Genomic DNA, 144,179 nt, shown 5'->3' with positions numbered 1-144,179 from the left:
GACCAGTCCTTTTATGCTGTGTGTGTCAGTAATCATCAGAGCTCTTGTGCAGCGCATTGAGCTGTCATGCAGAAGGTTGTCTTGGGTCACCGCTGCTGTTGGAACAAAGGCGCATCACAGGGGGTTATTACAGATCATTTGTCTCTGTTTGTTGTCATGCTAAAACAACACAGTTGGAGACATTAACATCGTTTTTCACTTTTTAACCCACACATTGTTCCTTTTTCTCTCTCCAACGGTGTCGAGTCTCAATAGATTTACCATAATTATTCTCCTCTGTGCGAGAACAGCAGAGTGAATCAGGCATGAAGAATGAGTTCTCCGACAAGGACGTTAACAGCCGTGATATTTCTTTTGTCACTCGTTCTTTTTGTCTCGTTGCAAAAAGTGCCGGGCTTCACGGTGACACCCTGATTGTCGCCTGCATTAAACACAGCATGTGTTCAGCCAGGTACTTTCTGTGGGAGCTCTTATATGGGCTTATACGGTTTGACAGGAATTCTGTCAGGATTTAAATGGTATTTTACAGTTAATATGGAAGCTGAGAGTGGTTCATGATGGTGTTATAGGGGTTTATGGACCCAGTGAGGAATAGTCTGTTCGTAGTTTACACTCTCATGTTACAGTTTTGTCACCCCATGGGTGGAAAGGAAATTTAAAGTACTTGAACTTGAGTACTTCCATTTTATAAACTTACTTCACTACAGTTCAGAGCAAACTGTTTTCCACATTTTGTCCAAAGCTATAATTACAAGCTACCCTGTGGATAAAAATTTCAAAATGGCAAATTTGATCAAATATGATGCATTTTAGCCATGGTACAGGTATTAGGGACAGCAATGTTGTCAGTCTTCCACCACTTTTGTCCAGACTGAAATGTCTCAGCAACTACTGGACAGATAGAAATTGAATTTTGTACAAATATCCATGGCCCCAAGAGGAGCGAAAAGGTTCAAATCGGCATTCATTCCCATGTTCAAATGCAGTAGTCCCAGGTATTTATCTGCTCCAGCTCTGATCGGCAGTGATGGAAACATGACACCCGGGTGGACGCGCTCATTTTCGCCGCCTTTTCCGTCTCTGGCCAAGCAGCGCTCAAACATCGTTTCAAATTAGTCGCCACCGAGTTTGAAAGAGAGACTGAATAAGGACTCCTGCACACTGCCTGCGTGGCGTGAGCGTGGCGTTTCTGTTGCGTGTCAGTTGCGTGGCGGCTGTGTGGCGTTTTGTATGTCTCTGCACACCAGAAACGTGTCTGACGCAGCGCTGCTGCTGCTAGCCTTGTCTGTACACATTTATGTTTCCCATTGATAAACTGCAATCAAGCAGTAGTATACTTCATGTTAAACATCAATATATATACTGATTTGATTACAGCAAAGACAACGTCAGCAGTTTTGACGGAAAAATAGGCTCCAGAATATTTCGTTCTGTATTGACAGGTGCAATATTTGAAAATCGATAATTTTTTTTATTTTTTGTTTATTACATTTATATCTGCATTTATGTCAAAACCTAGAGACTTTCAAACATCAAAATGTCATTTATTAATATGTATTCGTGTCAAAATGTATATAAACATCTTTTCGTATTCTATTTGGAATGGAAATGCTTCCAACACGCTTGCGTGTCGCTTGAAAAATAGGCGTTGGTATTTCTAGCATGCACGCGTTTTCTTAGACGTGCCATTCACGCAGGCAGTGTGCAACCTCTGACCTGTTAACATGGGAGCCGAAATAAAAACGGACACGCCACGCAGCTGACACGCTCACGCCACGAAGGCCAGTGTGCAGGAGGCCTAGGGAACAGATATAAAAAAAAAAAGAAGTGACCACCGTAACATTTTTGCTGCTTTCTGGTGTTTACTGCTTACGAACCATGTTTTCTCGTGACGTCAAATGTGACACCAGCAAAACCAGGAAAAGGAAGGCGGGTTCTCTCGTGTTTAAAAGACCCTGCATATATGCGCTACTTTGGTGAGAAAGGTAAAGGATGAATTAGAGCAGGCGCATTAGAGTGATAGAGCGAGGGAGAAGTGAGAGAGTGACAGCGATTATCTTCGGAGCGAGTACCAACTCTAGAGTCATAGTGAGAGAAACAAAGTGTCTCCCCTGTTCTTTCTGACCACGGTGGGAAATCTGGAGCAGGTAAAGTTAACCTTCTCCTTGATTTCATGTTGTTTACGGAGAAGGAGAACCAGGATATGAGCCGGGGGTAATGCAACGCTACCAAGCCACGGCCGAGCGACGTGCGTCACTGCTACGTGCGTCGCTGCTACGTGTAGTTACATTTTTCGAGAGGTGCACGTCAGGCTACGCCGTAGGGTCCGGCGTAGACGCAGAGGGGTCTGCATCATGGATGTATTAAGAGAACTGGATACAGTGTTCGGCGGAAAGCACCGTACATTCCAATGAGAGTGCTCAAAAGCGCAAAAAAGCAAACATGGAGCTTGGATCTTCCGCCCATGACGTCACGATGGACACGCGCACTAGCAACAATTTGTTCATGTTGTCTTAGCAACCGGTAGAAATATGCTCGTTCATGAGCTTATCTCTCGTGTCTCGTACAAGTGGCGAACTCATGAACTCGCCGTTAAAATATTCACTAACGTTAAACATTGTTTTCGTTGTTCCCAATCGTTTACATGCTTAGCTAAATAAACGATAGATGTATTTAGATAGAGACAACCAAGGAGATTTAATAATTATGTCGTGCTACTAGCTAGCTAGTTAGCCTGCAGTTTCGTGAACAAAGCTCATCCATGGCTTCAGCTCTAATCCACATTACAAGCTTTACAGCATACGGCCCTCGGATGTATCATAAGAGAGAACCAAGGCGATGTATCACTATGTCTGTAGTAACGTTTTGTAGGCATTTTGCTAGCTATGTAGCTATATATCTTAATACAGCCATGCTAGCTACCCCTGATGTTAGCGACTAGCTAGCTAGCCGATAGCCCCCCAGTTTGGGAAATGCTAATGACGTTATCTAACAGGCTTTACAGCATACATACATCCCTCGGATGTATCATAACTTCATAAGATAATACCATGGACGTATTAATAATACTAATAATAATAATAATAGAAATATAAACGTTTCTTTCGCCATGCAGAGTCTATGTGAAAAGTCTTTCTGGGCCATGGGGTGCAGTACCACCCCTATCCACTAAGCCCATGGTGGCTTTTAGACATGGCGCTCTTCCTGGGGGCTTGGTCTGCGGGGGTCTGCGGGGCTACGCCGTCGATTTTACGCACAACTATAAAATGGCCTTAATCCTAGTGCCTTTCAGGCAACCATGAGTCCTGCTATACAAAGTATGGAACTGTGGTCCTGTGACGACAGCTAAGCAATCTCCATGACAACTGAGTAAACTACTAAATAAATTTGTTAAATGCAATCGAAAGGCCCCCGAAAAAGTGAGTCAACTTTGTTCCTTTTCAAGCAGCTGCTATTCAGCATGTTGTATAGTCCAACAAATCAGTACTGATTCAACAGCTTGAGTTTTTCCATATGGGTTACTGGAAGCAACCCATATCCAGTGAGGGTATGTGACCCAGAATCCGTAGTCAATTACTCATAGAAAGTTTGTAAGTGATGCAACCAAATAGTACTGATTACAGTTTAGCGAGGTGAGACTTTTCTTGCTGCAGTTCGCAAAAGTGGGTGAAAAAAAAAAAAAGAAAGACATGGATTTAATCCAAGATTTTAAAGATAGTCCTAATTTGAATTGATATGATGGATACTTGAAGAGAGGCAGAGAGAGAGAGGAAGTAAAGAACAACATTGCCCTCTACTGGTTAAAATGATAACTAAAAAGAACCCATTTCCTACAATAGGACAGAAGAGCAGAACTTTGAGGTGTGGCATGATGAGAATAAAAAGCAATCTCTCTAGATCTCACCTCACACACTATGAATAAAACGCAAGTACTTAAGTACAGTTTAGAGGTACATATACTTAACTTGACTATTTCCATTTTTTGCTACTTTATAATTGAATGACATGTTTTACTCCCATTACAGTTATTCAACAACTATAGTTAGTTGGGAGTGTATAATATATTCATGTACTAATTCGATTAGATTAGATTCAACTTTATTGTCATTGCACAAGTAAGGACAACCAGTACAACGAAATGCACTTTAACATCTAACCAGTAGTGCAATCATTAAAAGTGTTTTTTCTTTATAGCAGTGCTTAAAAAAAGACAGAATGCAGTATGATCATGTTAGTCCATTATTAAAGTGCATTAGCAAATAAAGTGAATAGAGTTCTGAGAAATCAGACAGTCCATAGTCCATATAATAGTAGAGACAGAATGCAGTATGATCATGTATAGTGCATCGTTGAGGTGCATTAATAAAGTGCACAGTGATCAGAGGTAGTCATATAGTCCATGTGCAAAAGGAGAGGGGGCGGAGGGTTGAGGCTGTGTACAGACTGTGGCAACAACTTAATCTGTCCGTCCGTCCGTCACTAGATTAAGATTTTACATACGATTAGTTCATCATTTCGCGTTGCTATGATTTAATTACCCAGCAGCAGGGGCGTCGGACTGGGGGGGGAAAGGGGACTGAGTACCCAGGGCCCTCATGTAAAGAGGGCCCAAAAAGATGCTAGAATGAATAGCTGTGCATAGCATGTCAAAAGCAGTATGCCAAAAATACCAGGATGTACTGCTGCATGCGGTCAGATTTTGCAGTATGAAAACCAGCATGGTTTTCTGGCTATTCTGACCCACAATCCCTTGCACAGCATAAATGAGCAAAAGGTTCAAGACGCAATGTTATGAAGGAGTATGTCCCAATTGTATGCATACTGTATGAAACAGTACATACTTTATGAAGGCAGCTGCAATACGTACTTAAAGTAAAAAGTATGTGATTTGGAACTCAGCCTCTCTCCTTCAGTATGGCTGCTAATCACAGGAGCAGCTCTCATTAGTGAAAATCTTTTGAAAAAGTTTAGGAGGTTTTCTTTATCCAAATGAAGGGTTTAAGGAGAGAGGGCACCATATGCTGTACATATTTTATTTTCCCCTGAGACAAATTATTGATAGGGCTATATAATATTGACTCGACTTGACAAAAAACACAGATGGCCTTTATGTAAGTCGTTAAATCTGTACTTTATAGTTATAGTTAAGTTACTTTTTGCAAAGTTTTTACTGAAATGCACCTTACACGTATCTCATAGACACCAATATACTGTATAAAAGAGTAGGATAGCCTTCCCTGTAATTGCCGCTGTGTCCAACTCCATATAAAGATTATGACAAATTTCATAATGCTGTACTCAATACTTTTTCACTTCATTGTAATTGGATTGTTTGAGGTTTGCAATATGCAACTTCTTTGCAGTGTTTAACAAGTTTGAGCTGGAATAAAGTAAATACCATAATAACTAACTGAATGATTCCTAATGGCGTTGTATTCAATTTGATTCAGCTTTTTACAATGCCAGCTTGATACCGAGGACTAATCAAACCACCAGCAGAGGGAGACAGACTGCTGTTTGTATTAAAGTGCTCATATTATGCTTTTTCCCTTTCCTTTATTGTGCTTTATATCTTTTTGTGCATGTTATGTTTTCCAAACAGCTCAATTGTAGTCCAGCCTTTACTTCCGTGACAAACGAGCGTCACTTTGTAACACGTTATAATGCTCGCCTAGCTGCTAGCGTGGCACGCCCTCATACTCTGCTTCTGACTGGGTAGCAGTACTTACTGCGCATGTGCGACTCCCAAAGATGGAACAGAAGTGAGATGCCTCACTCTGTAGCTAAAACAGCTCAACACAGGGTGAAAAGAGGAGCTGCATCAATGTGCAGTACAACAAAAAGATGGTGTTTTCTGAAAATTAAACCATGTAAACCTGTTCTGGTACAACCTCTAAATACAATTATGAACCTGAAAATGAGCACTTTGTGTAGGATGTCACAGCTACAGTATGTCTCCGTCAACTTGAAAAGTTCCTTTTGTTGGATTTCATAGTAAGTAGGGTCATGAGGTATTACTTCACTGCATCTGATGATCCACTGACTAGAATACTGAGGGACAGTCTTTCCTCCAGCAGGGAGCAGTACACCATCATTACAGTCTGTACTGTAGCTATATGGACAGTTATGTTCGATAACTGTCTATAATCTGTTACTTTACTCTAAAGTGATACACCAATTGGCATTTTGGTTGCATCATTAAAAAAGCCAAACCTCACCTCATTTAATGTACCTCCTAAAAACCAGTATTGAAATGAAACCTTAAACTGGATCTGCTCATTAAGTGCATGTGTTGTTGCTCAACCTGCCTAACGTTCTACAGTAGAACTACACTTCACATTAGTACAAGAAAGTCTCAAAAGCAAGAAAAGCAGTGTTTACATTTTATTTGTTTTGGAACAACAGTACATGTCAACTAGTCACCGTATCTATCGAGATGCCAAAGTGTATTGCTCGTTTGCATTCCATGTGACGACCCCTGTTCAGTGATATTCGAGATGACATCCACGTCTGGCATGTTAATTCACAGCTATTCAGCAACAAGTTATGTGCTTTGAAGACAACCCCATATTTCTACAAAAGCGAAGAATCAGCAGTGGCACAACACATGATCTGCAGGAGCAAAAGCCGAGTAGCAAAGCTGCACTAAACACCTGTGTATAACAGCCGACGCCTTGGTCAAACTATGTGCTACTTTTATTTTGATATACAACAAGTGCAAACAGGTGTGGTTCACAGGGACATTTTTTCCAAAACGCACTATGAAATAGGCAGGGATTAAAGACCTATGCATAGAAACATGCTTCCTCAAAAAGGATAAGTACACTGCTAATTTTCAAAAAGGGCAAAAGCTGCACTGACAAAGCTACATATCAAATGGAATAGACCCAACAATTGGAGGAAGTGATACACATGTAAAACCAGCGCATGTACACTTTAAGCAGGAGAATTGAAAAATTCACAAAAAATGGAACTTGGGATTTATTTCAAAAAGGTGGGTAGGGAGCACAACAAAAAATACTGGCCAAACAAAAAATAAATCAATCTTTGGATACGTAAAAAACCTATACAATCCCCCGTTTGCAACTTTCAGTCGTCAGTGCCTTCTTTGGTTTCCTTGTTCTTTCGCACCTCTTCCAACTTCTTGTCCTATTAAGGAACAGGAAAAATGGAGGGTTAAGTTCCAACATCCTAGTGAAAGTTTTTTTTGCAAGTTCATCCATTTTAACACTGACCTTCTCCTTGAATTTCTCATTCATCGCTGCCATAAGTGCTGTGCGGTTCTCTTTGTTGGCCTCCATCTTCTGATTGAGCTTCTCCTCTGCCATCTTACTGAAGTTGTTGTTCTCCTCCATAGCCTTCTGTAGCACAACCTTCTCATGCTCACGTTTCTCAGCTAAGTGCTTCAGAACCTCAGCTTCATGGTTCTGAAAAAGTATGGTTTAAAAAAAAATGTTAACTTCAGCTCATCCCATTTGTTTCCCCACCAAACATCCAAATGCTGAAAAACTCAGTGTTGAGACTAAAAGCCTTTCAGATTTAAGAACAGCTCAGTTTGAAATAATTACAAGTTGCAATACAAACAAAAAACTAGGTTTCTACTACCTAATACTCTGGCCTCCAGGTGCATTATAATGAATACATTTTTACCTTGCGTCTCTCCTCTGCAGCATCCAACTTCCTCTGAATTTCCTCCAGCGAGACATCCTTCTTCTTGGGAGGAGACAGGGGAAAATCGGCCTTGGCGTCTGGGGCAGGAGCGGCCAGGATGACCTCAAAGGCTTGGCCAGAGGCCCGCTTGTCAAGCTCCTTGACCAGGATATCTGAACATTCACACAAAAAGAAAAAAAAAAAAAAAAAAAGTAAATCACTGCATTGAGGCACAACGAACCCATTGAGCAATAATTGACATTCAAATCTTAGGATATAATTCACCTTCAGCTGAGGCTGCCATCTTAAGAGTGCTCTGCAGGTCAATTTACCTGAAGCAGAAATAAGAAAAAAGAAAATTGTGATCAATTGGATGCATTCATATTAGCACATGGTTTAAAATGAGTGCCCTCTAGCGGAAGTTTCCAAACATGTATAATGCAACCACCCCCCCCCCATCTAAAATAAGCCAAGCTAAAAACAAAGACACAAGACGCAGTGGCAACACCCCGTGGCCGTCTCAAGCACTGCAAGCAACCACCGCCCATCTATCCACACAAAACGGCAGTGGCATCCACTGACTGCATGTTACGCCCACAGCATTGTTTATCTTGCAACTTGTGGCAGCAACGACATTCAGATCTGTGAGCAACCGAACTGCTTCCATCAGACAAAAGAGGAGAGGGCTTTCCAAAAGCCTACCTACCGCCGCGTTAATAGTTAATGGACGACGCAAGTCACATTTTGTTGAAACAAAAGGCTGTGATCAGGGCGGGTACGGCTGGCAGTGCCAGGTGCAGACAGGCCTGGAGTCGGCCTACTAAACAGCCAATATGCACAATCTGAAATGAGTTTAGTAGCCTAAGCATTGAGCATATCCGGGGGGGGAAATGATCCACCAGGGTGCACCTGTTCCTTGCACCATGTGTTGGAGTCGCAGGAGGGCCGTACACACAAGTGTACTGCAACAGCGTGATAAACATGCAAGAGTGATCGAATAGCCGGATCATTGGGCTAAAATGTAATGTCAGAATACTATCGTTTGAAAATTCAATATCGACTTGCATCTGAAAAATCGGTTGCGCATTGGCAACAGCTTCCACGCATCTTGGTCAAATGGTTCATGCGAGTCATAAATGACGACCAAAATCAAATGGAGTGAAGAGACCCCTCCCCTTATTGTTCATAAAGGCTACAAACTAGCTAAAATGTAGCAGTTGTATGAGCGTTGCTTTCCATACAATGCCAAAGCTACAGAAATCTCATTTTGACTTGATTAGAATAAGGTTTGTTGAAAGCCCACACCTTGCCAAATTGACACCACGGTTGGGAGAGAAACTGCTGACTGACGTCGCCTTAATGTCCTCGCTGACAAAAAATATTTATCTCCTTCATTTAGACTCAGTTGGCAATGGGCTTTGTGTTGTCATTAGCGCAAACATAACGGGCAGCATCAAACAAAGGCGCTTTTCACAGCAACCTTACACGCAGCTGCAAACAAAGACGAGCTGACGCGAGGTTGATTCCACTGAAAATATCGTTAAAAAAAAACAAACTTGGCACACAAACTGGTGCTGTTCAGGGTAGAACACATATGGTTAATTTGTGGATAACGTTAGCAGTCTCGTTTTAACGGAAATGGAAGACTTAACGTTGCTGGAAGCCCAGTCCAGTCTGTCTTCTCTGTCGGTGCCAACTGTGCCACTGTCTGCCACCATACAATAGGCCAACAACCCGCCAACCAGCCCACATAAAGTGCAATGAACAACCGCCGTTTCTGTCGATTTTTCGTTGAAATGACCCCCAAACGAATAAAAATGCCTCAACAGATCGAAGATATTCACCCACAATCTGTCCAGCTTAATAGATAACTCACGTGCTACGTTAACAAAAGCAATGCACGCCATTCACAACAAAAAAAAACGCTTAAGGAAAATTGAACATGCTGTCCAAAAATATTACGCTTGTCTCGCCTACATTTCTTTACAACGTTACATGAATTCAACAATAGTTGTACTTACAGACGGGAAAAAGAATTCCTGTGTAGGATACTTCTTCGCTTATAACGATGCTGTCTGTCACACCCACTTTCAACAAGCTCTGGATGTTGTGCTCCTCTCTCTGAATCTACCACGAGCCTTCTGCTCGAGCTTACCAAGCCCGCACATAAATGGACCAACGCGAGTGCCGTCACGCCGATTGCTGCCAATCATTGGTTGGCTCCTCACTCCTAGGTGCTTCTGGGAATGGTATTTTTTATTTTAATGACTTCACGTTAGACAATGAACTTTAACCATTCCATGAGTCGACATTGATTAACAGTGTTTACAATAGAGAGCAAACTAAGAAAAAAATAGAAATAAAAAAATAAAAATAGAGAGCAAACTAGGTGAGGCAGCAATACATATTGGAAAGCAGTTTATAGAGAAATAAAATGGATATTATTTGGGTCATTGTTCCCTTTAACAGTGATCTTAGTCAATGCACCAAACATTGCCTAATCTACTGGGTTTTGATTTTTTTTTAGGCATTTAGGTTATAATTGATTTTAACAAACATTTTGAACTAAATTAATGCACTTTTTTTGCTGGAAAAAAAATATTTTTCAAAGCAGAGGATTTCTCTCAAGTCTTAAAACATGTCTAGAGATCAAGTTAAAAGTAACATGGCAGCATGTGAAACATTACATTATTTAAGGGTAACAGGAGAAGACATCACTATAAGTATGAAAAAATGACATGTTTCACAGTGAAACAAAATGAGAAGAAAAACCGTGCCATACACAGGAGCTTTAAAGCCACGAATGAAATATAAACAGGCACGGTGTTGGAGCAGCCACTGAAAAGAAACAGCAAGAGACCAGTGGTGGAATGTAACCAAGTACATTTACTCAAGTACTGCACTTAAGTACACATTTGAGGTACTTGTACTTTACTGGAGTCTTTTCTTTTCATGCCATGTTCTACTTCTACTCCGCTACATTTTACAGAGAAATATTGATCTTTTTACTCCACTACATTCATCTGACAGCTTTAGTTACTAGATACTTTACAAATTAAGATTATTGCACACAAAACACATGTAGTTTATAAAATACAATGTTTTATTATAAATTAAACTACCCAGCAATATAAGGGCCTACATTTACAGCTGACATGATTAGACCATTAAACACTTAGTTGGTTGACAGAACTGTTTGGATCGTTTCCAGTTTCTACAATGTGAGGGTTTTTCTGCATTGATTGATTTTACTTTTAATACTTTAAGTACATTTTCCTGATGATACTTACATACTTTTACTTAAAGTGCTCATATTATGCTTTTTGGCTTTTTCCCTTTCCTTTATTGTGTTATATATCTTTTTGTGCACGTTATAGGTTTACAAAGTGAAAAAGCCCAAAGTCCACCCCAAAGGGACTTACCATCTCCAACAGAAAACACTGTTCACAAACTGCTCCAAACAGCTCTGTTGTAGTCCAGCCTTTACTTCCGTGACGAACGAGCGTCACTTTGTAACACACATTATAATGCTCGCCTAGCTGCTAGCGTGGCACGCCCTCATACTCTGCTTCTGACTGGCTAGTAGTCCTTACCTAGCTACTGAGCATGTGCGACTCACAACAAAGATGGAACAGAAGTGAGATGCCTCACTCTGTAGCTAAAACAGAGAGCTCAACACACAGGGTGAAAAGAGGAGCTGCAGCAATGTGCAGTACGACAAATATATGGTGTTTTCTGAAAATTAAACCATGTACACCTATTCTGGTACAACCTCTAAATACAATTATGAACCTGAAGATGAGCATAATATGAGCACTTTAAGTAAAATTCCAATGCAGGACTTTTACTTATAAGAGAGTATTTTTTTTTTTACAGTGTATTATTAGTGTTTTTAAGTAAAGGATCTGAATACTTCTTCAACCGCTGGAATAGACCACCCTTGAGACAGACCATGCAGATTCAAGCCCCTATAGCGACAAGCATCCACCATGCTAAAGTGTCTGTGATCCCTCCCAGTTCTCACCGTGACCTCTGACCTCCCTGGGCTCTGAGGAGGTGTTATGAGAAGTGCAGACGGCAGAAGGCCTGAAAGCAAACTGTCCTAGGAATCGATTGGGAGCAGTCTGCTGCAGACCACTGTTCCTATTCTGCTGATACATGGCAGTGACATCAGCGCACACAGCCTTTACAGTGTAGGTTAACAAAGCTGAATGAGCGGTAACAACTGGTGCATGATTTAAGGGCTGTACTGCGGCTTTCAGAATAGGACTTATATTTTGGTCAGCTTTTCTTATTCCTGCTATCACCCTCTTTCCTTTATTTGTCTATACTCACAACAATGTGGCCGTAAGCCGGATTCAACTCTGTGTGTTTGCTGTTTTGTTTCCAGAAAACCTGATCTTAGTCTCTCGCAGATAGAAATGTTGTGTCCCTTTTTAACTCGATTATCGAAGCCGTTGTTCATCTGCGTTTCCCAGAAGTTAAATGACCTCATGTGCTTTTGCCGTCTTCTTAATTTATTTATGTTTGGATCCAATCTAGCGTTAAACAGTAAGTTTTATGTGATATCTCAGAATTTTTGTGGCTCCTGCTCCACAATTTCATACAGCTCTCCAATAAAACTGCCAAGCGTTATGTAAATGTAAATGCTTGGACTCAATTCAGCTTCAATCGACCTATTTGATTTCGGACTATTTTTAGCTGAACACTATTCTGACGACCGGAGGAGCAGATCAGTGTTCACTCGCTGTGTTGAAAATATTTGTCACAACAGGGCCTGCAGTTAGATCTATTTTTACTGTTGCCATGTGGATGTCGTTTCATCTTGTGATTGAGGCCACTGATTTATGTTTTTGTTGAAGGCACTTGCAGTGGGATGTTTGAGTGCAGCGAGAGAGACATCAGTCCATGCTGCACACTGGAGGCATGTCTAAGACCCTGTCCTCCGTCAGGTCACTTAGCGGAGCTGTGGCTGGACTGGTCAGATGGTTACCGACGGCCTGATTCAGCCTCACACTTTGCAGCAGCAGAGTCACCAACAGGGCTGCATGGCTTCACAGTCGGAGAGGAAAAATGATTACTCATGTCAGCACTCAGACGCCATTCTTCATTCCCACAAAGGTCACTGATACAAATCCCCAGGGTCTGGGTCTGGGTGGGGAAACTGAAGGAATAACCCACTCTCACAGATAAGGGCCAAGGTGCCTTTGAGAGCAGACGCCGCTGTTAAGGCTGTCGTTACCGCAGAACCTGCGCAGTGGTCAACAATGAGTTATTGTGGTTCTTTAAAGGAACACGCTGACTTATTGGGACTTTAGCTTATTCACCGTATCCCCCAGAGTTAGATAAGTCCATACACACCCTTCTCATCTCCGTGCGTGTTGTAACTCTGTCTGACGCACCCACCGCTAGCCTAGCTTAGCACAGATCCTGGAGGTAACCGGCTCCATCTAGCCTACTGCTCCCAGTAAGTGACAAAATAACACCAACATGTTCCTATTTACATGTTGTGATTTGTATAGTCACAGCGTGTACAAATAACAAGGTCACATGAGACACAGCCATATTCTAACTGTATACATACTGGGAACTATATTCTCAGAAGGTGAAGCACTGCTACTTGGGTGGAGTGATTTGCTCGCAGCACCTGAGCGAACTCCAGGCGAACTCTCTGCTCCTCACCACAGGGCTTCTCAGGTGCTGCGAGCAAATCCCAAGTAAGTACGCCCAAGTAAATGCCTAGCTAAAGAGGCACAATACAGCGCTACGCCATTAATGTCTGATTTACTAAACAATGATATTGTTAGTATAAAACACTTATGTGCTTTCAATTCATTCTTAATATTTAGAATGTATCACTTAATGCATTCATTTGTATAGTATATAATATTTTAGGAATTATGCATCGCCGATATTTTTTAAATAAACATTTTTAAAAGATCCAACGTACCCCCCTGCACTGCTCCAAAGTACCCCTAGGGGTACGCGTACCCCAATTTGAGAAACACTGCTTTAAAGCGTAAAAACTCTTGGTTTGAACTCATACATACATACATACATACATACATACATACATACATACATACATACATACATACATACATACATACATACATGAACTCATTTTCAGATACAACTTTCTTGAACGTATAAAGAAAGAACGTTGATATAAGGATGATTTTAGATCAGAGCGTGCAGGTTGTCGAGAAATCGTTACGACCTGTTGGTGTAATTTTCACAGTTTTCATAAGGAAGTTAAATTTACAACAAACAAAAGTTTCTACACTAAAAGAAAAGAACCAATCCAAATTTGGTAAAAATGTGTCATTTGAACACTAAAACCTTTCAAATGATTAGCGTCAGAGCTCACGTTACTGAAGATTGTTTATGCAATTAAAGGGATAGTTTAATCTTTTGAAGTAGGGTTATATGAAGTACTTATCCATAGTCAGTGTTATTAGCTTAGCACAAAGTCTGGGAGCTGGAAGCAGAGAATCCCTAAACCCCCCACTAGATCTAACCTGTTAAACAGTGAGCTTTGGAGGAGCTGGTAGGTGGCTTTTGTTATCTTTGGCCAGAGCCAGACTAGCTGTTTTTCAAACCGTAATGCTAAGCTAGGCTACCTGTCTCCTGGTTGTAGCTTCATATGTAACTGTACTGTGAAATGAGACTCTTGTCAAGAAAGCAAATAAGCATATTTCCAGGTGTACAAGGATTTGAGGACACTGAGGCACTCAAGAGGATCCAAAATGATTCTCTTTGTGGGAGCTTTTTTAATCCCTCTCCACCATATAGAACTCCCTATATGGTCTATGCCTGATATCTTTAAATAATCACAGCTAATCATTTTGGATTTATACTTTAAAAGATATGCAATATCCTGGTTTAAATAATGAATTTGACTTCTTGCCTTTTCTTTGAGTTTCTTAATTGGCCTCTTCTTGTTAAAGGTCCCATGGCATGAAAAGTTCACTTTATGAGTTTTGTTTAACATAAATATGAGTTCCCCCAGCGTGCCTATGGTCCTCCAGTGGCTAGAAATGGCGATAGGTGTAAACCGAGCCCGGGGTATCCTGCTCTGCCTTTGAGAAAATGAAAGCTCAGATGGGCTGATCTGGAATCTCCTCCTCTTTATGAGGTCATAAGGAGCAAGGTTACCTCCCCTTTCTCTGCTTTGCTCGCCCAGAGAATTTGGCCCTCCCATGAGAAAGAGACATCATGGTTTGAAAACAAGCGAAGCATGGCAGTTGGTCAAGGCCACACCTCCTCCCTCCACCTTGCACCCCCTCTCTCCTCCTCAATAGCATTTAAAGCTACAGACACAGAAATGGCACATCCTAAGTAAAGCTCATTGTAGGACTGGCTCTAGTGGCTGTAATTCTGCAGCAAGGCTGAATTTCGGGAAAGACACTTAAGATACAGTATTAGGGGACCACTAAGGTCTATATAAAAGAGACTTCAGATACAGTATTAGGGGACCACTAAGGCCTATATAAAAGAGACTTCAGATACAGTATTAGGGGACCACTAAGGCCTATATAAAAGAGACTTCAGATACAGTATTAGCGGACCACTAAGGTCTATGTAAAAGAGACTTCAAATACAGTATTAGGGGACCACTGAGGTCTATATAAAAGATACTTCAGATACAGTATTAGGGGACCACTAAGGCCTATATAAAAGATACTTCAGATACAGTATTAGGGGACCACTAAGGCCTATATAAAAGAGACTTCAGATACAGTATTAGGGGACCACTAAGGCCTATATAAAAGAGACTTCAGATACAGTATTAGGGGACCACTAAGGCCTATATAAAAGAGACTTCAGATACAGTATTAGGGGACCACTGAGGCCTATATAAAAGATACTTCAGATACAGTATTAGGGTACCACTAAGGCCTATATATATAGGACCTTTAAGCATCAGCATCCTGTAAATGATATGTGCTGTTTTGGCCGGTGTGTCCCTCATGCCTGAATGCTGAGAGACATAGACAAGTTGTGTATATATATTTTTCTAGTTGTCCTGATAAATGATGGGAAAGGCTGCTCTGCCTAAGAGGTTTAAATGTTTGGTATGTATGTTTTGCTCTTTTTGTCTTTACATTGGGTTTAACTATTGCTGATTGATTTACTGCTGAATGTCGTCTGTCATGTGACTACCTGTCCACAACAATCATGTGACTCTTTACCTACTAACCATGTGACTACTGGCCAATAGGCTATAAGATACAGTTCAAATGCAAACATTTTATACTCGCCTTGATGAAGGCCTCAATGGCCGAAACGTGTTGCCTTGTTTTAATGATTTAGCCAAGAAATATAATAAAAGCTTTTTAAACATTACCCTCCTGAGTGCCTCAGTATCCTTTAACCTTTGTACATGGATCCCCAAGCTGCAGAGCACCAGAGGGACACACTTTCTACACACCCGAGCAGCACTCCATGCAGACTGCATTGTGACTAAGCATATTTCAGAAAAATTGCATTCTTGTTACATTCTTACAGTTTATTAGCTTGCACCACTCAGCCATGTCTGACATTACTGTTATGCAGACGTATTCACAATGGCACGCTGAGTGTCATATAGCCTGGTATTTTTCACCTATCAATAGAAGCCTGCAGTATCCTGTGAGTTTAGTCCCAGTCAGTTCAGTGTGGCTGAGCTGCTCTGTCCGTGTGAAGAGGAGCAGATGGTGTTCACGGCCTGCCAGCATCAGTCTCCCTCACTAACTGGATCTGTGGTGCTCCACAGGACAAAGACGGGCCAATGAGAGCCCGAGACTAAGAGCTGGGGAGAGCAGGGGGAGGCACAGGGAGGCTGGTCCAGTGGCAGCACCAGCCAAACTCTGCAGATGTGTGTGTGTGTGTGTGTGTGTGTGTGTGTGTGTGTGTGTGTGTGTGTGTGTGTGTGTGTGTGTGTGTGTGTGTGAGAGAGAGGATTTGGGTCTTGGTAAAGTATCAGCTGTGACCAGTGTCTGGGGGAGAGATGTTTAGATAGTTTATGTGTGTGTTTGTGTTGCTGATTATCTTTTTATACATTCTGCCTTGTGGCTGAGATTTTGGTATTCAGGTCATTACTTTGAATTAGGGAATTTGCTTACTCATTAGCATTTTTTTAATGAGTTTTCAACAACAAAACCCAAACGTTCTACGCCTCACTTTTCCACAGCTCAGCAGAAATGATTCATGGTCCAATTTGATCATCGGGGAGTGAAATCTGCTTGTTCAAAGTTTTTTTCTTTTTGTTGAATTATAAGGTCTGGTTTATATGTTTAACAAGAAGTTTAGATTGCATTTAGTCATACTGTTTCCTCAAAAATGAGTCTCCTGCATTGTGAAACTATTGGAAAAATAATGTTATGCTTAAGATGGATGCTGCCCGACGAACGCTTGGTGATTTCAAAGCTTTGTGATAAAAGAGAGGACAAGTGGTTGCATGATGGGGAAACATGGGGGGTTAGTATTAATCTATGCATCTCCTACTGGGCAGCCACTGTGTCTCACACACACACACACACACACACACACACACACAACACACACACATCAGCGGCTGATCCGCAGGAAGCATTCCTCCTAAGACAGTGGAGGGGTGGCACCCTCCTTTCAGCCATGCTGGTGTGTGTGTGTGTGTGTGTGTCTGCGCGCGCTGTAGCTGGAACTGGAAGCCTGACCCATTTTCAGTCCACACAAACACGGTGCACCCCTAACACTGATTCACAAGGAACACAAATGCTGATACAGTATGTCCTCCGTTGCCATGGCGCTAAATCTAAAGGGAAGACATGCCTAAGTGCAGTGATAACTTTTATGTAACTGTGGGTTACATAATCAACAACTCAGCTGCTCTCCTCTCTGGGAGACTGCAGGCTGTCTAGAAGTGGTTTCAGCATCCCTGCCCCCACCCCCACTTTGCTCTGCATGTGTGTACTTTGTGTGTGTGCATAAGTGTGTGTGTGTTTATGTCAGTGATGTATCCCAACATGCACAATGTACTGTAGAAATACCCCTCAAAAGCGGAGGGCATATCTCGCTTTGTGTCTCCATCTTTATTAGGGCCGGTGGCGAAGGCCCTATTGAAACTGAAGGAATTATTATTCCTTCTTTCTTCCGGCAAATAAATTGCCTTTTTTGAGGGGCTTAACATACTCAAAAACTCACCAAAATTGGCGGTCGCATCAAGCCTGGTGAACATCTACGTATTTTGAAAATATCACAGATTTGGAAAAAGGAAAAAACGCGCACTCTGCTCTTGTGACGATCCACCATTTATTAAAGAAACTTTTCGGTCCCACTGGACCTTCGTCAAGAGTATTTCCACTAGGGATGAAAAATATCGATATTATATCAATATCGTGATGTGAAACTAGATATCGTCTTAGATTTTGGATATTAGTAATATGACATAAGTGTTGTCTTTTCCTGGTTTTAAAGGCTGCATTACAGTAAAGTGATGTACTTTTCTGAACTTACTCGACTGTTCTGGCTGTTCTATTATTTGCCTTTACTCTTTTTTACCTTTTTTTAATCATTATATCCACATTACTGATGATTATTTATCTAAAATCTGAGTGTGAAGATATTTTGTTATAGCACCAACTGTCAACCCTTGAATATCGCCGCAATATCGATATTGAGGTATTTGGTCAAGAATATGGTGATATTTGATTTTCTCCCTATCGCCCAGCCCTAACTCCCACCCATGAATACAACGATGGTCTTTAATACATTCTGCTCCACCCATTCTGTGTCCCCGGGTATGGGACAATTGACAATTACTTATCCATCTCAGTCAAGCAAAGTGACACTTTGACAATATTTGTTCAAATTTGTAAAATAACTTTAAACTATGGTTTATTTATCAATTTAGCATGTATTAATGGCGGTTATTATAAAGTGTTACTGGTGGACGTTTGCTGTCTTTATAGTAGATGTTTGCCCCAACCTGCTGACCCTTGAGGTCAAAGCGATTGGCCTTTTCATTGTCCACATCCCTAACCTCAGCAACCACCTATCCTTCACTGGCTTGTCCCATTAGATAATCCTTTAGCCTCTGCATTATATTACCCTTCCACCATGGTGTCAACCTCCCACTGCCCTGTCACATCAGTCTGCACACAATAGTCCTGTTTGGGCTTTTCTGCCTAATGAGGCCCAACAGATGGGACTCCCACCCGCTGAAACAGCAGACAGGGACAGTGCTGAGAGTGACCAACATGGCTTTAAATTGACACCTGCCAACACGCCAAATGCGTTTTAAAGTTAGGAGCCAGTTTGGCCGGTATTGAATGAAACTAATAACTCTGCGTCTGTTTGAATCGGCCGGCTGCAGAAACAATGCGACAAGTCAGAAATGTTGGCGGTTTTGTGTGTTTGGCTTGGAAACGTTATCTTTATCTGGCAACACTGCTTGTAGTACTAATCCTACATATCCCATGAGCACTCTGTTGTGACGTGTCGTAGCACAGTCAGCTACATGCCTAGCGTGCCGTAGCGATTACGAGCTATGCTGAAACAGAGAAGACGAACAGAACGGCGCGAAACAAACCAGATTAGCTGAAATGAAAGTCAAGTTTGGTTTGGAAAAAACTAACGTGGCTAGTAGAAAATCTGATTGGCTGGCAACTTTAAAATCGACTAGCCGTGTCGGCTGTTGATCAAACAAATTCATTTAAAGCCCTGGTGACCAACCTTTGTGCCGCACCGGCCCACAGAGAGCAGCTGTGCACGTCACTGTGCAGTAGCTTCTACAGCTATCAGAAAAGGGAACATCGAGCAGGAACAAAGCATCTAGCACCAGTTGATATTAGCTCTAAATGACTGGATTAATAATGCATGCTGGCAGCATGCACGATAACCGCTGTGTCGGCTTTGCTTCATCAGCAATTTTTGATAGTAGACAGTCTAGTCTCTAACAACTAGCTATCAATTGTTATCCCTTATGAGTCATCAGATCTAATCACATTTTTTGGTGAACTCAGTACTTAAACACCATGCTAAAAGTAATGCAGTCTATCCAACAGTCCTACAAAAAGTCCTACCTTCATAAAAATGATCTTCTTCGAGTCCGTTGCAATTTCAGATGTCGTTCTGCCAATATCTAGCGCAGGTCACAGCTGATGGGGCCGGTTCGGCCAGGTCCTGAGGGCTATACTGGGGGGCGTTTTCACACTCCAGTAGGTGGGACATTGTCTGTACTGCTCCACAGCTGCATGTGTCTTCTGTCTGGTGGTTCCATGCTTTCGTAAGTGCTTTGCACCTCCAAAGGTTATAATGTTAATCTTATTTTCTGCTATAATCCAAAAGCCAATGGAAAAATCCCATTGGCTTTTTGTTGAGGGAACCGGGGGGCAATGCTTCTGAGTTGGCTTACAAAAATATGTCATCCCTGCAGCACTCTATTCCGCCAAAAAAGAACAAATTGTCGTTTTTAAAGAGCTAGCTGTTTCCTCCTACTTAAGCTTTATTCATACATCTGCATTATGCCAAACATAGCTCCATGCACAGGCTCCGAGGTTAGGCCGTGGCTTATGCTGTAGCTGACGTGCACCTGCTGTTAACGATATCAACTCATGAAATGAATTAATATGCTTAACTATAAATCAAAACTCATGCCGAAGGTATCGTTAACGAGATTCCTGTTAACCCCTTTGCATCTACTACAAATCCAGCTTTATAGTCTTTATGCTAAGCTAGGCTAATCACCACCAGGCTCAGGCTTCTTACTTAATGCACAGACACGAGAGTAGCAACCCCAATGAAACCAACCTTGTCACAATTAATTATCACATTACTAAATTTTTGTTTTTTACAATTAAAACATTTTTAAATGTCTTAAGAAAACATTATGACGGCAACATGATATGATCATCTTTGAGCTTAAGTGTTGCTCAGACTTTCTCTTAGTCTTCATTTTTGGTTTTTATTGTTTGAATCATGTCACATAAAACGAATCTGTTCATGTTTGCCAGGTTCATGCCGTTGCTGGCCACTGTGCAGAATTCTTTCCCATTTCAATGCCGCTTTTAAGCTGCATCTTAAAAAAATGGAACTCAATCCCTCAAACGGCTTTGAGTTTTTCTTTTGGTTGACATGTCTTTGCTGCAAGTGAGACCCAAATGCTCTGACTTGAAAATGGGAAGCAAGCTAGTCTAAAAAAAAGGTGAAATGTAGAAGGTAATACTTAGATGTCCTCCTCCATATTCATGCTTTGGATAAATATTTCATTTTGGTGTTGCCATGATGTTTTCCAGTAATGTACTGCAGCCATCCCAGCCGTAGTCTATGGTGAAATAAGAGCCCTGCCCACATGGGAGAGCTTGTTTTCAACACAGTAAAAGCAGTCTGAGCCCCGGAGCCTGCTTAAGGATGGAGGGGTGGGATGATGGGAGGGGTGGGCAGGGAGGAGGGTTAGGAGGATAAAAAGAAAGATAAAGCGAGGGATCCAATATAGACAGGGAGCAAAGGCTGCCTGAGAAGTGATGCAGGGCGGGGGCATAGATGGGACTACGTGGTGCTGAATCAGGGCATCACAGGGCTCCTCTGGGACTGTGATGTCAGCCCCGGGACAGAGAGAGGAGGGGAGGCAAACAAAGGGAGGCAGAGGTGTGGAGAGGGGAAACTACACAGGGATTGAGATGCAGAGATGATCCACAGATGGCTGCTGAATGCTGCAGGCAACACTGGCTGTCAGGGGAGATATATTAGAGAGCTGCAAATCAGATTTTTGCCCCCCATGATGAAATTAGTTTTATGGCTAGAATGATACATGTTATTGATTTCTTCTGAATTGCACTGATTGGCTTAATGACATTTATTTATTAGTTGCTGATTGGCTCAAAGCTGGACTACCTCAGCTTTGGAAACTGACATGTTTAGATTAATCCTGAGGTATAGTCTTTGTGTCCTGGTGGGTGATAATCATAATCCCAATCTGGGCGATTGGTGTTATCCTGATATTATCATGCACATGATCCACTCTTAAAAGACAGATGTCTGCATGCCAGGCTCAGTATTATCCCAGACTGTCCGAGTGTTTTAGTCGCCCGTAGCTCTCAGTTCTTATGGTACATGTCCACTGGCAGGCATCATATCTACGCCTCCCAGTCATTGTCTATGTATGCAGCTGGGGCCATGCATTCTGGTAGCGTTGTGGCGACTTTCAAGAAGCAAGGCGTGGAGTTGCCCGCTCCTCATTTGCATAAAGTTGAAGTCTAGGCTACTTTATGCAAATGAGGGGCATCCAGCTCGACTCGCCGCCTCTCCAAAACTCACGGAAATCTGCTAAACTGACCGTTGTTGATCTAAAATAAAGACTGAAGATTCAGCAACTGCATATCTTATTTCTCGCATAAAATGTTTTCAGAAACACATTTTGGTAAGCTATAAAAAAATAAATAAATAAGAGGTCGTTTTCCAAACGAGCTGCCATGCTGGTCTGTTTTAAATATCCGGAAGTGAAGCGTTCCTCCATCAGTTTGTAGGAGGGTGTAGCCTCCTGAAGAGAAATTGATAACTGGTAGTGGCAAGCCAACCAAGCGTCCAATGCTGGAAATGCTGGCCTATCCCTGCCGTCAAAAAACACGTGTGGACACGTACCATTAGTCATGACACTGATCACTTTTGCCATGTTGTGAGATCCCATACAGCTGTCTGTAACTGATGTGAGAAATTAAATAAAGGTGTGGGAGGAGGAACAATTGTGTCCTTATCTCAACAGATAACTGATTTGCTGCTTCGAAGTATGAGCACATGCGATCAGCTTTTGTTCCTACAAGTCTCAAGGTCTGGCAATGCGAGACTTACGTCATGATAACATTGTCGTCGTAAACAATAGGGGGGGTTGTAATTAATCGTTGCATTAATGCATCGCGATGCTGACCTGGCAATTAGCCTTTAGCTCAAAGTACCACTGTGCTTAAGTACAACTAGGGCTGGGTATTGGTACTGGCTACCTTTAGGGTATTGTTATGATAATAGGATAGGTCGTTCAGGAAGTGGGCAGGGTAAGACTGACGTGAACATATGAGGGGTGTGATGTGTGACTCAATCAAGCCCACAAGCGACAGGTGTTTTTGGAATGCAAACCACTGCAAAGCCCAGCAAGCTGCACTGCCATACTGGGAGTTTCAATCAAATGGACTGAGAAGAGAGACAAGGAAGGCTGCTGCAGGCTGGAACATGGTAAACTATTGGAGAAACACCCAGAGAGAAATACTCTCTGCTTCTGATTATAGACAGACACACTATTCTTGTTTACCCAAAACACAAACTTTTGTAAATACACCTTTTTAAAACAACCCGAATGAACGCTGAAGGAAACGCTGGGGCTGGCCATGCCCAGAGAGCGAGACGACGCTGGAGCTGCTCACTCTCGGGGTTATCGAGGCCAGCAGCCGTTTTCCGACCGTGACACCATGCAGCTTTGGGTGAGTCAAGCTTGACACCGCGCAACCCCTTTAGAATTAGGGGAAGAACTACACTCCCTCAGGCAAGTTAGTCCCATCCTCACATGTAGGGACAAGGAGACGGAGATTAGTGTTACCGGCTGAGTAGTCTATATCCACGACGTTTAATTTACTGTATTGTTCAGGTGCCGCAGGAAATTCCGCCACGTCCCTCATTTTCGGCTGGATGTCCGCACTTTCCTCTTTCTTTGTGTTGGCATTCTAAACTCCGGTGGATTTGTGAGGACTATGGTTAACTGCTCCTCAGATCTCTGCAGGGTAAATCCAGACAGCTAGCTAGACTATCTGTCCAATCTGAGTTTTCTGTTGCACGACTAAAACTACTTTTGAACGTACACGTTCCACCAAAAAAAGTTCCTTCCAGAGGCTATTTTGCAGCGGCACCACTGCTCCGTCCGGGGCCTAGCGCATCCCAAGACGATTGCAATTGGTTTAAAGAAATGCCAATAAACCAGAGCACGGTTTTCTCCTGTGTGGACTTGCCAGACCTTCCTTGTTCTTATTCTGGTAGATATCTAGTCAAACTGTAGTCTTGTTCTTATTTTGGTAGATATCTAGTCAAACTGTAGTCTTGTTCTTATTCTGGAAGAGTCATATAAACATATATTCATGACAGAGGTGGTAGCTGGATAGAGCCACGCAGCTTTACATCCAGGCAGTGGTGGAATGTTACTAAGTACATTTACTCAAGTTCTGTACCTAAGTACACATTTGAGGTACTTGTACTTTACTTGAGTCTTTTCTTTTCATGCCACTTTCTACTTCTACTCCGCTACATTTCAGAAAGAAATATTGTTCTTTTTACTCCGCTACATTCATCTGACAGCTTTAGTTACTAGTTACTTTACGAATTAATATGTTTGCACATAAAACACATGTAGTTTATGAAATATAACGGCCTACAAGTCCAGCTGAAACATTAGCTGGACACAAAACTGTTTTGATCGTTTCCAGTTTCTAAAATGTGAGGATTTTTCTGCATTGAGTAGTTTTACTTACTTTTAAGTACATTTTCCTGATGACACGTACATACCTTTTACTTAAGTAACATTTTCAATGAAGGACTTTTACTTGTATCAGTATTTTTACAATGTACTTTTACTTAAGTAAAGGATCTGAATACTTCTTTCACCACTGCATCCAGGAGCTCCTGTCCAACATGCTTAGGCATGTTTAGGAACACATGTCTGGGCATTGGAAACATTATGGGAAATGATGGTGCTTATTAACATAAGTTAGATGTAGGCTAGACAAGTCATCCCAAAATAGCTCCTGGAGTACGTTAGACATCACATATCTGTGTTGTTCCTTTGAGAGGGCGCTGCAGACAGGCTTAGAAGACATACAATACAACAGTAAGTGCTCGTGGTTCAGTGTGCTCTGCCCACTAAACGTCTATAAAAGGCAGTCTGCATAGTATAGCTAACAGTGAATCCACTGACCTATAACTGTGCACAGAATATTGATGAGATGGAACAGGGACAGGGGCAGTCCTCCCCTCAGAGGCTGCTGTTGAAGAGAACCAATTAGGAACAGATTTCATCTGAGAGATAAAGGAGAGGTTAGGATTTGGGTGGGTGGGGAAAGTCTGCCCCTTTCATCGGAGTATAGCTTTTATCAGGAATATGCTGGAGAAGAGGAGGAAGATGACAGGGAGACATCCCAGACTGCAGAGATAGATGGCACCACATAATGTGGCAAAGGGATTTGGTCTCCGTGAGAACGGGGTCAGGCTAATGCTCGTTTCGTCTTATTGGAAGAGAGTGATGCCAAAGTGGTTTGTGTGTGTGTGTGTCTGTCTGTGTCTGTCGGTCTGTCTGTGTGTGTGTGTGTGTGTGTCACTGCTTGGGTGATGTCATATGTCTGAGAGCATGTGTGTGTTTACAGCCTTGTGATCCGTCGCTGGACAAAGAATGAAGCCACTGCCAAGCTTTGATGCGGCGGAAGAAGGAGGGGAGGCAAATTTAGAACCATTCTGATGGGGAAATTAACAATTTGACTTCATTTTTAGCACATTAGGTTTCAACCCCCTAATTTCTTGACTTGTCTTGGTATCTTCTATACGTTGGGCAGAGGATTAGACTGATGTGTTGCTCACACTTACTGAACCCGATTGGTGTTTGGCTTTTGCCCAGCAGCCTGTTCATAGATTACACAGTGAGAAAGGTCAAATCACTCACTGTCAATCTGCTTTAAATGTCAGACACCAAATGCTTTGAGGTGATTGTTTTTCACCTTACAGTCCATGTTCATGAAAGAATAAGTCCGCCATTATTATATATTAATAATAATACATTTTATTTGTAACACACTTTTCACTTATGCTGAACATCTAACCTGCCTGTATTACGTGTCTGTGTTGGTCATATTTCTTTAGGATTAGCGTTTGCTCTTCTTATGTAAAATATCTGGTCTAATATCTCTGGTACACTTGTCCATGTTTGCGATTGGTCACATGGTGTTAGATAGATTAGGAAACCTTGGTTGATTGAACAAGAAGTAATTCAAAAGAGTTCACTGATTCGGTGAGCCTTGTCTCCCCAGGCAGGTCGTTCCAAAGTCGAGAGGCCCAAAACATGGTCACCTTTTAAAGCCTCGACTTTGGAAGTGCTCCACCTGAGGATCTAACCCGCAATTTCCACCAACTGCGTAACGTCTGTTGATCCGCTCCGGAACGGCGGCGGAGTCATTAGGTTTCCATTAAAGTCAATGTGTGTATTTCCACTGTCAGCACAGCACAGGGCAGATTGTGTGGGACAGAAAGTCGAGCAAAGAAACAAAATAAAACATCTGGTTGATTTTCAAAATAAAATACACCGTGCTCACGGCGGATCATATTTCCCTGCACTACACCTTGAAAACATCATAATGGGCGGAGACAGGCCTGAAACAAACTGTTGTTGGTTTTGTGGTTCGGTTTATAGAAACTACATCATGTTATATCGACCAATCATACGTGAATTGGCGAGATCTTGTGGGTCCTCGTGACTTCAGCTGTCAGTCATGGCCGTAGCCGTTCCGCAACAAATCCGGACCTGGTGGGTATTGAAGGACGGCGGAGCACGGAGCCGACACGCAGCGGAGCCGTTCCACAGTTGGTGGAAATTGCGTTGAAGGCTGCGAACTAGCTCATATATGGTCATCATCTCCGCTATGTACTGTAGCTTGGAGCCAGACCCAGACAAGCTTTAAAAGTGGTCAGTAAAATCTAAAAATCAATCCTAAATCGAACAGGGCCAGTGGACAGAAGCCAGGGTTGGGGTTATTTGATGTTGACCAAGAGAAGCAAAGCTGCTGCGTTCTGAACTAGTTGGAGGCGAGTGAGAGAGAGAGAGAGAGACTTTTTGTTGACGCTGGAAAGCAGGGATTTGCGGACAGATGTCAAGTCATGCGAAGATCAATGCATGAATAACTTTTTCCAGGCCAGAGTGTGAAAGCATGGGTTGGATTCTGGAGATGGTTCTTAGTTGAAGAAAACAGGACTGGACAACTTTTTTTGATGTGTGATTGAAAGGTGGTTTGAAGGTGCCACCCAGTGCAACCATTCAACCATTTGGCTCATTGATGTGTGTGTAATAGTTCTTGGCCAACAATGGAGCCCTATGGCACAGAAGACGAAAATATATCAGGCTTTGAATACACAGATAATAGGTGTTGTTGACATAGAATATTAAATATCGCCAGCCATGTGAAGCCCCGTGGCTCTCTAAACTATTCCAGGGGACAGAAACAGACATCCATTCGTAATAATAAATCATGCAATTTACATACACAGGGATCTATATGGTTTGTATCACTTATACTCAACATCTGTCAGAGGGAGAGCAGGAGACTGAATGCTAGAACACTGTGTCAAATTGGTCGTTATCACTGTGACTTATAAAGTGTCAGGTTTAGTTCCATCATAGTGTTAATAGTGTCAAAAAACATTAGCTGACGTTGTTGTTCAGTAGCTACTTGCAAACACACTTTTGCAAGGCACTGTATCCGTGTCATATTATCATTGGGGGCTGAGCCCCCCTAAAGGTTTGATCCTAGAATCGCCCCTGTCCCGCAGGGATCGGCCGACTGTGTTTAGATGAGGCAGGAGGGTTTGAACTTTCTCTCTCTCTCAAGCTCTCTGTTTCATTTGTTATGCATCTATTTCTGGCACTTTTCACGTGAATCATCGACAGCAGTACTATGAATGTCTTCAAGGAGAGACTGTCTGAAAATGTGCATCGTCATCCCAGCATTTAAACGATAACCTTTGTACAACAGCCGGCTTTTCACTCCGCCTTCCAGCGTGGCCGTTCTGAGCAGCGATAAACAGTTTCGATTTCCAATTTGGTCAGAGAATGTGCCGTATCATGAACCAGTTCTTTTGTAGCATAACCCAGCCCTGAGAGTCAATTAGACACAACAGGGAGTAAGATAAGATGGTTGATAAGATAAAAAGAAATTCAGGGGAGAAAAACACAGCAGGAAGCAATGAGACCTTCCTCTGACATTGGGACCTACAGTATGTCTAATAATTATATAAAAAATTGGTAGCTCAAATCAAAGCAATCTGTTGGGTCATAACCGTGGTGTAATCACAACATATAACAAATGAATTTGCACATTTCAGTTTCACTCCGCGTCTGTATCAGTTCATCAGCCATGACTTCTCAAAGTAGCATAGTGACCCACCGTCGGTCCTGGTGTCTCCTCAAAGACACAGAGTTTACAACGTGCAACGGTGTATTCATCGGCGTTGTGAAAACTCGAAAGAAAAGACTTGACACAACAGTTCATCATAATATCAGAAGATGACTTCAAAGCGATAAAGAAGGTGTTGGTTTCTAATGGCTTTGCGCCGGGCCGAACAGCGGGCCCCTTAGCTGTGATATAATGACAACATACCACGGCCTGTTGTGAGCTATTGCTTAAATCAGCTTGACAAAAATGCAAGAGTGCACATCTTTTTTATTTTGTGCCACAGAAATGAAAGCATAAGGCTGGCACTATTCTCTGTTTTTCTTTATTGTCAAGAAATCCCATGAAAAGACCAAAATCAACAAAAGAAATGATCCTACTTCCCAAATCCCAGCCACGCATCTTGCGGGACTGCTAATTGGCTAAACGGCTAATTGAATGAATGAATGAATGAATTTATTGGTCGTAACCAAAGGGTAGGGTCAGAAGCTTCAGCTTATATAAGGCCCCCCCATGTCACATTTACGTACGTATTTACGTGCCTACGTACAGCCCCGGGAACCATAATACAGCCTTAACCAGTATAAGTCTGTGCATTCAGAGATGGAAATATAACTTATTCCTCTGTGCCATAGATTCCATTGTTGTTTAAAACCCATAAAAACACAGAAATAAGCCATGCTTAAAGGTGCTCTAAACGATGTTGGCTGACGGCACTTCTTGTTGACGTTTGAAGTATTGTCAAACAAAACGGAGGCTAGCTCGCCCCTCCCTCCTCCTCATCCCATCCCCTGTTTAAGGAACATTTGTTAAAAACTACAGTGCCCAGCTGTGTTTAAAAAATAAATAAAGTAACCTATATGTTTGTGACCGTTTCAGTAGAAACCGGTGAGCTTGAGGCTGAGTACCACAGACAGGCTTGTGAAATCCAAACCCTGTGCTGTGTGTTATGTGAAGAATAAGAATAAAAGTGAGTTAGATATTAGGACACACTATTGATAAGAGCAGGTGTGGATATCATGGTGGGGAGTGATATTCAATGCAGCGCCATTGCCATGGCTTGGGAGTTTTGCTGAATTGATGTTCCAGCAGCTCTTTTACCTTGTGTTTCTATTCTCTCTTTCTCTTGCTCTCTCTCTCTTATGTCTTACATCTTCTCCTCTTCTCTCCATCTTTCCTCCTGAGGCTGCTGTGTGTCGCGAATGGCACGTTGACTTCCACGTGAACACTTTTCTATTCGCTGGGCTGCCTTGTGTGCCTGCCTGCCTGCCTGCCTGCCTGCCTGCTTGCCTGCCTGACTGTCTGGCATGCTCTCTGTGACCCACGTCTACATGGCCTCAGTGGCAGTCGTATCATCCACTTTCCCTCCCTTCCTCTATCGCTGTCTCTCTCCATCCGCCTCCCTAACATTCGTCTGGATCCCACACTCACTGGCCTGGTCATGAGGGGAGAGGGACAGAGAGAGAGATGGAGACTGAAAGGGAGGGAGTGGTGGACTACCTAAAAGGCTGCTGCTGTTCATTCACTTAGCTTCGATTAATAACCGAGCACTCGGCTATAGAAACCTGTCTGTGACAGGAACCACAGTGCATTTCTGTGAGGCGATTACACAACAATTGCCTTGAGGAATGCCAATAGCTAACCGCTGCTACCATGCTATTCAATTATGTAAGAAGACCGAGAGCTTTCCCTCTGTGCCGTGCTGCTTTGTTCTGTGGAATTAGAAACCCACTGTCTTGTTTTTTTCAGATTTGTAAAAGTGTGTACAGTCACACTATGAGAGATTCCTGTCAGCACTTAGTGCTGGCAATTGGCTCCACCCAAAAGCTATATTTCCACGTTGACTTCTGGTCATTTTTGGTTTGTATATTTTATCATAATAATTTAAAACTGCTAGGTCAAATTGGCGCCTACTTGGGGCTAACAGGGCGTCACACCTTGCCATACCCAGTTGACATCATGCATATGACTCCTGTCCTCATCGCAGCCAAAGCTTTCAAATCAATTCTTCGCCTCCATGCTCTAAAAAAGCATGCCTGCATACAATGCAACAAGGCCCAAGCTTCTCTCAAGGCTAGGTTACCCTAGCAACAAGTTACGTAGCAGCCGTCTGGGCAAAGGAGCTACCTCAGAGGGGAGAGAGACCGCCTGAGAACGGGAGGTGGAGACGAACAGGGACGTGGTCGCAAAAAACAATAAGTCTCAAACGGATTAAACGTTTCTGTTGTGCTTGATAATAACCAGTATTACAACATAAATGTGCCATACTTAGGAGGGCCATTGCTATGTATTTGATAAATAGCCCTAATGTTTCTGTTACATAATCTACGGACCACAGCATCAGCTCACAAACATAGCGCCTCACACACACACAAAGTGCTTTACTGTGGTTGTGTCTGCAGAGAGACAAAGAGCCCTTGGGTGCGTGCATGGCCTCATCTCCTGTCAGCAGGGATGCTGGGATGCAGCCAGACAACCAGTATGCACAATCACAAAGGTTCACTCACAGCTTTCCAAGTACATTCTGTACCCACGCCCGCTTCATTATGAACGTCCACCTCCACGGCCGGTCAGCAGCAGTATTTCAGAGGATTGGACCGAAACCAAATTGACAAAAGTGTCCATTTTTGTTAAATCACTCCCCACTGCTGGATAGGCATCGAGACAACGCCGGGTGTGTCCAAGTCAAACTCCTAACTAGGTTTGAAAGTGAAAGATGTGTGCAGGAGTGTGAAAACTAAAACCTCCAAATCATGATTATAGTCAGTATGTATGTAAGTTATGTATGTATCTGTATAAATATTGTGGTAAAAAATGGTATTTCAGCCATTTTCTTTGTACCAGACATAACAAAGAAATCCCCCATCGGTGTGGAAGCATGGTGTGGGGTGAATGATAATGCAGTGAATGTCTCCATCTGCTGCACACCCCCAGGAACTGCTGCATTATGTAACAGGAGTATGCTAAAATGGCTATTCTGGAAGGAACAGAAAGAGTGCCATGTCTTGCCTTGTGCTCCCTTCAAGTGCTCCTTATACGCTCCTACTTTGCACTTCAGAAGATGTAGAAATAATGATTGGCGCCCACTGGTGCCTTTCATCAGAGATGGTGGCTGAAATGGGATGGAATATGCCTATGTAGTACATAGCTTAAAGGACAAATTCCGCGCAAAATGAACCTAGGGGTTAATAACACATGTGTACCGAGTCGACCGCTCTCTGGGATTTGTTTTCATGCTAATCGAATGTGACCAGTTTTAGCGCAAACCGCTAATTAGCTTATAACGCTAGTAGTCAGGGCACGGGTAAAGTGAAAAGAAATTGCTGTTTCTATACCACCAACAAGGCTCAAAATAGCAATTCAACGGTAGCATAACGAGGGTCCCTACATGTAAACGGAAGCATTGAGAACTTTGTAAGTGTACAGACAGTTTATTAAAAAGATAGTTTAGAAAGACAGTACCGTTCATGTATACAGGCAGGCGCCATCTTCGACTGGTCATGACTGTTATCCCAAGATGGCGCCCGCCTGTATACGTGAACGCTACTGTCTTTATAAACTATCTTTTTTAGCCATTTCTTTTTACTTTACCCGTGCCCCGACGACTAGCGTTATAAGCTAATTAGCAGGTTGCGCTAAAACTGGTCACATTCCATTAGCATGAAAACAAATCCCAGAGAATGGTCGACTCGGTACACATACATGTACAGTGGGGCAAAAAAGTATTTAGTCAGCCACCAATTGTGCAAGTTTCCCACTTAAAAAGATGAGAGAGGCCTGTAATTTTCATCATAGGTACACTTCAACTATGAGAGACAAAATGAGAAAAAAATCCAGAAAATCACATTGTAGGATTTTTAATGAATTTATTTGCAAATTATGGTGGAAAATAAGTATTTGGTCAATAACAAAAGTTCCTCTCAATACTTTGTTATATACTCTTTGTTGGCAATGACAGAGGTCATCACACAAGGTTTTCACACACTGTTGCTGGTATTTTGGCCCATTCCTCCATGCAGATCTCCTCTAGAGCAGTGATGTTTTGGGGCTGTCGCTGGGCAACACGGACTTTCAACTCCCTCCAAAGAGATCTGGAGACTGGCTAGCCCACTCCAGGACCTTGAAATGCTTCTTACGAAGCCACTCCTTCGTTGCCTGGGCGATGTGTTTGGGATCATTGTCATGCTGAAAGACCCAGCCATGTTTCATCTTCAATGCCCTTGCTGATGGAAGGAGGTTTTCACTCAAAATCTCACGATACATGGCCCCATTCATTCTTTCCTTTACACGGATCAGTCGTCCTGGTCCCTTTGCAGAAAAACAGCCCCAAAGCATGATGTTTCTACCCCCATGCTTCACAGTAGGTATGGTGTTCTTTGGATGCAACTCAGCATTCTTTCCCCTCCAAACATGACGAGTTGAGTTTTTACCAAAAAGTTCTATTTTGGTTTCATCTGACCATATAACATTCTCCCAATCCTCTTCTGGATCATCCAAATGCTCTCTAGCGAACTCCAGACGGGCCTGGACATGTACTGGCTTAAGCAGGGGGACACGTCTGGCACTGCAGGATTTGAGTCCCTGGCGGCGTAGTGTGTTAGCCTTTGTTACTTTGGTCCCAGCTCTCTGCAGGTCATTCACTAGGTCCCCCCCGTGTGGTTCTGGGATTTTTACTCACCGTTCTTGTGATCATTTTGACCCCAGGGGGTGAGATCTTGCGTGGAGCCCCGGATCGAGGGAGATTATTAGTGGTCTTGCATGTCTTCCATTTTCTTATAATTTTTCCCACAGTTGATTTCTTCACACCAAGCTGCTTACCTATTGCAGATTCAGTCTTCCCAGCCTGGTGCAGGTCTACAATTTTGTTTCTGGTGTCCTTTGACAGCTCTTTGGTCTTGGCCATAGTGGAGTTTGGCCTATGATGAAAATTACAGGCCTCTCTCATCTTTTTAATTGGGAGAACTTGCACAATTGGTGGCTGTCTAAATACTTTTTTGCCCCACTGTATGTTATTAACCCCTAGGTTCATTTTGTGCCGGATTTGTCCTTCAATGCATCACCTCCAGTCACCGAATAACCACCACCATTAATATAGCTACATATGCTACATCATAAAAGAAAGCTCTCCTCGTATTTACTGATTTAGTTGGGCTTTTCTTGTGTGGTCAACCTGTCATATTTGCAGCAGTAGTACGCAGCATAGTGTTGTTGCTATATGAAGTCTGCATCACCTCTGCATTATTGGCCTACTGCTTCAGATGATATGGTTGATCATTATGATAATTACAAAACATCATCATCAATATGCAGGTACCATTGTCATCTCTATTACTGTACAAATAGCGAATTAATAATTCTTACCCATTGCACTGTACTTTTTGAACATTGTCAGACTCATAATAGACCGTTTTTTTTAAGCATCAAAATCAATGCAGCAGAACCAGAAATATATCTTTTTGTTTTGATTCTACTCGTTCTACTTCCTTTTCAAAAACCTGGCAGTGCACCTACATTACCCACAATGCAACTGGGCCACCGACAGTTTAGGCAGAGAGTGTGATGTAGCCTCCAGCTGAGATACAGAGGTCTGGTAAGCTCACTTGTTTCTTCTTTCTGTCTGAATCGATGACAGTTAATTTACTGGATAGTCTGGATAAAAGTACTTCTAACTGACTTCACTGGTCTCCGTGGATGTCTACGGCGTGGCTTTGTCCATTTCTTTAACTGTCTATGTATGAAACGGAACACACTTCCTGTCTCCTAAATGGGCGTGGTGTCATTTGAAAGTGTAGTGAGCGTTGTGTGGATGGATAAAAAGTTATATTTACATAACTTATTAATATTCTCTTTTGCTAACATTAGACCTATACACAGCTAAACGACATATTTACCATTACGAAAATTAGTTTTGTCATGGCGTTCGCGAACATTAGATGACGTTAGCATATCTGTGTTGCCAGATCTTGCAACAACGTCAATAGGCTTTATCCTCTGGGGAATATTAATGTCTGTACACGTTTCCATTCCAATAGCTGTTGAGCTATTTCAGTCTGGACCAAAGTGGTGTACCGATCCAACTGACCTTGTCCTCCACAGAGAACTGCTGTGGCTAAAAAAAAAAAGCTGACATTATATCACAATCATTTAAATATTTCCTTATTACATTAAACATATCGTATGTATGCCAAAATGTAAAGATCCAACACCAGGAGTGAGGGCCTTGCATAGAAATCAAACGATTCAACACAGTTGTATATGTAAAGCTTGTGGGTTTAATATGGCAGGTTTCACCACCAGATAGAATCAACACATGGGGATTCAATCCAGCCAAGTAAAATGTATGCACCACTTAGAGATCAGGACACTACAAAATACACCTTTTTAAATCATCACTCCAAAAAAAAAAGAAAAAAAAGGGGGTGACCATACAGCTCGTGTAGACCATTAACACTTCTCATCAGTATTAGTCAAAGTACGGCTGAGGCTGGGCAGCTGCACACCAGGCTTTCCTTTGTTACATTTGTGAAACACATCCACATAAAGACACAGCCACCGGCAAAACATCTTCAAATAGAGACGATTACAGAACACCATTTCTTTATGGGTACAGTATGTGATTAAAGTCTGTCATCATACAGGCAGCATGTATGACACACATGGGTTATACTACAACACAGTATATTTACAGTAGCAGTGGAGTAGAGTGGATAGCTGACAACGTGAAGCGTCGCCGTTTCTCGCAGTCCGTCTTGCATCCCATTCACAGCTCTGCGTATGTGTTGATGAGTGTGAACAGACTTTTCTCCGTGCGGAGAGGCAGAAGGCGAGTGCGCTGCCATTTCCGGCACTCGGAACACATTGTGGCGGTAGTGTTGCTCAACGCTCGCTCCCGTGCCCAGTCAGCAGCCATATGCTGCTGTCGCTATATGAAGCATGTGCGAGGAGCCCGAGATGCCCTGCCGAAGTGTTTACGCAAAACTGAACGTTATTTCCTGACAAAGTCTAGGATCCGCAGATGCAGGTCTGCAGAATGTTACAAAAGTTGTTTTCATTTTTCATTTACAGTTCAAGCCGTAAAGATGTGTTATGATACCTCCTATTAAAACCGAGGAAATATCAGTAGCCCAAAAATAGTCGATAACGGTACTTCACAGAGAAAGAACACAACACACGGTTTGGGTTGTGAACTGCCACTAGGCACATTTTCAGAGGTTCTGGAAAGTGAAGAGCCTTTTAAAAGCAGCCTTGAGCAAAAACCAAAAGGGAAACCTCTGACTTTGCTGGCAGTGGGACACTAAAGGAATGTCTCAAGATATGGACGGTTCTTCTACGTTTTCACCTAACGTGTCCAAATGGACACCTAAAAAAAAGGATCGTTTAGGATCAAAACAGTCTGCAACAGGGGATAAAAACTGTACATTTACAATAAAGATATAGAGTACAACAGCCTCAGATTTGAAAACATACAGTAGATTATACACAGTTAGTGTAAAAGCAGAAGACAACACAAAGATTTCCCAGTTTCCTTATGTCACGTGCCACTTTGCGTCCAGCTGGATGTAAAAGCTTCGAGCCACTACAGGCTTTTAGTCCCTTAAAATCCCTCCTACTGTTGTCAATGTAAAGTAACACACATCACTATAAAAGAGAAGCAAATGGTACATATTACAGTTTGACTTATGAGTTCCTGTTTATCTTTAGTTTTAAATAAATCATATAAAAATAGTAGTGTACAGTATACAATCTGTCATGGTCCTTCTGATTCTCAGTGTAGTGTCCGCGGTGAGTGTATAACTCACCTATACACATATACACACACACACACACACTCACTGGTTCATAACTAATAGACGTCTAACTCTTTTCAGATAGTGCTGAGTGCCTGGCTCCAGTCCTTGGGGAGTCGCTCGGTCCCTCTCCCTCCGTGGCTCAGTTGCTTCACAAACAGACTGGCTCTCCACAGATAATCGCTCTTTCTCCCACTGGTCGCGCTCTAACTCGCTCCTCGTCCCGTCTCTCAGGGTATCTTGGCAGGTCTCCGGGGAGGTAAATAAACAAGTCCCTACGATCCCTCTTTCCCCTCGGAGCTCTCCGGCGGCGCTGGAGGCCCCTCTGCCGTGGGTGACTGGGCCCCTCCCGGGCCATCTGCACACAAACCCAAAAAGACACAATAAGAAATATGTTGCAGTCATAAAAAAAGGACTAGAATGTCAAAAAGCCACTGTTGATCAATACCAATGACTTTATGATTAGTAGGTGCTTACATTGTCATTTTATGGCTCCAGTTTCAAAATCACCCGAAGTAGCACCAGTCGCTTCAAAACATGTTTCTCATAAATCTGGGACTAATTTAAGACATGGTGTCCAGAACTCCAGGATCATGGGGAAACGTGCATGCTTACTTTACATAGTAACTAGCTACTTGCATACACACGTACGTTCAAATGTTTGTGAGAGTGCACAGATATAGGCTTGTAAGGGTAGAAAGAGTTTGCAAAGCCATTCATTGTGTCATTATATGTGATTTAGCAATTTCCTTGCTACCCCGTGCAGTCAAAAATACTCAGCCCAAAATTTGGCACGCCTGGTAGCCACACTAATGCCAGAGTCACAATGACTGATTTAGGATGATTGGAAATGGCCAGTCTTGGCCAATTCCCAAGTGGCAATCGTCGCCCAAAGGTGGCCTGAATGCTTTTTACTGGAGCTGATTATCAACGCTAAGTCTTCAGCCACAAATCTCTGCCATATCTAGCAGCCATATATGGACCAGAGCCAGATGCGGGGGACCAAATGTCGCATCAGTGCGATCAACTACATAGGTAGCTAGCAGTGTCATTATGTTCGTTGAATAGAAATATTTTGCCATGGATAGATCATTAGCTACTATGTCCGCGAACTTCACATGTAGGCTATTTTTAACGTAGCGCCATGTGTGCACAGCTGATGTGATCCAAACATCTCTGATAACTCCAGAGCGTTCAATTAGTCCGATGAATCACTTCATATGAATGTGTTGGAGAGCTTCTGTGTGTTACTGTGTTTTGTGATCCATTTCTCTAATTAAAAAAGGTTTTTGATTCATTTCTGGAATGTTGAAATGGTGGAGTGCTATCGCGCGGATTTGAGCATTTTCTAAATGTCTAATTGACCAATCAGATTGCCTGGTCGGATGTACTTGTTTTATAAGTTACCTTTGAGGGACAACTCAGCCAGCTTAAGAGGCAGGTCGCCAGGGTTTACGCCTGCCGGCGAGCCCAGGATGTCAGGCAGGGCATTTCTCCTCCCCGAGCGCCCCGAGGAGGCAAAGTCCAACACTGGCTCCACTTCTGTCATCTCAGGACCCCTCTATGAGAGAAAGAGAGAGTACAATGTTACATTTTTGCCTGGCCTTAAACAGTAATATGCCACAATAAATTCAGTAGGTGCGATGGAAACCTCATTTATTTACTATATTTCAATGGAAATTTATTGAATTATTAGCTGTCCAGCTACAGTACTGCTTTTTTGCTTGGTTTGTTAGTTGGCTAGCCGGACAGCTAGATAGCTTATCAGAAACAATGTAACAGCAACGTTCTTGTTCTTTTGCTCTTTTAGCAAGCATGGGAAAGTAAAGTAACTAACTAAATGTGTAGTAAAGTAACATCAAGTTAATTCAATATACTTTCACTACTTTTTTCACTGTAAATTCTCATAGTTATCCGGGATATTAGCTGTCCAGTTGCAGTATTACTGCTTTGATTGCCTTGTTTATTAGTTAGCTAACTCTTGCTAACTTACGTAGATTGCTGGACATGGTTAATATAGGGTGACCAGACGTCCCCGGTTTTCACTGTGACTGACAGACTCGAAATTGGAATGAAATAGTCGTGCACCCTACACGCACAGGCTCAAGACAGCCAGAACAAGCCTCAGAGCTCAGAGATGTTCTACAATGCCCATATGTTACGATGCTAAAATGACTGTTTATTTACATGGAGTCTGGTGGGTTTAGCGAACGCAATTTCGCAGACTTTTTATTTTCAAAAAAGGATCTTACTCTTTAACAGAAAGGTCGACCTCCTTAGAAATCCTTTCCATAATGTTGTCAGACACTTAGAATGTAAATCTAAAACTGTCAGCGGCAAAACGAGCACTTTTATGAACGTAAATACAAGCTGGACAATTGTAGCTTGTTTCGCCGTTGCCGACTGCAGCGATCTCGTTTAATACTGGACCAATGTCAAAGGAAAATATTTCCTCAATAGTTTTAACTGTATCCGATACTCAATGAGCTGTTGCAGAAACAAGCCCAGCGTGAAGCAATAAAGCAAAAGCTGTCAGATAAATGTAGTGCAGTAAACATTACAACATTTCCCTCTGAGGTGTAGTGGAGTACAAGTATGAAGTAGCAGCAGGGGCGATTCTAGGATCAGACCTTTAGGGGGGCTCAGCCCCTAATGGGAATGTGACACGGATATAGTGGATGCAAAAGTGTTAACCTGCGCCATGAAATTACCAACTTCTTCACAACCGCACACCTACTCTCCCTCTGACTCAGCCAAAGGGTCAAAATTATAATGTATTCTCATGTCAACTATTTATGTCAGCACAGACATTTTTGTTAATTGCTTAGCCAGTGTATCCCACCATAATGGTTATTATATTGCCAGATTCCAGACAATCCCACTTACTTATATATATCCCACTTACAAATATGAATATATATTTCTACTGGTATGCTTCCTAGTGACATTAATGCAAAAATATGAAGAAAAAAACTATTCCACCTGTGTGTGCATGGTTAAAATTCTTAAGTGCAAAATAGTTCAGGCTACAGCACAAATAGTTTCCATCCATAGATGAGAATAATCAAGTCTAACCTCTGAAATTCTTTTCAAAGTGCATCAGATTGATGCATTTAAACATTAAAATAGACACAATTTTCTTACAGGGGAGCATGCCCATGGACACCCCCCCCCCAGGGGGGCTTGTGCCCCAGTGCAGCTCTAGGTCTAGTGACGCCCCTGGGGCAGTGTCCCCGTTTTAAGTTTTACAAAGATAAAAACATTACCTTTTTTGGAGGTATTTACGCTTCTGAGCTGAAAATGTCCCCGGATTTTGTCTCAGAAATCTGGTCACCTTAGATTAATAGCAGAAGAAATTGGAGTAATATTGAATATTAAGGAGGTGCATTTGAAGTATCACACATTGGCACAAATGACATGAGGTTCAGAGTCTTTAGCTCCTGGCCATCTACACAGTTTTAGTGCTTTTGCCCTGTTAGCATGCATGTGAAAACCCCGTGTGTAGTAAAGTAACTAACATGTGATGGTAACATCAAGTTAATTTAATAGTATTCACAGTTTACACTGTGAATACTCATAGTCATCATGATATTAGCTAAATCAACAGTAGCTGACTAATTACAATATTACTGGATTGTTTGCCAAAAAAAAAAAGAGTAATTACTGTAGCTAGAGCTAGCTTACTAGTCTATTGGATAGTTGGATAGCTAATAGCAAATAGAGCAGAATTGTTGCAATGATTCACAATTAAGATGTGCATTTTAGCCTGATTTATAACAGATTGACCTATTACATGAGGTTCAGGGTCTTATTTCTATAACCATCAAGTTAGTCTGTGTGCTTTTGTCTTGTTAGCGTGCATACCACTGTATGCCACTGTAGAGCACAGTAACTATGTCCTAGTGCATTTTAAATGATGCAGTCGGCCTATTACTTTTCCCCAAGCCTGTATTTACCCTGGTCATTTGAATGGCATGTTAATGACGTTACATTTTTAGTAATACAGAGCAAAGCAGTGGCCATGTATTTTGACATATCTCAGAAAAAACAAAATGTAGGGTACCTAATTTGTTCAGTGATTTGAGCGTCAAGAGAAAAGATTTATCATTGAAGCGGAGGATGTGTCTGTCTGGTCTCATGGCAACCAGCAGCTGGGGAGTCAGCTCTAGGCTACACTGGTGACAAGCAGAATTACATCCCTTGTCACACACACACACACACACACACACACACACACACACAAGCACAGCACACACACACACACAAGCACAGCACACACACAAATACAGCGAGCTGCTGTTGCTATGGCAACAATACAGAAAAAGCACCACTGGCAGGTAAACATAAGACTCAAATCCATTCTCTCACTATTTTTGTTGTAGAGCAAAATCCCATTTCCCATCCCTCTCTTCAAACAAAGGAATGACATGTGAATTAATGCATACTTGCAGCTATAAACTCTGTCTCTCACACACGCACGCGCATGCACACACAAATACACACGCAATCTAGATCTCCAGGAAAAAAAGGCTACAGGTTGGCCATCTGTTAGCCTCAAGTGCTATTGTAGCATAGCCATCGAGCTCATATAAGCCACAGCAGTGAATTGTGGCCTATTTTGTCAAATATTTCCACGAGTATAAACAGATTTCCTCCAACACTTACATCACATAATCACATGTTGATAACAAAGCCTGTGACTCTGCACATAGAGGGCGGAATGGGCAAGGCAATGTAAACAAACTGAAATTGTAGCCTTTGGTTGACACATGTAGCATTTTTGAACCTCAACGTATAATCATCAAATTAACTGAGCTACCTATGATTACCACACATGAATGACAGCCTTTATGATTACCGTAAATGAAACGTTGACAGGCTTTATTTAACAGCAGAAATGTTAGTGTTTTAACATCTATAACCACAGCAGAAAGCTTATGTCCACCTTTCCCCCACAGCATCCTTAGCTTTACTGTACAGGGCAAACATACAGTAAGATTCTAATAATAAGTGCAGTAGTGATTTATTGATGTCAGATGCTTTTGCAAATTTAATGCCGTGCTCTGTCGAACAGCCTCACAATAGTCCAATCAGGACCACAGCCAGGATTTAAATACTGAGGTCACGAGTCCTCCCAACGCACCCTGAAAGTCCCATGGCCTCCAATGATTAAAAGCTTATCAAAAGGCTCTTGCACGTGACAAATGTGGCACTTTTTTAGTGAATAACAGGTCTATTTCAATCTATATCTATTGTTTTTCATTTAAATGTCTGGAAGAGCTCAGTAATACAATTGTGAAATCATATTTTTGTTGCTTTTTGTGCATTGATATAAATGATTGTTTAGATGGATAAATGGACATGATATTCTGATCGAACTTCTACCTCCCACCCCCCACAATCTTTTGATCAGAAACCATATATATATATATATATATAAATATTCAGTTACAGGGGAGAACTGCTGAAGCCTTTAATATTATAATAATATATTATTTAGTTGGCATCAAATTTGTTAAATTTCAAATACTGAGTGAAAAAAATACTTGAATCAGCTTATAAAATATGCACCATATGGATGTCACATATTCAAAAAGATCAAGTTTGAACAAATAGGAATTTGCAAGTAATTTGTTCAAATGAATTATAGTAATATAATAATAGTAATCCTAAACGACGTTGTAGAATTTACATTGTTCCGTTCAATAGCAGTACCTCTGCTGCCTCACTTCACTCACAAACTTTATTTCTTCATCATTACCTTAAAGCAACACTAGAGAACTCTTCCTCTTCGGGCCCCCCCCCCCTACAGGTTGAAAGCGGAATTGTCCCATTATGATCCGCTACCTGATCTGGCAAACTTGCGTAGTGCGGTTATAGCTGGTAGAGGGCCGCAAAGCGAATGCAGAAGTGCCGTTCACCCTGTTACGAGTTGATGAGCCACTGAAACGATTTTGGAAACATTATTTTAAGGTACAAAAAGTTCTCCAGTGTTGCTTTAATTTACATTTTTTCCAGCTGGTGTTGAATTCAGAATGCTTCTCAACATTACGTCTCAAGTTTACTCCCTTTTAGTTAGCAGTTAGCAAAGAGAACAACATTAGCCTAGCAATAGTGGGGGTACAAAGCACAGTCTGTATTTTGAATTCAAGCAGGTGATTATTTCATTTTTTTTCCACTTTTGAATGGTGGTTTTGAATTTAGATTTAAAAAAAATGACAGCCCTAATCCCCCATGAGTAAATGTTTTATCACCATGTTACTTAACTCCCCAAATGAACATAGAAATACCAGGAACATGGTACCACTCTTAGGGCTGGGACGGTTACCGCATTACCACATTACCGCAATACCGCGATCACGTGACGCCTAGCGCAGGTCTGAGCTCGACACCGTCATCACCACAAAAAAAAAACATTGGCCTGTGTGTTGTGTGCATGTTGTGTCTAATGACATGGATTCATTGATTAAAATGGCATGGATTGTGTCTGATGACATTGTGTCTTACATGGATTCAAGATTTTTTTTTAAACAAAACTTATCATCAAAAGATGGAGCAAATCCGACCTTTTGCGAGTTGGGGATCGCAATGTTCCATGACACATAATAACATTCCATTCGTGTTGACTATTAGGCCTATATGCGAGAGTAGCCTACCTGTGTAAAGTCTTGTATGGGAGAAATGTCTTTGCCTTTCCTACCGTGTATTATGGTAGGAAAGGCAAAGACATTTCTCCGTTCTCAGCTGAGGTAGACACATTAACGTTACAGCTGCAGTGTTTACCATTGCACATTAGCCTAGCAGCTAGCAGAGTTTCCTTCTGTTTATAGCTTTATCCCGATAAAACGGCACGGTTGAATGTCAGCCTGCATGCACGTTTCGTAGCCTGAAACAGAGCGGCTTATATTGGGAGAGAGAGCATCATAGCAAACTGCCGAGTCGCCCTCTCTGCTCTCTGTCTGCTCAGCTGCTAGACGGGCTGCACTCGGGCACCAACATATGTTGTAAGGTTTAAGCCGATGTTTTTCGGGGGTGACTCCATTCAGTTTACCGGCAGTATTGATAAGAGATAAAGCCACCGTGTCTTGAGAAGTTCTAGCTTGTTGTTTTATTGTTCACTTGTAACTGACTTTACATCATCTTTGCTATCTCTTTTTCCTCTCTCTTTTCCTCACAGCGGCACTCATACGCTACTCTCCGTTACCGCTCGCTGTCCTTGCGCGACCACACGGACACTGACGTCACTCACTTAAGGCACCCTGCCATTCTCGCTCTAACTTACGCTACTCTCGTAAGGGGGTTGCGGTATACGGCTCTACCGCGGGAATTTCTTGCTTTTCAACCGCAGTAAGAAAAAATCCATACCGTCCCAGCCCTAACCACTCTTATTCCAGGTCTCTGTAGCTGCAGTACTAAACTTGGCCTTTCAGTTTGGATCTTACTGTAGGCGTCCCAGGAAGCCAGAACATTGTTCCAGTTTCTCTTCTCTGGGCCCCACGTGTCAAAGCTGCTCTTTGTCCTGGATCAGAGGCCACAGTTAAACTCAAAGTCCGCCAATAGGAGTCTAATCAGGGCCAAGCAGCAGGAAGGGCACCTGGCACAGCTCGTCTCTCCTTCCTGCTTCAGTCTGATCTAAACAACTGATTATCACTGAAATGATAGGATGTATGTGATGATCTGAATAATTAAACCTAGACTTTGGCTGAAATATTGACTTGCTTGTAATGTCATGTCCATGTTGACCTTCTATTTAATACACGATACTGGCCACAATCGCCAACGTCGATGTGGGAGGATTTTCCTCTGCAGCCTCAGGGGGTTTTTAATCTGTGAAACCTGGAGTGGAAGATGCCTCAGTCCACCTTAAGAAGCTGTTTCTCCCATCTAAAAAACAAACAAAACGTTAGCTTTGTTTTTAGCATCCAATGATGATTTAAATGTAGCTTAAATAAGTCATTGCACATTGGCTTTCAGTAGCTTAACTATCAATGTCAATAACAACCTCCACCATTAGTCCAGTCCTAATTAGAACATCTGTTACATTAAACCGTCGGATTACGTGTTGAACGGGCAGTCCCCCATCCTCTGAACAGGTTTATTTATAATCCGACAACTGTTTAGATAGGATTATCTTGTCAAGTAAATTGACCTAGATAATATGATGTCTGCGCGGAGTCAGTCAGACACAGGAACACGCCGCAGGTACGTTAGCAACAAGGTAGAGTTATAAAAGCCCTTTGAGTGAAGAAATGTCAGAGGTCAAGTGTTGTTTACAGAGTGGGTGTAAAGATGTTGAGAGGAAGAAAAAAAAAGAAAAAAGAAAAGGACAAAAGGGCTATCTTTTTTTAAACGGCGAACATGTGACAGCTCTTTCATTAGATAAGAGCTCATTAATGATGCAAATTGCTACCTGGGCTATTTCTAAACACAGTGACATCTATAATTTAGCAACAAATGAAACAGTATGTACTTGCAATTATCTATATTGCAGGGACACTGCGTGCAAATAGTCATGCAGCTTTCATATCTTTTCAGTTGGACGTGCAAATGGGCATCTTCTTCTATGTGTTTGATAGAGCAGGTCTGGTGTATCTCTGAACTTGAAGAGCCCATCACATTTAACGTTGAAGGGTCATTTTGAGCACAGTCTCCGAGTGCTTTCAGTGCCTCTATTCAGAAGAAGCCTTGCTAGCTGTTTTTTTCAGAGAGCGTCTGCTTTTTTAAATGGAAATACAAGTCCAAGGACCATGAGAAAGAAGGCTGGTCTCAGCCGACATTTTCTCAGACAGTGAATGGAGGCTTTCAGCACCACGGACAGAGCAAAAAACAGCAAGAGATGCTGAGGGCTCAATATCTTGGACTTTGTGCATCTGTGCAACCAATGCCCACATATGTCATCGCCTCTTCCGTTGTGTGTAGAAAATGTGAAAAACCAATCTCTATTCAAGTACCTGGCAAGTAAATAATCCCTTGGTATCGACAGAATGGAATGACTGGAGACCTTTCAGGAACAGTCAGGATCCACACTTCAATTCAGTATACAACGCAACGTTTAAATTTTTACTTTTAACGTTTTAACTTTTTCATTACAGCAGAAACAATGCGCTTCAATTCACCAGTAGTTCTCGCTGCTTTCTAAAAGACCAAAGTAAATGCAATTTGTAAAATGTCAAAAGGACATAGAATAACGTGGCCAGGGTATTGTTTGAATTGTTGCAATACTGACGCTAATGCAATCCCTGGGTTTGATTGGGCCGAACCGAAAAAGCTTCATTTGTAACGTTGACATCATTCTAAATCCATCCATCCATCTTCGTCCGCTTATCCGGGGGCGGGTCGCGGGGGCAGCAGCTCCAGCAGGGGGACCCCAAACTTTCCTTTCCCGAGCCGAACGTCTATTCATTCTGTTTAAACCTGGTATTTCTGCACAGTTGCAGATAAAGATTGGGCTATACTAATATTATTAAAATATATATATATATATATATATATATACACTATTTGTAGAATTAGATTCAAGTGGTGTTCTTCATTCATTCATTTGTTCTTGGCTCGTTTGGTCCAAACATTTCAAAATAATTCCAGAGCATTCTTTCTGTCGTAGCATAATGTCGCTACGTACAGTATAAAAAATATGCTATGCCCTCATTGGACCAGCCTGCTGCCTACATGTATTTATGTTACACAGACATTTAAGCTTTATTTGAAAACCTCATTAGAAGCTTTGAATGTAAAGAAATCAGTATATTCAGTAAAACCTTAGGGTTACCTTTTTTGCATAGAATACTAAGCTATTAAAATAGCCTAGTGATTGTTGGTGTGATTTTATAAATCACATTTTAATGTTAAACATACATGTGGCACAGTGAATGTTTAGGATTAATGTATCTGTGGATAGCTATCTCAGTGACTACCTTACCTATAGGCCAGTAAGTAGTGGGGATTTATATTTGCTAATAATATGTTGGATTCATGTTGAGACTTTTTAATTGTTTTTAAAAACTTTCAAAAATTAAAAATAATTTGGAGGCCCCCCTGCATTGTTTTCAGAAATGCGTTTCGGTGAACTATTTTCGTAAACTATGAGATCGGATTTCGAACAATCCGCCATTACTATCGGCTGGAGAAGCCAGACCCACGTGACGCATTGTCATTTCCGGTTTTCATTCTTTCTTTCAAGGAGCCAGTTGAGGTGGTTCAGGCATCTGGTAAGGATGCCCCCTGGGCGCCTCCCTAGGGAGGTGTTCCAGGCACGTCCAGCTGGGAGGAGGCCTCGGGGGAGACCCAGGACTAGGTGGAGGGATTATATCTCCAACCTGGCCTGGGAATGCCTCGGGATCCCCCAGTCGGAGCTGGTTAATGTGGCCCGGGAAAGGGAAGTTTGGGGTCCCCTGCTGGAGCTGCTACCCCCGCGACCCGACCCCAGATAAGCGGATGAAGATGGATGGATGGATGGATTCTTTCTATTACTTCTTGCGCACACGCAGAACGTACGCTCAAGACGGCGTCTCTTCGGTGTGTTCCGAGGCACTTTTTGGACCTCGGGGAGCCGACTGATCAGTCCGATTGCCTTTTCTGCCGACGGTCGGCCGTCGGGTTGGTGTGTCGGGGGCTTAAGGGTGAAGATGTTGAAGATCCCTGTTCTAAAATATAAGAAACAGTAAAGCAAACCAGAAAACCCAAGACGTTATTAATTTAGTTGCTCCGTTATTTCTGAGACCAGAAGTGTCGGCCAGTTTACTCGAATATTCTGTACAATAGATCCCGACTGTTTCAACCGTGTGACATTTGTTTACAATGTTTGGTGCGCTTGACAAAGTGCAGTGTGAACGCACACCGAAACAAATGAAAAATGCAACAATGTTGCAACTTCACCCCAAACTGCACCAAGTTTACCTATTATAAACATAAATAATATTGATTAGAGCAGCTTCAACATTTGGATGTTAGGTGCAGCAGTTGGTTTTGAAAAATTGTAAAGCTGATTTCAACAAAATAGTACATATCAAAAAAAACTAAAGACTTGTTAGCTCACTGGTTTCAGGCTTGAAAATATATAAATCAGCAATCCAGTACAATGTCAAGACTATAATTTACTAAATGGGTCATTTTTAACACGTGCACGTTGCATAAAAGAAGCTTTTAAGGATCCACCTTCTGCGCACAAAAATGCATGAACAAAGGTGTTTGAAAATGTCATGTCCATTACAGTCCGTGGTTCTGTCAGAATAAATGTGTTCTGCAGTCTCATCTCCTCGACTGATTGCAGACACTTGGAAACGGTGTTGTTTAGCAATAAACCAGGACACAGAGCTGAGAACACCACTCTCTAAATGTGTGTAAGGTGTGCATATAGGCCCATAATCATATATCATAATGACGCGAGCTACGGGAAAACGGTTTGTGAAATAGTCTGTGAAAACTACCTTCCCCGCATATTTTAGTATTATTATTGATTACACTTTTAAATTGTGTTTCTTAAGGCCACCGGGGACATTTTCTTCGTGCGATTAATTTGCACGTCAATATATATTTTTTTTAAAATGTTTTTATCACGAGTACTTTCACACAGAACGCGAATATTACGCTGCAATAAAGCGGTGTAATTTTTTTTCCGAAACGACGGCGATTTTTCTGAGCTTTCGCGACACAAATAAACACATCAACCAATCACATTGTAGGGGTGTGCAAAAAAATCGATTCACATTCGTATCGCGATTCAAGCTCTACCGATTCAAAATCGATTCATAGAATTCCAAAAATCGATTCATACATACATACATATAATATATATATATATATATACTTGATAGGAATCATGCTATATGCAGGCTTTGCAAAGCGAAAGTTAAGTATTTTGGAAATACCACAAACTTGAGAACTCCCATGATACGCCATCACCCAGAGATTAACATTAAAGACATGGACCAACAACAACCTAAAGGACCTAACATGCCAGTCAACCAACGCACTCTTTCAATGCTCTAAACTCCCACGAACTCTGAACAACTCTTTTTATTTAACAGTTTTATTTTATACTTGAATGAAATGTATTTGAAAGCTGGCCAAAGCTTGGCACTTTGCAGTTTTTAGTTTTCTAATATTTTACAAGACGTTTCCTAGAATGATATATTATTTTGAGAACCATGTTCATGTTGCACACTTATTTATTATTTATTATTAGGGCTGTCAGCATTAACGCGTTAATCGCGATGCGATTAAGGGTTGAGCATAATGCGTAAATTTTTTTTCGTATTAATCGCATGCCGCCATTTATTAATTTATTTTCACTTCACTCGGCTTTGCGTCGTGCCTAACAGGATACTATTTTGCCGTACTTCCTCGTAACACATCCTGCTGCTGCACGAATAGCAACGCGGATTTCGGTGCCTCATTCTGGCGCCACTGATATGTCTGCACTTCTCTCTGATGCTCTGAAACAGACGATACAGGAAACAGAAACACCGCTGCACGTGACGCTAGTTAACACTATACTCGACAGCAGCTAACGTTAGCCTACCGCTAGCTAGTAGCTGGATTAAACACGGTTAAGATGCTGACAGCTAACACTAAACGGTGTAAAGTTTGACTGTGTTTTACTGTAGAGGATTCCGACACCGGGATGTAACAATCTGCAGCTGCTGTTGTCGGAAAAACACAGACGGTGCGTTCAATGAAACTGGTAATTTACAGCCTTGTGGTGCATTCAAAGTTGTTGTTAAATTCAAATGTGTGACTAGATTAAATATATAATAAACAAATACAAATCTTAAAATCAAGTTCATACAGTCATTTTCTTTGCATTCATTTGATTCCCAATCAAGATCCACTGGTAAGAATGGCTTTCCATTGTTAATATGTACTTAAAAACAATTCTGAAATGCAAAATAATAGAATTTTAATCATGTGATAAAACATGCGGTTAACTATAGAAATTCAACGATTAATCGCGATTAAAAAAATTAATCATTTGACAGCCCTAATATTAGGGCTGTCAAATGATGAAAAAAATTTGTCCACGCTGACAGCCCTAATATATATATATATATATATATATATATATATATATATATATATATATATATATATATATATATATATATATAAAAGAATCGATTTTTGGAATTCGATTTTTTTAGATTTTTTTTGCACACCCCTACAATGTGATTGGTTGATGTGTTTATTTGTGTCGCGAAAGCTAAAAAAAAAAAATGACGCCGCTTTATTGCAGCGTAATATTCGCGTTCTGTGTGAAAGTACTCGTGATAAAAACAGTTTAAAAAAATATATTGATGTCATTATGATATATGATTATGGGCCTATATGCACACCTTACACACAGAGGTGTAAAACCTTCACAGGATTTATGGTTTATGTTTCACTCATGTCACGATCTAATACATTTCCCAGCAGAAATAAGGAGTGCCTGAGATTGTGCACATCACTTCCATTTTCAAGTAATTGCAGTATTCGGCTTTATAAAAATGTAATGTTTGAGACATGAGAATCAGACATAGGAGTTTTCCTGACCCATTTAGAGAGTGGTGTACAGGAAACACTGTAGACAGTATTATTTTCCATAATCGACATGTAAAATACTAGCACAAAATATAAGCTATTGGCAGCTTAAGTACAGAAAGTTAAGCACGGACACTGGCCTTTAAAAAGCCATATCGGTCAAAGTTTTTTCTCTCCAAACAAGAGCCAATGATAGATATCAGCAGCCTGACCATGCCTGCTGCCGGAGGCTGACCTCTATTTTGCTTCTTATCCATCTCAAACTCGCAGTGTGGCAGCCCCAGTCACTGCACACACACTACAGCTTCACTACAGTCTGTACATGACAAAGCAGTGCATATAACCCAGGAGCTGGCAATGATTATATTAAATATGATTGCATTTTCATTGAGAGTTTAATCACAAATTGTCACTGTAGATGTTTTTCAGTGACAAAGCAATAGAGCTCATTTCACTTTCCATTACAGTATGCAGTCTTGTTCTAATGCTCCATCTAATCATAAGGAAGTAGGAATAGTAATAGATTGCTTGCAATAATCCAGATGCAGTCTCCCTCAGCACAGTAAATCCAATCCGTTAGTCTTTGTGTTGTGATTGTGTCCCCCCGCCTCTCCCTATAGTCATGGCATTAGTCAGTTAGTAAGACTGTGGGGTTTAGGTCAGAAAACGGTATGCCTGCTCGACAAGGAAGTGCAGACGAAATTATGTTTACACAGCTGGCGCAGACATGAGACGTTCTAGATGAATAAATAATGCCTGGGATTAGGTCCCTGGCTATTTTTAGTCCCTCATACCCGGTGATTATTCCCCGTCCTTCTCCCCACTTTTTTCACTGTTATCCTACAGCTTAGCATGCTCTAGCTGCCATGGAAACTGCACTATTGCTATACAGTGGAGGAGGGGAGCCAAGGAAGAAGCAGACTGTCTTTATACTGCATTTTTCTTCCCCTCTGCTCATGGAGATGTCTTTTGTTATGATAAGATCAAAGTTCATGTTGACATTAAGTTTGGGGAAACTGTGACTGTTGCTGCCGGTGTATGCAATGAAAATAATAATACAGCAACACAATAACTAAATGTATGAATCACAGAGAGAGAGAGAGAGAGAGAGAGAGAGAGAGAGAGAGAGAGAGAGACTGACTGATCTAATGAGACAGCGTGATCACAGCCTCCCTTCAGAGCTAGGAAACATCCAGGGCAGATCCTCTCGTCTTTTCCGCTGATCCACGCAGCCCTTTTTCTCACTACGGCTGTCTGCTTTCGTGTTTCAGAAGCCAGGGCTCACAGAGAAAAACGCATCAGCGCAGGCTTTTACTTTGTAGATAATTTGCTTTAGTAAGTAAGTACTACAGGTCTGTGCATGTACAGTATAATCCAGATGATTATCTTGGTGGGCGAAATGTCTCGTAATGAAAAATGTTCAATATCACCAATTTCTTCTAAATCTAATGGATGGATGTTTGTTTTTTTTATCAATATTACCAGTGGTATTACTTTTAGTGTCCTGTGGTAGTATAAAGTATATTTCAGAGAACCTTCTGTACAAATATGAATTACATTCTAGGGGAATCATTCAATTGACCATTTGCTAAACACCTTGCACGATCAGCAATAGCCCAAACCTAGCTTATCAACCGTAAAACTCGGCACAACAGCCAACTCTTGGAGTTAGCCTTAAGCTACCTACCTAGCTAGCTAGCTAGCTGCAGCTACTAAACTCTGCTAGCAGCAGTTGTCATTTCAGTCGACAAGATTGCGGGTCAAGAAATGAGGAGATAACTTTTGTTCACTTCTGTGTGCCGTTTAGGAGTTATTGCTTGACAAAATACTATGACTTTCAAGTGGTAAACCTGTGGCTGTTGTCACTGTAAACTGCATACGAGTCGTGCTAGAATGGAAAGTTTAAAAGGCGCAGCAGGCAAAGAGTCAGTTCTTGTCTTTTATTACACAGCTAATCAGGCATCCTGCAGTCTGCTATTTCTGTATAACAGACCATTGCAATGGACGCATTTCTGGTCATAGACTCTCCTGAGCCCATTTATAAATCAGTTAAGGGTTAGGATTAAATAAGTTTATACTTCTTCCTACTCCTCTTCGCGCATGTAAATCGTGGAAACTCACTAATGAAATGAATTGTTATCTCCATTTCTCTTTTCAACCTTTTTGTTGATCTTGTTCAATACGTCTTCAACAACTGCTGTTGTCTTTTTTTATGTTGAATTGTACATGCTCAAAATAAATAAATAAATACAAAGGAAATCATTCTAAAACCATATTTGTGCTCATATAGAGCTCATACCGCTGATCAGCGGATCACAAAGGGAGAGACAGGGTGGAGGAAACGGGACTCGCTAACAGCGCTAATGGCAACAGTGAAAACAGAGCATTAGTTAGCTCCATGGTTAGCTCACTAACCTGGCTTAGACCTGGCTTCCGCCCTAGAGCCGTGCTCATCAGGGGTTAAGTTAACCTTCCCGACCGGGACGCAGGCGTCATCAGTGGGTAACCTCTGTGTGAGTAGCTGCGCTATGAGCCGTGTAATAAGCCGTGTAATAAGCGGGATAATGTCGAGCGAGCTGGTCATTATTGTGAATTGAACACCTTCAGGGTGAGGTTCAGTCAGTGAGTTCAAATTTGCAATAATGACCGGCTCGCTCTACATTATCCCTTGCGTATGTTTTTTTTTACTCTAAACTACAATAAAAACAATGGATATCAATATCATATCTATCAGCTCTCACCTTCAGTCTGGTTTTGAGGTTCAATTACATTTTTTTTGCTGTTTTTGAAACCACCCACAACACTATAGAACCTGTTTACACTTGGTTTTAAAATGCTTCTTGGGCGAGTGTAAACGATCACCAGGGCTCATTGTGATCAGATCACTCAAACCTAGTAACGATCCACCAAACCCACGATTCGGTTCCTATCACGATTTATGGCCCACGATTTGATACAAACCTCGATTCTTTTGGGGGGGTTGGAGGAGAGTTATACTCAGTAAACGTAATACAACTTTTTTTTCTGCCACATGGCATCGTTTTGCCATCGATTACATGCTACTTTGCAACACAGTAATACAACAGAGACCTTATTTATTGATATTGATTGATTTCAATATCGATCGATCCAACACCAAAGATTCTTTTGTACCTTAAAATAATATTTCCAAAATTGTTTCAGTGGTTCATCAACTCGTAACAGGGTGAACGGCACTTCTGCATTCGCTTTGCGGCTCTCTACCGGCTATAACCGCACTATGCAAGTTTGCCAGATCAGGTAGCGGATCTGTAGTTCGAAGAGACATAAGAATGGTAACGGTAATGGACAATTCCACTTCCAACCTGTAGGGGGACCGACGAGGAAAAGTGCTTTGCTGTTGCTTTAAGGTTAGCCTACTATAAAGATGCTGGTTGACAAGTAGCTAATGCTAATGTTTGGTCTATAAAGTTAGCTAATTCTTGGTGGGTAACATAAGATTACGACATCGTTCAACATGCTCAGTTATTTTTAGTATGATTGTTTTGACCATAGTTAACAACTCTGGGCTAACCCACGAATTCATCAGTAACGTTAACTGTATAGATAAGCGACTAATGTAATGCTAATTTAGCCAGCTAGCACACCCCTGTCTGTCTGCCTCACTCTCCCGCCGCTGCAAGGCTTCAGTCGGGATGAGAGCTGACAACAGCCCCGGGCACACATCCACAGTCAGCCGCCAGCCAGCTAGCAGCCAGCCACTATCATTACAGCAATCCAAACCCAGTCAGCACTTAACTCCAGTGCTAAGAACACTAACGGCAGTTTACTGAACCGTCGGGAAACAGACCCAGGCACTGGAGTCAGAACAGCGGCCATTCGTAACGTTACACCTCCGTTAGCGTTACCAGTGTTCATGCCGAAAATCTCCTCCCTGCCGAATATCACACATCGTTACAGCCCTACTCAAACCACTTGCCGAGGTGGTCCGAGATGCATTTGACCACATACCTTTTTTAGTGTAAAGGCTAATGTGTCCTGATGCGTCACCGACAAGGACCTAACCGGTAAATAGGCCCTCAATGCAGGACGGTGACAGCGTGCCAACGCTCTATAACTTGCCCATTTTACGACAAGTTGTACGAAGTGTTGCGTGACCGTCCCACCGTTTTGCCCTGTGGAAGGAGATGTGTTGGAATCTGCTGACAGCGATATCTCCAGCTGTACCGACACAAATGCTACCGTGACTGGCGAAAGTGTGGACGTAATAGTTGTGCGCGGGGCCCCGCAGTAATTAAACCTGAACACAAGTGGTCAGCTGGAGACCCATTATGGACACAGGTGTGAACGGCAGTGCGTCTTTAGCTGTCGGATTTTTGTTCGGATCACTGAAACGCATTTTTAAACCAAGTGTAAACAGGGCCTAAAAGGAAGCTACAAGCACTCACTGATATCACTCAGCTATATTGTTTACTGGTACACAGGTCCAAAGAGGACCTCCCGTCAGTCCTTCAAATAGCACCTAAAAGCAATCCGCCCTCTCTGTAATTAACTGTGTTTAATGTGCAATAACAACAAGCCATTATACGAAATGAGGCTGGCAAATTGCCCTCCACGTTACAAAATATGAGACAGATTGAGCAGGTTTCATAAGGGTCAATCACAACAGCAGAGCACCCAGCTATTTACAGCAATTAGCACACTTGACAGAGAGATATAAAGAATGGCTGGCAGGCAGCGCTGGCAGAGGCCTCAGGGATGATCTGAAAACAGAACATGTCGAGCAAGAACAGACTGTTTTGGGGGATCTACGACTTTTACACTTCATGTTTCGATTCAAGTGATTATCAACTAATCCTGAGCATATGGCCCTCCAATGTGCAAGGTCAAACATGAACAAAATGACATGGTGAATGTCTTATTTTTCGCCTGGTGGTGGCTGCACACGTGACACCAGTGTTGCCATTGTTGTATCTCTAATCAGACTGAGAGAAAATGAGCACAGATTGGTGGCCTCTGACTCCAATCGTTACCTGTTTGGTTAAATATGAACTTTACAGGTTAACCGTTTACAAAGGAACCTCCACAGATTTTACGCATCAGTGCCAGTTTACTTGTCAATAGGAGAACTACTCTGGGCTCTGCAGGAGCTGTAAATCTGAGGAAATAACCCAGATGATGTCAGCATGGCTGCTTACCAAGCAGGCAGGGTCTTACACAATGACACTGTTGAGCTGCATTATGGAAAGAGTAGGATTCTTTCTTCTCAGCATTATTGGAGCTTAACCCATACCAGGAACTAAAAGTCAGGATATCTCTGCCTTTGCTGCATCAAGTTTGACCATTACTTTTTAATCTCTTGCGAGTTCCCCAACTTTGTGGGAGTGCAATACTAAATCACTGGAGCACTCTTTTAATACCAGAGTAATGCCAAAGATCAATCATTTAGACTGCAACTTTAATCTTGCAACCTACATTGATTGCACTTTTTCACCAAAGCTCACACAAGAATGCATGAAGAGCCAGTAATATCCCTATTATCGTTAGGCGAGGTGTCTAAGTACTGGAAGCAGGAGAAATTTGGAATCCTTTGATTTCTGGGGGAAACACACTGGTGCCAATATTATACGTATAAGTTTAGATACTGATACGAAATACCTTTTTAGATTAGACATTACTTAACCTGAGCCAGTGCTTTTTTTTCCCCATTTAAAAAAGCCAAAGTTATCAAAGCACAAGCAGCCGTATGAGAAGTTTGCCGAATAAAATGTGTAAAATTGGAAACATTTTAATGAATTAAGATCATAAAACAGTACAGTCAAATAATTAATTAAAAATCTGATCAGTCGGAGTTCTTGGCAGTTGATGTTCTCTTTAACAATGTGAAACGGTGGCTGGTACGTGACCGTCACTGTTACAACAGTTAAGTTAAAGTCTCAAAACTACCATTGTCACTATGTAACGCTGTTAAACGATGACCAGTATGTGACCGTGACGGTCAAGTTTCGGCACCAAAACTACTCTTACGTAACCGGTACGTGACTGACAGTTAACTTTACAAAAACGACTTGGTTAAGATTAAAAATGTGGTTTGGGTTAAATTAAGTACTTCCAGGACACGAATACCGGTCACCCCCGGTAAAAGTCCTGTGTTTTGGGACCCTTACACCACCCGACCTCCTCCTTACGCAGATTTTGGCGCTCTTTTACTGTCACCTGATATCCTTCTTTGTTCCGGTCATAATTAACTATGTACATTAGAGGTTGCTTCCTTCCAGCAAAAGTCAATGTGGGGCTTATAGTAATAAATATGTCGATTAGATTTGAATTACAGTGCATTACTTTTGGTAGGTATACAGTATATCAAACAGTGAATGAGGACAGCCTGTCCAAAACACAAAGATATTGAATTTACTTTGCAGTAATATTCACAGTCCAGAAGCTGCAAGCAGAGAATGTTTGGGATCAGAAAAATAATTTGCTCTTGATTTGACTACTTGTTTCAGCACGTAATCCATCCTAAACATATAGTCTCAGCTTTCAGGATCCATATATCAGTTGCTCCCGGGTAGCTGCATGAAGGCCAGGACAATAAATCTACACATGTCTGATACGTGTGACACCGGGAGGACAGTGTGTGCTGCTGTAACATCAATATTTTAGCACAAAGCCTGTTGTTTGAAAGAGTGTAACCGAGGCCGTCCTCCACCCCAGGCGCTCCCCGAACTAGACCATCTCTGAACAGCGATGCGGCCTGGGTGGCTGCGGCTGCACGTGCTGCTCCTGCATGCTGGCTACCACCCATGGGCCTCTAGCACCCTCTGACAACAACTCTGGCAAATGAGGCATCGGCTGAGACACACACATACACATACACACACACACACACACACACACACACACACACACACACACACACACTATAAGGCCAACACACATGCTTCCACACTGCATCAGCAGTGTCAAGGTCTTGTGCTGTATTTGTGTCAGAAAAAAAGCTGTATTACAGTTACTGAGTATAATTCTGTGACATTGTATGACTTACAATTACTCTCGAACGTATCTGGGTTCCAGTGTTTTGACGGAAGTTAGAGTAATTCTCTCTGGGTTTGTCATTACGGAGGACACCATTTACATTGTGCATAGTCATTTGATCCATTGTTGATATGGAAAAATTGATTAGTGCAGCTTTAAGTTCTGCCACAGTATATGACCATCAGTAGCTATCAATGACTCTTAAGCCCAGTTCAGACCAGAGATTTGGGACGAGACGAAACCGTTTTAGAACGTTGCAGGGGAAAGTTTCAGCGGTCTGAACCGGCTCGACTCAAACCAGCTGATGGAGCTGCTATCTCTTTCAACAGCCACTAGCCAAGTCAGCTTGTAAAGTCAGTTACAAACTGTAGAAATAAAACGATACATAATCCTTTTTATTTCTATATTACAACTGTCAACTGGTCGAAATGGCCAAGTTTTAGACAGAGGCTCAACAAGCGCGGTATGTGGTCGAGCGAGCTAGAGAGTGACTGAAGAGAGTGAGCGGCGTTAGAACAAAGCATGAATCACATAAATAAAATGTTCATCACTAGAAATGCAACTGTAGCAAGCATCTCACTATCACTAACGTTATCCACATTCATATTTAGACACAACAAATGATATATCCAGCTACAAAAGAAGCCTGAAAAGTCGAAAGTTAGAACAGAAGTGCAGAGAGACATTGCTATGGAGATGATACACCGTCTCATCTCGTCGCATTGATGTAAACTGGCAGGTTTTAGATCGTTGCAGACCGGGGCGTTGCAAGTAGTTGCAAGTTTCAACTCGTCTCGTCGTGAATCTGTGGGCTGAACTGGGCTTTAAACTCTGGACAAATCTACAGTAAATCTGACTTGGATGAAGATTAAAGACAAGATTATTTTGGTTTCCAGCTGAGGATACTCAAAATCTTCAAACATTTCCCTCTAGCTGCCATTTGAAGATGCAAATGTGCAAAGCTTTCAGGTCCAGCTGTAAAGAGGCACCTTCAGTGAAAACCATGTTTGATGGTGCCCATTGAGACGCTATTCAAAACAGCAGTTGCACCTATCACCGTCGTACAGCCTCTCCATTTGCCAATCAACAGAATGAGCTCTTCAAATGGTTGATGTCTGACTAACCGTTTCGAGATGCCGTGCCAGTTTCTAGGGCAGACAGCATTCCATGCGGTAATTATAGGGGAAAACTAAAAACTAAGCAGCTGATTCTATTGTGTGGTCGGATACAGTGAAAAGGTCACTGATCTGTGGATTGAATGGATGCCTTGGGAATTACAATAAACCCTTTGTCTCCACAGAAGAACCATCCCATCTCACCTACTGTTCCCTGCCCATCTAATCAGTATAGAGAGGCTGGCAGCAGGAGAGATGACATTGACAGACCACAGTTCCTTTCCCATAGAGCCGTGCAGAGACATGCAGGGGGAAGTCTATTGAGTTATACCGCCATCCCCTGCCTATCGCCACGCTGGGCTGCTGGGAAAATGGGCACGGAGAGGTCAGAACAGCCTTACACAGCTTCGTGGGAAACAGGTCCCCTCTGTTCCTATTATCATCCTTTGTCCTCTACATCTCTAAAAAACATGTCGGCTGTCTTATATGTCCTCCAGACACAGGTGAGGACAGAATTGACTGACACATTTTAATGGCGGAAAGATAAAAGTAGCAATCGCCAAATGGCAGCCAGCAATAGGTCAGAGTAAAGGGCAATGGGCTTTACAGAAGCAGCGGCTCTGACCAAACTCTTATAGGTCACTGGTCAATACATAGGAATAATGAATGACTGGAATTTAGCCCGGCAAATTACGGTTTCCATTCTCAGAGTTGTGGGGCCCGCAATCAATAGGAATTAAATTAGGCGCTGGGTGGCAAAATTGTAAGTGACGGGTGACACTTGGCTGCCTTTTATCTTGCTGCAAAGAGGCAAGTTTCAAAAGTGAACATTTTTCTTTCCTTTTATGGCAGACAGGAGATGTAAAAAAAAAAAAAACCAGGACGTATTCCTCCACTTTTCATCTCAAACACTCTACAAGTCTGCAGCAGGGATATCAGGTGAAATGTTCTGTTGCTACTGATGCCACAATAACCGAGGTTTGGGGCTGAAACCGAAATGCCACCGTTCTTGATACCTTACTGTGAGGGATATGAACACAGTTTTACACAAACACAGTTTTTTTTACATCAAACAAAAGATGACAAATGTCTAAATATTGTCTGAACACAAGCTGCTGTACAACAACTTCTCTGAAACAAAATACACAAGTTTAATCAGACTAAATTGCCATTTCTGCGACCTTGGTTTTTGTTTTTGTGTGTGTGTGTGTGTGTGTGTGTGTGTGTGTGTGTGTGTCCTAATGTAGCAGAAACAACCCCAACGGTGGCTTTGAGTACTTGCCAGGAGGCGTTGTGTGTACGTGTGTCTGTTTGTTACCGCTATGTCGTCACAAACGTACAAGATGCAGTCACAAAACTTTACAGGTGTGTCATAGAGATCAAAATAAAGGCCGAGTAGGAATTAGGGAAGGGGCCATTGCTAGGGTTGGGTATCGTTTGGGTTTTTTTTCCGATACTGGTGCTAAAGCGATTCTAAACATTGCCTGAACCGATACTTTTGAAAAAAGATTAAAATAAGATAAAAAGAAAAGCACAAACAACAGTCGGCGACATTAAAGAACGGCTTGTTTATTGCTTAGGCCATATGGTCAAAATTAAATGATTTATTAATAATGTAATAATAACAACTTATAACAATAACTAATTTCACCAGTGAATTGCTGTGAAACGACAAAAACAACCACTAGATGGTGAAAGGGTATTTTACAATTACTTTGAATGCACAACGAGGCTTACCAGTTTCAAGTGAACACATCGTCTGTGTTGTTTTTACGACAACGGCAGCTGCAGACTGTTTAACGTCACGGTGTTGGAATCCCCTACTATAAAATATAGTCACACTTTACACTGATTAGCTGTCAGCATTTTAACCGTGTTTAATCCAGCTACAAGCTAAGGGTAGGCTAACGTTACCTGCTGCCAAGTGTAGTGTTAACTAGCGTCACGTGCAGGCGCAGTGATGCTTTGGTTGCCCGTAACATCCATTTCGGAGCATCAGAGAGAAGCGCAGTCATTTCAGTGGCACTGAAATCCGCTTTGTTATTGGGTCCGGTAGATACCGGTCGTTTAGGCACCGGTGCCATATTAGGGGGTCAGCCCTATGTTCCCAGAGTCCAATGGTCCCACAGCCCTATGTTCCCACATTTCTAAGAATGTTCTTTTTTTCACTGAAAATTAGGCCCTATGTTCCCACAGCCCACATTTCTAAGATTTTTCTTAAAATTAGGCCCTATGCCCCCTGCGCTTCATTTGACTGATCTGACCAGAAGCTAGTCAATGCGAGGCCTCTGTGCTACTTATATTAAATGTTTGCAATAAACAAAGAGATGGGCGCACCAGATTTAGCTAAAAGCTACATTCCATCTGTAGTCCATTGTTACTGGATAATAGGTTGGGTGTAACTGGCTACCAAATTGGGAGAAAGGGGACTACAATCTGATACAAATTTATGAAAAAGGAAATGTGGGAACATAGGGCCTAATTTTGAAAAAAGAAATCTTAGAAATGTGGGAACATATGGCCTAATTTTGAAAAAAGAAATCTTAGAAATGTGGGAACATAGGGCCTAATTTTCAGTGAAAATAGGGCTGTGGGAACATAGGCACGCTCCCCCATATTAGTCCCGGGTTTCGGTACCCAAACCTAGCCATTGCTGCTCAGTCGTGCCAAGGCAATTGGAGATTTTATAGGTAAAGCAGCAGGGACCTGTTTACTTATTGCAGTGGCAGCCTTTGTTCCTCGTAAAAAGATAAAGTTAAGGCTGACTGAGGCTGTTCAGGAGATTAGTGATAAAGGCTGGCACCCCTGGGACTCCAGAATCAGAATGGGTGGGTGGAGCGCACCCGGTGCGATGTCATCATCTGTCTGCCATCGTATGTGTTAACACACGGTAACATGAAGCCTGGTTTCCAAGAAAGAGCACGGTGTGGAACAGATGATAGAAAGTCAGATGACTCACCCAGCGGTGACAGAACAAGAGCAGGCTGCCAGCGACGTCGGTGTGAGCAAAGTAACTTCATTTCCCATGATATATATATATATTAACTAAGCAAGTTCAAATATGACTAGGGCTGACTGTATTCCCATGTCTACAATACTGCTGCTGCATCAACACAGTTACACAGCCATATTTTGAAAGATTTCCCATCTTTAGCTTAAGTTTATATTGTAGTTTGCCAATCTCAGAGCTATTTGGTTCACTGTTTATCTAAAATTCTTATATTCATTTATATTGTCGGACAACTTAAAGCTTTTTTTTGTGGTATTGGATCACAGTATTGATTGGTGAAAGGTGACGCATAGAGTGTCAAACCTACAGAAATGTATCACCCAACCCCAAATATCCCTTAGAGTTTTTGAGGCCATTGGCCTCTTTTATCTTGTTTTGGTTTACTCTCACTGCTTTCATTAACCTTGTTTAGCTTATAGTTTTGTTTACCTCTCTCTTTTTATTAACTAATTTCTGTCGGTCATCATGATTAGGTACCAGGAAGTACATCAAATAAGGGCAAAACAACAACAATGAAAAAAAATTAAGAATTTCATCAAAATCAGAGTTTCATCAGGATTTCATCTCTACTTTTACATACTACGCTTCCCTCAATATTTATTATTGATTATACCGACCCACCCCTACCAACCCACCTCCCTTCCCCCAACCCACCCTACCATCTGCCCACCTCTCCTATCCGCGTACCCATTTACCCCCCCTCCCCGCACATTGATGGTCCTCATTCAAAAAAACAGCTCTGATAAACCCAAGTGGGTAAGCTTCTCCTCACAACCCGAACCTCCTATGGCGCCATTTTGATGCTAACAAGCCATCACCCCCCCGTTAGCATTCCTCTGACTGCCGTTCATTTTGACGTCACTTTGACAGCGAATAACTTTACATCTGAAGCGTTTAAAGACTCTATTTTTCCATTTTTTATCTCTAAAGAAAGACGACAATGTATAAAAGGCTCCATTACCTTGTACCTCACGTTATGGCTCCGTAGCAGACATTTTTGTAAAAATAGGCTAACGATTGTGTCATAACCACACGACTTACTGTCGCAGAGCAGGGGAATTACCGTATAGTACAGGAGAAGCTCGCAGGCAGTTTCGACTTACATTAGCTGTTTAAGTTTAATTACTAATGTTAACTAGCATTTTAGTTAGCAATAATTAGCCTGTGCCTATGTTATCTCCTTACATATACCTACGCTCTCCGTCTCTGTAAGATTGGGAATGATTGAGATTTCTCTTGGCTCAGCTACCAGAAGACTTCCAACTTTCAGACAGGTTGCTCACGTCACATCTACGTCGTCTCTCTCAGTTGAGGCTGGGGAGAAACGCTGCGCCACCGTAAAAAGTGCTCGACTCGGCACTTCCACTGGACGAACGCCTACGACTGCTCGCTGGGAACGCTCAGCGCGCCATCCGTGGAAATTGTCGGTAATAGCCTTCACTGGTCTCCGTCCAGAGCAACGGGATCTGTTGGTCCATTCTATATACAATCTATGGATAAACCTACTGTATGCTACGTGTCTCAACACCAAACAGCAGACAGTTAGCATTTAGATGCTAAAGAGCCAGATATTTTTCTTGGTGGAGACCAACACAGGACTAAAAGAAAAGTCAATATTGGACTAGTATTTTTTAGGTGGCCAGAAACACGACCTCAAATGAATGCTAGTGTTGCTCCATGTCTGATGGATGAGGAAATAGACTGTTATAATATCTGTTTGCTAACAACTTTGCCATAAGGTGATACTATGTCACTGTACGCTGCTCCCAATTGACCAAATAAAAACAATTATTTGAAGCAGCTTTCAATACATTATTATTATTATTACAAATAAGTGTTGGTACTGTATATCTTATCTATTTATTTATTTTTACATTAGTAAACAAATCATTTAAAAAAAAAAAATTGATTGAACCTATAGCCAGTTTATAAAAGCTTTAACATTTACTTTTTTATGATCACTGTGTTTTTGTTAAAACAAAAGAAGACCTCTGAGGTTAGCATGAGCAGTGAGAGTCCACCTGGCTGAACAGAAACTCCAGACCAAGACGCACAAATTTCAGCAATCCATAAACATCTAAGGGGAAATGTGAACGTCTGTTTGATGGACAGGTGATCACTGCACCGCAGAGAAAAAGCACTACAGCAGCCAGCCACTTAACAGAGACCATGCAATGAGACTGATTTTCCAAAAATGACCTCATGCATATGTAATTAACACAGGGCAAAAATCATAAAATGAATGGAAATGCCATGGAGCTAAAGTGCGCCAGGAGAGCCAGACTTCATTTCCCCTACATGACATTGTGTATCATATTAATGATTCACTAAAGAGCCCGTTTTAAGAAGACCAGGATTCTAACAGCTGGACAAAGACAGAGGCCCTAACACTGTTTAAAATTCTGTTTTTTTTTTTTTTTTAGACATTTGTGCTACACATTCACCAAAGCATAAAGACTGTGGTATGTTCACAGGCACTCGTCTGAATGGGAATAGATTGCATTCCTAAGGATAAGGACACAAAGGGCTAAAACACACACATGCAGTGTACCTTTTATTCAGTTTAGATTTAAGGGTTTGCCAATAATGACCTCATGTCATATCAGCCAGGTAGGGTTATGAAATATTGTTTTCATTGCAGATTTTACTTTTTCAGCATCTCATGATGGTCCAAGTAGTTGGTTTAAATTGCGTCTACTTTTTGGGAATGCAGAGTGGTCACATTTAAAACTAAATATTGGCACAAAATACCGTCCACTAGACCTTAGATGTGTCCTGACTGAACCAACTTGTTAACTACTATCGTATAGTCAGGAAAAGCCATATAGGTCTGACTCAGTGACATAATAACCGAAAGTATGCTTTGTGATGTTATTACATATTCTTCGTGGTAGTTTTAGCATTTAAAATAGTAAAACAATGTAAGTTTCATACTGGTGGATTCTGAAACATGGTTTCACTTCACCATCGGACAGTTCACCATATATCACGATCATCATCTTAAGGTCACGGTTTACTGCATGCTTTTAATAAAACAAAGCAGATAACCCAGCTGCTATAGATCTCTGTTGGGAGCCAGTGGCATTTTTCATTTAAACAGCTGATACACACAATGCTGTGAGCCCATATGGAGGTGACAGGTACTGTCCACTGAAGCCTACTGTCGGCCCTGTTTTTAACATTTGCTATATCTAGGTGACTGGTGTTGGCAGACAGATTGGTCACATGAGGATTTATTGTTTCAGCTTCTGTTGTTGTTGTTTAGATATTTTTTTTCTGAGTTTCTGAGCATATAATGGCTCCAGTCTTGTTTATTCCTCCCTGCACGCCTATAATCTACTGTAACCAGCAGCTTCTTCTCCAGCTTCTCTCATTCCTCTGCCTGTTTTGGGAATATTTGTCGACGGTGTTAGCGCACAGCAGCAGAAGCCAGTCTGCTGTGCTAGCTACCTGTGGAGCAGAACAGGTGACAGACAGTGGAGCCTATATGTGCGCAACGACGGACACTCACCGACTGATTTCAGTGCGCTTCGCCGAGGAAAGAAACCACGGAGTCCGAAGTTGGAACTAGCCGCCAGCCACCATCTTCTGCATGGACGAAGAAGAGTAGCCTAAGTGCAGAGTGTCAGGGGTTCGGTCCGGTACGACACATTACAGTGCTTCACTACAGCTGACGCCGTTGGACCCGCGGCATAGCGGACTACACCGTGCTGTTACCACGGACAGCCGAGCACCGTGCCCGCGCTCAGTCCCAGGCAGCAGCAACAGGGAGGGGCGTCAATGTAAGCGCACTTAGCCCGGAGCATACAGGAAAAGACGGGGTTTGGCCTTCAAAGTAAAAGCACAACAGCTGTCGAGAAAGAAGAGGGAAACAACTGTTTCAGTTATGTCCATGAGGAAAAGTGGAACAAAATACACCGTTTTTGTTGGGACGATATGCATAAAAATAAAATATAAATAAATTAAAAAGGCAGCATTATACCACAAATATAACATTTATAGGAAAATAAAAATGTCTAATGCATCTGTCAGTGATGACAATGTTTTGCTTAGAGACCTATAGCCTATTACACAATGTATTGATTTCAAAATAAATTGGCTTGCTAACACCCAATATAATTATAGGACTACTATCCTGCTCAAAAAGTCTAAAAGATGGCTTTCTGTCTGGCCTGAAGCTCTCACTGTGTAGTGTTACAGAACATCACGTTTTCAGATTTTTCAGCAGAAATAACATTAACCATAATACAGTTTATTGCTTCAAGAATACCATTTTACCTATGTTTTAGTCTCACTAATTCGGTTACTCAAAATAGATAATATATTTTTGTAGCCAATTGAATTTTGGGCCTATTTTGTAATATTGACATTATTATTATAATTAAAAGTAGTAGTAGTAGAACTAGTCGTAATAGTAGTAATGACGATGCAGGAAATGTTTTTAAATTGATCATTTTCAAACGTGTTTTATTTTGAAGTCACAGTGGTACAGTTTCCTGTGTAACTCTGGCTGTTTTGTCTTGCCGCTGCTGCTCAAAGGTTTGTACCATTTGTTTATTTTAGTAAGGGGTGCACCGTCTCTACACATTCGCACACTAAGAAATGGAATCGCCTTTTCACCTGTCTTTTGGTAGAATCCTGTCACTCAGTAATTTGTCCTCAGTCCTAAATTACATGGATCATTTATTGTAGGCTATAGCTCTCCTTATCTCATTCCTATTACACAGATAAAAAAAAAACTAAGGCACTTGTACATAGGCTAGATACCACCACCTTAAATAGAAACAGAAAACAGTGGTCTAATAACATCAAAGTCAACTGTGCTTTAACCAAGGAATGTAATGTAATACTCAACAGGCCATTTTTTTTTTTTTTTTTTTTTTATCTCAATGTTGTTCATCTCATTTATTAAATGAGGAGAACAATTATACAGTGTACCGTCAACCCTTGATACGTCTGTGAGCTGCATTACAAGAAACTCCCTGCCACCAACAGGCTTAAGGACAGTCATAGGTAACATATATGGTATTCAGCTTCATAAGCAGACACACAAGGTCCTGGGATTATTATAAAAAATATCAAAGATAAAGAGAACGGTGGTCACTTCAACCAATATCAATCCCCCGAGGAATGTTGGCATACCTTTTGTAATGAAGCCGTTATCTACATCAAATTCATTAGACTGCTCATTAACACACGCATTCATGTGATCCATGATTCTGCTTTCCGTTGAGGACATTACAAGCCTGCTGCTGCTTTAGACTGTAGGAAAAAAGAGAGCATGCAGAAGCTGTATCTTTGTGCTGATTATTCACAGGAAGGTCAGACACAAACAGATGGAGGTTTGGCCCCCTGTTGCTTTAAACTCACCGTCTGAACTTCATTGTCACACCTGTTTCCTCACTGTTTGCTACTTCTGGTGAAACCAAATCAGTTCCTATTTGCTCCTATACGGCCATATCATTAGGCTATACAGTGACTTTGCAATGGCCTTTTTGTGCATGCAGGATGTTTTGCATCTAATGCATCGTGTTACATTAGGGTCCTTTTGTGTAGCTGTGACATGTTTGTATCATTCCTCTATGTAAAATAAACACGTGTCATGTTGCACACCCATGCATACATATATTACACACATAGTAGAAAGGACACACCTAATAGATATATATATATATATATATATATAGTGTGTTTATAACAGTCAACTCTGAGTTCATTGTGTGATAGGCCCACTACCCTAATGATAGAGCACTCCGATGAATTAATGTGTTGATATATGAAGTTTAATGTGATCGTTTGCATTCTTCTTAAATACAAAACATACAAATATTATCTACAAAAATGTATGCAATCATCAAAAAAAATAGAATACAAAGAAGTTCAGCAAAGTGGATATTTGGGGAGCAGCTTCTTTACATAAATTGTTTATATATTACCTTTATTGTCTCCTGTCATTCTGATTTCTGATTATGTCAGTTGGTTCAAATGAATTGCATATCTTCGCTTTTGTTAACAATTTGAGTTAGGGCGTTTGTGCTGCATTCATATGGTGTCGGAATAATCATGATAATTACCCTCCTGATCATATTTTCATGGCTCACCCGATCCTTTTACTTTTCTCACTCTGAGCAATGAAATACAACACATCTTCTTTGTAGCAGTCTATATCGACGACGTTTCATTTCAGGGAATGCGAAATTACGAATCCTATGGCCACGCCAAGACCCGCCCTTCAATAGTAGCTCGATTGGTTGGGGTTAGGCATTGACCCTCGAGCGGTTAAGGTTAGGATAGCTGATTGGTCAGGGGATGGGACCTGTACAAATCAGGTTACGTTACCTTGCGTAAGCATGGACGCCTGGCCAGTAGTAGTGACTGAAGGGCGGGCAGGTCTTGGCGCGGCCATAGTAGGATTCGTAAAATCGCAGGACTTGTTCAGGTGCCGCCAGAGGTTCTGCCGGATGTCCGTCACCTTCTGCTTCCTTTGTGTTGGCGTTCTAAACTCCGGTGGATTTGTGAGGACTATGGTTAACTGCTCCTCAGATCTCTGCAGGGTAAATCCAGACAGCTAGACTATCTTTCCAATCTGAGTTTTGCGCGACTAAAACAACCTTTGAAACGTACACATTTTCCAAATTCCTTCCTGAGGCTGTTTCGCAGAGGCACGTTTGCTGCGTCCGGCGCTTAGCGCCGCCCAAGATGATTGTGATTGGTTTAAAGAAATGCCAATAAACCAGAACACGTTTTTCTCCCATCCCGGAATGCTGTGTGGACTAGCAAGACCTTCCTCCGCAGCGCTGTGGAGGAAGGTCCGGCAATGCGAGACTAAGGCCTATTTAACTAAGAAGGCCTATACATGCAATGTAGAACATTTTTTTCTCGCCATAAAAATAGCAAATACCTTTTGTTGCAAAAAACAAATGTCAATAAATAAAACCATATAACATGTTGGTTGGTTTAAAATGAATTGCTTTTGCTTCCTTTCAGGAGGTGACACATAATCAGTTTAATGAATTATGTGGTTTTAAAATAAAATCAAATCAATTTAGCATTGAACATTTTGGATATTACGTATTTTAAGTGTTTGAGGTGGTGGACCTAAAGGACTATAATAAAGGGAGGGTTTTTCTTTTGCGCAATAGCATCCAGTTGGTCGAACCTTTTGAGTGACCACTCAGTAAGCCAATCACAGACTCGGTGTTGAATTACAACGGGCAAAATTGTAAACTGCAACGAAACCGTGTAAAGTAAACGCTCAGATATTTTTTTTCCCCCCCAAACAATGTCGGAAGTAGAGGGAATGTGCCTAAAATAAAACCGAGAACGCCAATGACTACGGAAATGTATACAGCAACAACACGTGCTATAATGCTCCATGGATTCGTTGTGTTCCATATGGACATTTACCATCAAAATACACGAATAAACAAATATGAATTTATGAATGAAATAATATAATATCCCGACAATGTGCTATATAAATGACGTACGTGTATCACAGAGTGACGTGAAGCTTTTATTTTGAAGGGAGTAAACGGATTCCCGTGTTTGATATTTTGATATTTAAAAGGCTGATATTTAAATGACTTGACTTCGTCATTTTTGACAGTTTCTTCCTGAACTTTTCAAGCTTTTACGACTTTCATCGGAATTGTGAATTAATAAACATGGGTGCTTGTTTGGCTCTGGGTACCCTTGGCAGTTGTGTAAGTATATATTTACCGGTTGTAGTTTTGTTACATGATTTATGTAGACTCAGTATTTCATACAGTTTCTTGACTATTTTAACTGCGTGTTGTTTAGCCAAGAAAACACGACGGTATGATATCAACACGACCTCATGTGAAACTAGTTGGCTATTAAAATGCGCCATTTTACTCACGTCACATTATATTTATTTGAAATAGTTTAATACTAAGTGAATCGTTACAGCCAACTTAAACAAACTTTTAGACCGACTTGTAAAATGTTTCGTCAAAATGACGTGAAGGTGGCAGTGAATTTTCCGGTTTTCTGAATAGAGTTTGGTGTGAGAGCAGGGGCGTCTTTGTCGTCCTTTGACTTTATTTACAGTGAACTTAGTAAGTAATTCACCTGTTAATGTTTTGGAATGTGCAGTCAACGAGGAAAACGAACAAAATGTAACGCTGTCAGTTAAATATGCATTTTGTTTCTCAAAATGCGCAATTTCCGGGTTCTAAGTCGTGAGAAAACTCGTGGGCCATCCCCTTTTGGAGTAGGCAGAGTAGCAGTTTTGTTGCTTTTTCCTTGTTGTACCATAGACTGTTTATGGACCTTTTTTTCCACAGCAGACATTTTGACTTGTCATAGTAGGAAAAGCCCAGCTGAAATTGATAACCTTAACGATGGCTCAATTCCATCAAGTGTCCCAGTAAGTTATTTCAGTGAGTCAGCACGAACAACACCAGGGCCTCTCCTAAGTAGATATGTAACACTGATGAAGACCTTGTGAAAACAAATCTTGACAGACTGTAAAAAATGATTCACCTCTGTAAGACGGTTAGTGTTTAAAGCTCCATTGCGTAATTTTTTGAGTTGATTCTTAGCAAAAAAAACCTTTGGTCTTTCACAAATATGTGCTCATTCATGTGTAATTACTTCCACCAATCAAAGTATTCCCGTAAGCGTAGAATCTGCCATTCAGAATACAAGCATACAAGGGAGTCGTTCGGATGACGGCAGCCATGTTGCACCTCCATCTTTAAAATACATTAGCCAAAGAGGGACATGCCACCGCCTTTCGCGCTTTTACCCTCAGTGGCACCGTGACGAATGCCAGGGGGAGATTACCCGCGACTGCCGGCAGATTTGAAAGCCTGTTGAAGATGGGAGGATCACGCCTGTTCTCGAGGACATGTAACGGCGTCGCCTCCTCATCTTTGGAGAGTGTCTCCTCAGTTTTTCTTTGCCTAGGCGGTCTCACCGATCCACTGCCACCGGCTCTGTCTTTTGGTTTTTCTTTACCTTTCCCCTCTTCCTTTAGCTTTCTCTCGCACCTCCGTCGCATCAACTGATCTCTGACTCTGCCCACGGAGAAAAATATGTAGCCTACACTGTAAACATTGCCTTACACTATTAATCTCATACAATATACAGAACGGACAAAGTCGTACTGGAAGCCATGTTAATCTTGGCATACGGCCACCGTAGGAGTTAAAACACGATCAGAATGGGAGGGGCTAGAAAGTAATATTCAGTTGGTTGTCATTTACAATTTCACCGCTAGATGGGAGAAAATCTTACACAATGTAGCTTTAACAATTTGAATGGAGATGATCTCCAATTAAAGGCTGCATCGTAAAAATCAAGGACATTTCCAAAGAAATCCACAACAAGATTATCACTAAGGTCACTAATAAAATATGCAAGGAAGTGTGGCACAGCTGTAACAGACAGATCTAAGTTGAATAAAATGTTCACATTTTCTGTTTATCCACCTACCATCGACCGTGATTCAGTGTTAGGGCAGGGCATCAGTGGTGCTGTAACGGTACTCTATTTTCAGTACTGACACAAGACTGAACACAAGCAGACGTACCTGAAGCTATTGTACGAATTAGTAGACAGAATTCTGATAGCCTACTCTTACAGGTTTTTTTTTTTCCGATTGCTTAAGCACTATTTTTGAAAACGGGGACCGGTTTTTCCTACCTGCTGCATTGTTATAGTGCTTAAACCTCATTGCTGTGTCTGTCTACAATTAAGCAATCGTGTTTGCGCACCTGATGCTGTGTTTCACAGGTCGGCTCATAGTTGTGGTCATTTGACAGTCAGTGCTTTGGAATTGCAAGGAAGTGACATCATGATGTACTTCTTGTCACTACCCGATGTGAGTCGAGTGCAGATGTGAGTTGCGCATGCTCAGGTTTAAACGGTTTACGGCATAACGCCGAGGGATCCGCATCCGGCGAACCTTTTGGCTATCTATGATTGTTTGATTGCTAACGTTAGCTCAAAACACCATTTTGATTGCTAACTTGTAGCCTGCAGTGAACGAACTTCGTTATGTAGGTCAATTTTTTATTTATTTATTGTATTGACATTACAGAAGTCTCTCGTTAGCCAGACTGATCTCACTAAGTGGCGTATGTACGGTGTTCATTTTAGGACATCCTCAAACTCGGGTGTCAGACTCAAACGAAATGGCGTCAGCGTCGGAAAAACCTCTCTCATCCTCAGAAAAAACGTTGTCAGAAAAACCTCTGTCATCCTCAGAAAAAACCCTTTTCAGAAAGAAAGTTGTCAGAGATCACGTTGCCCAGATGAGGGAGCTGTTGACTAGCTTTCTGAATTAGCTAAAGTAGCTAGCAGCTTTTACAGTGAATACACGGCACTTCGTGATTTTTTTTTTTTTCTTTTTTTTTTTTTTCTTTTTTCTTTTTTTTTTTTTTTTTTTCTTTTTTTTTTTAATCAAGCTTTATTGAAAGGAGTGGATATACAGCAGGAAACAACAGTCTATGTTCATAAACGAGCCAGGGGGTTACTAAAGGAAAGAAAACAAAACAAAAAACTTCATATCAATATTTTGTAAAGCTTACTGAGGTCATATGATCCAACAACTTTTTTGTTTGTACATTCAGATATGTATTGTTTAATATTGGAAACCAGCTCCAAAAACCTTGGCTTCTTTTTTCAAAAACGTTGACTTATGTAAATAAAATTTGGTTCAGATAATTATTAAATGTATCGCATAATACTCTGAATAAAACTTTCTATCATATTGAGTGAATCCAAACAATACATTTTCCCAAAGTAATGTGAACTGAGGGTAAATATGAACAGCAATAAAATGTGACAATCTGCTCCAAAGTTTCTTGGTATATTGGCAAGACCAAAATAAATAAAAATAAATAAAGAATAAGGCAACTCGTCACGTCTTCTTTCAACAAGACGTTAAGAGTACACCCAGAAAATGAAAAAAGACATTGATATCCCTGGCTCGTTTATGAACTCGAAAATCACGAAGTGCCGTGTATTCACTGTAAAAGCTGCTAGCTACTTTAGCTAATTCAGAAAGCTAGTCAACAGCTCCCTCATCTGGGCAACGTTATCTCTGACAACTTTCTTTCTGAAAAGGTTTTTTTTTGAGGATGACAGAGGTTTTTCTGACGCCATTTTGTCTGAAGGCCGTTTCACATTGTATATGCCAATATTTGAATGCCTGTCACGTCTGCGTCCGGTGTTTACATCAGACGTGCAGTACATGCGACATTGTGGATACACAGTCGTGATTTGGTGGAGACGATGTTTCTGTCTTTGAAACAAAAGAAAGCCTTGGCACTTGGCCCTGGTTGTGAGGAGAAGACGGAGGAAGGCAGCAGGAAGAAGGGTGTGGGTGCACGAGACCCTCAGGTCCAGAGAGCAGTTGGGGGAATTCCGGCTGGTGAAGGAGCTCCGCATTCACTGTGACCAGTTCCAGGGGGACTTTCGGCTCAACAGGGAGCAATTTCAGTCTGCTGACGAGAGTCGGGCCTACGATTTCCCGGATGCGAACAACATTCCGAAAGCCCATTTCTACAACGGAGCGTCTGGCTATTTGTCTCTCCCTGACGTGTGGCTCCAGACAAGACAGTATGGAAAAGTACTTCCGAGTCTGCCCCTGCACCACTTTTTTGTCTCCTCTCCTTTTATGTACCTGTCCCTTAGGTTCTTCCACCTTTTCTTACACTCCTCCTCTAAATAGATGAAGACGTGTGGATTATTTTCATTTCTAAATAAAATGTTGCATTTCAACACTGCCATTGCATGTTTACATACATAAGTATGAGGTCTGCAGTCATTGCAGTTGGGTATAATAAAGCTAAGATATGAGCCTACATTCATCATTCATTCTCTGGAAAACACTTTGTTTAATGCATATGTGCAATTAATTCCTCCAAAACTGGAGCTTACACATTTGGAAATGGGTAGTTATTCTGTGTAAAGGCCATATACCTAACTACCTATATGTAAACTTCAATGAAATGACTTGTGTCAATCAGTCCAAACATATTTTATATCATATAAACATACAAATATATCCTACAAATACCTGTATGGAGCTGTATAATCAACTTGGTATTTGGTTTTCGTAGCTCACAACAGTAGGCTACAGTTCTTCTCAGCTGCTTTGGCGCATTTCTCAGATCAGAGATGACAATAATGTGTAACTTTGTCACATAGGGAATAGTGCTACCTTTCATGTGCATTGTTCATTAGACTATACTTCCAGAGTGAACTGTTAAATATGGACGACAACAGAAAGCAGTTTCACTATCTTGGTATAAACAATGGCATAAGGACTTGTCAGTTTGATTCATTGGTATAAATACTTGCTTTGGACACAAACAAAAGATTTCCAGCAAGATACACGATTTTTCAGGTCAGTCACTATGCGGTGCAGTTTACACCAATTGTTTTAAGAAATGCACTCACAATTATGATTTGACAAATGCACCAAAGTAACATAATGTAAAGTAATATATGTTGGTTTCACATAACTAAAACAAAGCTGACGGCCAAAATCAGCCTCTCGTCCATGTTCCGTTTGTGGATCCGTGTGTGTTCTGTGTTTGTTTTTTTTTGCAGCAAGCCGCAAAATGACCAGTTCTGGTGCGCGCAAGCCATTAACAATAATGGGTTTCGCAGCGCAGCGCTGCCGCTTGCGCGTACAATGTGAAACGGCCCTGAGGCTGACAGAGGATTTTCTGACAACTTTTTGTCTGAGGATGAGAGAGGTTGTTCCGACGCTGAGACCTTTTCGTCTTAGTCTGACACCTGAGTCTGAGATCTGAAGATGTCCTAAAATGAACACCGTGCGTATGTTTGACACGCCAATTCGTATGCCGTTTTTGCATGTTGTCAAGACGCATAATCGTTTTTTAGCGTGTTTATCAACGCCGTTAGGCCTCCGTTGACCTACATTACATGTGAATTATCGCCGTAGCGAGTAGTACGAAAGGACGAAGGTTGGTTGGGGTGGCGGATGAGTAAAACAGAGGACTTTAACCCAGGAGAGCCGGGATCGCGTCCCGCGTGTGGTGTTTATCAACCTTTTTTATTTTTTTAAATAAAGCCTTCCCCAATGTTCTTTTCCTAAACCCAACCGTTTACCTAAGCGTGTGACGTTAGTCACCGTTGTGTTTTTGTCATTTTTTTTTAGTGTTACTAAAACCTTTCCCAATGTTCTTTCCCTAAACCCAACCTTATTTTTTTTGAATAATCGTATGTTTACGTCCGCTGTATACAGCGTAGACATACACGTGGATAGCTCAAAATGCGTACAGATAACACGCCATTTGGCTTTAGGAAAGTGGCGTGTATGTTTACGCAAAGTCATGATGCCATGTTGCGTTAGCAGGTTCTTGTAGGCTACTTCAGCCTCTAGCAAGGATCCCAAACAAACATGGTAGTAGTTTTCTCACAAAGAATAACCTGGCAAACGTTCTATCTGTTCTAACTTGAACGGGCCTCACAAGTCGTCCTTTGCGAAGCTCCAACACCTGTCGCAAAGTGACGCGTGCGCAACTCACGATCTGCACTCGACTCCCATCGGGTAGTGACAGTGTTTAGTGTTTTGCAAATCACTGTGTGTATTGTTGTGCAGAAAGTGAGAGGCTGACATTGTGCTTATAGTGCTGCACATCTGGGCCAATGTTTTGCTCCTTGAGTGTAAGGTTTTGATAATTGTGTAATACGTTTGATTTCAGCGTGTAAGCAATCGGCAATAACTATAATCCAGTAAACATTTAGATTATTTCAGTTAGGCCTGCACGATTCGGGGAAAACTGTGTAATGTGGAAGCGTAATGTTTATTGCACACACGAACCATGACAAAACAAAACTAATTGGCAGTACCAAACATTTTTTTTTGGCACCTATAGCACATTGCGCATCGCCACAAGCCTGTCAACATAGAGGCTTCAGTGAATACAGAAAATAAAGTACATACTGGCCATTTAAGTACAGTAGGCTACCAAAAATAGTGACATATAACACTACATTGAACTAAATATGGCCCTGATACAGACTCTATCTGAACTCTATGAACATGTCTTTACATCATTAAAACATGTTAATCAACATGCTGCAGTACAGCGTCAGTCTCTAGAGAAATGGAGTTTGTCAATTGCCAATTTAAGTACAGTATCAAAAACAGAATGATTTTTTTTTTTAGCACACTCTTTAACTGCTCGCCTTTCATGTCTTCAGCTGTCCTTTTTTAGATCGAAGTCATTTAAAAATGAAATCGCAAACGGGTGAATCGAGATCGCGATTTTATAACGATTAATCGTGCAGGCATAATTTCAGTCCTTGACAGTTTTTGATACTGTATGCTACCAACGCGTTGTTGTGACAGTAACGTACTGAGGTTTGATGCACAGCCCAGTTTTGCAAAAATAAAACCTGTAAAAAGCACTTTGTATGTGCACTGTAATTGTTTATATCCTGTGTTGTTGTCACAATGACGTCTTTGTCATATTCTCAAACTTAAGAGTTTTGTTTTGGTGTAAGTGTAGTTTTCCCTCTTGACTTTTCTTTTTGTCAGAGTTGTTTGTTGCCAAGGCTGTATCACGCAGGCCTGTCTGAAGCATGGGAACTGGTTTCTTCTTGTCGTCGTGGCTACAATGTTCACACTAAAGGCCAGTGTACTCGGGTGCATACTCGTATTTAGTCAAGGATGGCTGATCTCAGCTACAGTCTCTGCTTCAGTGCTTCACACACGTCTCAGCAGTCTGCATCTGAATAATTATCCTGTTTGAGAGAGAGAGAGAGATTTGACGGACATGCACAGAATTTGTTTAGTATCTGCATTTATATCATAATTATCCTGTTTACTTGTATTGTTATATCAGATGTATTTACTTCTTGTTGTTTATATGTATGTTTGTTGTTATGAGAGAGAGAGAGAGAGCAGCTCTAATCACAGGCCTGATGATTACTGCCTCTGTAAATCACCATGTCTTTTGCTTTAGTGGAAGTGTGCAGAAGAATGAGACAGATAGTTGCCCTGACAGCAGACAGTGTCCTTTGTTTTGTTTGTTTTCCCCCCCCTCCCGACTGCAGTCGTTGCAAGCCATGCATGCATTACCCTGATTATCCGACACCCCAGAGCCCTGTCCCTGACTTCCATAAAATATGAATCTGTGTGAATGCCTAGCTAATTGTCTCCTTGGTCTCTTCTGCAGGCGTCCTGTTTGTGTGGCTCGGCCTCCTGCCTCCTGTCATCATGCTGCCCTTCAACCACCAACTCCACCGTGAGCCGGCTGGCCTTCTCCTTCCTGCTGCTGCTCGGGACTCTGGTGTCTGTCATTATGATTCTCCCAGGCATGGAGGGACATCTTAAACAGGTACATTAGATAAGACTAAGTTAGATCAAATGGAATGGTCCACACTGGGGGGGCTGCTGCATAAGGCCCAAGTATCCCAATTTGTTCAACCCACGTAATTTCTAATTCAGGGAATCTTTTGAAAATACTTCAAATGTGTTTAACCCAGTGTTTCCTTTAGGATTTTTTTTTTTTTAGCAGTGGGGGCAGGTCTGTCCGGACGAAGAAGATATGTGAAAATGCCTTTTATAGAGGAGACACACCAGCCTGATAATCGGTCTGGCGAGGTCGGTGACTCGAGTCTGTTCGGTGTGTCCCGTGCCGTCGGCCTTCATTTGGGCCGACCCGACATGTTCAGTCGGAGACAGGGCAGTCGGGACTCGCCTGGAAATGGGGAGCGGATGAGCCGCTCAAAATCGGACGAAAATCTTTTAAACTGACCTTTGTTGATCTGAAATGAAGACAGATTCAGAAACTGCGTGGCCTATTTCTCGCTTAAAATGTTTTCAGAAACACGTTTTGGTGAACTATTTTAGTACAATATGAGATCGTATTCTGAACCAGCCGCCATGACAGTCTGGCTGTGAATTTCCGGAGAAAGAAGACCCTGGGAAATAATCCGACTGTTAATGGAAACAATACAGAGCAGCGCCGCCTGCTGCTATGGAGACGTATTACGTTTCGCGCACGCGCAGAGCGTACGCTCACGTCGGCGTCTCTTCGGTGTGTTCTGAGGCACTTTTTGGACCTCGGGGAGCCGACTGATCAGTCCGACTGCCTTTTTATGCCGACGGTCGGCCGTCTGGTTGGTGTGTCAGGGCCTTAAGGAGCTCAGACCTCAGAGGGTTAAAAATCGGGTTTAAAGAACTATTAATATAACCGGCTGCTTATATATCTGAGCTAGGTTGATATGACCTTTTTTATTTATGTGTTTAACACTATTAAATATATCATTTAAGTAGTTTAGTAGTTTAACTGTTCATCATAGTGACAGCCTGTGGGAAGAAACTGTTCTCGTGTGTGTGGTTATTTTGGCGAACAGTGTTCTGTAGCACCTACCTTTAGGCTGTGACGTTGGATTAGGTGTTTATTTTATTTTTGATCTTTTCTTAAAGATCATCCAACTTTGAAAATCATTCCAATTTACCCAGTTTATTCCAACCCATTATTTGCTTTGTGTGCTTCACACTGTCAGATTCCAGGTTTCTGTCTCGGTGGCACATCCATACCTGGCCTAGACAACAAGGTGAACTGTGACATCATTGTCGGCTACAAGTCAGTGTACCGCATGTGCTTCGCCATGGCCTGCTTCTTCTTCCTCTTCACCATCATCATGATCCGAGTGCGCAACAGCAAGGACCCCCGAGCCGCCATCCAAAATGGGTTCGTACTGTGCACCGCAGCCTCAGTACCACAGTCCTGTATGATGAAGGCACGCTGCACTCTGCTGGCCAAACATGGGAACTGCACCTCTAAGACTGTATCGAAACAGAGAGAGAAAAACATACTTGTTGTTCACATACTTAGAATAACTTTACCTCCTTCCTTCGCAGTTTCTGGTTCTTCAAGTTCCTGCTGCTGGTTGGCATAGCTGTGGGAGCTTTCTTCATTCCAGATGGCACCTTCAATACAGGTATGAAGCCCAGGCCTGTTATTGAAGTCTTATTAGATGTTGCCGTTTCTCTATTGCCAGGTTTCTTTTTATCTGAACTCTCCAGCAGCGCACACACCTTCAGACAAATAAGATGCTCCGTTGCTTGGTGTCAAAATAAGGGCTTGGTATTGAATAGTTCTCCAGAATATGCTTGTTCCACAGAGTATTGAAACGCTTTTATTAACCCTCCTGTTGTCCTCGGGTCAAATTTGACCTATTTTCAAAAAGTTTCTATATCTCAAATGTGGGTTTCTTTCAACCAAATTGTCAAAAAAAAAAAAAAAAAAAAGGGTTCTATCACAAGTAAAATAATTGATCGGTTCACTACTTTCATTGAATTTGGACATTTTCTTCCATTTTATAGCATTTGAAAAAAAAAATTATTATAAAAGAACACTGAAAAAAGTGACAAAAATTTTGGAAAAAGCTTCCAAAACATGGGTGGAAAAAAACCAAAAATGTTAAATAAAATGCATAAGAAAGTGACTGAAGTGTTGAAAAAGACAACCAAAACATTGAAAAAAAAGTTTAACATTTTTACATTTTGACCCAGAAAAATATGGTCAACGGGAATGGTCAATTCTGATGTTCATAAATAAACAAACATCACTTCATATAACAAGCACAGCTGATACATGTTGACCTACTATGGCACATACTGTACTGAGAGTCTCCTGCTTTATGGCTTAGCACTGTACATTGCACAGCCTAATAACTTTCTAAACAAATGTTCTGTATCCATTTCTGTCTGGTCTCAGTGTGGTATTACTTTGGCCTGGTGGGCTCCTTCTTCTTCATCATCACCCAGCTGATCCTGCTGGTGGACTTTGCCCATTCCTGGAACCAGTCCTGGCTGCTGAAGGCAGAAGAGGGAAATTCAAAGTGCTGGTTTGCAGGTAGAAGGGCAACACACCCTCCTATTTAGCCCAAGTAACCTTTTAAAAGGGTTACTTTGGTTTTTTTTAACCTGGACCCTGTTTTCCTATGTTGTTTTTTTGTGTGAGAGGCTGATGGGAACAACAACAATCTTTGAAATTGGTCCAGTATTGACCATCAGCCGCGAACCGGGCTGCAATGTAATCCTACAGGGCAAATGGGCATCGTCGATTTCCTCCACTACAAGTGCTGTTGTCGTCACTGACCGGCTCGGATTGTTATTCTATGTGTCTGGAAAGGATCCCTACAGAGAGAGACCTTTTTTAAGGGGCAACTTCCTCTCCATTTAACCAGAAACGGCTCCGAGATGGCTACTGCTAAACCCACAGAAATGACCCTTTAAAGTGCAAGTTGAACATTTAGTGTTTGGCCAGTGTGTTTACAGGGCAATACATGTACCGTATATTAGGATTCAATGTATTCACTTATAAGTAATTTGTCTGCCAATTTTTAGAAAAAAAAAGCATGATACAAAAAGGGTTAAAAAGACAGCATTTTAACCATTGGACAATAAAATAGTGTAGTAGTTGAGTTGACAAAATTCAATCAAACTGCATCAAATCAGAAGCAGATCTCCCCCCGGAGATTGTCTAATGGCGTTACCCTTTGCTCTTGTTCTCTTCCCAGCTCTGCTGTCCTTCACCTTCATCTTCTACGCCGTGGCTTTCTCTGCCGTCGTGCTTTTCTACGTATTTTACACCAAACCCGACGACTGCACCGAGCACAAGGTCGTCATCAGCCTCAACTTGATCTTCTGCATCATTGTGTCCATCGTGGCCATTCTGCCCAAAGTTCAGGTAATAGACAGTTAATGTTATGTTAATATGATAATACATATCCATTTATGGACCTAAGCTGCTAAATGTTGCCTTTTTGTGCCCTAACCCTATCCATGTATAATTATCTATGTCTATGTACTGTATATTAGCAAGAAATGAGGTTAACTGCTATTCGATGCACAATGCAGAAGACTAGCTAATATGAAATTAGCTAGTCCTACTCCCTCTTCATTTTCATTATTCATCTCTAATAGAAATTCACTGCGCATCCATCAGTGTCCATGTTTAACAAATCAACTCTTTCAGACACAAACAAGAACAAAAATAATCTGGACAGACCAACCAAAAACCATCAACAATATCATGTGGCTGTTTTGTCTGAAAATCTGTTGTAATATTTTGTTTTGTGTGGACCCCAGGAAGAGGAGCTGATGTTCTGCATCAGCTAATGGGGATCCTAATCAAATCAAAGCAGTCCACAAACCAGAAATAACCACACACAAAAAAAGAGGACCGGTCCAGCTCATAGCCGTCCAATATTTAGTTTCTGAAGAGTTTGACTGAGCGACGAAGAGAGTTTTGTTTTACTGGCACAATGACTGATTTTTGGGACTCATCCGGCGCAATGTCTCCACAGGAGGCCCAGCCCACCTCCGGCCTGCTGCAGGCCTCCTTCATCTCCTGCTACACCATGTATGTGACCTGGTCGGCCATGACCAACAACCCCAGTGAGTCACAACACAACCTGAACCGCCATCTCTTCCTTGTTTAGCGACACATGCAGTAGCTTTTCTACATTAGTCTATTTTTTTTTTTACATTTTTGTATATCGACCATATCCTAGAACATTTGTCAGTCTGGATTTTGAGGGAGTAGGATAACTTTTCTATGCAGTTGCTTTTCATAATTTCCCAGCTAAACCTTTTGTATGCTTTCTCCCTTCCTTTCTCCCCCATGTCTAGGGGCTGGGTAATCAAATATTGTTGATACCAATACGCTGACTTTGATACCAGTTCCTAAACGATACTATTTTTTTATTTTTTATTTCCCCAATACCAATTTTAGAAAACATTACACTCGCACAAATCTTTTTATGTATTTATTTGTCTCTGTGTAACGTTGTGTTTTTCCTGCGTGTCTCTACGACGTGTTGACGTTAGACAGCCTATCACAGACATTTAGGTCTTGGTAGAAGCATGCTGCGTTCTTATTGGTTCGCTGGCACTGATGAGATTTACTCCTTCGGTATTGAAATTGGGTATTGAATGCCGAGGTATTTTCCGATACTCAATGCTCAGTCAGTGCCTAAAAAGTATTGAACCCAGTACCCAGCCCTCCCTGTGTACCTGTGTGCTTCTCCGTTATACATGTTGACTGCTGTCTGTGTTACTTTTAAATCAGATTTTATGTCATTTTAAAACTGTATGTATGTCTAATCCACCTCATCTCCTAGCCCGCCTTCCCTTCCCCTAACTGGCCTTGTCACATGTCAGGCCACCGTTGTAAATAAGAACTTATTTTTAAACCTACATTGTGTAATGTTTTGAGTTGATTGTTAGCAAAAAATCCTTCTTTCACAAATATGTGCTCATTCATGTGTAATTATTTCCACCAACTAATCAAAGTATTCTCGTAAGCGTAGAATCTGACATTCAGAACACATACGAGCGAGTCGCTGGAATGGCGGCAGCCATGTTGCGCCTCCATCTTTAAAATACATTAACCAAAGAGGGACATATATGGAAATTCAAGCTCCGCCTTTCGCGCTTTTACACTCAGAGAGAGCTCATGAGGAGCAAGGATTTTAAAAGGGACGCCGAAGTTGCCTGCTTTCTTCTCGACAGGTAATTCAGCCTATTTGTGTTTTATAGTTGCTTGGCTAACTAAAGCATGGTTGTGCATAACGTCGTGATTTCCCTGGCAGACAACTCACGTCATGCAGTTTGTAACACAGACTAGCTAAAGCTAGAACAGCTGCGTGTAAACGATGGCGATACTAAGAGCTAATTTCGGTTTCATTGACGTTGTTCATACTGCTAAGAGAAATACATTTAAAAACACAAACCTCTGTTGCTTCTCTCCTTTTGTCTTTGAAGGGTTTGGAGAGTGTCTCCTCAGTTTTTCTTTGCCTAGGCGGTCTCACCGATCCACTGCCACCGGCTCTGTCTTTTGGTTTTTCTTTACCTTTCCCCTCTTCCTTTAGCTTTCCCTCGCACCTCCGTCGCATCAACTGATCTCTGACTCTGCCCACGGAGAAAAATATGTAGCCTGTTAATCTTGGCATACGGCCACCGTAGGAGTTAAAACGCACTCGGAATGGGAGGGGCTAGAAAGTAATATTCAGTTGGTTGTCATTTACAATTTCACCGCTAGATGGGAGAAAATCTTACACAATGTAGCTTTAATGACTTCCCTGGAAGAATAGAGGGGAAATAAAATAAAAATAAAAAACCACGATTACTGACTTTGGGAAGGAGTATAAAGGTAAGGAAAAACATGCCCCTGTAGCTGTAATAACTACTAGTTGTCATATTTGACGTTGTCGTCTGTGTTTCCGTCCTCAGACCGGCAGTGTAACCCCAGTCTGTTGAGTTTGGTCCAGACCGTCACTGCCACGCCAGCACCAGGACCGGCGCCGACCCAAACCCCGGGCAGCGTCCAGTGGTGGGACGCACAGAGCATCGTGGGATTGATCATTTTCCTCTTCTGTACTCTTTACTCCAGGTATTTTACTGGAGCTGCTGGTGTTTTTTTTTTTTTTTTAGGTTTCATGTCACGATGTCGCAAGAAGACATTTTTTAGACATACCTGAAAACACTTAAGTTCTGCATACAGCACTGACTGCAAGTTGGATCTTTTTCCTGCTGTCAGAAACCGCCCATTTCCTCCAGCGGAGATGTGAGTTTAGTTTAGCATACTGCTTTTGTCAGGGCAGTCATGGAAGATGGCTGAAAAGAGAAGCTTATTTGGAAGTAGTTTAAATTTGATAAATATCCACATTGCTCATCTTTTGCAACATATACTAAGATAATATAAAGCCGCTTTTCGACCGCAGGAACTTTCCCCAGGGACTAGGAACCTTTTGAGGAAGTCATTATTATGTTTTGACTACGGGGACCAGGGTCTAAATTAAGTTCTGTGAACATTTTCGTGGGGCCCCGAAAAAGTCCCAGATCGGAGGGTAGTACTTTGCAGGGATGACCGTCGCTTATTGGTCAAACACACACAGCACGGCTGCTTCAACTCGCCAACCGCTTTATTGATAAACAAGGAAGGGCTCTAGTATCGATTTATTAAATTAGACCTTATTGTCCACCTTGGTGGAAATTTGTCTTTGGCTTCTCCAAAACATTAAAACACAACCACGACACCACATGCTATCAAACATTAAACATACAACACACTAACACTATTAAACATACAACAACAATTGTGCAATGAGCAGAAACGGCAGCATTTTAGGACTAGGGGAGAACATTTCTCTTTGTTTGGTAACATTAAAAGTCAAGTTAGGCTTTGCTGTTGGCTTCCCGACTCATTTCAAAAAGAAAAAGAGCCTTAATACATACCTTTTTATGGTGCTTACAATACTAAGCTATTAAAATAAAAACTGTTGGCATATTCATATATTTATACATCATGTTTTGATGTTAAAATGTGGCAGAGTGAATCCTTAAGCTTTACTAATAATAACAAAGCTGTAGGCTCTGGCACCCATGATGGTATGTTGGATTCATGTAAATGTATGTTGTCAGACATCTTTTCTTTTATTTATTTTTTTAAAACCATCCAACAATAATTTGGTGGCCCCCCTGCAGCAACTCTGAGGACCCCCTTAGGGGTCTCGGACCACCCCTGTTGAAGATCTCTGCTTTAAACCAATCACAATAGTCTTGGGCGGCAACGGTGCCTCTGCAAACTAGCAAAATAGGAAGGAATTTGTTTTCTATATACTGTAGAGGGAATTATGTCTAAAATAAGGCCCTAAGGCCTCTCAAATCGGACTCCAATTTATTAATTCCTGCGCCTTCTTACATCGGACTTAAGTTTACCAACACAAGGATCACTCTGAGACGAGTTCAGTTAAGCAAAGTTTACTGAGTCCAGCATAAGAGTTACAACACAGCTGAGGGTTCACAAAACAGAGACTAAGTTTCCCTAGCGACAGACATCAAGTCAGAGCTGGTCCACCAAGTTGTCCTCTGAATTATGAGCTCTGATCTGTGCATCAGAGGTCACCCGGAGTACTTTTAACCACTTCCTCAATGACTAACGCAGCTCTTTTGCAACGAGCACATACACACATTTTGTCAATAAAATATTTCTACAATACTTTACTAAAATGTACTCTATTTTCCCCTGATATACTGTAGACTATATACGTGTTATCTCCATTGCTTTCCTGTCGCTGTATATCAACAATCACATGTTGTGCTCTCGCCCGCCGCAGTATCCGCTCGTCCACCAACACCCAGGTGAACAAGCTCATGCAGACCGAGGACAGCCAGGGTTTGACCAGCGACTACAGTTCCACAGGGGAGGACGGAGTCCGGCGGGCCGTGGACAACGAAGAGGAGGCGGTCACCTACAACTACTCCTTCTTCCACTTCAGCCTCTTACTGGCCTCCCTCTACATCATGATGACGCTCACCAACTGGTACATGTAAGTATCGGATATGTCTTGTACCCCTTTAGACTAGGGCTGTCAACGGATATTATGAATTTGAATATATATATACAGTATGTTCAAATTGTAAAAACATAACAAAAAAAACCCAGTCAAATATGAAAATCTATATTTGAATATTGTTAAACCAAAGAAAGCAGCACTGCGGCGGCTGTCTGCGTCGTGCGTTTCCCACGTGGGCTGCTGTGCCCCCAAACGTTGAGCCCAGCCGGCCGGCTGTCGAGACAATTCCCAGCGAGCGAGTGGGCACGTTGATGCCGTTCTATCCTGCGCCCGGCGCTACCGGAAGTAAACAAACGGCGAGGGCGAAGAAGACGACGCTACAAAGACGCAAACTGGAGTGGCGAGTAGATAAGGGCCAACGCTGAAATCGTCAGAGAGAGAGCGAGAGAGAGAGACTTGGTTGTTTACGAGCACATTACAAACGGCTCCGTGGCGCGTCATTTCACACACACACACACACACACACACACACACACACACACACACACACACACACACACACACACACAATTAGAATATCATGAAAAAGTTGATTTATTTCAGTAATTCCATTCAAAAAGTGAAACTTGTATAATGTATACATTCATTCCACACAGACTGATATATTTCAAGTGTTTTATTTCTTTTAATTGTGATGATTAGAACTGACAACTAATGAAAACCCCAAATTCAGTATCTCAGAAAATTTGAATATTAAGACCAAAAATACTAAAAAAGGATTTTTAGAAATGTTAGCCGAAAGTATGAACATGAAAAGTATGAGCATGTACAGCACTCAATACTTAGTTGGGGCTCCTTTTGCCTGAATTACTGCAGCAATGTGGCGTGGCATGGAGTGGATCAGTCTGTGGCACTGCTCAGGTGTTATGAGAGCCCAGGTTGCTCTGATAGTGGCCTTCAGCTCTTCTGCATTGTTGGGTCTGGGGTATCACATTTTCCTCTTCGCAATACCCCATAGATTTTCTATGGGGTTAAGGTCAGGCGAGTTTGCTGGCCAATTAAGAACAGGGATACCATGGTCCTTAAACCAGGTACTGGTAGCTTTGGCACTATGTGCAGGTGCCAAGTCCTGTTGGAAAATTAAATCTGCATCTCCATAAAGTTGGTCAGCAGCAGGAAGTCATGAAGTGCTCTAAAACTTCCTGGTAGACGGCTGCGTTGACCCTGGACCTCAGAAAACACAGTGGACCAACACCAGCAGATGACATGGCACCCCAAACCATCACTGACTGTGGAAACTTCACACTGGACTTCAAGCAACGTGGATTCTGTGCCTCTCCTCTCTTCCTCCAGACTCTGGGACCTTGATTTCCAAAGGAAATGCAAAATGTACTTTCATCAGAGAACATAACTTTGGACCACTCAGCAGCAGTCCAGTCCTTTTTGTCTTTAGCCCAGGCGAGACGCTTCTGACTAGAGATGTTCCGATACCAGTATCGGTATCGGCTCCGATACTGCCTAAAACGCTGGTATCGGGAAGTACTGGAGTTTATGCACCGATCCGATGCCACGTAATAAAGCCCTAAAGAAAAAATACGTTAAAGTAGTTTATGTTCTTTTTTCGTTATAACTGACTGACAAACTGCAGAATAAAAGAACGTTCTGTGGCATTCATGTTTCACAAAGAGTTTAACCTGAGCCAGACCGACAACAAATCATATCACATCCATACAGGGATAGTAGTATACAGTTCTTAAAACATAATAAAATATATGACACACTGGTATCGGATCGGTACTCGGTATCGGCCGATACGCAAGTTCAGGAATCGGTATCGGAAAGCAAAAAATGGTATCGGACCATCTCTACTTCTGACGCTGTGTCTTGTTCAGGAGTGGCTTGACACAAGGAATGAGACAGCTGAAACCCACGTCTTGATACGTCTGTGCGTGGTGGTTCTTGAAGTATCGACTCCAGCTGCAGTCCACTCTTTGTTGATCCCCCCCACATTTTTGAATGGTTTTTTTTTTTCACAATCCTCTCCAGGGTGCGGTTATCCCTACACTTTTTTCTACCACATCTTTCCCTTCCCTTTGCCTCTCTATTAATGAGCTTGGACACAGAGCTCTGTGAACAGCCAGCCTCTTTAGCAATGACCTTTTGTGTCTTGCCCTCCTTGTGCAAGGTGTCAATGGTCGTCTTTTGGACAGCTGTCAAGTCAGCAGTCTTCCCCGTGATTGTGTAGCCTACAGAACTAGACTGAGAGACCAGTTAAAGGCCTTTGCAGGTCTTTTGAGTTAATTATCTGATTAGAGTGTGGCACCAGGTGTCTTCAATATTGAACCCTTGAATTCAAATTTTCTGAGATACTGAATTTGGGGTTTTTATTAGTTAAAATTTTCATTAAAAGTAAAAGAAATAAACACTTGAAATATATCTTTATGAATGGAATTACGAAAAAGTTGAGTTATTTCTGTGTGTGTGTGTGTGTGTGTGAAGCTCAGAAAGTTTGTATACAAACACCAAATAAGAAGGAAACAATTATACACTGTACCGTTTGAGAGAAACGGGTAAAAGAGCAAAGATACCAATATGTCCAGGTAAGGTTACATACACTACTACAGTAAAACTGCGACATACTGTCTTTCAGTAAAGTAATGGAGGTGGAAGCAATGGAAACACCAGGTTCATTAGTAGTTTGAGATGATGCAGGTGCATGGCAAGCCAGGACATCCCAATGTTCTCTGTTATTACGTACCTTTAGTCAGTACATAAGCTACTACAGGCTAAATAAAATGATATATCTATTGAGCAAACTGCTGATTTTCATTCCTTTTTGTTTCCTAAAAAATCTTGTATGTTATAAAAATAGATAGGAAAAATATCCAAACCCGTGTGTTGTTGTTGTTTTTTAGAAGGAATATTTGAACATTATTTTTGGCCACTTCTGACGGCCATACGTTAGACTGATTTGATGCAAAACTGACTTCTTTCTGATTTTGTTCTGGGCTCGTCAGGCCCAACACGGACTACCAGACCATGCAGAGCACCATGCCGGCCGTGTGGGTGAAGATCTGCTCCAGCTGGCTCGGCCTGGCCACCTACCTGTGGACCCTGGTGGCCCCGCTGGTGCTCTCCAACAGAGACTTCAGCTAAAACACAGGGAAGTGTGTCCACGCGCCCACTAGCCGCTTGCTATTTGCACCTTGAAGAAAGATAGCGTTAGCTTCGAATTAATTGTGTGCTTTTTCTTGTAATTCCACATTCAAAATCGGAGAATGAAATGGTAATATGCTTCGTTTTTGACTGGAAGCCATTATATGTTGATTTTATTTTTTTTGTGGCTCAAATTGAAGGTAGCAGTTTTGCAGGAAAACTATTGTTTGAGATGAGCTTTAATCACACATTCCAGTTTAACCTCAGGTTATATATATATTTTTTTGTATATTTTTCTTTACTGTCACAAATATTCAAATTAAGAACACTAAATGCCTTTTTAAGACCGTATAAAACTTAAATATCGCTTTGGGGAACTAATATTTTGGCTTTGTTTAACGTTAGTTTTTACTTTTTGTATCATTCCTTTTAAATCAATTGGATTTCATCGAAAGGTGTTTTGTTTGTTAGATTATTGCTCTATTGCCCAATTTTATAACAAGCGCCTTTATATTATATTTTGCACACATATTCAAAAGGGCCATTTTTGATATCTTTAAAGTCTTTGGTATAAAGTTGCTTCCTCAATATGCTGTGTGGTCACTTTTCATTATAATCAATAAAGTTCACAGTCTCCTTCATCAATGTGTAGGCAACATGTCTGTCCTGTAGATGGGGCTGTTGTCCATCAGTTAGGCTTTCTATGTAGGATAGATTTCATTACGCTCAATCTATTTAGATGTGTGTTGAAAGATTTCTTAGCCTTTATGATAACCTCTTTATACATTCTACTGTGTGAGTTGGCACATGTTCTCTTCAGAAACGGCACATACAATGTCATCAAGTCTGCAGCAGCAATTTCCTAATGCTTCACTGCCCTCCCTCCATTAATCACATGATCCTGCTAAAATGTGATTTATTGTGCTCCTTCCATGGGGGATTCCCAACACACACACACACACACACACACACACACACACACACACACTCTCACTCGGCAAGTAATGTAGAGGGAATGTGTATTTTCAGCATGAGCAGGGGGGCTGAACACAACACTTTGTTTTATACTTCACAATATTCATTCAAGGCCTGTGTTGGGGAAGAACGACAAAGCGGCCTCCGTGGACATCTGGTAACAAATTGTAGATTCAATACTTTTAACATTACTGTGAACATTTCTGCACACGCAGTCGTACACGGGACACCCTATATCACTTCCCCTGCTTGTTTTTCATTGTCTTATTTGTGCCTTTTTTATTATAAATAACACCAGTTTGTGCCTTCCAGCCATTAAAGTACAACCAGATTCTAGTCTTCTTCTTCACCTTCACCCAGAAAAAGAAAAAAGGATATTGAAAAGAGAAAGAGACCGGCGTCATCAGAAAAAAGCGTGAAGGCTACCGTAGCTGTAATACGTACTTTGAACTGCGTGGAGCGAGAGAGTTGATTGGCCCTTTTTTAAGAGGTTTTTTTGTCAGTGTATTACAACAGCTGGCACAGCTGCGTTGATTTCATCCACGCTTGTCGCTGTGTGTATCACCATTTTCCTGGCATAAATATGATGTCCCAGTTCTAAAAACGTCTTAACCATTTTAAAACTCTTAAAACATTGGCCGACTCAGGATGGGGAGTAACATTTTAGCACTCTTAAAACATTGCAGTATTCAGGATGAACAGTAAAAACAAAACAAAAAAAAAAAGGTCGGAGATTCAGGTGTGTTATTCTAGTATTAGTCTCGCATTGCCGGACCTTCCTCCACAGCGCTGCAAAAGAGGGTCTGGCTAGTCCACACAGAATTCTGGGATGGGAGAGAAACGTGCTCTGGTATATTGGCATTTCTTCAAACCAATCACAATCATCTGGGGGTGGGTCAACGGTGCCTCTGCATAATGGCCTCGGGCAGGAACTTGTTTTGGTGGAATATGTGTACGTTCAAAAGTTTTAAAGCAGTTACACACCGACCCGATAATCGACCGTTGGACAGTCTGGCGAGGTCGGTGACTCGAGTCTGTTCGGTGTGTCCCGTGCCGTCGTCCGTCGGAAGAGCCGTCGGCCTTCATTTTTGGCCGATCCGACATGCTCAGTCGGAGACGGGGCAGTCGGGACTCACCCGGAAATGGCGAGCGGGATGACCGTGACTAAGCCTCTCAAAATCTGACGAAAATCTTTTAATCTGACTCTTTGTCGATCTGAAATGAAGACAGATTCAGCAACTGCACGGCCTATTTCTCTCGTTTCGGTGAACTATTTTAGTACAATATGAGATCGTATTCTGAATGAGTCGCCAGTAAAAATCCAAAATCCGGAAGCAGCAGCCAGATCCGTGTGACGTGTTCGTCCAATCAGCTGCCGGTTTTCATTTTTTGGAAGACGATACAGATTAGCGCCGCCTGCTGTCATGGAGACGTATTTGCGTCTCGTAGCTTCGGTGTGTTCCGAGGCACTTTTTTTTTTGACCAACTCGGGGGAGACTGATCAGCCCAACTATCTTTTTTTGCCGACGGTCGGCCGTCTGGTTGGTGTGTAACTTCCTTTAATCGTGCAACAGAAAACTCAGATTGGACACATAGTCTAGCTAACTCAAGCGAAATCAAGTAAACTTGGTTGAGTTTCTTTAATCCTGCCAACAAAGCTCTGGTTGTTTCTCCCATCAGTGAGCACCACACCAGACCTACTTGAGTTGCTGAAGAAATGAGATGTGGGCAGTGATTCAGATGGCTCAAACCAGGCTACTTTACTGATTATGGAAAACAAGCAAACTAATAAAGATTAGGCCCTGAAAATGTATTTTCTCAGTCAGCTTCTCACTATGAGAAATGGCATCATTAAAACACTATTTAGAACAGCTGTGGTTATTTCACATGAGCGATTTAAGCAGTTCTTTTCCTTCTCTGTGCTTCTCTCTAACTGCTTTGAAGTGGATAGGGCTCAGTAGGGAACAAAATGATGTAGCCCTAGCTACTTCTGTGCACTTGTTAAGATTTAGCAACATTTGAATCCGAATCTGATCGCAGTTGTTTTATCACTGTCAATCAAAACTGATCAAACAACACCCACACAGTCCAGACAAAGAAAATGAATCAACTTTTTAGTGGGGGTTTTTTTGTGTGAAATTGCTTTTTTATGGTCAAAAATAACGCTGACCGCATTATCCCTTTTATGATATCTTATTATAGATGTATGCAATGTTCTTCTTTTACCGTAAGTCCTAGTTTGTTCTGTTGTCTTATTGTGTTCCCTGTAAGCCTATTTAGGACCCGTTATGTCAGCAATCTCCCGGTCCAATATCTCAGCCTGCTCATGCATGTTGCATTTAACATTTGAGCGGTGAGCGACATTAGCAGCAGGGACAGTGACACCCCTGCTACGCCTTGGTCGCTTTCTCCACGCACTCGGACCGTCTATAAACAGTCGATGCATGCCTACGTGGATTTGACCCACATTGTTATGGGTGACAGTGGCAGTGGTAGTCCCCGGCCCAGCTGTGAGCAGCAGGCTGACCTAATGCTGTTATGTAATGCTGAAGGAGGCTCTAATCAGTTGCATAAGCCAGTTATAGGATCATGCTTTCATCAGGGGCTCAGTATGCTCCTATGCCTGTTGTGGTTTAGTATTCTGGGCGCTGCCCTGGTGGAACTTCCACCATCATCATCAACAGCAACCGCACCCCTCCTCCTCCATGGAGGGTCGGAAGCACCTGGCAACCAGGTAGAAAAACAAGCTAAATGGAGCCCTGACACGTTTTTTTTTTTATGGGCAAACCCCCCCAGTAGTCTTCATTAGACAACGGTGTAATGTTCATCTCACACTTGTTTTCACAGGTTTAAGAGTGTGAGGACAAAATAATGTCAGAATAAATCACACAGTTCCAGAATAGGATGTGATAAGATATTAGAAATTTTTTAAATTGTAATTTTGAAATCAATAGCATAAATGAAGGAAGAAAATACTTATTTAATAATGAATGAGTACACCTCTTGATGATTCTAATGCTACCACATTAAGAATCCGATCATGTTCAGATGATTCATCTTTAACTTTTCAATTTTTCCACATATAATTGTGTTTTGCATTGCATTAGACTGCTTTTGTCTATTGGTGACAGTCAAAATTAGTAAAATAGTAAAAAAATAGAGAAGCTAATAGTAGAAATACTCATGGCAATAAAAATGTATGAAATACTAAAGCAATACTTGTATACCTGTTAAGACTCTTAAATTAGCACAAAAGATCTGAAGCGTTTACTTTTATTTTGTTAAATGGGGCGGGGTCTCGCGGTAGTGCGCGTGGGTTTCAGGCGTTCTATTCGGCCGTAGTTTCAGGCTCCTGTGGCGGGATGTTGGTAGTGTCAAAATAACCTAAATAAGACCCATACAACCTGGAATTTAGAGTCCGAATTGCGCAGAACTGTGACAATGCATAGGTTTTGTTCACTTTTTATTTAAACCCGACACACTAATCCGACGGCCGACCGTCGGCATAAAAAGGCAGTCGGACTGATCAGTCGGCTCCCCGAGGTCCAAAAAGTGCCTCGGAACACACCGAAGAGACGCCGACTTGAGCGTACGTTCTGCGCGTGCGCGAGACGTAATACAAGCACTCCACCAATCAGATTGGGCAGTCAGACTCACTCCACCAATCAGATTGATGGAGTGAGTCCGACTGCCCGCCCTCCGACCCAGCAAGTCAGGTCGGCCCAAATGAAGGCCAACGGCACGGAACACACCGAACGGACTCGAGTCACCGACCTCGCCAGACTGTCCGACGGCCGATTATCGGGTCGGTGTGTCAGGGGCTTTACATACTGCCTTATTTATTCTCGTACGATTAACACATTATAGGCTACAACGTTAATAATCATGAAAAAGACTTGTTTAATTGCTATTTTGTTGTTTATTCCCCACTGTGTATGTATGCCGCCAACGTACGTTTGTATTTGTGAATTACGTTGTTTATTACTATTGACCACAAATGCCTCCTTTTTATTTTCACAGTGGACCTTTTTCACAGCAGACATGTTGACTTGTCATAGTAGGAAAAGCCCAGCTGAAATTGAGAACCTTAACGATGGCTCAGTTCCATCAAGTGTCCCAGTAAGTTATTTCAGTGAGTCAGCACGAACAACACCAGGGCCTCTCCTAATGAATGCAGCCATCATTAATGGTTTTGAATACACCTGTGCTTGTCCTACTATGACATGTCAACATGTCTGCCGTTTCTTTCTTTTTTTCAATTAATTTATTGAAAGCATTTGCAGTTACAAACAACACATACAAATACACACAACTACAAAATAAATACATAAACAAATCATATCCCAGGGAGTCTGCAAAGTCCAGCAAGGCTAATCAACAAGCAGTCCAATTCATAGCATCACTTACAGTTAGAAGAGTTCCAGTTGCATTCAGTCACGTGATGTCACAAGTGTTGAATATGTGCTGCGTTCCAGACACAATTTTTAGCCCTTAAGTTACAAATTCAAGTCAAAGTAATGACAAACCCTTCTAGCTAGCGGCTACCTAACGTTGACGTTAGCTAACGCTAGCTGATACTAGTGAGTTCATCATATTTTGGGTTTCATTTAATAAACATAACCTGTAGTAGTAGCCTATACAATCGTATGTGTAATGTTTTGATTATGATGTGCGGAATTACTTTACGTTGTCTATTTATTTCTATTTCTCACTGTTAATCACCGGCGTCTGTCATCAACAGGGGTCGCCATTGTTGTTTATGTGTGTGTGTGTGTGTGTGTGTGTGTGTTCAAAAACTGTAACTGGGAGTACAACGATCTGGTACGAGTTCACGGATAGTAATGGTGCGTTCCAGGCAACCCGTAACTCGTGTTTTCACAACCTTCTTACCCGTGAAAGTGCCCTGGAACGGCAGTCAAACCCGTGACTTACTCCCCGTGAACTCGTACCAGATTGTTGTACTCCCAGTTACAGTTTTTGACGTCACACACACATAAACAATGTCGACCCCTGTTGATGCTGTACAGACGCCGGTGATTAACAGTGAGAAATATAAATAGGCAACGTAAAGTAATTCCACACATCATCAAAACAATACACATACGATTGTGTACTACTACAGGTTATGTTTATTAAATGAAGCCCAAGATATGTTGCCGACTAGAAACCGCTAGTATAAGCTAGCGCTAGCTAACGTCAATGGTAGGTAGCTAGAAGGGTTTGTCGTGACTTTGCCTGGAACGCTACCAAGTCGTGAGTCATGACTTGAAGTCGTAACTTACGGGCTAAAAATTGTGTCTGGAACGCAGCATAAGTTACGGGTTTGAGTGCCGTTCCAGGGCACTTTCACGGGTAGAAGGTTGTGAAAACATGAGTAACGGGTTGCCTGGAATGCGCCCATATCTGCACAGTCTTCAGACCTTTACAGTTCTTTGAATATCTCATGGAGTCCAAATATTCATTGACTTCACTGTCAAACACAGGAAAGAAAGGTTTAGAGCCCCCTGGACTTACATTTATGGATGGGATATTTAGCGAGTATATAAATAAAAGATAAATAATTAAATATTTTCCTTCCTTGTCCGTCTTAAAGCTCGACCACACCAAAGAAAACATCCTTAAAACCAAATGAGAAATCCGTAACGAAATAGGTTTGGATAAATTCAAGGACCAGTTTTTTTTTTTTTTTTTTTTCTGTGTAGGAACATTTCCAAAATAAATGGGGAAAATCTTCATCTGACCTTTTACAGAAAGAGCATTCAGATTCCATATCTGGTTTAAATACCGCTTAAGCACACACTTTGCTGGGTAGATTCTGTGAATGAATTTAACCGTAACTTCTCTCACTTTATTAGTAAGCATATATTTGAAAGGCAAAGACCAAACGTTTTTCCAAGGGACATTCTCTATTAAACTGTTCCAATATGGGATTATATAAGAAATAGTAACAATATCTTTTTGGTATAATTGTTTTATTTTTTTTGCCGTGAAAAAGGTCTATGGGATGCCACGTTTAGCTACGTTACGTTCACTGGTGTTGAAAAAGTTGTGCCCGGAATTGCAATGTTTTCTGTTTACCATGCATTGGCAATGATGATGCTAGCGCGGTGGCAAATTGCAACATCAACTTTCAGGAGGATTCACTCCGTCCCGCTCCCACCAGAGCATCTGGACTGGACCACTCACGGTATTAGCCAGTAAAAAAACTAAACCAAAGCAGTATGATATGAAGCAAAAACTACCGACCTGTAACGAAAGGCTAAGCAGACAGATATCAGCAGCTGGAGGTGTTATGGTAAATTAGCACAATTAATGTTGAATAATGCCAGTAGCATTGTAGTATCAAGCTAGCTAAAATTAAATGTGGCGTTTCCGGTCTACAATGTAACAATTAGCTCTCAAAAGACGCACTGACGGAAACGCAGGCCGAAAACAGTTGAATGTGGTTGTGTTTACAACAGAATTTACAGCTACATACGAGTTTATTGACTCAAAGACAGGAATAGCATTATACTGCTTCAGTAATTGAGCTCCATTGCGCTTTTCTTTTTTTTTTTGTCAACGCCCCAAGGCTTGTATCTTTCCGCTTTTATTTTGAAAGCCATATCTACATTTCCTGTCTTGACGAACCTCGGGTGACTTGGCACAGCTTGTGAAGCCGTGGCCGCACCGCAGAGAAGTGAAGTTGAGCATCCTGCAGGTAAGCCCGTTCATGGTGTCAGTGAGGCGTTGTCGGGAATATTACCATGTATTTTGTAGCTTTGTTCTGTTTTAACATTTTACATGGTATGGCAGGAAGGGTGTTATTATTCAGCATGTTTTTCTTGTCGCTATTTGTTCGCAAGATAAAGGCAGCGTAACGTTAAGCTAGACAGCGTAACCAGAGCTAAGAGGGAGTGCTGTCCTGCTTCTGTACTGTGTTTAGCTAACATGTTAGAAGGGTGTTAAGCTACATGAACTAGTCGGTCCTGGGCTTTTCCATTCCACAAACTGGCTTCATTCATTGTCTGAGAGGGAGGAGGTGGTGAGCTGTGGCAAGTTAGCCAGAATTGGACATAGCGAGACAGGAAGTGTAGCGATTGGTTCTTCAAAATAAACGCCTTGCATTTGTGTCATGTAGTAAAATGGGCACAATGCGCAGTTGGTAGTTTAGAACAGCTAAGGTGATGTTAAAATACTCGTGTTAAAGCACAGAGCGGACCTATTGATGTAACATTGGCATGAGTATAATTGCTCTGTTTTGTGATGCAGCTTCATTTTGAAAATACTTTATCTGGAGGCAGTGTAATTCCTGTTCGCTTGACGCTTATTGTAGTGGCAGAACTGCATGGTTCGGTCGTGGTACTATGTAGAAAAAACTGGAGTAGTCTGCCTCTACGTTGCCCAAGTGTTTTGTTAATCGATATTGCCCAGTACTGCCTTTGCTTTAATACACGAGTGCGTGTATTTTTGTGTCTCAAATAATTGCAACTACCTCCTTTTACCCTGTAACACCATTTTAAAATCCTCAAATGAGACTGTTTTACACAGGTGGATATCATATTTGGTCATGGCTTTTGGTTATTGGCTATTTCATTCGGCAGCGCGTGATGTTGCACCGGGCTGCATCATCGCCATACGCACCCCGTTTGTAGCAAACCTCCATTCAAAAAAATCTGACACTGTAATATATTTTATTAATTCGTCTGTAAGTGCGCATGTCCGTTAAGAACATGACGTTTTATAAACTATTGGGTTTTTTTTTTTTTTTCCTTTTTTTTTTTGCAACTATATCACCCACCAACTCTATTTCTCCCTATTTTTTATTTAGTCCAGCCCCTACTGTCCACTTCTTTTATTTTGGTGGAAGATCATTGTGAAAACCAGTACCAAAGGTCCACATTTACTGAATTTACGACTGCCGAATGAACAAATATACCTCAAGTGTTCCTAAAATACTATTATTCATATTCTTTAATGTATGCATATTGTTGATAAGCAGATTTAGACTTAAATGTGAGATTTATTTAACGGAGTTTGGCGTTGACGTTTCCCACATGCACCAGAAAAACGTAACGTCGGCTCCAACACTGCCTGCATAATGCCTTCCTGCTGCTCGGACATTTCTGCAAAACCTGCTTGCATGGAATCCAACATGACATCATGCGTGAGAAACGGTAGCGTTCGGGGCGGCTTTTTATTTATTAAAAAAAAAATTTGTAGCCGCAGGATCAAATCGCCGATAATATTGCATAATCACACAACTGAGCTTCAATTGGTGGGCTGATTTGGATGTGAGTGTAGTTGCCAAGTGGATAAGCTTTAGCGTCCCATGTTACAGTGGATTTCGGCACCCCTTGTGGTTTTACTATTCCTGTCAAGGTTTAAAGAAAAACAAATATGCATGATGATGTGCCTGCAAAGGGCATAAACTGACCTACTGTACTGGTCAACTCCGCAGCCCTAAAACACTCCTCCATCCAATGGAGCCTGCTGGATTAGAGGGCATCTGAGGACAGCTGTGGGTTACAACATTGCTGTGCTGCAAGAACACTTAAATACAACATGGCATTTTTTTTATTTTATTTTTTTTATATATATATTTCCTCCATATGAATGTTTCTTTATTTCAGGTTTAATTTATCAGGGACAATGCACACTAATTACACATTAAAGTAAAATGTGCCAGAATTAGCCTGGAGGCTATTTCACATCCGCTGTACCTGGACTGGTGGTAAAGAGGTCACCCTAAAAAGAGATCAAAGGATTAAGCTATCAATAATACATAGAGATTTGGCCCTGTACAATAAACGTTGATTATGGGATTGGTTTGTCACATTATTTAGAAAAAGCTAATTCTCCAAAAGGCTCCCAACATTCGTGGGCACAGAGTGGAGCTATACTGTATCTGTCTGGCTACAGTATTTGATCAATATGATGGATGGCCTATTATCGTGCTACCAGCGTGGGAGGAAGGGAGCATCGGTCTGCAAATGATGATTATTTTCATTATATATTAATATATTGATCGTTCTTTTTATGAAATCTATCAAATGTATTAAAAAAAAAAAAAAACACCACGTCAATCTGAAACCCAAATGCAATTACAAACCGAATAAAGCAGCAATGAGCAGTGAGTATTTCTCTCGTTGATTAAAACTAGGGCTGCAACTAACGATTATTTTCATTGTCGAAAAATGTGGCGATTATTTTCTCCATTAATAGTTTGGTCTACAAAAACGTCAGAAAAATGGTGAAAAGTGTGGATCAGTGTTTCCCAAAAGCCCAAGATGACGTCCTCAAATGTCTTGTTTTGTCCACAACTCAAAGATATTCAGTTTACTGTCACAGAGGAGAGAAGAAACTAGAACAATATTCACATTTAACACGCTGGAAGGAGAGAATAATTCGATTTTCTTAAAAGATGACTCAAACGATTAATCGGTTATCAAAATAGTTTGTTTAATTTCATAGTTAACAACTCATCGATTGATCTTTGCAGCTCTAATTAACGTGTTTCCCGCAGAAAATTTGTTAGTTAAGGTGGTAGGGTTGGCATCTGACCGGGGGGGGGGGGGGGGGGGGTGTCACTACACACTACACTAATACACTAAGTAGCCTATTACATTTCAATAATAATTTATAATGAATAAATAACCAGCTTTTCAAAAATGTGCAATTTCTCTCATAATAAGCTCATTAAACTATAAAAAAAAAAAAGGTGCTCGCATGGCTCCCATTATCCTCCGTGACACGCTCTCTTCCACTTCGCCTGACAACTCTTCTCCAAAACAAACAGCTCTGTGATAATAGCTCAGCCCATAGCTTCACTCACTCAAAGCAGATAGTGTGCGTGAAATAAAAACGGGACACGTCATTTCACTGTGTGTAGTGTTAACTACGCTAACTAACCGTGTGTTGTGAACCGCGTGTAGTGATTTAAAAAAAAAAAAAAAAAACCGACAACAGCTGCGTGTCAAAGACCGGGCAACAGCCGGGACGTTGAGAATCCACGCGCGAGAGGTGATGGATAGTTCCAGTCACTTCGTCATGTATTCACTTCGTTGAAACAAGAGAAGAAAGCCTCACTGATGTGAAGTACAGGACAGAGATGCATATATAAATGTCGTATGCCAACGCTCCGGTAAGTCCATTAAATGTGAAAAAACGACAGTTACACTCACCGGCAGAAAATGTTCTTTCCGTTGTGATTGGTGGTATCTTGACAACTCGCCGTTACCTTGTTTTCCTGTGACTGTGTTGATGCGACTTGTACTTTACAGCCACTCAAACAGGACAGGGTAACACGGTGGTTATTTAAATATTTTTTTGAAGACTTAATTAAGGCGGCAGGCGCGTGTTGTTAAGGCGGGCCGCCTAAACTGGAAAGTGCTGCGGGAAACACTGCTCAAAATCTGTGTTGCCCGTTCACAAACTTGTCCTTTTCATGAATATTTACCACCACCATCAATTCCAAGTATTCCTTTTGGCTTGAAATTTTACATTTGCATTCGCATGAACTGGGGTAGACGCTCCATATTCATGCTCCATCTTGAAATACGTTAGCCAGTAAGGGACATACAGGACATACTGCTCCGCCTTTCGCGTTTTCGCTGTTGCATGATAAACTCAAAGGTGCTGCTAACGCTGCTAATGGGTATCGTAGCTTCCCGGCCCCGGCAAGTTTGAAGAAGGAAACATGGAGGACCACAAGTATTCAAAATCCAAATTTCAGGAACACAAGTCTTCTTCTTCGCCCAGAAAAAGAAAAAGGATATCGAAAAGAGCAAGAGACCGGCTTTTTGAAGCGTGAAGGCTACCGTAGCTGTCTGACTCCGTAGCGAAGGGGTCACAGTTTCTGCATTCTGTTGTTGGCAGGGAATTTCTTTCCTCAAAAGCCGGTGACTGACTGACTGGTTGTGTATTATCATTTTTTTTTTTTATTTCCCCCGGAGTTGTCCTTCACCTGAGGACGGATGCACATGGGACATAACAACCCCCGACTCCATGCTGTTCCAGCAATCATGTTTGATGCTGCGTAGCTGCATCAATCAATCGCCCGGGTGATGAACAAGAGGCAGCTCCTGTCATCGGCTGGCTGCTCAGGGCAACATTGAATTCATGTATCTATTTAAAGCACAGAATATTTTATTTATGTCATAAATCTGTCTGTTTCACCATGAACATACCCATATTTAAAGGACATATTTTCACTGATTTGATACCCTGGAAATCTGGAGTTCTCGCGAGAGCACAATTTGAATTTGCTCAGCGAGTCACGCTGGCATTGAGTAATGATGCACATTAACTGTGCCCTTGTGGCCGAGCTGCACCAATCACATCGGTGTATCTGATTATAGGCGGGCCAGAGGTGAGCTAAACAGATGACGACAGTTTAATCTACCAGTTAGCTCCGCTGGTAGCTAAGCGGAAGCTGGATATGTCACCCACGTGTATTGTTGTGATTGGTCGTAGTGTTATCCAATTCACCCTTTGCACGTGACGTCACGCTCCACTCGCGCAAATTTTGAACGCCATGATGGACGGGGGAAGAGCTATATATATATATATATATATATATATATATATATATATATATATATATATATATATATATATATATATATATATATGCTGTAGATGGACGACAAGCTAAACTCGTGCGTTTTCTCGTTTGTGTTCGTGTTCTCACATTCACAATTCACAGTAATCGTCACCAACACAAGCATGTGTATGTATTGACTTTCTGTTTTAAATGAGTGATAGATAAAATGATCCTCAACCAGCTAGCTGCCGTGCTAACCAGCTGTCCTGCTAACAGGTCCAACCCATGGATGTATCCAATCCGATGATGACCCACATAACTAGCTAACATCGGTTATTCACTGACCTAGCTACATATCCAAAAAAGAAAGCCGTTCCCTTGATCATTTAACTTTACACATATACAAAAAATATCGGTTAAATTAAAGATGGCATGGCAAATAGCTTCTAAAAGGCCAAAAAAACGAGTTAATTGCGGGTCTGCGGAGCTCCTACCCCGGCTAGCTGACGAACTAGCTGGAGCTAGCTTTGGACTGCTCGCTAGCTGCTGCCCATCGCGTCGTAATATCCACCGGTCAAATCTAAACATAGGCTACACAGCGAATATAAGATTGAAGACATAAGATTGATGTCTTATCTTTGCCATTATGAGGTACCTCCCTCTGCCTTTAGCGTAGCATCGCGTACCTGTAACCCAGCCAGCTACAAAGAACTGGTAAGCATCCAGACTTTTCAAAGCCTTGAGATCAGCACATGTATATGGGGATACCCCGTTTACCACATAGTGGTACAGATCATGTGGACTGAAGTCGGGCAGACTCGGTGATTCAATGAGGTCCGTGAAAACGGAGGGAGAAAGAATTAAGGGTCGATATCCAATCCTGCTATCTCCAACTTCTCCAAATACTGCTCTTTGTGACCACCTACCAGATGCCCTACCTCGATAATGGCACGACAACTTGTTGTTCAATAGAAGAAGCCATGAAGCCATAAATACAGTTTATTTAGTGTTATGTATTTCAAACTGATTGAAACTATGAAACTTTCCGCTCGTCTACTACCGTTTAGCCTGTGCTTCCGCCGTCCGTCATGGCGTCGTCACGTGGTCACGTGTTTGCAAAGGGTCAATTGCGTGCAGTGAGATTTTCAAATGCATGCTTGGTGCCGCCCCTCGAGTTGGGCCATTTTCATTACTCAATGCCAGACCCTTAATCGTTCAGATTACGCTGTGACTATACAAATCACAACATGTAAATAGGAAAATGTTGGTGTTATTTTGTCACTTATTGGGAGCAGTAGGCTAGATGGAGCCGGTTACCTCCAGGGTCTGTGCTAAGCTAGGCTAGTGGTGGGGGCGGACAGTTCCGACACGCACGGAGATGAGAAGGGTATGTATGGACTAACTCTGGGGGATACGGTGAAAAAGTTAAAGTCCCAATAAGTCGGCGTGTTCCTTTAAAACATTAGAAAGCCCATCTCAATATGCTACTGCATATAGGTTGCATCATTATTGTTTTACATCAAAAAGTGCTGAAAAGTAACAAAAGCAACATTTATTTGCAAAACCAAATATTGTCGTTGCCTGCTGTAATGCATATTTCCAGCACTTTTATCTACAACAACTTCCCTAAGCTCTTGATGTGTCTCCCAGTGTATCAAGCATAAACAGAACCATCATCATCGCTATTATCGACGTTCCTGTTTGTTTGTTATGGATCCCTGTAGGTTAGAGTTGTCTCTATCAACTCTGACGGTCCATAGGTGCTAAAGTGGGAGCATAATGGCCTTCTTGTGGCACTGATAGGCCCGAAGCCCAAATGGCTTTCACTGTGTTTCCCACTGGAGCCAGAAGAGTGTGTGTGTGTGTGTGTGTGTTTTTTATTACACTGGACATGAGCAGCCCGGCTCAAAAGGCAACCAGTCTCAGAGTTTAACCCTGCCCGGCTCATACAGTACAGAGGTGGTATGGTAAACACATTCCGCGGCGTGCGGAAGTCTCGGAGCGTGTCCCAAAGTCCCACGGCGTGCTGTTGCATTATGAAATGGCATACTCTGGGTTTTTGCTACGGCCCTGTCAAAAGGTCCCTCTGTTCAGCCAAGGGCAGCAGCGCCAGAGAGGACAACCTTGACATTCATGCGGCCCGTTCTTACGGAGTCACCAGCGGGCGCCTCATCCCTCACCTGTCAGTCATTACGCTGTCCTTGGTAGCAGGTGAAATGTGAGGGCACTTGTATCTCTAGAGCTTCACTGATGTCGTCCGTATCACTCTTCCAGGCACTTAGCAGAGGGAGAACATGCCACGCAGACATACAATGCGAACCTTATTGAAACATAAAGTGAAACAGTCTTTCAGGTAGGAGAGTAGAAATGTATTTGTCCAGCAGGTATTGTTTAAATCATCCTTCATAACCGCGCCATTCTGAACCCTTTTGAGGACAAAGTGAATTTTTTGCTGACAGGAAATACATAAGAACCATGGCCTTCACTTTATTATTAGTCACGTAGATATTGGGGCTAGGTATTCTTCGTTGGACGTTTAATCTTACTTGAGTTTCAGTGCAATACAAAAACAATCAACTTTTTTGCGAGACCTTAAGGGGTCAGTATGGTTCAATTGAAGTAATTGTCAGATGTTGGACGTTGGAATTGCGGGGCCAGCATCTGACAATTTTCTTTTACGTTTCAGAAAATAACATTGCAGCAACCATGCCTACATCAGACAGTGACTTTTTAATGTATTTTTAAGATGTTAAACAAGTAGCGAACTCCTTTTTAAGGAATAACTCAGTGCATAGGTTACGTGCATAACGTTAGCGAGTGTGCAGTCGACTGAGAGAAAAAGAGCGAGCGTGCGTGTGGCGTTAAGTATGAAGTTGCAGTAACTTTATAGCTGTGAACGTAGCAGTGCAGTGTGTAACGTTACTGTTTTTGTTTGTGAATAAATGCTACAACTCCTCAAGACCAAAACCAAGTTCTTAATTGAAGTGAAGGGGGTTAGCCCCGACGCTAGCGACAACTTCAGCACAGGCTCACAGTGGACTGACCTTTTAAGGTAGACCAGCTCGTTCTAGTGACAAGCCGCTCCTCCGAGATTGGCTCAGCCCCTTTACCTCAGACTGCTAGCTAGCGAAGCCGTTAGCGGAGTGTGACTGTATTAGAGCCCGACCGATAAAGGATTTTTAAGGCCGATATCGATACAAATATTTGGTGATTTAAAAAATCCGATATTCCGATAAATCGACCGATATATATTTAAAAAAAAAAATAATCCAGAAACGCGTAACAAAACATAAACAGATTTCCCTAACATTTAGTCATTTTTAAGTCCTCAATAAAATAATATGATAATGCAGTTTAAAGATAAACTTGTTTGTTTTATTGTCACAACAGAACAGAGGAACATCAAAATATATTAAAGTTCTTCTGATAAATAAAATGTATAAAAATACTAACTTAAGATATGAAACTTAAAGGGTTAAACACGAGTGTTGCCAACAGGGACGTTGTAGAGCGCCCTCTGATGGACAGACTATGCAACGCCAACACTCAGAACATGGTTGAAGGGGGTTTTGTCCGTTTTTATTTTATTTTTTAAATATTCATTTATCGGCCATTATAAATGCCGATACCGATAGTTTGGAAAATGCCTAATATCGGCCGGCCGATATGTCGGTCGCGCTCTAGACTGTATGCAAATTAACCTCGGTGGTTACCGTTGACATCCCTAGCTCATATTTAAACTTGTATGCAACTTCTATATAATAATCATATATGAAGCAATAAAACCTGAACTGTTTTTAAACAGTCAATGTTTCACATTCCCGGGTTTAAGTTACCTAGATAAATCCAACTTTTGGTACTTGACAGTTTTTTTTCAACCTCTTCGGAAGGGCTGCAACTAGCTATTATTTTCATTATATTTAATCTGCCGGTTAATTTCTCATTTATTTAATTAACAGTTTTGTTTGTAATATGTCTGAAAAATAATGACAAATGGCCACTACAATTTCCCTTTCTTTTTTTTGTTCAAGCTACAGACCGAAATGTAAATAAACTCAGTTTATTATCGTAGAGAAAATCTGAAGATTTTCACATTTGAGAATCTGGAAACTTATTTGGCAATTTGGCTCACCGTAATAAAAATGGCGATTACACGATCAATTGATCATCAACTTTGTCGCACATTCATTTTTTCTTAAAGGAGTGATAAAATGATTATATAGGGTATTTCACACTGTTCCTTAAGGTCTCCTAATAGGGCATGTAACATTGGTTGGGCTGAAAATTGCCCAAATGGTATTTTATTAGGCCCTTAACTACCCTGTGAATATAGCTCTATTTGTAACAAGAGCTTTTCTTCCATATATGGTATGAGCTGCGCGCTGATTGGTTTGAGCGAACCCCATAGAAACACATTGGAGACGAGACAGCAGGTCTCATATTTTAGACACTGCAAAGGTATAAGTTGTTTGTCGGGCTATTTCGTTATTAAATTCCCTTCTGAGACTTTTTGAAGCGAGAAAGCAACTATATAAAGCTCAAATATGGGCCGTTTTACGAAAATTGATGGCTAATTGCAAATTTAGTAAGACCGTGTCAGACTTTAGGAGCTCCACACAGCTGCAAGCTAGGCTATGTGTCCCATTTAATCCTATGGGGAAAGATCGTTGCTACGCTTTCGGCATAACTTTCGTATATTTACAGTTTGAATTTCGTCACGCCACTTCAGTGGTGTAGCCTATGCAAATGTTGGGGCGTGACAAAGACTAGGATTTGGGATGCTTACGTCAGCTTCCAGCTTTGTTGAGATTCGCCCGTTTTCAGCGGCATTTTCAAAATGTGAGATTTGCAGAGGATAGGGGTATCAATGGGATTTTGAGCTTCTATGTATGTCCTATTTACCCACCGAACTGTCGTTACTCAACTATGACAAGGCAAAATCGGTTTTGCATTCTATCACCCCTTTAATTGATAAATCACTTTCTGCTCTTCCCCATGGACACATATGGTCAGTTGGTACCAAATATTGAGGTTCAATACACCATCCGATTTAACATATAAAGTGTTGTAATGTTCATATCAGTAAACAAATTCAATCTGTATGTGTCCAAGCATCCTCCGGGTCAGTAGAAGCCAGTTCAGGACATCACATTCATTCTTACCATCCACTCCAGTTTATATAGGAAGTAGGAAGTGAGCATTCACCATTCCCTACAGTGGTTACTGTACATAATGCTGAACCTGCATTACTCTTATTGGAACAAATCTCTTCCCAATGCAATATATCATCAAACTCCACGCTCTTGCGATTCAAACCTGGAAAGTACATTTATTTGAACTCTAAGCGACTACAGCAGTAATAAATCATAGAGTACTTGCGCAGAACCTTGTGTTCATGATTTAAGATGTGTCATGTAACCGGCACTCACATGCAACTTAGGATGTGTATCACACACACACACACACACACACACACACGTAGATAGCGGTGACAACATTCCAGCTAGTCATGCAGCAGGGGACCCTAGGGTGGCCCTGGTCACCAATCATTAGGACTTCCCCCCCAGCAGCAGAGACACAAGCTTAAATGTCAAAACTGCCGTAAGCGAACAGGTTTCCACCCCGCCGGCAGCCGGCCTAAGACGACGGGAGCGGAAATTGACTCTCGTCCTTGTTAATGAAAGGATAGACTCGCTGTGTGTGTGTGTGTGTGTGTTTCTGTGTGTGTGTGTTTCTGTGTGTGTGTGTTTCTGTGTGTGTGTGTTTCTGTGTGTGTTTACATCCTTGCCTACGCATCCTTGCTTGTCCATGTGCTTGTGCACAGGGAAACGTGTTGGCCGAAAAGCTTGCACGTGCACTTTGTGGACACTGTATGCTCGGGTGTTAAGTGTTGTGTTTACATGCTGTGTGTGTGTGTGTGTGTGTGTGTGTTTAGAGGTGCATGGGAATCGGAGCATGTGTGCACTCGCTGCGAGTTGTTAGGCCCTTGGCTGAGCTGCAGCCCGCTGCTGGAAGGGGTTGGATGCCGTCAGTGACCCTGGAGGCGAGCGTATGGACCCAGCTTGGGTCGCTCAGCGAGGTGGAAGGGCCTCTGGTTTCTGCGGCCCCCGTGGAGAGAGCAGCCTGTTGGGCAGAAGGCCTGTCAGCTGCAGTTCTCATTCACAAATCACGTATTGGACACACACACACACACACACACACACACACACACACACACACACACTCATAAGCCACAAAATGTACTCACATTCATGTCCAATGCTGCCCCTGCTCTCTCGAAACATTTAATGTATACATTGGATTATTATTATGGCATTATTACAAGGCTAGCGTGTTCTAGTCAGATTGAACACAAATATGTATGAGGGTTTTATTATTGCTCCTATGTATTCCTCTTATTGTTAGAAATAGCGTAGGTGGAAGTGAGAGGAGTTTCCAATAGCCCTTGTTCACAACAGACATTTTGACATGCACAGGAAACACACAGGTGTAATCAATAACTGCATTTTGTATAGCTGACCTGGTTCCAGAGTCCAGAGGCCTGTACTACGAATCCACATCAACACGCCCTGGATTGAGTTCAGTTACCTGGCTTCACCTGACCTAACCACCGCTGAGCGCACCTCTCTCTCTCGTGACGCCGTTGTCAATCGAGTATTGATTGGTCGGTAGGCGGCGCTTTTACACCGGTTGATCTCTGATCTCCAACTTAACCTGCTCCCGAGCAGGTTAGGCGTTCAGCATAAGTTACCACGGCGATTGAACCCGGTAACAAGTGACCCACCGTCGTGATACACAAAACCCCTGGGCTGAACCTGAAGTTACCTCGGTAACGCCAAATCTTGCTTCGTAGTACAGGCCTCTGGTTTCGTGTTTGATGGCTCACTGGAATGACTTACTGGGACACTTAATGGAACTGAGCAATAATGTGTTTTATATTATTAGTGACAACCTGTTTTTTCACTGCAATGAGAAGTCAAAATGCGTGCTGTGAAAACCTGTCTTTGATCCCTTTGACACAACATAGGACATCTCTACCATCACCGACGGACACTGCGTTTCTTTTTAGTTTTTAAAAAAAAAATATTTTTGTATGAAGTTTAAAAAAAGTCTTTTGCATGATAAAAATGTAAATAGGCTATGCAATCTATTTCTTAACTGCTAATTGTGTGAATGCTGATTCAACAGCATTTACAGTATTAATATATCTTAACTACTCAAGGTCAAACCAAATCAGGCTGCTTCGTAGGGCGGGACTTGCCTAGAACTGCTCTGGGATCCATAATAACTCAAACCATGCACACTTACACTACCGGTCAAAAGTTTGGGGTCACTTCGAAATTTCCATTGCACTCCATTACAGACAGAATACCAGCTGAGATCAGTTGCATTGTTTTTTTAACCAGGGCAGCAGTTTTCAGATTACATTATGTGCTTACATAATTGCAAAAGGGTTCTCCAATGTTTTCTCAGTTAGCCTTTTAAAATGATATCGGATCAGTAAACAGAATGTGCCTTTGGAACATTGGATGAATGGTTGCTGATGATGGGCAATGTAGATATTGCATTAAAGATCAGCCACCCACTCAGATCAGCTGGTATTCTGTCTATAATAGAGTGGAATGGAAATGTCTAAGTGACCCTAAACTTTTGACCGGTAATGTATCTTGTGGGTTTTCCGAGGAAATCAAATTTCTGATTAGTTGACGACGAATTGAGGCAGGGCCTGTCATCTGTCTACAAATTGCCACCGCTGTGCAACAACTTTTTAAAGACTTTTAAATATTAATTAAAACAATTATCACTTTTCCACATTTCCTGCAACTTCTCCTTCTTTTTATACATTTTAACCAGCTATCCAGTTTAGCTTTAGCCCTACATTTTCAAAAAAATCTTTAATTATACCACGTCTTTTTTACATTAGTGGTGTTATTCAACTTGCCAATGAAATTCATACTAATTAAAACCATAACCACTTTTCCAACTATTCTCACTACTTCATCTTCTTCTTACAGATTTAAGCTATTAATCCAGTTTAGCTTTAGCAGTTTAGCTATTCAGCATTCCCACGCATTTTCTGCAGGAAATGCATTTTCTAGTTAACTTGTTAGTCCTAACTTTGAACCAGCAAGTTGCGTTTTAAGCTCTTTTTTTGTTCCTGTTAGAGAGCTACGTGACATGAGACAGTGACATCGGCCGTCCGAGAGTAGGATATCAGGCAGACACACAGCTGACAACCTGCAGGTGGAGACGCTGGAGACAGGCTCGGACATACACGCCGCCGGCCGCGGTGGACTTGTGTCAGTACCGCAAGTGGTTTCAGGAAAGTGGCTGCATGTGTCCGAGAATGCACAAAACATCAACACCGGTACAAGCCTACAGCTGTCTACGAGTGCGGGAAGTGTGTCGGAGCCTCCCGGACGGGTAAACTGAGACTCCGTTTCCTGCTTGTCGGTCAGCGGTTAATGATCGGTTAATGGTCGGTTAATGATCGGTTAATTTAATTTTATTGTGCTTTCTTTTGGAAGGCCGGCTGCCAAAAATCGCCACTTACTAGCTAATTAATTAGCCTGAGTTAAACGCTAGCTATCAGTAAACAGAAGGTAGTGGCTGGTATCTGGTGTGTGCGCCAGAGTTTGTGTGTTTGTGTGTCGGCCAGCCCCCGCATTTGACGACTGTCGAGTGTTAATTTCGGACCCTGTAGAATGTTTTTACGGAGAAAGTAGGCCTATCAACAGAAAGAAATTATCGTCATGGGAAAATTACGTCGATAACAGCTTCAATGTCGATACATTTTCGATTAATCGTCCAGCCTTAGTACACATGTTCCACCAAAACAAGTTCCTTCCCGAGGCTATTTTGCAGAGGCACCGTTGCTCCATCTGGCGCTTAGCGCCGCCCAAGAAGATTGTGATTGGTTTAAAGAAATTCAAATAAACCAGAGCACGTTTTTCTCCCATACCGGATGCTGTTTGGACTAGCCAGACCTTCTTTTGCTGCGCTGTGGAGGAAGGTCTGGCAATGCGAGGCTGACAGGTGACACGTTTCACATTACACATAGTCATTTGATAAAAGAATACTGATTGGACACATGCACCATTGCATTTATAAAGTACTTTCTGAGGGGAAAGTATTTCAGAGTGCAAGGAAACTGACCAGAGTGTATCACACAGCGTGTCCTCTGCTTACCCCTGTTGACATTGTCATCGTCGATCAAGGTTGTGTTTTCTCTGAGCAGAGAGGACTATGTGGTACTAGACCGGAGGCTTTTTTCTTATGTAACAGCAGTTGTGTCTATTTTGCTCGATGGTGTTTTAAGCCCCCAACGTCTCCTTCCAGGCAACGCTGCATCCGATGACTTCAAGGCACCTAACCCTAACCTTAACTCCTGCAATAGAGACTGCAACACTGGTAGATAGCCCGGGTTCACGCAGAGCTACTGCTGACTCCGCTGCTACCTACAGGTAGACCTCAGTATCAGTCATTGGCAGCCACATCCCAATTATTGCTTTGCATCGCGAGTGTATGTCAAAATATTACCGCTGCCTACAGTAACACTAGCTTCTCCCCGTCTCTCGGTGTGGACCATATAGATTCTTGGACAGGCAGCTTCTTTGGCAGACTGCCTCATCCCTGTCTGTTGATTCACTGTTGGTGAAATAAGAGAACATATGGCTGCTCTCTCCCTGCATTACATCACCTTGAGATCAAAGCAGATTGGTTTGTATTTACAGCCCAGTTCAAGGAAGAAAAGAAGAAAAGCTCATTGCATTTGGTAGGGCTGGGGCGAGATGCTTTTGTCCCGATTCGATTCTTTCACGATACATGGGCGCCGATTTCAATCTGTATTGCGATTTTCATTAACTGCGATTCGATAGTATTGAGTATTGCGCTTTTCTTTCCTTCTTTAACAAAAACAAAAGTTGAATAATACACTATATCATGAGACATTTCTGAAAACTAGTTGTTTTCTAAGAAGAATGCACATCACATGTCAGTCAGTCTGACATTTATTTCATTTGTAAAGAAGTACATAACATCGGTCTGTTTTGCTGGAAACGTATATGATGTCGTCGCTGTCAGCGGTACCGTATAAACAGAAAATATTTAGGTGAATCATTGGTAAAAAAAAATATAAATAAAAAAAAGAATCGAAAAAAAGAATCCTTTTTAAAAACGGTCTGCTTTGGCATGCTTTTTAGTTGCTTAAAAATAAAAGCAGGTTGGGATGTACTGTTTTGTACTCTGGATCCTGCTTAAGCCAACGCACAGCTCAGCCAGATGCATCAGGCTCAACAGTGTTAATATTGATCCATCTGAGTTATATCACATCATGCAGAGTTACAGCCCGCTGCACACGTTCAAGCTCCTGTGAAGACTTTGCATGTGGTTGTTATCAGCTATTCACTGGTTTCCATTAGCTTCCTGATTTCACTTTTCTCCCTGGCTCTTTTCATGCACCGGTGCACTCTCACTGCTCTGATATGGGTAGTGATTTGGTTTGAAACATCTCTATGGCATGTCACTGTCTCTTCTTACTAAGGCCAAACCACTCATTATATGATGAATGAATTGTAGAACGGAACGGCCAAGTCCCAAAATCTTTATTATTTGATCAACTAGTTCCTTATTTAAATTATGAGAGAACTATAGCATGAGATGCCATCAAAACTGCTCTATGTTCTTATGCAAGGATGAGAACATAGATGTGATTTGCCAGCAATAAGTGTTTTTCTTTTAATAAGCATGGGACATTGAATCTGTGATATGTAACATTATTTCGGGTCCAATCTGAGTTTTCTGTTGCACGACTAAAACAACTTTTGAACGTACACATAGTCCACCAAGTTCCTTCCCGATGCTATTTTGCAGAGGCACCGTGGCTCCGTCCGGCGCTTAGCACCGCCCATGACGATTGTGATTGGTTTAAAGAAATGCCAATAAACCAGAGCACTTTTTTTTTTTTTCTACCATCCCGGGAATGCTGTGTGGACTAGCCAGACTCTCCTCCGCAGCGCTGTGGGGGAGTGTCTGGCAATGCGAGACAACTGTTGAGCTCAGTTATAAATAAGCTCACAGGAGAAAAGTCATGGCTTAGAGACGCATTACTGCCACCATGTGGACTGGAGTCGCTACACTCTTATTATGGGCTTTCTCATCAGTCTAACTCAGGAGCGGCTGAGACACACCTAGTGGGAACATTCGGTATACCGGTCCGGTGTTTGGTTTGATATCAAACCGGTTTGAAAATGTTTACACCGGCCGAAGCCTACCACCCAAGGGGGTAAGCGAGCATCTGGAAAGCGTACCTCATATGGGGAGATTCATAGGCTAACAAGCCATCACCTTCTGTTAGCATCCCACTGACTCCCATTCATTTTGGCGTCACTTTGACAGCGAATAACTTTACATCTGAAGCGTTTAAAGACTCTATTTGTCCATTTTTTATCTCTAAAGAAACACGACAATGTATAAAAGGCTCCATTACCTTGTACCTCACATTATGGCTCCGTAGAAGCAGTTTTTGTAAAAAATAGGCTAACGATTGTGTCATAACCACGCGACTTACTGTCACATAGTAGAGGAATTACCGTATAGTACAGGAGAAGCTCGCAGGCAATCGGGGGGACGTGGAGGCATACAGTCAAGGGAGAAGCCCATAGATAGAGAATCCATGAAAAGCATCGGAACAAAATATTTCAGCAACGTTTTGACGGATTGGAAATACTTCGGTATGTGGCAAGTGAATTCATATGAAGTAACATTTATCCACAAACAGATTTCTCTTGGCACAGCTACCAGAAGACTTACAACTTTCAGACAGGTTGCTCACGTCACATCTACGTCTTCATGGTCAGTTTGAGGCTGCGCAGTAACACTCGGCCATCACCGGAAAAAGTGCTTCTAATTGACTTACCACCAGGTAGTAATGAATCTTACTTGTCTGCTTAGAATTGATGTTCAAGTCCAGAAATATGGATTCACACAGTCTTACAATATGCTGGCTATTCACTTGGCTGCAGGTTTAGCCTTTAGCAGTATGCCTTTGTCATAATGCCATGGGGATGAGTGTATGCAAGCAGTGTCACAGTTTGAGTCAGCAGCGTTACCGAAACCCACGCTCCCTCCCTGAAACCACAGACACTCGCAGGAACAGCCCAACTGGGATGTGGGGACAAATATAGCAAAAAGCTGGTCATTTGTCCTATATTTAGCATTTCCTCTAAATATGTTTAACTTGTTTTCTCTTCCCTTGCACAATGCCTCCCATTCTATGGTTCTTTGTGCCTCTGTCCTTGTTCGTAATTTGGTTTGCTGCTGCTCTAAATATATGCGTTACCCACTTTTCCGTAAATGAACCTGTTGTCAGTGAGTCTCTGTAAATATCAATATAACCATTTTTATTTATAGAGTAATTGCCGTTGGTTTACCTATAGAATATACATTGGGTTTAGTGAAATTTAAAGAGCAGAAAAGGAGAATCCAGTGTTTCGATACTCTGGCTTTAATGGCAATTTTTGTAAACAAGTACAGTTTGTTATTTAAAGGCCCTGGACACCCACACAGGTGTTTTCAGTTATTCTGGCTGATTAGACCTCTTCCCAGGACTGTGTGGGTGTGTTTAGACTGATTGATTGACATCTTTCTGAGCCTTCTGTCCGCTTTGTTGTACCTTTTTGAAGGCAGGGCAAAGGACAGCCGAAACATTGTTATTGGTAGATGAAATTTGTGACGTAATAAGTTCCCATCAAAGCTCCGGCCCAACTTTTAACCTGAGCAGAGGTCTAATCGTCCAGAATAACTAAAATCACCTTGTGTGGGTGTTCGGAGGCGTTAAATCCTTCCCTCTGCTGTTTTTATAGTGTAAGGCCATGAAGTATCGACTTTTGTCAGCCTGCGATGCTGACCAAGGAACTGAAGAAACATCAGCCAGTGTCTGGCACAGCTTCCAGCGGGCCTGGGAGTAGGGTTTTTCCTGGCCCAAAATAGGGCTTTGGTGGTGGACCACCTGTGCAGATCAGTATGCACAGCAAGATAGACTGAAACTGTTACGGGATTGCTTAACGCTTTGGTGGTCCATGCTGCACATCTGTCAGGGCACATCAGCTTCCTGTACATTTTGACAAGGATAATGGAGCAGTTATAAGCATTTCTTTCTGATACGTAAGGATGTGGTTAAAAATAAAATGCATACAATAACTTGCATTTTCTTGAGAGGCTCATTCAAAATGAAATGTGTGACATATTATTGACAGAACTCTGAGTCACAACAGACAACTGGTCACAGTTTCACTGGCAGATGGTTAGTTGGCAGTTCTCAGCCTTTGTGTTGTCTACAAACTAACACTAACGCTTAGATTTACATGATTAAATAACTGACAGATACGCTAAAACAATTAGGAATTGATGATTAGTCATTACTTTATCTTGTGAATGCTTTGTTTCTTGCCCATATCTGTCCCTTCGATATCAAGCTAGAGCAGAAGACGCTTAGCTTAGCATAAAGACTGCAAAAAGTTAGCGGTCACTGTAGCTGTAGTGAGCCAAAACAGCTAACCTGGCTCTGTCCAAAGGTCGAGACATCTCCCTACCGCCACCTCTTAGGGCGTTTTCACACATACCTCATTTGGTCCGGACTTTCGGACTTTTCAGTTTGAGCCGAACCAAAATTACAGGTGTGAAACCTCCCCCGGACCATGGTCCGAATCAAAAGACCAAATTTTGGTCAGATAAAAAGAGGTGGTCTCGGTCGGACCAAACTGACCAAATGGTCTGGTTCGTTTATAGTGTGAAAGCATTTTTTGGATGGTTCGGACTTTTGGACCAAATACCAGAAGCTCTGGCAGGCTCTCCTTGTGTTACAAGACCGGGAAGCTCCTTTCAAGGAATAGCTCGGTGCTTAGTGTGTAGGCTACATGAGAGAGTGTGTGACGGTGAATGCACTCAGGGCAGACAGCTGTCGGCTATCAGAGCAGAAAAATACATCAGCAGTTTATTTGTTAAGTGGTTGTAAATGTACAGTGTAGGTTTCCGTTTGTCTGTGAATAAATGCTCCAGAAAGAAAGGTTCCCGTGTCTTGCTTCTCAACATCACAACCAAACAAAAAGAGCCGCGGCAGTAGGGGAGAGCAGCAGTCAGTTGAAAAACTCCAGTCCTGAGAGAGATAAGAGAGGGACGGGGAAGCCCGTCCAACAAACCAATCAATTATCAGTATCTGGAGACGCAGCTCACGTATGTCATGACGGCAGGGCGTAGCTTTGTCATGTATAGATCTTTAGTGCGCTTGCATATCTGCAGTGTGAAACCAAAACTTACCGGGTCAAATGTTGCGATGGAACAAAAACATGAACCTTGGTCGGACCTTAGTTCGGACTTTCAGGTGTGAAACGCCTTAATTACAATTACAAAACGCGCTAAATCTCGTTTGTTTATTCCTAACAAAGACCAAAGTGTAAAAGAGAAGTTGTGACTTTATACAGGGATTATGCGCCGGACTATTTCTTATCCGGAAGCAGTGACGTCCCGAAGTTCTGCCGCCCGTCACCGATCCAGATCCAGCCATTTCCACTTGTTTCAAGTCATTGTCACAATGGCGTACGCTCAAGGGTTTCAGTTTCCTGGCTGTGGCAAGAAAAAAGCCAGAAAATAAAAACTATGAAGTACTTGACAAATGAAAATGTATTTTGAAGCATGGTATTGTAGAATTGGGAGTGTCTTGAAAAGGCAGCGGGCTGGTTAGTGTATTACGGTTACAGTAAATATCTTGATTATTGTGCCTTGAGTACACACACGCACACACACACACACACACACGCACACACACAGGCCTCTTGGTCCATAAAGGTACATTTGTACATGCATGGAATTAGTATGTTATTGGAACATTTGGTAGTAGGGTTTGAACCAGCACTGCCCACCACAGCTGCACTCTGCACAACATCTGTCAACACGGTCTACTGTTGGGAAGTCAGGTCGTCCAGCAAGCGTGTTTTTTTTTTTTTTGCTCAAAAACTTTTTAGAGCTCAGATCGCTATTTCTCTCCATGGACTCTTTAAATTGCGGCAGTGCATCCTACCATGTATTGGCACTGCTGTTTTCTCTGTTCATCAGGGCAGGTTGAGGGGAATCTGTTCCGTTCTCATTGGTGGTTGTACGGTGGAGGGGTTGGGGGGGGGGTCGGTCTCTGGTCTGTCTGTGGCTGGGAGTCTGGAGGGAGGCAAGGGGGCCTGTGGTTCTGGTTATTTGTTGGAGTTATTGGCTAGATTCTCACACACGCATGCAAACACATACTTGCAAAGGTACACATCAACCTTCTAGATCCAGACACAGTTATTTTAATAGCCAGGAACACACTACATCAGAAGGGCCCTCTTCTTCTTTGCTTTCTATACTCTGAACTATAGGGCTGGGTAGCGCCACTGAATCGATTCCTATTCACAAGGTCCCGATTCAATTACATTTCCGATTTGATTTCCGATGTAATATCTGTTTAGGATATTTTAGTTGCAAAACCACTTTAGCTGGATATGAAAGAGATTCTACAGTTGTATAAGGTTCCCTATAACCTGCTGCATTTTTATTGTTTACATTAAGAATTGACCCCAAAAGCAGTTACATTAATGCACTTTGTATTTAACACGAACACACTACAGCAGTCAACACAGTAAAGTGCAGCTCTACAGTCAGTGAGTATTGAGTGACATTTCATTCAGATATCTTGAGGTGAGAGGTCAAGGGAGCCCTTTTAAAATGGCCATGTCAGATTTCCCCCTCACCAAAATGTAGCCTAACTTTGGAGTGTTCCTTTTACCCCCTTCCTGACAAGCCAGCATGACGTCGTTGGTACCACCGGTTTCCTTAGGTGTTAGAGTTTCGTATGATACAAAGATCGATTCGGGATTTAAGAATCGTTGTTGGATCGTTAAAATGAGAATCGACTTTTTGTTTTTTTTGTTTTTTTAAACCCAGCCCTACTCTGAACCTACAGTATGCACTCCCACAGACGTATTGTACATCAAACATGCATGCCCACATCTTCAACAGACAGTGATAATGCATTTCAGAGCTCTCTAAGCACTACACGCTGACTCGGTAAAGACCACCCTGGAGTGTAGGAGGCAGCGGCGTTGACAGATTCTGCTGTGTCGATGGTGTTCAAGGGCCCTACGTGAAGCACGGGACAGCTGGGATGCTGAGGAGGACACTGTGTTTTCTCTCCTCTGACAGGTGGCACAATGCCCAGAAACTCCCTCTGTGGCACTGCAGGATGGAGCCAGCGCTGTCTTAAGCTTGCTGCTGCTGACACTCCACCGCAAACCAACCAGGGTCGAACCGATATATGTGTTTGCCAATATTGGCCTTTTAGGTCAAATCAGATATTGACCAGTCACTGCCTTCCTCCTGCAATTTGATGGGAGGTTCGTTCGTCCCTGACTACGGCAAGCCAGTCGGGTGTCAAGTCAGATGTCTAAGCAGAGACTTTACTGAACTTAATCTTAAAACCTGCAGTGAAACTTCGTTCAAAAGGATCTGCTTACATACCCTAAAGCTGCTATAATGGATATTTTTATGTTATCACCCGACACTGCAGTTTCTCTGAGCTCCACAGAGATTTGTTAGCTTATTTCAGCTCACTGTTTTGGTTGTGTTGGGTGTAAGAAACGAAAGGAGTACATTTTTGTAGTTTGGCTCGCTGATTAGGCCTTCAGCAATTACAGCAGCAGCAGTGGTTGTGATACACAACTCATGGAGACACTTTTGGTACTTAATCTACATCTTCTCTGTGACTCTGAGCACACAGACATAATACAATTTTTTTTTAGATTCAGTGTGAAACTTTCCAAGGATATCACCCAGTTTCATTGGGAATACATGTCTGTAAATCCTCTTAGAAATTATAGAAAAAAACGATGCTTCTTCTAACACCAGAACATGCCTGAGAATCATTGTGTTTTTTAAGTTTTCTTCACTATCAAAGTAATCCAGTGATGGTTGTCTGTACATTCAAGGGTACACAGCAAACAGGAACTGCTAATAGCTCATTCAGCATACTTTTAATGGTGCCAAGTTGCCAAAATATGAGAATTGATTTTGTCTGATGGAAGGATCACAGTTTGAAATTTAGAAAAATTCCCGCGTCTTCTAACCCTAGGGCTGTACCCGACTCAGAATTGTGTCCGTCAAATCAGATATGGCTGTTCATTACAAATATTCGACTATTTGTTGCTTTTTGAATGGGGTTTGGCGGGACGTTCAGGGTGGCAGCGATGCTCACGTAACATAGTAAACAAGCCAAGTTATCACTCCAAGCTAATGCGTGCTAACTACGCTAACGACGGATCGGAAATGTGCAACAACATTTTGACACTAGATATAAAACAAAAGCCAGAGAATATTTCGTATTAAGTTGCTCTGAGCTGTAAGTTCACCACTTCTAAGCACAATAGGGTAATGTTATCTTGGAGCCTGGCCGGGCAAAGCCTCTCTTCCTCCGGGCAGCTTCATCCGTCTCGCTCAGACTCACCATTGGTCCCCTGGGTCTGGGTCAGACTCACCATTGGTCCCCTGGGTCCGGGTCAGACTCACCATTGGTCCCCTGGGTCCGGGTCCGCAGCTGCCTGTACAATTCAGAAAGTTCAAACGGGAAAAATATTAAGGGAAATTTCACAGTTTAAGGTGTTTTCACTGTTGATTTGTTGAACTGTTTCAATGTTTTTTAAATTCAATAAATGCAACATCTTTCCAAAAGTCAATGAGTAATAGTGTTAAATAATCCTGATTTCAATATTGACCAAAATAATCGTGATTTTTTTTTTTTTCCCCCATAATCGAGCAGCCCTAGTTTCTAAGCCAAGGCGTGTACAGCACCATATGATAGCCATGATGCCCTTCTTGAGCACATAGCAGCCACTTAGAAGTAGTAGAACAAGTAGTAGACGAGCATGTATTTAGGTTTTCTTCTTTCAGCCAGAGGCTATAACCGCCTGATTTGCCCCCAGGCTTTTACTTAAATCCTGCGCTCTGTTAGGCTGAAGGTTTTCTGTCCTGGACTTGTCCTGCTAAAGTCTGTTGTAATGTAGATCACAGAGATTATCCAATTGATAAGATGGACAATACAAAATGAAAACACAAGACTTTACTTTAAACTGTTGTGTTGAGAGAGGTAAAGTGCTTCACTCACTTTAAATGTGAACGTCCATATTTGGTCAATTTTACATACTGTACACATGCTTTTGTCATGTTGCAATTTTACAGTAATACAAAACCTTTTCAATTTCAGCAAAGCATTAGTGTGTACTTTTTTTTTTCCATCACAGGTTTATGTCCGCTTTAGAATCACGATAAACGCTATTCTGCAAATAAAATGCTGGTTAAACTGAAATTAGGCACATTTACCCTCTACATCTGCATCTTTAAAAATAGCCCATCATTGTTTATTCAGCCACGGCTAAATGTTAATGTATTGTGTAGCTTGGGGTACAACATGAATTCACAGTGTTCGGTTTAGCAAAAAGAGGACAGGATTATGAGACCTTATCTTTTTTGTTTCCATCCTTTCCTTGTCCTACATTCCTAACAAAAAAAGAAATCTTCCTGTTGAAGAGATGTGTTTGGTAGCATGATGTTCACACTGTGATAAGGCCATCCAGACAAACCTCCCCTGTGAAAAAGCTCGACACTGGCAGCTCTGTCACCACCAGAAAGGCTGACAAGTGGAGTAGGACCGATTTACTGTGCCAATATTAGTCTTCATGTCATATTCAGTGGTACGACAACAAACCAAAATATGTTGAAAGCAAAAGGCACCTTTATTTTCAGCAGATTTAGGCCTCAATAAACAGTAATTTATCATAGGTGGCAAGGTGTTAAACTTAAAATAACGAAAATATCCTCTATCTTGCCATGCAAAAGAATATACATACATAAATAGATGTGCAGTTAGTCTCAAATTCAACATTAAACAATGATTTTTAGAATTCCGTAATAAGATTACAATATATAATTAAGAACCAGGTCTCAATACCCAACCCTACCTTCACCACTAAACTACAAATAGTTTGTGTTTGTTCTTATATCAAATGTTAGAACAGGCCGTCAAATCCAATGTGGGAAGATTTTTCCACCCAGGGTGGGAGGTAGAGTTGCAAAAAACCAAATAATTCTACAATCCAGAATAATAGTATTTTGTACACTAACGAATGAACCGAGTTTGCAATGTATATGAGTTTGTGCCACAGGACTGTCAACTGTTCTTCAATTGTTTCAAACAAAAATTATTATTATTGTCTAGTTCCAGTTTCTCATTTGTGAGGATTTGCTGCTGTCTCTGTTGTAAGTGATAGCAAACTGACTATCTTTGGGTTTTGGACTATTGGTCGGACAAAAGAACATTTAAAGAGGCCACTCTGGGCTTCAGGAAATTGTAACGGGCATTTTTCACGTTCTTTCTGAAATTTATGGTCCAAATGATTAATCAGTTATTCAAGACAATAATCAGATGATTAGTCAAAATTAGCTCAGATGATTTAAAGATTTAGTGCGTAACTGTTTGATGTTAATGAACGTCCGTTACATTCAAGCCATTGCCAATGGCCATGAGTTGCTACAAAGCTAATTAAGACTATCAGCTCCACACAACTCTCTCTGTATTTCTCAATATGACTATGTTCAGAAGATTGTGGCGTCCGGCGACTTTCCAGCGCAGAAAAATCGTGTGGCGATAATGACCACTTCTGAAGAGTCTGTCATGTTTTTTGAATCCTCCGTGTCCTCCTTGGCTACTAGCAACTACGTGGAGGATGGGTGGGGGTGGTGCGAGATCACGGAAGGCTTGTATTATGTGGACGCGCCAACAGTGTTGTTGTCATTACTTAGAATTCTTCATGGGGGCGACAGAAACTACGCACTATAGCTTTAATCGTGCCGCTCTTCTAGAATTTCTTAATGTTATCAGACCCAATGTATCAAATTCTGATAGTGAAACGAGTCATTTCGCCGGTGTTGTGACACACAAATAAATTTGTTCACTGATTTACAGATGTCTCTTTCGCCATCGAAGTCTGTAGGAAGAATACTTTTTGGGCCAAAGGACATCACGTGACAGGCCAGGGTTTGCAATTCCACTGTTTGGCCGCTATGTTTGCTTCAAAGCCCGGAGCACTTCCTGGGGCTTGCTCAAAGGCAGTAATCGTGTGTGTGTGTGTGTGTGTGTATATATATATATATATATATATATTTTTTTTTTTTTTTTAGCAACATTTACAGTATAATCATAGCAAATAAAAATACATTGTTGGTCATGAAAACACACTACATGCGTAGAAGCCCCCCTTTTTCAGCCTTTAGCACCAACCACTAGCTTGCAGATGCAAGCACACAGGAAGATGTAATTGTTATTGACAATGGGGTACTTCATGAGGTGATAAACCAACAAGAACGCAAGAGCAGCTGACAAATTGCCGCTTAAAAAACCCTACATTGTATTGTCGTTAAATAATGTTACTTGCTGTGATTGCTAAAAGAAGTTAGTATGACATTAGCTGCTAACATATATAGGGACATTCCTGTTTTCACTGTCCCTGCAACACAAAAGTAACCATTGTTTACTTGTCCTGTGTTGTCATTTGTATTGTTTTGGATATTAGTCATGCAAGAAAAGCCAGTCTCTTATAGGGTCAACTGTAACTAATTTAGCCAATCAGTTAATATGAGGACATTTGTTTCAATTGAAACACAAAAATGTACTGTTTGGTTGTATTGTATTATTAGCCTGGAAATCCAGACCAAAATCCGAAAGATTAAGGGTCGGCGGCACCAAGCATGCACTTGAAAATCTCACTGCACGCAATTGGATAACACTACGACCAATCACAACAATACATGGGGTGACGTATCCAGAGCCCCATACGCTTAGCTACCAGCAGAGCTAACTGGTAGATTAAACTCTTAGCTACCAGCGGAGCTAACTGGTAGATTAAACTCTTAGCTACCAGCAGAGCTAACTGGTAGATTAAACTCTTAGCTACCAGCGGAGCTAACTGGTAGATTAAACTCTTAGCTACCAGCAGAGCTAACTGGTAGATTAAACTCTTAGCTACCAGCAGAGCTAACTGGTAGATTAAACTCTTAGCTACCAGCGGAGCTAACTGGTAGATTAAACTCTTAGCTACCAGTGGAGCTAACTGGTAGATTAAACTCTTAGCTACCAGCAGAGCTAACTGGTAGATTAAACTCTTAGCTACCAGCGGAGCTAACTGGTAGATTAAACCCTTGCCGTATCCGGTCGGCAAAACGGCAAAAACGTCCTTCTTGCAAAGGAACGATTCGAGTGCCGTCTTCTGTTCCTCTTTTAGATAAAAAGCCAAGTCTAACTCGTTCATTGTAACGGCTAAAGCCGTTTCAAACAACTGGTGTTCATCCGTAGCCGTCTTGCAATGTTTACTAATGACTTCGACGTTGCAGCGCTGTCGTCATCTGTTTAGCTCACCTCTGGCCAGCTTATATGAGATACACCGATGTGATTGGTGCAGCTCGGCTACAAGGGCATAGTTAATGAGCATCATTACTGAATGCCAGAGTGACTCGCTGAGCAAAATCAAATTGTGCTCTCGCAAGAAGTCTGGATTTCCAGCGTATTGGCAATCATATTTCAGGGGAGGCTGGTACCCCGTGCCCCTCTTCTAGCCCTGCCCCTGCTCCACCTGACCAGATGCCTTCAGACTGTCCCATTCACCTGTCTCTCACATTCAGTGACTCCCTCCTGCCCCTGCAGTAACCCCTTTCCAGCCATTCCTATCACCTGACCGCCCTCCCCCTCCCGCTGCTCACCTATTTCCACTTTCCCTCATCAGCCCTGCACCAGACCCTTTTCCCCAGTCAGTTGCCAGATTGTCTTTGTTGCGTGTAAAAACGGGTGGGTGGAAAAGCATTTAGTATTGGGTGTAGTGATGGGCGAATAAAGCCTTATGATGCTTTGGGGCTTTCTTTCTATTTGTGCTGAAAAATATTTGAAGCTTTGGGGCTTCAAACAGCAGCAAACACAGTGACATCTGCTGGCTTGTAAAACACATAGCAGTCCTTCAAGACGGGCTGAAGCACTACAACACCTCTTAGATTTCAATCGTTTCAGTCTCATATGGGCAATAAAAGTTCAACAAGCCTGCATGGCACCAGTGACTTTTGAAGCTTCAGAAGCCACAGTCACGTGGTATAAACTGATGTTGGCAACGTTTAAAGGAGCAGCTTTACTTTTAGCTCAGGTATTAGTCTGCTGTTTTTTAATGCTTTAATAAAAAAATAAAACTTGACTATCGGCAGCCTTAATCCAGAAATGTCAGCACTGTATCAGAGCTGGCCTTCACATACCATTTTTAAAATTTGGAGCCCTACTCACAAGGACTCTCTGTTGCCCGGTGCAGGATGGACACCCTGGGCTCTCTTCCATTCCCCTCTCAGCTTCCCCCTTTTCCAGATGAGCGGCTGACCGCCTGCCTTCATCCCGCCGGCTGGTATTCCCTCAATGCTCCACATGTCTGCAAGCTTTCAGCCTGCTGAAAAAAAGTCAGATGGTGGAGGGGAGGGGGGAGGTGCGGCGAGGGGGACCCATGGCATAAAAGAGCGCAGAGTGATGTCAGAGCTGCCTGGACTCATTTCAGCCGGACCCCTGGAAGCGTGTGTGGACATTCTCCAGAGCTACTCTTTAAAACTGGATCCCTGTGCCTTTTTATTTTTTTCTTGCGGGTCCTTATATGTTTTCAAGTTTTCCAGGGTTTTCTCAGAATGCAGCAGCAATAGCTCTCCACCTATGATGGAAAGTGAGACCTGAATGGGGAAACTGTCTTTTAAAAAAATATGAAGTAACCCCCTCCACCCACTTTTCCCGGTCAAATTAAAACCCAAACCTCTCACCCTGCCCCTCTTACCTCTCACTGCTTTGCCAGCTGTGCAGCCCGACACGGCTGCCAAGAGAAACACAAGCTTACGTCAACTTCCAAATAAGGAACTGCTACTTCACTTTGACCTGAAAGAGAGACACTAAGGGGGGGTGTATGAAAGAGGTGGAGATAGACAGGGAGAGAGTGTCCCCTCCTCCTCATTCATACGCATAATATACTCAGCTACCTGTTTGTCAGCCCAGTGCACGTAGAGCAGAGACTCGATTACCCATCTCTCTTCACCGTCACTCTCATTCATCCTTTTGCTCTCTCTCCTTCCCTTCACCTCCCTCTGGCTCTCTCTCTCTCTCTCTCTCTCTCTGCTCTCCTCGTTTCCAGTCATTCACAATCGGAGGACAACACCACCTGCTACCAGGTAAAAAAACAATAACCAAAAGGCCATTGATATCCTTTCTGTCATCTGCAGTGATTTTGAATGTGTGTGAGGTGATGTGAGTGACATGATGTGAGGACTGGGGGATTGTCTCCATTCAGGTCTTTGTTATTGCAAAAGGCTGCTACATCAATGAGGTAGTGAGTGGTGAAAAGAAAGACTTTTGAATCATTTGTGGAATTATACTCAGATATTTGAAAGTGTGTGTGAGAGAGAAAGCTCACAGCTCGGAATGAGAGTGAATGAGCTCCCTGTGTTTTGTATCCAACCTCCTATGCTTGGCATGTCACCCCTTGTGGACTGGGGAGCACTTCCGAGGCACGCACGCACACACAGAGGAATGGCTGTGCGTGCACCCTGAGGGCTCTCCTCTGTCCCTGGAGAGCGCCGCTATCGGGCTGCCGATGAAGCTGCGCTTTCTGACTCGAGGGCAATGCTCATGCTCAGCTGACATTGTGGCAGAAACACAAGAACAGATGAGAGCATTTGTTGCTTAGTTCAGATGAGTCTGCGCTGGATGGAGATTCAGGATGACGGTGAACCCAAATTAGCATTCTGTTTTCATTGTGTTTCATCATGAAATTTGAAACACATGTCCTACTTTTTGCCTCAACATCAGGAGGCTTTGAATGTCATTGTTTTAGTTGCATCCTAAATTTAGAAATGACTTACTAAGTACCTTATATTCAAGCCAATATACATATTTAATCTGTTGTATTTTCCTTTTGAAATACTGCACGTATTTTAAGTAAAAAATGTTACCCTTTAAGTTAAAGAGGAATAAAACAAAACCAAACAAGGGTTTTAATTGTTTCTTTGGTTACATTTGTTTAGGATGTTTATAGCTTAGTTTTTAATGGAGACCCTGTTCTTTGTCATCCCCATGTGTGCATTTTCACTTTCTGGTTCCTCCTTAAAGAATGGAGTATCAGCGTACTACAAATTTAAGACTCCCAAAGTATTGATTTTCTCTCCAAAAAGCCGTAGCTTCGAGGAGGTAGGCACTCACTCTCTCCCTCTCTCTGTAGTCGGTGAGGATGCTAGGAGATAAATTTAGCCCTCCAGCTCTCCTTCCATCTGCTATCACATGGTTTTGGGCCGTTACCATAGGAACCACCGCTGGGTGCCCATTAGTGTGATAGGAGGAAATTGACAAGATTTTTAAAAAGCCATTTATACAATCTTCTCTTTCTGTGTGGTGTGTGAATGGATGCAGCATTTTACACATTTATAAAATCTTTGTAAAAATTTTTTTTTTTTTTTTTTAACTCGACTCGAGGTGATGTTTCAGTACCTGCAGATTGTAACTGCATGCCCACACTGCAAATGCATCAGAAAAATACTTTTATTTTCAGTCATTATATACTCTAGTAGCCCGTACAGATTTTTGGGATGTGCACTATTACTATATATATATATATTTTTTTTTATATTGTACACATTGCTCATACCAGTGCCTGATGCCTTATGGGACCCAATCAACTTTTTTTCACTATAGGCTCTATAGCATATACTAAAATAATAGAAAATAATGGACGTAGCAGCAGTGACATCACCCATTGGTTTGGGGACTACGCTTTTGAAGCCTGGATTTTCATTTTCTTTAAATAAATGGGACCATGAGTTACAAAATGAACATCATGCTGTATTCAAGAAGACTTGAAACTAGCGATTTAGGGCAATAAACTTATTAGGAAAATGTTAACCGAGTTTATAAATCAAGTTAGAAGTAGGTTAATTTACCCATAAACTTCTATACAATCCTAATGTTTTTGCAACAAGTGGGGTCGCCCCCTGCTGGAAATTAGATATACAGGTTTAAGGCACTTCCGCAAAAGGCTTAACGATTGCGGATGGTACCAATCCTTATTTTTATGCGGATGATACTGTGATATTTTGTGCTGGTTCCTCCTCTAAGGAGGCTGTTGCCAAACTGCAGGCTGTCTTTAATATTACTCAGACTCAGATAAAACTGAGGTAATGCAGTTCTCAAATGCTATGAAGAAGCCGGTTAATACTTTTGGATATTATTACTGCTCAGGGAAAGAAGTTAGTTGTTTGCTGTTATAAATATCTCGGTATTTAGCCTGGATGACTGCCTTTCTTTTAAACCTGAGGTTGATAATGTTCTTAAAAAGCTGAGGCTGAAGCTAGGGTTTAATTTCAGAAACCAGTCCTGTTTGTCTTTTGAGGCCAGAAGAAGACTGGTCTCTGCTACTTTTTTGCCAGTTCTTGATTACGAGGATCTGTTATATACAGGATTACAACAAGTAATTTGCCCTAACAAACATCCGCTGATTTAAACACTGAGAACATTACACCCCAGACATGTGTTTTCTAGCAGCGCCTTGCAGCAGTTCACCTAGAGAGAATAACCGAGGCTGAGAGCCAAGGACAGGGGGAAAACAGGATCCATGTGGAGAGAAGGGTTGAAGAAAAAAAACTGCCTGCTAGGTTCATTTGCACCATGAAGAAGCAAATCAGCAGTCTTAGTTAGCCTAACTCCAGAACAAGTGTAAATGAGCAGGTGCATTGCATGACTTTAAAAATGTCGTTTTGTTTTAGTTGCCAGTTCTGAACTGCAAGTGCTCAATCTAAAATGTAAATAATTTCACTCCAGTCATTGTCACCCTCATGCAGAGTGTGCAGGGGAACATCTCACAGTCTGAACTCTGAGGCCTGTTTTAATAAGAGTCTCTGACTCTCCTTCAAAAGCTCTTAGTCAGTTACACTACCTGTCTGACCAACATTTAGCACTTACTGCAAGAGATTTGGGCCTATGACATCCGATGATCTTTTGCAAAGTACAGATATACTGTATTATACCTTTTTTATACGTTTTCTTTTTGTTATAAAGAAAAGTAATGTTGGTTTAATATTTATCCAATACTGGCATGTATAGTCTTTCCACAATTTAAACCCAAAGATGGTTATCAACCTGTTATCAGTAATTTGGACACAATCCAGCAGTTTTGTTGTCTCCCATAACAACGTGGGTGTAGAAACCAGCTGGTCATTGCGTGGGATGCCTTGTTTACTGTTTCAGCATGCTGGCACAAAAAATATTGGGAGTTCTCTTCAGTATCTCTACTGAGTTACCTTACAGCCACCCCTCACCTTCATTTGGTTTGGCTTTTTTGAAGTATTATAAAATTATCCGTATGAAGCAGCCTTCCACATGTGCTCTACTATGGCAGTACTGTACTGTAGCATTGTCTGATGATCATCCTTTTTGAAGGGAAGCGAGGTCTGATACTGGACGTCACAACATGTCGAACATGCAGCATTAATTAGAGCATGTTGAGACACAATTCCACAGTCTCTTAGTTAATCCCGGTGTAATTAATTACGCAAAGAAAACTTCTTGCAAGGCGATTTCATTAAAACCAAAAAAAGATTATTTTTGTTAATATGAGTAACTCCCTCCTCAACCAGGAAGATCTTGTATTTTATTCTAAAAACGACAAACTCTTCAGCGGGCATCTTTTTGTTGCTCTGTCTTGCAGCATTAACTCATTTTACTAGAGTAGGTGGGATGTGGACGGCTGTCCGACAGAAAAATATTGTGGTCCAGTTTTGAAATAAGTAACGCATGGTTGATTAGAAATCACTGAAGACCATGACAATTTCAGATTATGCTGTTATTGAAATGTTCCTGTCACATTCATTGGACATGGTGCCTCTATCTAGGAATGTTAGCAGAATCATCATTTTTATTTGCTGCATGCCGATATATTTTTATACAAAAATAGTATTCAGTATGCAGCAGGAAAGCGGAAACTGAATGTTATGACGCATATAGTGATTATGTAACTCATGGAACAGAAATATCTATATTTGGCAAGCGGAGGGTGAGAGGGTTATCTGTGTCTCAATGTTAAAATGTATGCACTGTTTAATATAATGAGTTGTTTGTCTTCACAGATCTTTATATTGACAAGACAGAAGAACCATATATCCAGCTGAGTCAAGTGAGCGTCACACTGTGTGGCAGCAAGGCTGTGGCTGAGTGCTTCATGATGGGATACTTTAGGTCATCATGGCAGAGGACTTCCTCCACAGCACCTGACCTATCACGGCTGCATTCTTGGATGCCGCTGTTCTACTTTTGATGGCATCATTCTGCTGTCAAGCACTAAAGTTTAAGCAAAACAAGAGGAAATTATGAAGTCAACTGAAGTGGTAAAATTGTATCGAATTCAGTCAACTTAAACCCATTATCCAGTTAATGATTTAGCTTGAACTCTGTAGCCTGGCACAGGCAGACGCATCCCACGTGTCTACCTGAAACTGTCCTTCCGTTTTATGGAGGCCTTGCATAGTCGCCTGACGACTGGGGAGCAGTCCGGAGGTCAAGAACATTGTCAACCAGAGTCTCCTCACCGAGGCCCGCAGCGCAAGTCTCCCTCTAAGCCCCGTCGGCAACAGCGAACTGGCTCCCCGAAGTCCCATGCCACACTACAGCAACCCAAACAGTCCAGAAGACAGCCTCCTGAACGTAAACGTCTCAGGCACCAGCGGCAGAGCCTTGACTCAGATACAGCACTGGAACACAAACATGAGGCAACAACAGCAACCGCAGTTTCTAGTTTGTCACCAGGAGTCCCATGTTCCTCAGCGGGTGGACCCACCCAGTCTAAACCTGAAACCCAGGAGGGCATCCCAAAACAGAAACGTGAGCGTAAGCCTCAGAGACCAGGCAAATACGTCTGCACTTACTGTGGCCGGGCATGTGCAAAGCCTAGTGTCCTACAGAAACACATTCGCTCCCACACAGGTGAAAGACCCTATCCCTGTGCCCCGTGTGGCTTCTCTTTTAAGACCAAGAGTAACTTGTACAAACACCGCAAATCACACACCCACAAGGTGAAGGCAGGGCTGGCACTTGGCGAGCCAAGATCTTTAGAGGAGCAAGTCACTGAGTCAGAAGATGAAACCAGACAGCTATCATCAGCATCTTCCCTTACAGAAAGACGAGGCAGTGAAGCCTCGATCAAGAGTCATGAAACAGACGGGGCCAAAGATTGCACTAGAGGAAACGATGACTCCTACGCAGTGAAAAAGAGACTGGCCTTGCGTCTAAGTAGAGGAAAACGTGGCCCTCTAGACTCATCTGACGAAAAGACCTCATCTCTAAGTTTAGGGAGTAAAGGTAGTACAGAATCAGGCTATTTCTCTCGCTCTGAAAGCACTGAGCAGACACAGGACAGCCCCCCGAACACAAGTGCCAAAAGCTATGCAGAGATCATCCTTGGCAAATATGGACGTCTTGGACACCTACAGAGGATGTCTCGGCACCATAACCAGCTGCCCTCTGGTCAGGAGGATAAAAGCATCCCATTCACAGTCCCCAAGAAGCAGGTCATTGACCATATCACCAAACTCATTACTATCAACGAGGCAGTGGTAGACACCAGTAAAATTGACAGTGTAAAACCAAGGAGATTCTCACTCTCCAGGAAGAATAGTTCAGAGTCTCAGAAGAGTTCATCTGTGAAAGAAACACTGATTCACAGCCCTAAAGCTGGAGATCTGGGCTATAAAAATAGTGGCTCCATCACCATGGGAGTTCCATGTGAAAAGTTTCATCATCCATCCCTAAATGTGGAGCAGCCAGCTGGCCAAACATCCACCGCCCCATTGGTGAGAAGTCACTCGATGCCATCTGCAGCTAGTTCATTTGACGCCTCCAGCGGTGGCCTCAGTAAGTTCCGCTTAAGTCAGTCCTTTGATGAACGACGGCCTTCCGAAACGCAAGCATCCCGTCGTTATGGGATGCTAAGACGGCAGCCAGCTATTGAAATCCCACTTGGTGCCGAACTTACAAAAGAGGAACACGAGGGTTCTCATTCACTTTACCCTGACAGAGTTACCACTGTGCCTGACCACACGCAAAGCCCACCGCAGCCATACGAGTGTGAGGCCTGTGGCACTGGATGCAACGATTGGGAAGGTTATAAGAAACACAAGCAAAGCCTGTGCTTAGCACATCATCCCAGAAATGAGGTGGTAGTTAGTCAAACGGGGTGCTCACAGCTAATTAATCATGCAGTCAGAGCAGGAGCTTCAGCAATGCGCAAGAGAAGGAAAGCAGAGAGTTTAGAATTCGATGATCCCTCTTCGCCTTCATTACCCTCTCCAGCCCTCTTATCAGGACAGTGTAAAGATGAAAGCAGTGTAGCCTACGAAGGCCCCAGAAGACTTGCGCTACAAACCTGTTCAGTAATTCAACACACTAGTTCATTTGAAAAACAAGAATCTTTGTGCAATGAGAATCAAGGCACTGAGGCGACAATAAACTCTCCACCTCTGGAAGACTATCAACCGGTGCCTCAGAAACAATCTCAACAGTCGAGAACACTAACAACTACAAGTCTGGTCCGTCAACACAGTGTGCGGGTTCCAGAAATACTGGTCACAGAGGATTCCAACATGAGCACAGCGACCTCAAAAAAGCCGACCACCACAGCAAAACATTCAGAGAAACCTGATGAGTTTCAGTGGCCACAGAGAAGCCCCTCTCTGGCCCAGCTCCCCATTGAAAAGCTTCCTCCAAAGAAGAAGCGCTTACGTTTAGCCGAGGCTGCCCAGTCCTCCGGGGAATCCAGTTTTGACTCTGTATCCCTGCCCCACAGCCCCAGTCAGGATAGCAGTGCATCCTATGCATCCAGCCGTTCCACGTCCTTTGAAGAGTCAAATAGACCAGACATGGAGATGGCAGGATCAACTCCACTGAGGAGATCTAGAGCTCCTCACATGTTGACGGTGCCTGGGGTGCATCAGCATCGAGAGATGAGGCGCTCTGCATCCGAGCAGGCGCCTCATGACCCACAGCCGAGCGTCCTAATGGCTGAGAGCCGCAGTAAGTCTTTTGACTACAGTTGTCTGTCCCCTGAGCGCTCTGCAGTTGGCTGGAGGGAAAGAAGAAAGTGTCTCCTTATGAGACACACTGCTATCAGAGATCCAGATGAGGAGGAGCATTGTACCGTAGCGAGCCGTAGTCCTGAACATGTCAGCTCCACCACATCTTCTCAAGCAAGCCCAACTTCTGTGTACTGCAGCAGGTCCCCTACTTCTCCTTCATCAGGTGACGCAGTCTTGCGTAATCCAGTGAGATTACAATGCAAAGAGATCTTCTCTCAGTGGAAACTCAGTCAAAATATTCAGTTAACGGGCAGCACAGAACTCCCATCTGTTGATCCTGTAAAAGAAGAGGCCTCACACACCCATACAGAGCAGCCTCCTCCTCAAGCACCACAGCCCTATCTTACACATGGACCATCAGGGGCAGCTAGAGCTCGCTACCTCCCCATGTCTACAGGCCTGAAGCTAGAGATTCCTTTACTACACAGTGATTATTCAGAGGCGGTCCGAGTGAGTCCCTCCCACATCCAGCGCTCTGTCCCTCACATCACTCCCAGTCTGGAGTTACTGAGGCCCGTAACATCTCCTGCAGTAGCAGTGCGTCTCCAAACAGACACCCTCACCCTAGCATGCGCCATATACACCACGTTTTCTCAGTCTACCTCCCCCGGGCCCCAGGAGGCGGTTGATGCCGTTTCACACAATATAGGTATCCCAACAGCTGAATACAGAAACCATAGGAACATAAGTCCAGACGTTCAGTTGTGGTCTGACGATGGTCTGAGGACATCAGGCTCAGGGGGCAATAAGCGCATGCTTTCCCCATCAAACAGCATGGAGCTCCCCCCTGAGTCACAGCAGCAGCAGAAACGAGTGAAAGAAGAAGAGGAGGGGGAGGTGGGATGTGTTGACAAGGCATCAGTGGACACGTGCAATCAGGAAGTAAAAAGAGAGAATCAGACATGTCTGCCCAGTGTTTGTTCTCCCATCACACATGGTGGACCATCATACCCCAGTCTGCTGTCCAGCACCTGTAATAGCTGGTGCTATTTGAACTACATTAAACCAAACCCGTCTGCTCTGGATGAACAGAAGCCCTCAGTGTATTCATCGTGGTCCACTAGCGGCTATGACCCCAACCCACCTGGCCTCTCCAGCAAGACAGCTCTCTCTCTGCTGCACTGCAAGCAGAGGCTCAGTCCTTCCATCTACACCATATCCCCCATGTCAGTCAGGACAACTGAGTCAGTGGAGCAAGAGCACAGCAAAAGACCATGCTCCACTGAGGTAATTACAACACTAACCACTGATTACAATTGTCTGTAAATCTGTAAGAGAGCACTGTGTTAAAATCGACTACCACAAGGGAATATTCTGGGAATTTCACATTCAGTAGATCGATCAAAACGCAGGGCACGGAAGTCTGAGAGGTAGGTGACATGGGATAAGGAGTGAGTCAAATTGAAATAGATGGTTGGTGCCAAAAGTTAAGGAATCCTCTAGACCAAGGGTCTTCAACTTTTTTTAAGTTAAGGACCCCTTAAACGGATCATGGACCTGCTACTACATGTATTGTAGAAAGTTAAGTTGCATATTAAACTGGGCCTACAATAACGTGTTGGCTGCCTAAAGCCTTTATTTTTTAGTGCATATAATACTAAGCTATTAATATAATAATAGTGGCATGATTTTATAAATCATGTTTTAATGTTAAACATTGCACAGTGCATGTTAAGACATTTACATTTTTTCAAAACTTTCAAAAAATCTACAATAATTTGGTGGGCCCCCTGCAGTAACTCTAAGGACCCCCCTAGGGATCACCGGACCACCTGTTAATGATCTTTGCTCTAGACCCCAAATTTAGGGTAAATTGATCCAGGGGTCTCCCTGACATTGTTAAAGGACAATTCCGGCGCAAAATGAAACTAGGGGTTAATAACATAACAGTCATGACCAGTCGAATCACGAACGCTATGTTTGAGCTATGTTACTGGTAACTGGTTGCAAAGCTTTACAAAAATGACACCCAAAGGAAAAATATATATATATATATCTGTGCTTTAACAAATGCTATTAAACACATTCAATGAGACTTCCCAATTTTTGTCTCCCTGGGCATGCTGGAGCAGAGTTGGTGAATTTGCCCATGTCTCTTTCGGGTGTAGGTCTACAACAGCCAGTCTTACTGCAGAGACAACCAGGGAACGAACAATGGACAGCAGTCAGCAGATGAGGACAGGTCAAACAGAAAAGAGGAGGTGGAGGAGGAGGAAAAGAACGAGGAGGAGGAGGAAGTACATTCATGCTCCAGAAATAAACAACCTCCCGAAGTTTGGATCTCTGAGAGAGAGTGAGTATGAACTTGTGAACAGCTCAGCGCTGTGTAAGATGCATGAGAACATTAGCTTAGAACGTCCAAGTTTACTGGTGACATTCTCTCACACTGTATTTACAGTGTTAAATCCCTCATTACTTACAGTTTTGAGGCCTTGCGTCACATATTGTGGTATGTTGTGGAAACTGTCTGTCCACCATGTTGGAGAGGCCATCGGTTGGCTGTCTGCACCAACAGAGCCCATCTGTTGAGGGGCCGAAGCCAGGAAACCACCTAGCTTCCTTTCGGCCTGTAGAGATTAATTTACACCAACCATCATGGCCATTCACATGTTGCGGCAGCATGTTACATTCTCTTACACTGACACCAATGGAGAGAGTAGAAAATATACAGTACGTACATTAGTCATGAAAGGGAGCCTGACATACTGAATGGAATTGAGCAGTAAGAGACAACTTGAATGACGAATAAACATTTATTTTTATTAGGCTACTGTAGGTGTTTATATGTAGTAAAATCAGACTCCTGGATCCCACTGTTATCATTTCGTACATGTAATTGGATGGAATGCCTTCTGATGTAATTTTTTTTAATGCCATTGCCATAGAAAATGCTTCTTTCTGATTGGCTGGCAAGTGTCTGTTAAAACTGTATAACAGGACACCTCGAACTAACATTCAACATACAGTTTAACCACTGTTCTAAATCAGTTGGAAATGCAGCATATTAAATGGTTTCTTAAAATGCGAGGAACCATAGCAACCATACTTCTGCTTAATGCTGTATTACCAGATAATAACTATCACTGCTTAATGCTGTATTACCAGATAATAACTATCACTGCTTAATGCTGTATTACCAGATAATAACTATCACTGCAATGGACCAACGATGTAAAACTAACTCTGCCCGAGGTGTCCTGATTTAGAAAATAATGGACTCTTTGTTCAGGACACACTTTATAATGTCACTTGAGTTTGTTGTTCAAGCAAATGTGATCTTTTTTTTTTTTTTATGATATTGAAATGTAAATGATGAAGCTATAGTCAGAAGTCAGAAAAAGGAATCATTTAACAAACATAATAACAAACAGCGATGACTGACTCTAAAGTAAAGTAAAATGCAGCATGCAAACATGCAAGGTGTGAATTTATTTGGACACCGCTCTTTGATTTATTGTCTCAATTGAAGCACGCACACATGTCTTAAATTAATTTGCGGTGAGGTTAAACCAGACTCGCTCAGTACTTCTGATACCCATCAGAAATAAACACTGCTGCGATGCAGGCCAGTGCAGGGAGGTGCCATCTGTGTGTCTCTTTTTGGTTTGGGAGTGTGTCTGTGAACAAATCCCTGTTGTGACTCATGTTGACGCTCATCACAGCCATCCTAAAAGAGTGAGTCATCTTCACGCCTGCTCGCTTTCTCCTTCTCTGTCTGTTCAGTCTGTCTGAGGGACAAAAAAGACCAAACGGAGGCAGCAAGGTAGTCCAGCATTGCCATTTTTGTTGTTGGGAAGGCAAGGGCGACTAGACTCAAATCTTTGCTGTGAATAGGCGTTCCATGAAAAGCCGATGAATATAGCCGCTTTACGGTGTAGGAGTACAGTGTCCCTGCAAAGTGTTTCTCTTTCATTAACTTGAAAGTTTTTCAAGACTGTAAAAGCCAGCGTTTATGATACCTGGCGAGTTTATCCAGTCGCGAAGCCTGCAGTGGAAATAGAAGAAAAAACAGCCGATTATAATCAGAACGATTGTTTGTCGTAGGAATGTTTTCATTTTCTGCGTTTTTTCATGCTTATTTGGAGCAGCAGCTGGTCTGGGCCAGGGTTTCCTTCCCTCTCTGGTCTGCTTTTATTGGCTGGCTGCAGCAAACCCCGGACCTTGGGCCACATCGTAGGCTCCCCCTTGTTTGGACTGGGTGGTGGTGTGAGCTCTGATGGGGTTATAAGGCAGTGGGAGGAGTAGGAGGGGGGGGGGTCTGGTTTTGGCTTATGAAAGCTGCTCTGTTGAAGCTAAAGTGGGTGCCTCGCTGAGGGACCCTCAGTGCACACGGAGGGGTGGACCCCGGGCCCAGCTGCCACAGTGTGAGCTCACTGTGTAGTTAAGGCCAAACAGATAGCACACTTACACACTGGATAAATACAGGCACTAAAAAGCTGCTTACAGGTGCTAAAGGGCCTGCAGCCTGTCTGGCAGCTCCACTTACACTCATATTGATTGTGACTCTTATCCTGAGAGGAGCAGCATCAATAGACAGGGAAAAGCTCTGAGGATGAAACTTAACGCTGCATTCACACCGCCTGCGTCGGCCATCCGACAGCGCGGCGAAAACGCGAGTCTGTCCCATTTATTTTGAATGGAGGTAGTGCGTTTAGGCGGGAAACAAAAAAAACGGCAGCAGCATGCCCGACGTCACGCTGCGGTGGCCAATCATGTACCCGATCGAACTTGTCATTTTGTTTTGAGGCGGTGTGAGAGTCCCGTACACTGCCAACGCCGCACAACCCTGCGTCAAATTGCCGGACCCCCCTTTTTTTTTGGGGGGGGGGGGTTCTGAACGCAGCTTAAACCTCTTGCTCTCTTCACACCTGCAGATCAAATGAGAAGTATGGTGTCATGCATGGTGGAGGTGGAGGGGAGTGCCAATGTAAGGACTGTGGGTTCCACCTTAAGAATACCAGTGTGCTGCAAAAATGCACCCATCGCATCACAGAATCCCCCCCATCTAACTGCAAACACTGTAAACTTTCTCTCAACGCCAAAGGTAAGGAAAGGGTGTTTGTTTTTGTATTATCTGTGGTCACTGTGCGTCCATTATGAGCTCAGCCTGTCTTTTGTGTTTTACAGGAAGCCTCGTCAAACACCTGAGATCGGAGGCACGTGGAAAAGAAACCTGTTGTTACCCAGATGGCAACGATGAAGGTATGCTATGTTCTTCGGTTTATTTTAATGTACTAATCTACTGAAAACCAGTGTTTTCTACCACTGCACGTTTGATTCTAAAACACTTTTTTAAGTCCGACTGAAATGAAACTCTTAATACAGAGCTGCTTTGAAAATTACTGTACTCTGGTTTTTTTTGTCAGCATACCATTAGCATCTACATGAGCTTTAAAGTGCTCATATTATGCTCTTTTTCAGGTTCATAATTGTATTTAGAGGTTGTACTAGGTTAGGTTTATGAGGTTTAATTTTCAGAAAACACCATATTTTTGTTGTACAGCACATTGCTGCAGCTCCTCTTTTCACCCTGTGTGTTGAGCTCTCTGTTTTTAGCTACAGCGTGAGGCATCTCACTTCTGTTCCATCTTTGTTGGGAGTCGCACATGCGCAGTAAGTACTGCTAGCCAGTCAGAAGCCGATTATGAGGCTGTGCCACGCTAGCAGCTAGGCGAGCATTATAACGTGTGTTACAAAGTGACGCACGTTCGTCACGGAAGTAAAGGCTGGACTACAACAGAGCTGTTTGGAGCAGTTTGTGAACAGTGTTTTCTGTTGGAGATGGTAAGTCCCTTTGGGGTGGACTTTGGGCTTTTTTCACTTTGTAAACCTAGAACGTGCACAAAAAAGATATATAACACAATAAAGGAAAGGGAAAAAGCCAAAAAGCATAATATGAGCACTTTAAAACATGTAAGCTTTCTTTGTAATATCTCCTTTTGGACACGCCTTGTGTTGCATCATGGTATGTTGATTAAACAACCTAACAAATATCCACAGGTGGAAAATGTTCGGCTGTAGTCCAATGAACTGCTTATTGACCTGATGTGTTTCAGCAATGAGGAAGTGCCTTGACGCCTGTGTTTTGTCTTTTAACCTCCTGTCTATACCAGATGTGGGAATGTTTTGCATAGTGTGCGGATTGACATCTGCTACTTGTGATCACCTAGCGGCTACATTTGATCAAATACCTGAGCAGTTTTATAATACATATAACGTACAGAGCTGGAAGAACATAAGAGAGTTACTTCTCCAGCAGTCCGACAAACACCGACCACTCTTTACATAGCATCATTAATTAGATCAGTTCTCTGCCCACACAGCACCTAGATCAGCTGTCCACAGTCATGTTACTGGTGATCATGATGATCAGGGGCGTCGGACTGGGGGGAAAAGGGGGACTGAGTACCCAGGGCCCTCATGTGAGGAGGGCCCAAAAAGATGCTAGAATGAATAGCTGGAGGGGCCCATAGAAAATGCCTTTCCACAGGGCCCAGAATTTTGTGCTACGCCCCTGATGATGATCATGGTTACTGGTCAGACTGTGTTGGCATTATTGTTTTATTATGTGATGTTATAACAAGTTGATATCGTAACAGAAGTTGTCTGAGTGTTGCAGTTTGAAAGGTGTGCTAATACAATAGCCTCGATGGCTCAGCTGTCAGTCAAACACGTACACCGGCCTGCCCACTCAGACACTTGGAAACTAAAGGAGCATTTCTGATGTACGTCAGAAGACCTTATTTACGTCCTCTTTTACGTAAAAAATATGAACAGTAAATTTGAAATTCACTTCACAAAAAGAGATAACTTTTGTGATTTCAGTTGTGATTTCAGTTTCAATCTCTAGGTATGGTGAAGGGGATGTGATGATGTGGGGCTATTTTAATTCCAAAGGCCAAGGGAACTTTATCAGGATCATAGTATCCTGGATCCATGAAATAACTGGCCTTTAAAAATAAAAGAAATCTACCTGCCTCTATGGGAATTTAACATAAGGGTGTGTATACTTATGCCCCCCCCCCCTGTATTTTAAGGAAGAACATTTATTTATTTATGATACATTATTCATTCACAAAGGAAATTGGTGTCCTTAAAGGTTGAATTTTTCCTAATTTTTTTTTTTTATTCTTTAGCTCTACTTTAGCATGGGTTCCTAAACTTATGAGCAGCACTTTATATATAGAGTGAGATTTTCATCTCTTTTTTTTTAATATAAATCAGGTCTTGGTGCTGTATAAATACTGTGAAAGTTTCGAAATGCTCAATCCACAGACAAATGCACATAACCTGTATTCAGAAACTATGTCTTTAAACGAGGCGTCAGGACTTGTGATGTCACATCTATATATATATATATATATATATATATATATATATATATATATACACGCAGATTAATCCATTCCATATTGACGTTTGCATACAGACGAAAATCTGGTGCCACTGATATGTCTGCTCTTCTCTCTGATGCTCTGAAACAGACGTTACAGGAAACACAAACCACGCTGCATGTGACGCTAGTTAACACAATACTCGACAGCAGCTAACGTTAGCCTCCCGCTAGCTAGTAGCTGGATTATTCATAATAATAAATAATAATATAATAAAATGGATAAACAATTATAACATTTTACTCATAATGCCCTCTACACAGTAGATAAAGTAGATAGTTATTGGCTTTATTATTTATCATTGGTTAGAATCTCAAGCACGGTGACTGCCCATACTTCTATCTACTGCTGTAGCCTGAGCCACATGCAGTTGACCCTTGAATTCATTAATAGCCTCAAACAGTGCACTAATTCTGTTGGCTTATATACTTTCACTTTGATTGAGCTTCAACATTTCACATTTGTTTGAAGAGAAATGCAAACATTGGTTAGGAGCATATCAAGATCTTGGGCGTCCAAAGATGGAAGATATGTGGGGAGAAACATGGGAGAGGCTCTTATACGTTACACCCAGGGAAAAAATGTGCTCGGCTGGTATGAACTGCAAAACACAAAGCACCTTACATCTAATACAGTTCCATTTGTAATGTCTACACATTGCTGCAGTTAGGAAAGTTAAGACTTCAATAACAAGGTAAAATTCAATTGAAAGAAAATCCATTTTTTAAAGTTTCTACCAGAATAGGAAAAAAGCATCAAGCACCAACGCAATTCGGGCAAGAGGGTTGTTATATTAAAGAGGCGCTATGCAGTTTTGGCCATTTCTTCACTGTTTTCTGGCTTTTTGCTGGCAGGTTTCTCCATAGAGCTCCCCCTACAGCTTCGGAATAGATATTTGGCAGCTCCTTTGTTTACTTGTGTCTGACTCCTCGCTCGGTCAATCTGCCGTTTCCTCTTTCTCTGTTCCTCCGACAATGCTTTCCTAGCTTTCTGCTTCTTTTTAGCCGGCTCAGCCATAACGATAGTGTGAAAAACTCCATCGCTACCTTGTTAGCCGGTTCCTAAATGGGCGTATGTGTGCAGTGCCGTGAAGCAATTCGTTACATCGCGAGACCTGATATCACGCGATACTTCCTGACGCTGAGGCCGGCTGCTCACCGGCCGAAAGTTGCAAGGGTGGTTTTTCCGCTCACAGGCGCTAGGGGGGGGCAAGACGACCACCGTTCAACCCAAAAAAAGTCATATAACCATTCCAATGATTCCCAAGCTGTTCAGTTAAGGTAAATTAAGCTAAAAGAAACTGCATAGTTCCCCTTTAAAGCGTAACTCTCGCCAAAATGCAACCTAGGGTCTTTTTTGTGAATGTACCCGAGTCAAACTTTCCTTTTTTAAAAGCATATTTAGGACTGAAGCGCCACTTTTAAGATTTACCGTATTTTCGGTCAAATGGCCTTTTGAATGGGAGTGCTAGGGGCACTACTATGATCGCATCAAAATCACTATTTTTAAAACACAAGAAGCCTCGACACAACATGAGACTTTGCTCCAAGTATCACCAGGGGCTCTACACATGAACTCCAGCATTGAGGACATTGTTTGTGTACACACAGTTTACTAAAAAAGGTTTTGAACAACTCACTTTAGCAGTTGGTTTTTCCGCTCGCCGCCATCTTGCCAGTCAAAAAGAATCAATCTCTGAATGCGAATGAACGCATCTATTGATTTTAGTATTGTTTCTTATATGAGTCTCCTTTTTCAACTACAAGGTCAATATTGTTTTTCACTAACGACAAAACGACACATTATCCGTGTATTTGTATGGAACTAAGCTTTACCAGCTTTCCATTTTAACTCTCCTCCCTGTTACGTTGCATTCGGAGATCGACTCTTTTTGACTGACAAGATGGCGGAAAAACCAACTGCTAAAGTGAGTTGTTAAAGCCTTTCTTTTTAGTAAACTGTGTGTACACAAACAATGTCCTCAATGCTGGAGTTCATGTGTAGAGCCCCTGGTGAGACAAAGTCTCATGTTGTGTCGAGCCTTCTTAGTGTTTTAAAAATAGTGATTTTGATGCTATCATAGTAGCACTCCCATTCAAAAGGCCATTTGACCAAAAAGCGAAAATACGGTAAATCTTAAAAGTGGCGTTTCCGTCCTAATTATGCTTTTAAACGAAAGTTTGACTCGGGTACATTCACAAAAAGACACTAGGTTGCATTTTGGCGAGAGTTACGCTTTAACCCGACGTGGCTTTTAACTTGCCCCAGGCCGTCGGGCAACCCCTATTATTGAACCTGTGTGTTGAAAAGAGACATTTTTTTCCTGTCCCAGGAGTCCGTGGAGAACGTTCACTTCACCCCGATAAACAAAAAGATCCTGAGTACTCTGATCTGGGGAAAAGTCGACCTGATGAGGATGACGATGCAAGGGACAAAGATGGCAGACGTGATGACGACAACCGCTCTATGGCGGCTGGAAGCTCTCACACGGCCTCTTCTGACAGTGTGAAACCAGAACCCAGCCAATCCATCCCGCTTCCCCCTAAGGATTCTACCCAGAAGAGCTCGGCCAGCGCCAGGAGGGCTCTGTTCGCCCGCAGACGCTTTGACGCTTCGACATCAGCGTCCTCTGGAGGCTCCCGTTCTCCAGGTACTCAACCCGTGGTTCCACAGAAGGAGCCGTCTCCACCTCGGAGCCCCCCACCCGGGCCTCATTCCCCATCCAGTTGCCATGTCTCCCCCTCCGCTCTGAGACCAGTCTCCCCTGTTAGAAGTCTTTCTCCTATAATAGTTCAGTCCCATGGATCAGAGTTCTCTGGGCCTCCAGGCTGCCTGGCAGACACCTCTGCTCCGTGTCGAGCCTGTCTTCACCCAAGAGGCCGACCGTCTACAGCAAGACTGGTGAGTCACTTCAGCTTTTGCTTCAAAAAAACATTGTGTAATAGGCCTGCACAATATATAGTTTATTCTATCATGATCGCGATATCAACTTGCGCAATAAAAAACACATCGCGAAAGACACTCAGAGATTCTTTGAGTTAGTTGAAAGACCGTAGAAAGCTGCAATTTAAAATGTAAATGCCATTTTATTTTTTTAGTGGTACCTTTTTATTTTTAATTCAATGTTTAATTTGTTCAATAAAAGAATGTTGGGAATGATTTCCTTTCATTTGTTTTAAATTAAATGCGCAATTTGTTGTATTTGAGCAGAACACTGAAAGCAGCCGAAATGCAGAACTGAGTACACTTTAATATCTGTTTATTTCTCACAAGTAATATCGTTATCGCCATATTCAACCAATGTACCGCATATCACATATTTTTCTCATATCGTGGAGACACATCTTGAGCAACATTTTCATCAGTTTCCTACATATGACCTGACCCAGCCATTGTCTTATTTTCTCAGTCCGAATCTGTCATGATGCTCTGTTTTTGCCGCGTGTATAATTAACGCTGGTCAAAACGTGGCTTTTGTTCAAACCGCTGTCTTCACTCACCTGTGACTCGATCCATCCCTGTTAGTTTAGCCAAATAAATCCGTTTTTGGCCTCACAGAGCTAATCTTGTGTGGCTCAGTTAAATCCTAGTAAGTCAACATCTAGAACAAATATAGATAGGCTGGTACATATGAGGTTATTTTAAAAGTCGCACATTTATTGGAAAAGGAAGGAAAGGCAACTCTCTTGTTTTATTATCACTCAAACCAAGCCTGCAGCTCTGAAGCCTTAAAATAATGCGGCAGAGCTCCCAAATAGACGCAACATGTTTTCCCTGGGCAGCCGCTGATAAAATGAGGAGCAGGCCGATCGTTAAACACCCAAGATTGGAACCACATGTCCACGACGCAAACAACCGCGGTGAACATCTCAGTTCACCCTAATGAAAAAAAACACGAAAAAAAACCCCATGTCTACTCCAAACTTGTGGTTATGTTATGGTGTAACCTCACCACTTCCTCCTCACACTAATATAGGTCTCATAGGAGTAGATACTAATTCCCATTCTCCGCGTTGTTTTTCACATCTGCACACAGACATTTCTGTTTGCGTGTGAGCTACACATGTATTTGGTAAAGGGGAGCCATTTTTATATACCTAAATATTTGATGGGTGCATATATGTGAATTTGTACCGTGGTCTGGGTGAATACTCCATTCTGATTGGCTGCATGGTGTCCATTAAAAAGTGATATAGGACACCTACTAAAGAGTTCCAGTGAAACGGACTGTTTACCGTTCTAAATTGATGCGCTACGTTAAATGAAAAAGAAAATCTGGTAACACTTGACTCGAAGGTATCTACGTAAGAGTGACATGACACTGTCATGAACACATGACGCTGTCATGACACATGAACCCTAACCCTTGAATGAACTCACAGCAGTGCATCACTGAATGAATATAGGGGAAACACAATAATTGGCGTTATTTTTTTACATAAAAAAATAAAGATTTTTCTGGCATTTCTTGTACAGTTATAGGGGAAACACTGTCAAGGCGTGTCAAGATGCTCTTTAAAGTAACTGACTCGAGACAATGACGGGAAATCTTTCACTGCTGGTCGCTAACTCCCAGCACCTTCCCAGAACGGGGCTTTTAAGGCTCTGACACACCAACCCGACGGCCGACCGTCGGACTGATCAGCCTCCCCGAGTTGGTCAAAAAATGTGCCTTGCAAAACACCGACGGGATTCCGACTTGAGCGTACGTTCTGCGCAGTACGCGAGGCGTAATACGCCTCCATAACAGCAGGTGGTGCTAATCTGTATTGTCGGCCCAAAAAATTAAAACCGGCAGCTGATTGGATGAACGCATCACGTGGGTCTGGCTGCTCCCAGATTTTACAACCGAGAATAATGGCGGCTGCTCGAATACGATCTCATATTTTACGAAGATAGTTCACCGAAAGCGCTTTCTGAAAACATTTTAAGCGAGAAATAGGCCATGCAGTCGCTGAATCTGTCTTCATTTCAGATCGACAAAGGTCAGTTTAAAAGATTTTCGCCAGATTTTGAGAGGCGTTAGTGAGGCTCATCCCGCCGTCATTTCTGGTTAGCACTCCACCAATCAGATTGGCCATTGAGTCCGACTGCCCGCCTTCCGATTCAACATGTCAGATCGGCCCAAATGAAGGCCGACGGCGCTCCGACAGACGACGGCACGGAACACACACCGAAGAGACTCGAGTCACTGACCTCGCCAGACTGTCCGACGGCTGATAATCGGGTTGGTGTGTCAGGGTCTTTTAAATGTTGTTTTCTCAGCACCGAGGCCAAGTAATCGTTGAGTCATTGCTATTCGATCCACAACATCAACAGCTATGGTCACTTTAAAAATCATACTTTTAAATCTACCTCCTTGGCATTCTGTATTTATTTTTTTTATGATTATTTTTATGGGCATTTCCCCCTTTAAATGTGCCGTAGGTAGGACTGTGAAGATCCAGGACTTAGCCAAAAAATTTGAACATCGACAACTTCTCAGTCCCTCCCCCCTTTCTGCTAAAGCCCAAAACAGTCTCCTAAGCCCCTCCCCCCACAAGGGAGAATGAATGCGTGTGAATGAGCAGTGATTGACACGCAGTTAGACACCCCCCCTGGCCCTGATTGGAGCATCTGAACAGAGAGCTGTGGATTTTTGCAAATCGCACTACAGACTGTAGGTGGTGCCAGAGGAGCTGGATCTTTTTATTTATTAACCTGCTTCATGTAGTTCTACTGGAACATAGGGTCAGTTTTAGCAGATATGACAGAAAGTTAGTTTTATAAGTCTTACCTACTGCACCTTTTAACAGTAGGACAGCTCAGACATAAAAGGGGAGAGAGAGGGAGAAGAGCATCAATCGTCAATACATATGTGCCTGCTCTACCAACTGAGCTAACCGCCCTCTCCCCCTCTTTCTTTTTGTTGTAGTCCGTGGATGAGTTTGGTCTGAGCCACATCCCCACACATCCCTCGCGGCCTCGGAGAGCCCTCAACATCCTGAGTCACCTCCCTCTGCACTCCCAGGGGGCGAGCAGGTCCCCGAGCCTCCTGATTCCCATCGGGGGGATTCACATGATTCAGCCCAGGTCCACCCTCCCTCTGTACAGCCTGGTGAGCAGCCCCTTGGCAGCCACAGCCAGCCTCGCTGGGACATCCTGGAGACTAAGGGATGCTCCAAAGGGGAGGTTCCCTCCGCTGCAGCGCCACGATACTCTCAAAGAGCCGTGGCAGCACGGCCAAGCCAGCCCTCAGGACCCGGAGGGGTCGGGGGGAATGTCCGGGAGCGGCCGATCGGACGCTTTATTACACAGAAACCCTCCGAGTCCCGGGACAGAGACCAGGCACCTGGGGGTCGACACAGACACTCATGCTACAGAGAGGTGTGTTTACCCCGAGACCACCCAAGGCCAAAAAAAGGCTCCTTCCTCCCAGACACAACACTGATAGGAGGAGAGTCTGAAAGGGACAGTGCAAAAAGACAAGCAAAAACCTGAGTTTGATGTAAAAACACAGCAGTGGGTTCGGAGACCGAGTACAAAAGGCAAGAGCACTTGAGCACCGCTTCTGAATGACGCTATAATGTAATTATATGAATAATATATATATAGACACTATGTTAGATATGCAGTATGTTTTGTAAGTCTTTTTTTACCCTCTTGTTTGATGTCATCGGTGTTAATTTATTTATGTGCTATTATGCAAATTCTGTACTATATGCAAAAGCAGCTGGAATGAAAAATAGACAAAGTTTTAATCAGTTTCCCTATTAACCCCCTTGGACAGCTCTAATATACTATTGCTGTGTTAATGTACTGTATTACCAGAATGGATATAGAAAGGTACTACAATTATTTATTCACCCCGACCAGTATTTTGAAGTGCAATTTTTATGTCAAGATTGTGGTTTGAAATGTCATTCTTAAAAGCTGTGATTATTATTATTATTATTATTTGTCAGGGTTTTATTATTTTGTTGTGTTGTCTTTGTTTGTGTTCAAAGAAGCAGGGTTACGATCACCTCCTTTTCTATAGAAGTTTCAGATCAAGACGTTTGGAGTGCACTGACAAATAATTTGATATCCAGAGGAAACCTGTTTCACGTATATGGTAGCTACGGTACGGTTCTTTTCATAAACAGATACATGTATTTTTGTGTTGTTGCTTTTATAAATGATACAATCACTCTGCCATTTTCATGTTTGCCATTAAACTTCTCATTTTTACAGATTTATATTACAACTGTGTTACGGGTGTGGTTTTTGAGTTAGTTACTGCTCTACTTTTCCAGTGGAACGTACTGTAAGGCAGCGATGGAATACT

The 144,179-nt window shown here is 42.2% G+C and overlaps 4 protein-coding genes across 5 annotated transcripts; 2 read left to right on the top strand and 2 right to left on the bottom strand.

Moving 5' to 3' along the window:
• Positions 1-6,377: 6,377 nt before the first annotated feature.
• Positions 6,378-9,782, bottom strand: LOC144528708 (stathmin-like). The gene is made up of 5 exons (XM_078267480.1): positions 9,672-9,782; positions 7,936-7,982; positions 7,651-7,823; positions 7,236-7,427; positions 6,378-7,149 (listed from the first exon to the last, which is right to left on the bottom strand). Exons 2-5 carry the CDS (start codon positions 7,952-7,954, stop codon positions 7,090-7,092), a joined length of 444 nt encoding a protein of 147 aa, XP_078123606.1. The 5' UTR covers positions 7,955-7,982; positions 9,672-9,782; the 3' UTR covers positions 6,378-7,089.
• Positions 9,783-34,049: 24,267 nt separating this feature from the next.
• Positions 34,050-64,019, bottom strand: pkib (protein kinase (cAMP-dependent, catalytic) inhibitor beta). Of its 2 annotated transcripts, XM_078268112.1 has the most exons (4): positions 63,756-64,019; positions 38,854-38,921; positions 36,995-37,148; positions 34,050-35,945 (listed from the first exon to the last, which is right to left on the bottom strand). In XM_078268112.1, the coding sequence occupies exons 3-4, from the start codon at positions 37,134-37,136 to the stop codon at positions 35,863-35,865; spliced, it is 225 nt and encodes a 74-aa protein (XP_078124238.1). In that variant the 5' UTR covers positions 37,137-37,148; positions 38,854-38,921; positions 63,756-64,019; the 3' UTR covers positions 34,050-35,862. The 2 variants fall into 2 exon arrangements, with proteins under 2 accessions (XP_078124238.1, XP_078124237.1); XM_078268111.1 differs by lacking the exon at positions 38,854-38,921 and having other exon boundaries at positions 63,756-64,018.
• Positions 64,020-67,829: 3,810 nt separating this feature from the next.
• Positions 67,830-88,029, top strand: serinc2 (serine incorporator 2). Its single transcript, XM_078267299.1, has 10 exons — positions 67,830-67,950; positions 75,433-75,594; positions 76,769-76,956; positions 77,127-77,206; positions 77,986-78,123; positions 78,791-78,960; positions 79,580-79,670; positions 81,507-81,666; positions 83,393-83,605; positions 86,590-88,029. Exons 1-10 carry the CDS (start codon positions 67,912-67,914, stop codon positions 86,726-86,728), a joined length of 1,380 nt encoding a protein of 459 aa, XP_078123425.1. The 5' UTR covers positions 67,830-67,911; the 3' UTR covers positions 86,729-88,029.
• Positions 88,030-126,860: 38,831 nt separating this feature from the next.
• On the top strand, positions 126,861-143,805 carry hivep3a (HIVEP zinc finger 3a). Its single transcript, XM_078267694.1, has 6 exons — positions 126,861-130,706; positions 131,588-131,772; positions 134,354-134,523; positions 134,607-134,681; positions 139,206-139,774; positions 142,788-143,805. Exons 1-6 carry the CDS (start codon positions 126,861-126,863, stop codon positions 143,301-143,303), a joined length of 5,361 nt encoding a protein of 1,786 aa, XP_078123820.1. The 3' UTR covers positions 143,304-143,805.
• Positions 143,806-144,179: the final 374 nt, after the last annotated feature.

Source organism: Sander vitreus, chromosome 14 (assembly GCF_031162955.1).
Source record: "Sander vitreus isolate 19-12246 chromosome 14, sanVit1, whole genome shotgun sequence".
Taxonomy (NCBI): Eukaryota; Metazoa; Chordata; class Actinopteri; order Perciformes; family Percidae; genus Sander; species Sander vitreus.
This window is presented reverse-complemented; position numbering and strand designations above follow the sequence as displayed.

Excerpts from the sequence above, each read along its gene's own strand:
- hivep3a (XM_078267694.1), top strand. The coding sequence starts at position 126,861 with ATGGAGGCCTTGCATAGTCGCCTGACGACTGGGGAGCAGTCCGGAGGT. Across the intron at positions 131,773-134,353 it reads GTTTGGATCTCTGAGAGAGA|ATCAAATGAGAAGTATGGTG; the intron begins GTGAGTATGAAC and ends TCACACCTGCAG. Across the intron at positions 134,682-139,205 it reads CCCAGATGGCAACGATGAAG|GAGTCCGTGGAGAACGTTCA; the intron begins GTATGCTATGTT and ends TTCCTGTCCCAG.
- LOC144528708 (XM_078267480.1), bottom strand. Across the intron at positions 7,428-7,650 it reads CTGCAGAGGAGAGACGCAAG|AACCATGAAGCTGAGGTTCT; the intron begins GTAAAAATGTAT and ends ATACTTTTTCAG. Across the intron at positions 7,150-7,235 it reads ATGAGAAATTCAAGGAGAAG|GACAAGAAGTTGGAAGAGGT; the intron begins GTCAGTGTTAAA and ends GTTCCTTAATAG.
- serinc2 (XM_078267299.1), top strand. The coding sequence starts at position 67,912 with ATGGGTGCTTGTTTGGCTCTGGGTACCCTTGGCAGTTGT. Across the intron at positions 78,124-78,790 it reads TTCAAAGTGCTGGTTTGCAG|CTCTGCTGTCCTTCACCTTC; the intron begins GTAGAAGGGCAA and ends TTCTCTTCCCAG. Across the intron at positions 81,667-83,392 it reads TTCTGTACTCTTTACTCCAG|TATCCGCTCGTCCACCAACA; the intron begins GTATTTTACTGG and ends CGCCCGCCGCAG.
- pkib (XM_078268112.1), bottom strand. The coding sequence starts at position 37,136 with ATGACAGAAGTGGAGCCAGTGTTGGACTTTGCCTCCTCGGGGCGCTCG. Across the intron at positions 35,946-36,994 it reads GGCTGAGTTGTCCCTCAAAG|ATGGCCCGGGAGGGGCCCAG; the intron begins GTAACTTATAAA and ends GTTTGTGTGCAG.